General features: G+C 47.4%; 2 protein-coding genes and 2 long non-coding RNA genes across 7 annotated transcripts; 2 read left to right on the top strand and 2 right to left on the bottom strand.

Annotated features, from left to right (window-relative positions):
- Positions 1–8,167: 8,167 nt before the first annotated feature.
- LOC121286894 lies at positions 8,168–8,929 on the bottom strand. The gene is made up of 2 exons (XR_005945097.1): positions 8,892–8,929; positions 8,168–8,758 (listed from the first exon to the last, which is right to left on the bottom strand). It is a non-coding gene; the product is annotated as an uncharacterized LOC121286894 (long non-coding RNA).
- A 7,061-nt stretch (positions 8,930–15,990) lies between these two features.
- LOC121286893 lies at positions 15,991–54,848 on the bottom strand. Its single transcript, XR_005945096.1, has 3 exons — positions 54,530–54,848; positions 48,729–48,859; positions 15,991–18,307 (listed from the first exon to the last, which is right to left on the bottom strand). It is a non-coding gene; the product is annotated as an uncharacterized LOC121286893 (long non-coding RNA).
- On the top strand, positions 53,417–111,430 carry timmdc1 (translocase of inner mitochondrial membrane domain containing 1). 4 transcript variants are annotated; one of them, XM_041204116.1, is made up of 9 exons: positions 87,208–87,225; positions 94,758–94,839; positions 95,825–96,094; positions 99,162–99,327; positions 101,977–102,065; positions 103,991–104,058; positions 105,276–105,354; positions 109,800–109,910; positions 110,233–111,430. In XM_041204116.1, exons 2-9 carry the CDS (start codon positions 94,826–94,828, stop codon positions 110,387–110,389), a joined length of 954 nt encoding a protein of 317 aa, XP_041060050.1. In that variant the 5' UTR covers positions 87,208–87,225; positions 94,758–94,825; the 3' UTR covers positions 110,390–111,430. The 4 variants fall into 4 exon arrangements, with proteins under 4 accessions (XP_041060051.1, XP_041060048.1, XP_041060049.1 ...); XM_041204117.1 differs by lacking the exons at positions 87,208–87,225; positions 94,758–94,839 and adding an exon at positions 53,417–53,472; XM_041204114.1 differs by lacking the exon at positions 94,758–94,839 and having other exon boundaries at positions 87,122–87,225.
- abraa (actin binding Rho activating protein a) lies at positions 67,520–69,442 on the top strand. Its single transcript, XM_041204113.1, has one exon. The coding sequence runs from the start codon at positions 68,143–68,145 to the stop codon at positions 69,226–69,228; it is 1,086 nt and encodes a 361-aa protein (XP_041060047.1). The 5' UTR covers positions 67,520–68,142; the 3' UTR covers positions 69,229–69,442.
- Positions 111,431–112,776: the final 1,346 nt, after the last annotated feature.

Below are 112,776 nucleotides of genomic sequence, written 5' to 3'. Positions count from 1 at the left end.
CTCCCACAACTCTTTCTCCGGTACATCGATGATTACTTCGGTGCTGCTTCATGCTCTTGTCTGGATCTGGAAAAATTTATTAATTTTGCTTCCAATTTCCACCCCTCCATCATTTTCACATGCTCCATCTCTGACACTTCCCTTCCCTTCCTTGACCTCCCTGTCTCAATTTCTGGTGATAGACTGTCCTCCAATATCCATTACAAACCCACCGACTCCCACAGCTACCTTGACTACAGCTCCTCACACGCCGCTTCCTATAAGGACTCCATCCCATTCTCTCAGTTCCTTCGCCTCCGTCGCATCTGTTCTGATGATGCTACTTTCAAAAACAGTTCCTCTGACATAAAAACAAAAATACCTGGAAAAACTTCAGCAGGTCTGACAACATCAGCGGAGAGGAATACAGATAAGATTTCGAGTCTGTATGGGTCTTCAACAGGACTAAGGAAACATAGAAAAGAGGCGAAATATAAGCTGGTTTAAGAGGGGGTGGGACAAGTAGAGCTGGATAGAGGGCCAGTGATAGGTGGAGATAACCAAAAGATGTCACAGACAAAAGGACAAAGAGGTGTTGAAGGTGGTGATATTATCTAAGGAATGCGATAATAAAGGTACAGATAGCTCTAGTGGGGGTGGGGTGGGGGGAAGGGATTGAAATAGGCTAAAAGGTAGAGATAAAACAATGGATGGAAATACATTTAAAAATAATGGAAATAGGTGGGAAAAGAAAAATCTATATAAATTATTGGAAAAAAAGGGGAAGAAAGGGGGTGGGGATGGAGGATAGAGTTCATGATCTAAAATTGTTGAACTCAATATTCAGTCCGGAAGGCTGTAAAGTGCCTAGTCGGAAGATGAGGTGCTGTTCCTCCAGTTTGCGTTGAGCTTCACTGGAACAATGCAGCAAGCCAAGGACGGACACGTGGGCAAGAGAGCAGGGTGGAGTGTTGAAATGGCAAGCGACAGGGAGGTCTGGGTCATGCTTACGGACAGACCGAAGGTGTTCTGCAAAGCGGTCACCCAGTCTGTGTTTGGTCTCTCCAATGTAGAGGAAACCGCATTGGGAGCAACGAATGCAGTAGATTAAATTGAGGGAAGTGCAAGTGAAATGCTGCTTCACTTGAAAGGAGTGTTTGGGCCCTTGGACGGTGAGGAAGGGGGAAGTTAAGGGGCAGGTGTTGCACCTTCTGCGGTTGCATGGGAAGGTGCTGTGGGAGGGGTTGAGGAGTAGGGGGTGATGGAGGAGTGGACCAGGGTGTCCCGGAGGGAACGATCCCTACGGAATGCCACTGGGGGGGTGAAGGGCAGATGTGTTTGGTGGTGGCATCATGCTGGAGTTGGCGGAAATGGCTGAGGATGATCCTTTGAATGCGGAAGCTGGTGGGGTGATAAGTGAGGACAAGGGGGACCCTATCATGTTTCTGGGAGGGAGGAGAAGGTTTGAGGGCGGATATGCGGGAGATGGGCCAGACATGGTTGAGGGCCCTGTCAACGACCGTGGGTGGAAAACCTCAGTTAAGGAAGAAGAAGGACATGTCAGAGGAACAGTTTTGGAAAGTGGCATCATCAGAACAGATGCGACAGAGGCGAAGAAGCTGAGAGAATGGGATGAACTCCTTAGAGGAAATGGAGTGTGAGGAGCTGTAGTCAAGGTAGCTGTGGGAGTTGGTAGGCTTGTAATGAATATTGGTGGACAGACAGAGAGGTCAAGGAAGGGAAGGGAAGTGTTAGAGATGGACCATGTGAAAATGATGGAGGGGTGGAAATTGGAAGCAAAATTAACGAGAGCATGAAGCAGCACCGAAGTAATCATCGATGTACCAGAGAAAGAGTTGTGGGAGGGGGCCAGAGTAGGACTGGAACAAGGAATGTTCTACATACCCCATAAAGAGACAGGCATAGCTGGGGCCCATGCGGGTACCCATAGCCACACCTTTTATTTGGAGGAAGTGAGAGGAGTTGAAGGAGAAATTGTTCAGTGTGAGAACAGGTTCAGCCAGACGGAGGAGAGTAGTGGTGGATGGGGATTGTTCGGGCCTCTGTTCGAGGAAGAAACAGAGCACGATCAGACCATCCCGGTGGGGGATGGAGGTGTAGAGGGATTGGACATCCATGGTGAAGAGGAGGCAGTTCCTTTCCCACTGACCTGCAAATTATTTGATTTTCAAGAATTTATCTAATTATCTTTCAACAGTTACTACTGAATCTGCTTCCTCCATCCTTTCAGGCAGCACGTTCCAGATCACAACAACTCACAGTGTAAAAGAAAAGTTTCTTCACTTTGCCGCTGCCAATCACTTTAAATCCGTATCCTCTGGTTGCTGAGCCTCCTGCCATGAATAATAAAGGGTTGCCAGACTTGATAAATGAATGTGCTGTATTCCTTTTCACAGCAGAGAATGAGAATTAAAGATCTGAGGTACAAGGGAGCCTAAAAGTAAGGCAAGTGGAGGAAATAATTCAAGTTAATATAAGGACAGAATTGGTAATGGGAAACAATAATAGACGAACAAGCCTCCAGGATCTGATGGTCTGCACCCAGGATATTGAAAGGAGCATGTGGGGTGATTGCAGTTACATCAGGCATATCATTCCAAAGCTCTCTAGATTCAGCAATTGTGCCTTTAGATTGGAAAATTGCAAATGCCTCTCCGTTATTTAAAATAGGTGGAAGAATGAAGCCAGCAACTGCAGAGATGTCAGTTTATCATCAGCTGGAAGAACATAAAGAATAGGAGCAGGAGGAGGCTATATGGCCCCTATCATTAGGGACAGTGTCACTGAGCACTTGGACAAATATGAAGTGATCCAAAAGGGTCCGTATGGGTTTGTGAGGGGTAAATTATTTCTGACTAATTTAGTTGGATTTTTGAGGCAGTCCTTTGACCTTTGTCTTGAGGGATCTGGAATACAGAAGGAAGAAGGTCATGGGTAGATGTACAGAATCTGACCCTATCTGGAGTACTGCATCCAGTTTTGAACACAACAGCTCACTTTACAAAGCCAGGTCCATTGGGTAAACCTGAGTGAGGTTCACTGTTGGAGTAACGATTTCCTTTGGATCACTTCTTGTGCATTTGACACTGGGCTGGGATCTTCCATCCCTGGAGTGGCAGGACCCATCATGGGAGATCTGGCAGCCCAGCCAAAAGCCCATGGACTTTCGGCAGGACTGGAGAATCCCGGCAGCGGGCAGGACTGGAAAACACCACCCTCGGACTAATGTTCTCCGAAGGGTCAACCTGAGGAAAGTTTACACTGGAAACAATGATTTACCAATTCAATGATCCCCCAACCCCTCAATGGGATTGGTTTTAATTCCAATGGAAACAAAAAGATGTAAGATGTGTTGTTGATTTGCTATCACCTTCTTCCACTAACACGCAGAGTCAAACTCTAAACCACTGTCCTTCTATCAAATCAGCGTAACAGTGGCTGCTTATTCCCACACATTCCTCATGAAATAGAAACCATTGTAACAAGGGCTAACTGACCCAGTCAGCTCCTAGCTCCCTCCCTACGTAACATTAACTGTTTCCAAGTAAGATATCCTCGCCCCACACTGACAACGTGCCTGAGTTTGGGAATAATGTGGTTCCTCAGCGCTCTCATTGATGAAGCAAAGTTCCTTTTCAAAACAGTCAAGGAACTTCTGAGTTCTCAAGTTCACCAGCGGATTCTGAGGTCTTAAAAACAGTCACGCAGAAACCACATTGAGCCCTCTACTCATGCAGCTGACACCCCACCCCACCCTCCCCTACCCCCCTGCCAACCACCACCACCACCACCACCATCGCCGCCCACCCCCCCCCCCCCCACAGAGATTCGGATGAACTGAACCTCTGACCTGGGACCAAAAGCCCTGAGTCCAGCTGAACAACAAATAGAACAAGTCGAACCCACCACCAGACCTAAACATCGCCGTGCACTATTTATTTCTGAAAAAAATACATATTTTATTGATTTTTATGAAACAAGGCAACATTCTTTTGGTTAAATCTTTGGAGGGGGTGAATTTGCAAGGCTGAGGGGAAGGAAAAGATGCGCAGGACAAATTGGATGGTTCTTTCAAAAATCCAACACAAGAACGATGGGCCGAATAACTCCCCTTCTGGCCTTTCTGATTCCGAGATTTCGAAGTCTGCAGAAATCTGAGTTCAGTTTTAATGATGTTGTTGGAAGGGCCCTGCTGGGTAACAGATGAAGGGTTTAGTTTTTATTCTTTCACGTAACGTGGGCCTCACTGACTAGGCCAACATTTATTGCCCAATCCTAATTGCCCCTTGAGAAGGCGGTGGTGAGCTGCCTTCTTGAACCGCTGCAGTCCATGTGGTGTAGGTACACCCACAGTGCTGTTAGGGAGGGAGTTCCAGGGTTTTGACCCAGCGACTGTGAAGGAACGGCCGATATATTTCCAAATCAGGATGGTGAGTGACTTGGAGAGGAACTTCCATATGGTGGTAATGTGACGAATGCCCCAATCACAGAAAATGGCTCATCTTCAAGGACTAAGAACATCCTGGAAGAATTTGTGTTTTAAAAGACACTGTTCCAAGTCAGGATGGTGAGTGAATTGGAGGGGTTCTTCCAGGAGGTGGTGTTCCCATCTATCTGCTGCCCTTGTCCTGCTAGATGATGAGTTTGTCAGGTGCTGTTGAAGAAGCCTTGGTGAGTTTCTGCAGTGCATCTTTTAAATGGTACACACTGCTGCTACTGTGCGTTGGTGGGGTAGGGGGTGAATGTTTAAGGTGGTGGATGGGGTGCCAGTCAAGAGGTCTGCTTTGTCCTAGCTGGTGTCAAGCTTCTTGAGTGTTGTGGGAGCTGCACTCATCCAGGCAAGTGGGGAATATTCCATCAAACTCCTGATTTGTGCCTTGTAGATGGTGGACAGGCTTTGGGGAGTCAGGAGGTGAGTTAATCATTGCAGGATTCCCAGCCTCTGACCTGCTCTTGAAGCTACCGTATTTATATGGCCAGTCCAGTGCAGCTTCTGGTTAATGGTAACCCCCAGGATCTTGACAGTGGGAGATTCAGTGATGGTAATGCTATTGAACATCAAGAGGCAATGGTTAGATTCTCACTTGTTGGAGATGGTCATTGCCTGGCACTTGTGTGGTGCGAATGTTACTTGTTTATATTTATATTTATGTTTATATTAATGTAATTACTTTTCCGAGATATTCACTTCCCAAACTCATCCGCAATTGTTAAAAATTAAACCTGAGTTATTATATTTCTAATGTAAGGAAGCAAAACCAGAATTGTTTCTGCAACTTTCTCCGTGACCAGATGTGAATTTCATGGACTCTAAACCTCAGAAAAAAGAAAACAAAATAAACTGAATTCTCTGGGTAACACAATTGCAGTGTGACAGGCATCACCACATCTGGCTTCAGTAAGGTACAAATAAAGACTGATCCTTTCGTGGGGATTTGTTGGCAGGGCTGACAGTGTCATGTCTCCTTTCACTGGTAGATTTATGGCATTCTTTTGTCAAGAATGGGGGATCAATGGAATATCGGACATTCAGCAATAAAACCATCAAACATGTGGAGGATTGCCAACCCTACAGCATTGGCCTGGAGGCTCCAGGGTTCATACATTAATCTCTAGGACACTGCTGGGGGACAACACCCAAGAGCAAAATCATAGGGACTTGAAAGAAAATTGTTATTTTTATCTTCTTTGAACATTTTTACTTATTAGCCCTTAAAACATTGGAGATGTTGAGAAAGGAGCAATTTGACAGAGGATGAAGAATCATCCAACTGCATACTGAAGAACCTGTCCAGTTCTCAGTTGGCAATGGGAAGGCAGGGCACCGTGAAGATGGACATGTTGCACAACCAATTGGTGGGAGAGGGGCCGCGGGGTGACTGAAGGTTGGAGGTCATGTGATGAACTCTCCAGGAATGCGTCCAACCAGAGTTGGAGACCCTACATCACCCTTGGTGAAACAAATACCAAATAATTGCTAGCTGCAGTCTGCACTACTGGGAAAGACTTGCATTTCTATAGCTCCTATCACAACCACCAGAAGGTCGAAAGCACTTTACAGCCAATGACGTAGTTTCGAAATGTATTTGCTGTTGTGATGTAGGAAACACGGCATCCAATTTGCACACAGCAAGCTCCCACATTCTGCAATGTGATGGCGACCAGATCATCTGCTTTCATGAGTTCGATTGAGCGATAATTATTCGGCAGGACTTTGGGGATAGCTCCCCTGCTCTTTTTCAAAATAGTGCCGTAGGATCTTTTACTTGAAAAGGCAAATAGGATCTCGGTTTGACGTCTCATCTGAAAGACGGTACCTTTGACAGTGCAGCATTCCCTCAGTACTGACACTGGAGCGTCAAGATAGATTATCGTGTCCAAGTCCATGGAGCAGAACTTGATCCACAACCTTTGGCTTAGAGGCGAGAGTACTCATCATGAGCCACAGCCGACAGATTAGTTTGGATAGTTTGGTCAACATTATGTAGCTGCCCAGAATCAACAATATCACTTGGGCAGCTGTGAAATGGAACAAATGTCATCACCTGGTGGGGGAGGAGCTGCCTCTCCAAAGCAGGGGGTGAGGCACAATCTTGATTGTCGTGCAGAGGGAGATTTCCTCTGCTCTTCCCTGTGCTGTACTGAACCACTAAAGGGCTGTTCTAATGAGCCACTGAACGACAACACCTAGTTTCATTTATGTAGCCCATCCAATGTAGCAAAACCTCTCAAGATGCTTCACAAGTGAGTATCAAACTACATCAGGAGATATTAGGACAGGGAACCAAAAACATGATGAAAGAGGTAAAACTTCAGGAGTGTTTTACAGGGGGAAAAAGATGTGCGGAGGTGGAGGAATTTAGGGGAGGAATTCAGGAGTTTGGGGCCTAGGCAGCTGAGCTCACGGCCACCAATGGAAATCAGGAAACCACAAGAGGGGAGAGTTGGAGGAGCCTGGTTCAAGCTGGAATTGGAGCAGTAGAGTTTAGGTTCATGGATTGGAAGGTTGAAAGTCAACCAGGATATTATTGGAATAGTCGAGTCTAACAGAGACGATCGACTGACCTATAAGCAGTACCGAACTACTGAAACCACCAAAAAGATACAATGGGCTCATCAGCCCGTGAGAACTATGGCCAATTGGCTCCTGACAAGTAAGTATCCACAAATGGGCCTGAGTACAGCTCTACACTGAGTGTGTCCGGCCTAGGTAGGGCTCTATTCTAAATACGACAGTCTGACTTCAGAGCAGGCGGGGCTGAAGCAGAGTGAATAGGAGACTATCTGCAGCACCAAACTCAGGCTGATTGTAGACCGACATCTTTAATGCTGTGCCCCATTTTTTGAGCTGAGTTTTAATTCCTTACGGCACTGATTCACTTTGAGAGACCCAGTTAGTAGGTTCAATTCCTTGGACTTAATTTATGGCTTCATTTTATTAGTAGACCAGGGAAAAATGATCAGTTCATCTGAAAACACATTCCTTTAATCATTTCAAACAATGTTGTATTTCAGCCTGGGGGCCTCTCTCCCTCTCCTCGTTTGAACCCTGTCTCTCTCTTACTGTTCTGGGAAAGGATCTGCACTGCATGTGACAAACATTCTGTCCTCTAGTCCTTTGGGAGAAACGTTTGAGAATCTGGCCATTGCATCCACGGAGCAAGAGTGCAATTAAGTGTAAGTTTGGCGATGCCATTCTAATATCAATCTCTGACTGGCATACTGAGAATATATCAAGTAGATGTAAGTCAACAAGGACTTACAAATATAAACAAAAAAATTCTTCTACCAGAACCATGTTAGAGCCAGACCCCCAGGCGTTTGCAAAGAGGGGATTTAACAATGTGAAGAGTCCATGTTACTTACATTCCCCAGGCAATCAGCAATCAGTCTTTCTGGCACAAAAATTACATTGAATTGGATTGAACTTTGATTGGCTTTGAGGCAGCACATGCCTTTCATTTTAACCCCCTTCCCCCCCATATGCAAATTGGATGTTAATGTGTTGTTCAATGTGACCAGACAGTAAATTCTCTGTCACAAAACAAAAACAAAAACAGAATTACCTGGAAAAACTCAGCAGGTCTGGCAGCATCGGCGGAGAAGAAAAGAGTTGACGTTTCGAGTCCTCATGACCCTTCGACAGAACTTGAGTTCGAGTCCAAGAAAGAGTTGAAATAAATTCTCTGTTGCTTTTTATTCACTTACAGTAGAAACTGATATAACTGTGAGGATAATGTGCTATTTGGCCTTTAGATCAGGAGAAACCTCAGCCACTCGCTCCTGTAACCTAACATGCACCGTACCCTGCAACCAGAATACTATTTCACACACAGTGTGCCCTCTACCGGCTTATAATGAACAATCAGGTCATAAGAGTCTCAGTCCTCCAACTAGCACATTGGTTAACGTGCTCACCCTTTTGTGCATTAGTTTAACAGTCATTAACCTGTGTATCTTAAACTGGTTAACAGCTAGGTTAAAGTACCCACAAAGGAGATTCACATGAACACGTTGACCAGGCCACAACCAAAAGGAATCAAGCAACTGGTTTCATTTCCACTGACACTTGGAATCTGATGTTATACCAGACACAAAAGCTCGGGACATTGACGTGAGTATGATGAAGGAAGGCTTCATGGTCATGGGAGAATGCTTTCACATAGCTTTCACACACACTTCTCCCTCCAGAATCTCTTGTGTACTGCGTGCAGCTGAACTGCTCATGGGGGGAGATGCAGGGGGGGCCCTGCACAGCCTGTAAATGAAGCAGAGAGAAACCATTACATAATATTCAGTGAAAGTGAATATCTTTTCAGATTATAAAGTGTCAAAATATGTTTGCCCGTGCAACCAACATAGTCAGAGATTCTTAACTATTCTAGACCTACCCTTCTTCTAGGTGCTGCCCTGACATCCGCAGCAGGGGTGGAGACAGCCTGTGCAATGGTCGGCCCTGTTGCCTCTGATGACTTTGGTATGTGTGTTCTGGAGAGCCGAGGGCTTGAGGGCCCCGGCTTGCTTTGGTTGTCCTCCTGTGGGCCAGCTGCTCCCTCTGTGATGACAGAGGATGAGATTGAGGGGGGGTCACAGGCAAAGGGCACTCGGAGGGACAAGACAACCTCTGAGATTTCTGAGTGGATGACTCTTAGTGCTGCGGAGCTCTGCTAAACCTGCCTCCTGCTGTGGACACGTGTCCGTGCGGTGACCACCAGATTGTGAACCTGAGCCTGCTCCAGATCTGGGTCCCACCGAGGTGTGTGTCTCTGCGCTGGTGCAGGGTGTGGGTAAGCGCTGTGAGGGGTCTTCCAGGCTGCTTATTTCCAGCTCTTCAATGGAGGAGGTGTCCTCTTGGCTGGAGGTGAGGATGTGGATGGAGCTGAGGGACTGGCTGGCTGAGGGTGTCGTTCACTTGGCAGAGCTCCCTGTGAACCAAAGTACAGATAATTAGTGCATGTCAGCAGAGTCAAAAGCAGGAGAGAGAGACACTCAGATTTATGTTGAGAGAGGGATGATGTGGTGCAGGATCCTCATGTGGGTGTTCACCGCTGACCTCACTGTCACCACAGGCAGGGTCCATGTCCTCACCAGTCAGCACAATGGCACAATCCTCAAAGTGAGTGAGGTGCTTAATGTGGGCCACTCCATCCCCCACCCCCCCCACAGTCTGGGACCTCTTCCTGCTGATGTGAGCCAGCTTCTCCTGCATGAAAACAGATGGAGAGAGTGTGAACAGGACACATGGCGCTGAGTGGAATGTTTGTGTGGTGAGCGGAGACATGGACAGGATGAGGAAGCGAACTTAAGAGGATATGATCCTGATGGGGATGTGAGGGTGTGTGTGGGAGTTAGTGGTGTTGTCCCTTGAGGTGTGAGATCCCTGTGGGTGTGTGATGGGTTTGTGTGTGTGTGTGAGTTGAGAGTGATGAGGAGAGTGAGTTACCCTGGCTGAACGGATGAGGGTGTTCATCCTCTTCCGGCACTGGATGGCTGACCTCCTCTGTGCTCCGATGGCACTGACCACTGCAGCCACCGCCTCCCAGGCTGGATTGATGATGCTGGTGGACCTCCTGCGGCCAGAGCAGGGGTAGATGATACCACAGCGGCTTTCCACTGCGTTCAGCAGGCCCCAGAGAGGCCTCACTAAATTTGGGGGCTGCTGCCTTCTTTGCTTTTAGGGCCATCTGTCACCTGGAGCAGCCTTGGCCTGAAGACATGAAGTTGGCTGAGCTCTGGTGCAATTTAAGTATGGCGCCTGGAGCGAGCACGCACTGAGGTCATGTCCTGGTGACAAGTCCGAGCCCACCAGCCAGCGAGCCGGTGTCTTCCCCGTGAATGCATAATTAATGAGGCGGGACAATGCGGGAAGGGGAAGATACAGCATGAATAGCCACCATTATGGCCTTTCTCTCACCCGTTAGTGCTCTTTGTGCAACTCTGGGATCATTCCGCCCAATGTATTTCAGATCCTAACCACCTGCTGCGTGAAATAGATTTTTGCATCTTGCCAATGGTTTCTTTTGCCAATCACCTTAAATCGATGTCCTCAAGTTCTCGACCCTTCTACTCTGTCCAGACCCCTCAGGATTTTGAACACCTCTATCAAATCTCCTCCCAACCTTCTTTTCTCTAAAGAGATTAGTCCCAGCTTCTCCAATCTATCCATGTAACTGAAATTCCTCATCCCTGGAACCATTCGCATGAATCTTTTCTGTACCCTCTCCAATGGCTTCACCTTCTGTGCCCAGAATCAGACACAATGCTCCATCTGGGGCTGAACCAGAGTTTCATCATTAACTCTTTGTTTCTGTATGCTGTAAAGCCCAGAATCCTGTACGCCCTTTTACCCACTCAACCTTCCCTGCGACCTTCAGCAATTTATGTGTGTATACCTGCAGATCCCTCTGCCCCTGCATCTTTTCTGGAATTGTACCCTTCATTTTTTATCGTCTCTGCTCATTCTCCCTTCCAAAATCTATCACATCACACGTCTCTGCATTAAAATTCACCTACCATGTGTCCGCCCATTCTACAACCTGTCTATGTCCTCTTGTAGTCTATCACTATTCTCCTCACACTTCTCAATGCTTCCTGGTTTTGCATCATCTTCAAATTGTGAAAGCGTGCCTTGTGTAGCCAGGTCTAAGTCATTCATACATATCAAGAAAGGCAGGTTTCCTATTGCCCAACCCATTGGCTGACCAGCCTGTTATGTGGCACTTTATCAAATCCCTTTTGGAAGTCCATGTACACCACATCAACTACATTACCCTCATCAATCCTCTCTAGTACTTCATCAAAATCATAATCAATTTAGTAAGAGGTGATTTTCCCTTAACAAGTCATTGCTGCATCTGATACCAGCTGAGACACACTGTAACTGCTCAAGGATCTGCATTCTGACGAGAGTGTGCGAGAGAAAAAGAGGACAATGAGTTTTCATTGTGAGAACAGCAAAGTTGCACTAATCAGAGAGCAGATCTGAGACTGGAGAATCAAACTGAATCTGGGTCAAAAGGCTTTAAGGAACATTGATGTTAACTAGTCTGTTTGTTTACACTCTGAACGCTTTCAATACCTAGGTACACTGGGAGGTTACAATTACATTATTCTTTATTTTCCCCTGCAGCTATATGACCAAGCTGGACAAACTCAACGAGCTAATAAAAGGAAGTATTCATAGTAACTTACCATGTCTTCAGAACACCTCAAATATTAAAGGGACAACATTTTTTGAAAAGTTAATTAACAAATAAGCATCATCGCATCGCAGCCCTGGTACGGTTTGGCATGTAATAGGATGACTCATGAAAGCACTTTCTTCCTTACAAGAGAGGAGGAGTCATAATGCTCAGGGGCCAGGAACAGTGGCTGAAGGTCTGCCCACCCTCCTAATATTGACACAGGTGGAGAAGGAAGCTCTGGGAATTGCCTGTGAGCACAGAGCCAGGTCCACAGGTTGTGGAGAGGCCGGGGCCTCGGAGGAAGGTAAGAGTCCAGTGGACAGGGGAGAGACTGGGTGAGAGTGTAAGAGATGTAGGCCATTGGCTTTTGGAATGGGATGTTTCAACCAAAAGCCCTTGTTGCTCATCCATTCACAATGCTTCTGTGAAGCAGCTTTCCATTGTGAGAAGCAACCAGAGCTCATGCACTGTGGCTTCATAATGATACCTACTACTGACATTTTCTCTTCCTCCCTCAGATGTGCCATCCTCATGACACCAGGTCTACCAGGACTCTCCCCGAGGACTCTCCCCGAGGACTCTCCCAAGACCCCTGAAGAGGAGCCGCTGACAGATACATCCGCATCACATCCTCCCTCTGCACCAAGCACCAGTGTAGACAAAGGCCCATCGGTGGGCATTATCCTGTCAGATCAGATGGTGCTGTACTGTGGCGAGGTCACACCACACTCGCCTGAGGAGCTGGCAGAGGCAGAGAGTCCAGAGGCTGCTGGCAGCCGGAGGATTGCTGGAGACCAGGACGATGCTGAGCCCGAGGTGGAGGACAGGCCTCTGGAGTTGTCCATCAGGTGGAAGATGCTGGATGTCCAGCAGGATGCGCGGGGAGATCTGGCAGAGACCCCTGAGGGTCAGCATGCCGTGGTCTCTGTCATGGAGGAGTCCCAGCGGAGTGTGAGCACTGCGTTAAGCCGGACCTCTGAGCACACCACAGAGAGAGTGGTGACTCTCATGGAGAGGCAGCTCCAGGCACTCTTTCAGGGGCTGTGTTCAGACCTGCAAGCCCACCCACTGGCATTGACCTCAGCAGGTCACTGCCAGTGTGATATATGGATGAGGTGGAGACTCAAACCAACCTCATATTGGTGGGCGAGTTGCAGCTCACATCTGCAATCTCCTCCCAGGGCGCTGTAGGCGATAGCAGCAGCTCCTCTGCCCTTCTGCCAGTGATCGTCGAATCTGGTGAGACCATGACGGTTGAGGAGTGACCAGCCATGGCGCTGGACTCTGCCACCCAGACAGGACCTGCACAGGCTCCGCCCGCCAGAGCACAGCTGCCAAGGCCATTTGTTTTATTTGTTTACAGGATGTGGACATCGCTGACTAGGCCAGCATTTATTGTCCATCCCTAATTGCCCTTGAGAAGGCGGTGGACAGGGCACCAGAGGCAGCAGACTGCCTCCAATCCAGCTGCCAGCAATGGTGGGGGTGGGGTGTGGGGGGTGCACTAAGACACAACACTGGCAAATGGAAGTTAAAGTCACTATGATCACAAAAGGGGTTGTCAAGGGTGATTTATGTTTCCTTGGCACCTGTGGACTGGTTCATTTGTTTATGTGGCTTCATTATAAAAATGTTTTATTATGTGCAACGGCATTAGGGTGTCTCATGCTTTGAAAAGGAGATTGGCCTGGGAGTTGTATGTGAAACAGAGGAAGGGATCCAAACTTTATTTCAGAGGTCAGACCTTGACTTAAGGATGACAGGATTCTCCCGTCAGGAAAGCTCATTCAGGTGGCGCTACCCTTGCCATCACCTTGACTCCTTGCATTGGAGGCCTGGCTGAAAGTTCTCAGAATCAAGGCCTCCCTCATCTCCCTGCCTCCCATAGGGATCCTCATCAGCCTCCACCTCGTCACCCGGGGGCTGCTCCAGCTCCTCCTCAGACCCATCACTTGAGTCGTTCTCTACGGCATGTGGAGCAGGTTAGCTGTCTTCATCCTCCAGTTGGGCCCCCTCTTGATAGAGTCAGATTGTGCGGAGTGCACCACACAACGACAATAAGTGGGACGCACTCTGGAGGATATTATAGGGCTTCCTCTAATCAGTCCGCGCAGTGCAACCTCATCTTGAGCAGGCCGATGGTCCCCTCAATTCCTGCCCGTGTAGAGGCATGACTTCCATTGTATCTCTCCTCCATTTCCACCCTTGGGTGTCTGAGTGAAGTCAAGAGCTACCCTTTCAGGGGATAACCTTTGTCACCCAGGGGTGGGGTGGAGTTGGTTGGTTGGGTGGGGGGGGGGTCGCGTGGTTGTGGGGTGTGGGATGGAATCAATTAGTTGCAGGGAGGTGGTCAGATGGTGGAGGGGGCTGGGTGGTCAGTTTTGGGGGGTGGATTGGGTGATCAGTCGGGGGGGGTGATCAGTGGGGAGAGTTGGTGGTCAGCGGGGTGTTGTCAGTGGGGAGTTCAGGTGGCTGGGGGGTGGTGGGTAGGGCAGGACTGGGAGGTCTGTCAAGGGGTAGGGAGGACAGTCAGATGTCCTGTGAGAAGTTGGGGGGAGCCAGGGGGTGGGGGCCAGTTGGGGGTGTCCTGTGGGGGCTCAGGGGGATAGTCAGGGTGGTGGGAGGGGAAGTGGGGGAAGCTCCCACAGGGCGGTCAGGGGAGTGGGAGTGTCCTGTGGGGTTCCGGGGTGGGAGTCAGTACTATAGTTACCCAGAAGTTAGAAATGGCTTTAATTCTTCTAATTTTTCTGGGAAGCTATTAGTGTAAGACAGCCGGAACCATTGGAAGTTTACGGTTTATGTTGTACTTTCAGATGGCTCCCATTTCAGGGCAATTGTCCAATGGAAGTTTGAACTTCCTACATGGGACTTCCAGATATGTGGGTCTCCCCAGCATATCTTTGGAGTTCTCCCCCAGTTATAAGCTCGGAAGCTAAGGGCCGTTACTTTTTAAAGATTAATCTACCAGATAATCTGAAGAATCTGAATTTATTTCTGATATGCTCTAAACTAACCTATGAAATCCCTGTTTATTACAGCAATTCGGAGGTGCAGTCTCTAAGCCAATGATCGATCTGGCCTGGGCTGTTGGCTCACATCTCAGAGTACGAGAGTTTTTTCCCCGTTAAAGAGGTTTTTTTTTTAAATACAAGTTCCAGATCTTCAATGAAAATGCAATAAGACTTTAGTGAATTACACTGGATGCAACAGAAACATGCAAACTGTTGACACCTGGATGGATAATGAACCCTCCAACGCTCGATGGCCATCGCAGGATAACATTCATTTCTCGCCAAAGGGCCAATAATTAGATGAGCTCAGAGGGCCCTTGGGGTTTCAAACCCAATCATCTGACCTTGCATTCCACAGAAACAATAGCGCCCCCCCTTCGGGGACTGATGGTTGAATTTCATCTCCAAAACCTCAGGGCACTGGCCTACTAAACACTTTGTTTAAAAGTACACTCCAATCCCAGGGCAATGCAATAGGGTCACCAAATCACAAGATTATAAGAAACAGGGTGAGGGGGGGAGGCCATTTGGCCCATCAAGTTGGATTCAATAAGATCTATGGTTGTGTTCTTCACTTCACTCCGCTTTCCTGCTGGTTCCCCATAACCCCTGACTCCCCTGTCTGAGGCAGCCTCACTGCTCTCCGGGATAGAGAATACCAAAGCCCAATGACCCTTTGATAGAAGAAATTCCTCCTCATCTCCATCCTAAATGAGAGACCTCTTATTTTGAAACTGTGCCCCTAGTTCTAGATTCCTCCATTAGAGGATACATCCTCCAAGCAGGCACCCAGGCAAGCCCCCTCAGAGTCTTGTATGTTTCACTAAGTTCATCTCTCATTCTTCTAAACTCCTAGGAATTTGATTTTGGTTGAATTCCTCACTCAGGATATTAAGAGGTCAATTATCTCAGTTGGCCAGAGTGTAGTGCAGAATTACACCATCAGGGTGTGTTCAACCCCTTTACTGGCTGGGGTTGTTCTTGGAGCCTGCCTCCTTGCGTTGCCCTAGATGGCATGAGCCTTGATTAGCAACATGTGGGCAATGAGTATGCTTCACGAACTGTGTTATGACCAGTCCCCAAGCAAAGTTCCCCAATTTGTTAAGATCCCAGACAAGGAACCCCAAACTATGATGCTGCCGGATGAGAAGGAATGAGCTGGCTCCCCTTCTTTATTCAACCCCCTTGGTTGGTCACAACAAGGTTAATTTAAAAGGGACCCCTCCCCTGGTGGATACCTTTTCTCAGTCCAAATGTATTTATGTTTCATAAGGGGCCAATTTAACCAGATAGTCTTGAGTCAAAGAGTTTATTAGATACTAAACATGAGAAAAAAATAATAAAAATGCAACACAGATGCACACAGGTTAGAAATGAGAAAGTGAGTCCAAAAATAAGAGTTACAAGATATATGAATCAGTCCTTTGGCTTGTCTGTGAGGAGTAGATGACAACATTGCAGCCATTAAGTTGGGCTGGTTCTGGTCGTGCTGTCTTTGACAATTGAGCATTTGGGTTGGAGATTCTTGGTTCTGCAGGTTAGCTGAAAGGAGTTGTCCTGTTTCCTTTTTGACTGTGGCTTTGCTGACTTGTGACTTGCTTCCAGCAATGAGAGAGACAGAGGGCATTTTGCCTGCAAGCACAGGGATGCCTTGTTGAGGTTCTTCAACTGTAAGCTTCACAGCACACACTAGCACCAGAACAGAACACCAAAACTAAGCACACAGAACTAGGGTTGCAGTTGGCTTTTTTAAACCCCTTTGCTTGGGTATTCCTGGAAGGAAAAAAGCAAACATGTCTTTCACCTGGATCTGTTTCCTTTTCAACTCAGTTCATGTTCACAGCCTGGGATATAACTCAACAGGAGGTGATTTCGGTTGAGATGGTAATTATTTTCCATGTCTCATCCACCACAGGAGATTACAGTCCTGATTGCATTGTATCTTTTCCTTTGAAGTGCCTTTGTCTGAAGTAGGCCGTGTCACACCATTTAGGTGCATAACTCCATTCTCTCTGAACTAGCTGGTCAAGTAATCCATGTAGAAGTCTTCCAGCAAGTGGTTACCTTACAGTCTCAGCCTTTGCATGTATTTCGTTTTTTAAAAACACATGTCTTACTTTAAAGTTCAATATACTCATAATTAATTCAGGGATAGGATCTGTGGTCATGACAACAGAAAGAATCAGAATATTTCTCTTTTCAAAATGACAGGTAGGCACATCCTGGCCCCACTAACTTTGGGGGCACTTCCCCAGCAAGATAAGATGGTTTGTTTTGGGCATTCAGATTAACCACGTGTCCTGACTGCATGATAGACTGAACCTCTAGGAGCACATATAGCACTGGGAGAAATGGGTGTGCACAACACTGAACTGTCAGCTCTGGTTAGGAATCTCAGGATCTGGGGGCTCTGCAGCAAGATCTGATGCCAAATACGAATAGCTACACCAATAATCAATCTAAGATAATTAGAATCATAATGTGGTTCATTTACACTTGCTGGAAGTGACATACATTCATACTCGGGGATCCATCCTCTGCAAACAAAAGGAATATGTTTAAACCTTGCACTTTTTTTTGAATTACCCAGGAGTTTGGGGAGCCGAGAATTCTCTGTTGCTTCTCCATGGCAACGCCTCGGCCAATTAGAGTTGACTTGCCAACCAATCAGCACCCTTTTCTCCCGTGGCATAAATGGTTGTGATTGTTTGAAATTTGACATTCTTGGGTTTGTCCTGATGAGTGCAAGACAAAAAGCTTCGGCATCATGGCTCTCTTTTCAGCAAGATTAAAGTTCTGTACTACCAAGTGACTCTTTGATACCAAAGTCCATCAGTCCAATTGACAGATGCCCTCACCGGTGACATAATCCTGTGCAGTACAGGCACCCAGCACAAGCTTGCTTTGATTTTAGGGCTTTTAGTTGCATAACTCCAGAATAAAGTGAGGGAAGGAATGAGCAAATTTCCAGTCCAACGTAACCTTCCTTATATCCCTGGATCATATTAACTGATTTTATTTCAGAAGCTAATGATATCTCAAATTTTCTTCTGGGATAATGCTCAAGTTGGAGATTATTATCAGGGTATCTATCACACGGTTAATTATTAAGAAGGAGTTGCTTTATATAGCGATTTTCACTAAGTGCCTCAAAGTGCTTTACAGGCAATGAAGTACCTTTGGAGTGTAGTTACTGTTGTAATGTAAGGAACATGGCAGTTAATTTGCAGACAGCAAAATCCCACATACAGTAATGTTGATAGTGACCAGGTAATCTTGTGTTGTTCATTGAGGGCTCAATATTGGCCAAGATACCAGAGATAAACTCCTGCTCTTCTTCAAAATTGTGCTATGGGATTGTTTATGTCCAGCCGAACAAGCAGATGGGACCTCGGGTTAACTTCTCTCCTGAAAGCTGGCATCTCCAACAATGCAGCACTCCCTCACCACTGCACTGGCGTGTCAGCCTGGTTATTGTACTGAAGCCCTGAAGCACAGAACCTTGTGATCAGAGGCAAGTGTGCTACCAGGGGAGACACAGCTGAGGCAATAAGCTTTCTTTGTTCCTTCAATCAGTCTATAATCACCGGGCTGGAAACCAATTTCATATCTCTGGAATAAAAAATGTTGTGAATTGCAGAGTACATGAAGTATTAAAGAATTATAGAATCCTACAGTAGATGAAGAGGCCATTTGGCCCATTGTGCCTGTGCCAGTGTTTGAAAGACCCATCCAATTAGTCCCACTTTGCACCACCCACCCTGAATCATAGAATCACACAGTGTAGAAGAGGCACTTCGGCCCATCGAGTCTGCACTGACCCTGCCGCTCTTCTCCCGCGTGGTATTCCTTTTCAAGTATTTATCCAATTCCTTTTTGGAAGTTATTATTGAGTCGGCTTTCATTATCCTTTCAGGCAGCACATTCCAGATCATAACCCCTCTGTTTTTTTTATCAATTGCCTTAAATCTGTGCCCTCTGTTTACTGACCCTCCTATAACCGTGGGATGGAATGTTTTAATATCCAGCATCTGCGCTCTCCAAGGCCAGATGTTGCATGAAGTCACCTTGTCCTGGCACACGCCATGATCGCAATTCACTGCTGTGCTAGCCTGACATCTCTACATATCACAATTGGCTCGCTTGAGTCAGATTTCAATTTATTGTTGACTTGGGCTAAATTTTGGGTAGTTTTCCACTGCAAAACTACAGGAACTCAAATCAGGATGGAGACAGCTCCTTTCACACAGAATCTGTATCCCCACCCCCCGGAGCACGAGTGGAGGGTGCATCCCAGGCTAAAGAAACCAGGTTCTAAGCTACCCTACCACCTGGCTCCTCTACTTACTGACAATAGTTAAGAATGTATCATATACGAAATGGCTCATTACCCTTCCTAACAGGACTGTGGGTGTACCTACACCACATGGACTGCTGCGGTACAAGAAAGCAGCTCAGCACCACCTTCTCAAGGGCAACTAGGGATGGGCAATAAATTCTGGCACAGCATTGGGATAGATTTCAAACAGATCTAGCAACTCAAGACTAGGCATTCATGAGGAGCAGCAGCAGCAGAATTGTACTCGAACACAATCTGTAACCTCATGGCCCAGCATATCCCTCACTCTACCATTACCATCAAGCCAGGGGATCAACCCTGGTTCAATGAAGAGTGCAGGAGGACATGTCAGGAGCAGCACCAGGCATACCTAAAAATGAGGTGTCAACCTGGTGAAGCTATAACACAGGACTACTTGTGTGCCAAACAGCATAGGCAACAAGTAATAGACAGAGCTAAGCGATCCCACAACCAATGGACCAGATCTAAGCTCTGCAGCCCTGCCACATCCAGCTGTGAATGGTGGTGGACAATTAAACAATTCACTGGAGGAGGAGGCTCCACAAATATCCCCATCCTCAATGATGGAGGAGCCCAGCACATCAGTGCAAAAGATAAGATTGAAGCATTTGCTACAATCTTCAGCCAGAAGTGCCGAGTGGATGATCCATCTCAGCCTCCTCCGGAGGTCCCCAGCATCACAGACGCCAGTCTTCAGCCAATTAAATTCACCCCATATGATATTAAGAAACCGCCAAAGGCCCTGGATACTGCAAAGGCTATGGGCCCTGACAATATTCCAGCAATAGTGCTGAAGACTTGTGCTCCAGAACCAGCAGTGCCCCTAGACAACTACAACACTGGCATCAACCCAAATATGTGGAAAGTTGCTCAGGTATGTCCTGTACACAAAAAGCAGGACAAATCCAACCCGGCCAATTACTGCTCCATCAGTCTACTCTCGATCATCCAGTATTGGAAGAGGCTACCTGACAGTGCTATCAAGCAGCACTTGCTTAGCAATAACCTGCTCCATGATGCTCAGTTTGGGCTCCAACAGGGCCACTCAGCTCCTGACCTCATTACAGCCTTGGTTCAAACATGGACGAAAGAGCTGAACTCCTGAGGTGAGGTGAGAGTGACTGCCCTTGACATCAAGGCAGCATTTGACCGAGTGTGGCATCAAGGAGCCCTCGCAAAACTGGGGTCAATGGGAATCAGGGAGAAAACTCTCTGTTGGTTGGAGACATACCAAGCACAAAGGAAGATGGTTGTGGTTGTTGGAGGTCAATCATCTCAGCTCCAGGACATCACTGCAGGAGTTCCTCAGGGTAGTGTCCTCGGCCCAACCATCTTCAGTTGCTTCATCAATGACCCTCCTTCCATCATAAGGTCAGAAGTGGGGATGTTCGCTGATGATTGCACAATTTTCTGCGCCATTCGCGACTCTTCAGATACTGAAACAGTCCATGTCCAAATGCAGCAAGACCTGGACAATACCTAGGCTTGGCCTGACAAGTGGCAAGTAACATTCATGCCACACAAGTGTCAGGCAATGACCATCTCCAACAAGAGAGAATCCAACATTGCCCCTTGATGTTCAATGGCATTACCATCACTGAATCCCCCAGTATCAACATCCTGGGGGTTACCATTGACTAGAAACTGAACTGGACTAGCTATATAAATACTGTGGCCGCAAGAGCAGGTCAGAGGCTAGGAATGGTGCGACGAGCAATTCATCTCCTGACTCCCAAAGCTTGTCCACTATCTTAAAGGCACAAGTCAGGAGTGTGATGGAACACTCCCCACTTGCCTGGATGAGTGCAGCTCCCACAACACTCAAGAAGCTTGACACCATCCAGGACAAAGCAGCCCCCTTGATTGGCACCACCTCCACAAACATTCACTCCCTCCACCACTGATGCACAGTAGCAGCAGTGTGTACCATCTACAAGATGCACTGCAGGAATTAAGCAAGGCTCCTTCGACAGCACCTTCCAAACCCACGACTACTGCCATCTAGAAGGATAAGGGCAGCAGATAGATGGGAACACCATCACCTGGAAGTTCCCCTCCAAGTCACTCACCATCCTGACTTGGAAATATATCGGCCGTTCCTTCACTGTCGCTGGGTCAAAATCCTGGAACTCCCTCCCGAACAGCACTGTAGGTGTACCTACACCACATGGACTGCAGCAGTTCAAGAAGGCAGCTCCCCACCACCTTCTCAAGGGCAACTGGGGATGGGCAATAAATGCTGGGCCCAGCCAGCGAAGCCCACATCCTGTGAATGGATTTTTAAAAAACCTGAAACATTCATGACATTTATTTTTTTTCAGTATAGGTCAATGGGCCGCACTCAGGGTCAGTGGGTAGCGCTCAGGGTCAGTGAGCAGGACTCAGGGTCAGTGGGTAGCACTCAGGGTCAGTAGGTAGTGCTCAGGGTCAGTGGGCAGGACTCAGGGTCAGTGGGCAGCACTCAGGGTCAGTGGGCAGGTCTGAGGGTCAGTGGGCAGGACTGAGGGTCAGTGGGCCACACTCAGGGTCAGTGGGTAGCACTCAGGGTCAGTGGGCATCATTCAGGGTCAGTGGGCCACACTCAAGGTCAGTGGGCAGCACTCAGGGTCGGTGGGCAGCACTCAGGGTCAGTGGACAGCACTCAGGGTCAGTGGGCAGGACTCAGGGTCAGTGGACAGCACTCAGGGTCAGTGGGCAGCACTCAGGGTCAGTGGGCAGCACTCAGGATCAGTGGGCAGAACTCAGGGTCAGTGGGCAGGACTCAGGGTTAGGTGGGTGAAGCTTTCAGGACCACCCCAGCTTCTTGAGCACAAAAATCGAGGCTGATACTTCCATGCAGTACTGAGGGAGTCCTGCACTGTCAGAGGTGCCAATTTTCAGATGAGATGTTAAATTAGGACTCATCTGCTCTCTAAAGTAGATTTAAGTGATCCCATGGAACCATTTGGAAGATGACAGGGGAGTTCTCCCTGGCCAATATTCGTTCTTAAATCAACATCACTGAAAAAAGAAAATTTGTATCACATTGCTATTTGTGGAAGCTTGCTGTGCACAAATTGGCTCCTATGTTCCCTACATTACAATGGTAATTACACTTCAAAGGTACCTCATTGGCTGGAAAGCACTCGAGACTTCCTGAGTTTGTAAAAGATACTTCATCAATTAAAGTTTGTTCGTCTTTCCTGACTGGTTTTGAGGAGTTCTGACCTGAGTCAATGTCCTCAGAAACGTTGTAGCTTTAAAACCAGAGTGAGTGCTTACTTCAAAAACAATTCCTTAGCTGTGGAGCACTTTGAAACGTCCAGGGGCTGAAAGGAGCAATTTCTTTCTTATCACTTCTGACAGATATTGGACACGCAGAAATAAGGGAGTTGGGGAACCCCCAGCACACAGGAATGCAAAGTCTAACAGAGAGCTCTGGGGTTTGTTAACAAAACACCAATGATTGGGAAATTCATCTTTCACAAGTGTTATCTTCAAACAGGAGCTAAATTACAGGGGCCATCAACAGAAGGTGTTGAAAGATTTGGTGGCTGTGGGATAAAACAGCTGCTAAAAAAATTTGATTGAGTGCTAGATTTAGTTAAGCAAATTGTTCTTTCTCTCTCTGTATGTCTCTGTCTCTCTCCCCCTATCCCAGCCTCCCTCTTATGTAGAGAAAAATTATCTCAACACCTCATCATAGATGCAGCAGGCCCAGGGTCTTCTCCGTTCAATCACCAAGTGTTGTACCATCGGAAGCAAACTAGAACCAACTTGTGAAACTTTTAGAAGTGAGCAATTGTCCCTGTGGGTGATGGACGAATTCTGTCTATTTCAGCTTCCACCTGACCTCCTCACACCGCTGCAATTGTTTCATGGGCTCATGTCACTGAAACCCTTCTCATGCCCCACCTATGGAATTCTGTGAATCTGCTTTCTACTGAGATTATCTGATGTATCAGGGCTGATTTACAGTGTTTACTTTGTGTTTGAACAGGACGGAGCCGCGGTGATTTATCAGCTCTGAGAAAACAAATTTGCCCAATTTGTTTGGCAATTGTTCTTTCAGAAGTATGTTAAAATCTGCGACCTCTATCACCCAGAAGGACAAGGGCAGCAGATAGGCACCACATGGAAGTTCCCCTCCAATTCACTCACCATCCTGACTTGGAAATATATCGCAGTTCCTTCACTGTCGCTGGGTCAAAATCCTGGAACTCCCTCCTTAACAGCACTGTGGGTATACCTACACCACATGGACTGCAGCAGTTCAAGAAGGCAGCTCACCCACCACCTTCTCAAGGGCAATTAGGGGTGGGCGATAAATGCCGGCTCAGCCAGTGATGCCCAAAATTTTAATAAGTACAGCACAATTCCAAGTCTTCTGTGAAATACTACATGGAGAATTAGGGCAGGAAAATGTTTGGAATGAATCACAGGAGAAAAATGTCAGGACATGTGACAGCTCAGCATTTACAGACAAAAATGTTAATGCACCAAGATCATTAATATACATCAGGAAAAGCAAGGGTGCCAATACCGACACCTGGGGAACTCCACTACAAACCTTCCTCCAGCCGGAAAAATATCTTCTCTGCTTCCTATTTTTCAGCCAATTTTGTATCCATGTTGCCACTGTGCCTTTTATTCCATGAGCAATAACTTTCTCAAGCCCGTTGTGTGACTGTGTGTATCTAATGTGCTTGGGGGAGGCTGTGGTATTGTCACTGGACTGGTATTCCAGAGACCCAGGGTAATGTTCTAGGGACCTGGGTTCAAATCCTACCACAACAGATAGTGAAATTTGAATTCAAAAAAATAAACCTGGAATTAAAAGTCTAATGACAACCATTGTCATTAAAAAACTCATCTGGTTCACTAAGGTCCTTTAGAGAAAGAAATTGTCTGGCCTGCTTGTGACTCCAAACCAACAGCAATGTGGTTGACCTTAGACAAGGGCAGTTAGGGATATGGGTAATAATTGCTGGCCTAGCCAGGGATGCCCACATCCCATAAATGAATTTAAAAGAAAAAGCCCAAGGCCAGAAACTCACCCATGGCAGAGCTGATCACCAGCTGTGTGCCGCCATTATACATCAGACGCATTCCGTAGTGCTCCCTGTGTGGGCAGGGGTAAGAGGGAGTGTTGCGAAAGAGCGCAGCAATTAAATACATATCAAAACTTTTTAACAAAGAAAGAGAAAAATTATTCAGACGTGTCCCCTCGTGTGACAGTTTCACATGAGCTGGGACAGTTTTGTCAACTTGGCAAAATGTGTTTACTGATTTTATTAAAAAAACCTTCAGGAAGCCTCACCCTGCCCCGTGGACGAGGTTTCCTGAAAAACGCGAAGGTTGCTTGGGCTTTTCACCTGCACCCCCACCCCCCCTACCCACCCCCCGCCCCCCACCGCCGACTTTAAGGATGGACGGGCAGCGCTGTTAATTAGCTTAATTAGTTCCCTAATGGCCTTAATAGGCCTTTGACAGTCCGGTGGGTGCGTAGCCCCCTCTGGTGTGTGCCCCCCAAACAAAATATCGAAATGATGCGCGATGGTGCCAGGCGCATGCCCATCGTCATCCCGTGTCATTTTGCGGGTCGGTGTGTTGGACCCCACCCCCCCCACACCCCCCCCGCCCCCCCCACCCCAACAACACGCCGACGGCAATATTCTGTCCCAGGTGCACCACATCCACAGCATTACCCTCGTCGACCTTTTCTGTTACCTCTTCAAAAAAACTCCAGCAAGTTAGTGAAACATGATTTCCCCTTTAGAAATCCATGCTGGCTCTTCCCTATCAACCCATATTTTTCCAATTCCTAATTCTATCCCAAATAACTTTGGGTGGGGGTGAAGGGTGGGGCCACCCTCTCCTGCTTCTGCGGCCCCGCCCCCTACCCAACTCCTTCCACAGCACCGCTCCGGCTCCTTCCGTGCCCCCACACCACCCCCCCCACCCCCCCCACCCTCCCACCAGCCCCCCCCACCCCCCACCCTTCCCCAACTCCTTTCTGCAAATTTCCCATTCTTGCCTCCCACATTTAAGTCCAAACCATTAATATACACAACACACAGCAAGGGCCCCAACACTGAGCCCTGTGGAACGCCACTGGAAACTGCTTTCCATTCACAAAAACATCCATCGATCATTACCCTTTATTTCATGTCACTGAGCCAATTTTGGATCCAACCCACCACCTTCCCCTGTATCCCATGGGATCTCACTTTTCTGACCATTGCCACGTCAAATGCTTTACTAAAACCAACGTAGACAGCATCCACTACACTACCCTCCTCAATCCTCTTTGTTACTTTCTCAAAGAATTCTATTAAGTTAGTAAGACATAATCTTCCTCTAACAAAGCCATGCTGACTGTCCCTGATCAACTCATTCCTTTCTAAGTGACAATTTATCCTGTCCGTCAAAATTGATTCCGATAATTTGACCACCACAGAAGTCAGACTAACCAGCCTATAATTTTCTGGCCTATCACTCACATACTTTAAATAATGGTACAACTTTCACAGATCTGCAATCCTCTGGTACCTCACCTGTATTTGGTGAGGATTGGAAAATGATCTTCAGAGCATCTGCTTTTTCAACCCTGGCTTCCTTCAACAGATGGGATACAATCCACTTGGCGCTGGTGATTTATCCACCTTCAAGGGTGTTAGCCCCTCCAGTACTTCCTCTCTCACTTTGCTTATTGTACCTAATGTTTTGCTCCCTTCCTCTTTACCTAGAATGCCTGCATCATCCATCCCCTTAGTGAAGACAGAGACAATATACTCATTGAGAACCCTGCCCACATCTTCAGCGTCAACACGCAAGTTACCATGTACATCTCTGACAGGCCCTACCCTGTCCTTAGTTATCCTCTTGGTGAAACATATTTGGATTTTCTTTGATCTTACTTGCCAATACTTATTCATATCAGCTCTTTGCTTTCCTAATTTCCATTTTTACTTCACCCCTGCACTTTCTATTCTCCTCTAGTATTAAGCTTTTTACAACTGCGATAAATTCTCTTTCTGCTTTATCTTACCCTATGTGCTTCTGGATAACCAGCAGGGGCTCTAGATTTGGCAGTACCACCCTTTTTCTTTGTTGGGACATGTCTACACTGTGCCTGTAGAACCTGGCTTTGCCTCCCACTGATTTGACACTGTTTTCCCTTCTAGTAGCTGGCTCACCTCTCAGCTTTGTAAAATTTGTCTTCCCCAATTTAGAAATTTTACTCCTGTTCTATCTTTGCTCTTTTCTATAATGGTGCTAAACATAACTGTGTTATTGTTACTATCTCCAGAATGGTTCCCCACCTGCCCAGCTTCATTTCCTAAGACTAAATCTAGAATTGCACTCCCTCTCGCTGGGCTTATTATGTGTTGGCTGGAAAAGTTCTCTTGAACGCAGTTCAGGAATTTTTCACCCTTCACACTGTTCATATCCCAATTGATATTAGGGTAGCTGAAGTCTCTGACTATTACTTCCCTAATGTTTTGCACACAGAAATTTGCCTATTTGCTCTTCCAATTTCCTTCCCCTATTTGAGGGTCTATAGCACACTCCTAGCAGTGTAGCTGCCCCTTTTTTATTTCTCAGCTCAACCCATATGGCACAATTTGGTGCTTCATTTAGTATATCATCCCTTCTCACAGCTGTAATTATTTCTTTAACCAAAACTACCACACCCTTACCTTTTTAGACCCCTTTCTATCCTGCCTGAAAATTCTATACCCAGGGATGCTGAGCTGCCATTTTTGCCCCCACTTTAAGCCAACTTCCCATGTCATGCTGCCATGTATCTATCTGTGCCTTTAGCTCATCAGCTTTATTTGCTCGTTGCATTTATATATGCACCTTTAGCACTGCCAAATTCCTGCGCTGTGCACTTTTTAACCTGTGCTTCTCCTGTCTTTGTGAGTTACTCACTAATTCTCCATCTCCCATTCCCTGCCCTGAATTTGCCCTCAGGTTCCAGTCCTGCACTAGCTACCTAGTTCTCTTGGACTGGCTGGCGATCACCCATTCCCTTTCTGCTGCCACAAGCTCTGAAACCCAGAGCTCAAGGTTCTGGAACTGGTGACACTTCCTGCACATGTGGTCGTCTAGGACACCGGTAGCATTCACGACTTCCCACATATTGTAGGACACGCATTCCGCACGACCAAGTTATCCTGCCATTGCTTCAATTTACTGTTCTTATGTTAACTTCATTTTATTTTGGTTTATTTATACTACTTTATTTTATCTGGCCTTATCTTAACTTTACTTCCCGATTGCTTGTGTTTCTTACTGAAATCTAAGTAGCTCCTTATTTTAAGAAAATGCGTTTTTCTAATTTTCAGCTACTTGAAGAACCCCCTGCTGACAGCAGTTTCTCACCAACCAATGAACTTGTGTTCCTCCTTTGATGTCACTCTTGGATGCTTTCAAAACTCAGCCCTCTTGTGCAGCTTTTCAACTCCTGCTCTCCTACAGGCTGAGAAAGAAAAGGAGAAGAGCACCTTCCTCCCTGAACTCCCTTCTCACCAAATTCACAGCAATTCCACTCTGTTACTGGATCAAGCCAGTAACTTCTCTACTCTTTCTCTGGCAGTAATCAGATTGATTTTTCTCAATCCAATTCAACATTAAATCTGTCGAAATGTTTTGGGCTTTGTTAGAATCATATCTCTCGAGACTGAAGTTTTCTTTTACAAAATGGAAGGATTTGGCATGATCTGGAAATGTGGATGCTAACCTGGGATCTTCTTTAAAAGAAGGTCATAAATTCACCTTGGAACTGTAAACAAGCAATTGCCAAACCTTTATGGTACTTGAGAAGGAGTTGTCTGTTTGTGTTGAACTGCAAAGCACTTTAATTCATGAAAACCGGGAGACAAAATGAAAATCACATGGGAGAGAGAAAAAAAACTTAAGTTGTGAACCTGCTTGTTTTGAAGGGAGTCTTGTTGGAGAACAAGCTGAGAAAGGAAGGCTACCTTGACTGGCTCCCTCTCTCTACCTTGCCTAAAATTGTGTGTGGTTATCAACCTGTAGCCAAAGACCCCTCACCTGAGTGTAACTGGTCTGAGTTTAGACCTGCAAAGCTGAACCAGTGGTGGGAATTTCCACCACTACGGGGACCAGCAGCTCATCTGCACATGAGAGAACTCCAGATCGACAGTGTCGAGACCCTGTGGACTTCACCGTTTATTTTATAATGCCCATCCTCCAAAACCTCTGCAGAAAGACTCTATCTGTCTGTCCTTTGTTTGTCTGTGTGTCTGCTGGGGGAATGCTTTAAGAAAAGGTAAATAGGTATATTTCCAATTCCAATTGTGTGTTAACCAGTTCTTACAGCTTGTTAAAAGAAATTCTGTTTTAAAGTAAATTAATCACTCTGAGTTTTGAAAGAAGCCTGGTCAGAGTCTATTTTCTTGGTGGGGTACAAGAGATGTTAGTACACAATTGGCCATTTTGGTGAGAAAATTAAACATTTAAATTAATGATATGGCCTGTGGAGTAGTGGGGCTTGATAACTTGCACACTCCTCCCATCCCGGTCATAACAGCTTATTCACAAATAGCCGCTGCCGCCATGTTGTGACTTCCGATTTTCTAAAGTTCAAAATAATCATACTTTTAGAGTCAAAAATGCTGGGCCTTATCTGAATGTACCTTGCAGTTCTCCATGTGTCTGATGGGACTGATATATTGTTGCTTGGCATCTGACTACAGTTCAGCAGTAACTGCAGCACACTGGATGTACATCCACAAAGCAATAGTTTTTTTTTAATTCATGGGACGTGAGTGTCACTGGCTGGCTGGGCCAGCATTTATTGCCCACTGAACAAGGGCAGTTAAGAGTCAAAGACAAAGCAGGTAAGGACAGCAGATTTCCTCCCCTAAAGGACATTAGTGAACCAGATGGGTTTTCATGACAATGGTTTAATGGTCATCATCAGCCTGTTAATTCCAGATTTTGTACTGAATTCAAATTTCACCATCTGCCTTGCTGGGGTTTGAACCAGGTCTCCGGTGCATTACCCTGGGTCTATGGAATACCATTAGGATGCCAGCTCCCCCAGTAATTAGCTCCTAACTCTTTATGAATAATATAACAACATAACAGAAGAGACATTGGTCAGGACACCAGGCAAACTCTCTGTTTTTCCTCAAGTCTGAAAAGCATCTCTTCCAAGATAACACTGCGGATATACATCAACAAACCAAAGTAAAATAAATGAACTGTCATCAGATTGGATCCTGAATTGAGCAGAACTTACAGCTAGAATAACAAATTCCTTGTGTCCCAGCGTGATGACTAATTTCCTATCATACGTCTGAGTTAGCAACTTACGGGAACTGCACTGAACAAGAAATAATCCAATTGGTTTGTTCTCACAACTTCCTAATATTGATGGAGGCATATCAAGAAAAACAACATCAATTACTTACATTTATGTAGCACCTTTAACATTGTAAAGCATCCTAAGGTGCTTCTTGGAGTATTATTAAACAAGATTTGAAACTGAGCAACATGAGGAGATATCAGGACAGATGAACAAAAATTTGGTCTAGAGATGTTGGTTTTAAGGATTGTCTTTAGGGAGGAGAGAGAGGTTTAGAGAAGGAATCCCAGAGCTTTGGGTCTAGGCAGCTGAAGTTATGGACACCAATAATGGCAAAATAAAATTGAGGGTACTGAGAGGGCCAGAATTGGAGGAGTACAGAAATATTGGAGGGTTGTGCAGCTGGAGGTGGTTACAGAGATTAGGAGAGGTGAGGTCATAGAGGAATTAGAGAGCAAAGATACGAAATTTCATAATTTATCTCCTTGAGTCTGGTCCACCATTCAATTAAAATGTGGCTGATCTGAGTTGACACCTCCGGAGAGGAGCTGGGCACTTGTCCTAGCAACCGTTTCATTTTTATAGCAATTCTCTCTCCAAAAAAGTCTTTCATAATGTATAAGCAACCTGCTGCTTATAGCTGAGACTCTGTCACCATCTGCTGGTCATTGTTCAACGAATAATCCAAATCCACAACTGAATAGTGATACTGGTGTCCAGTTACTGACACGGTTTTGACATTTGCTGATACTGGGGATTGGTCAGAATGAAATGCTACACCCAGCTCTGCAGCTGTAATTTCAACTGGCATCAGTTTCCTTCATCCTCCTTAACCTGAGACCCTTCTAGCAGCTCGTGTGTCAGTTCCAGCTCTCTCAGGCTGTGGTTCAGGTTGAGAGCTATTCTCCTATTAAAGGAATATAACCCTGTACGTCCATGAGTATTGGACTTAAGGTCACCAACAGTGGTTGGACCTATTCCTGGAGGTTTTATCATATGACACCCCTCATTCCATTCAAACAATTTTTTATCGCATCTCCAATACTCTTGAAATTAACAAACAAAAATATTCAAAGAAATTGATAAGAATAATTATTGCCCACCTTTATTTTCCCTTGAACCACTACATTTTTCTGTAGCTATCATGCCTATGCAGGTGAACCCACACATGTATGAAAATGAATGATACACTTTTTAAATAGCAACATGGAGAATGGACAATCTGCATTATAACAAGATAGTGACCTCCCTGCTTCTCTGCAAATTTACGTGAAACTTTTCTTTTTAAGATATAGGAGCAGAAATTAGGCCATTCGGTCCATCGAGTCTGCTCCACCATTCAATCATGGCTGATAAGTTTCTCAACCCCATTCTCCCGCCTTCTCCCCGTTAACCTTTGATCCTCTTACCAATCAAGAACCTATCTATCTTGGTCTTAAATACACTCAATGACCTGGCCTCCACAGCCTTCTGTGGCAATGAATTCCATAGATTCACCACTCTCTGGCTAAAGAGGTTTCTCCTCATCTCTGTTCTAAAAGGTCTTCCCTTTACTCTGAGGCTGTTCCTACTAATGGAAACATCTTCCCCACGTCCACTCTATCTAAGTCTTTCAGTATTCTGTAAGATTCAATCAGATCCCCCCCCCTCATCCTTCTAAACTCCATCGAGTATAGACCCAGAGTCCTCAAACGTTCCTCATATGTTAAGCCTTTCATTCCCGGGATCGTTCCCGTGAACCTCCTCTGGACCCTCTCCAGGGCCAGCACATCCTTCCTGAGATATGGGGCCCAAAATTGCTCACAATATTCTAAATATGGTCTGACCAGAGACTTATAAAGCCTCAGCAGCACATCCCTGCTTTTATATTCTAGTCCTCTCGAAATAAATGCCAACATTGCATTTGCCTTCCTAACTACCGACTCAACCTACAAGTTAACCTTAAGAGAATCCTGGACTAGGACTCCCAAGTCCCTTTGCACTCCAGATTTCTGAATTCTCTCCCCATTTAGAAAATAGTCTATGCCTCTATTCTTCCTACCAAAGTGCATGACCTCACACTTCCCCACATTATATTCCATCTGCCACTTCTTTGCCCATTCTCCTAATCTGTCCAAATCCTTCTGCAGCCTCCCCGCCTCCTCAATACTAACTGTCCCTCCACCTATCTTTGTCACATCTGCAAACTTAGCAAGAATGCCCTCAGTTCCTTCATCTAGATCATTAATGTATAAAGTGAAAAGTTGTGGTCCCAACACTGACCCCTGCGGAACTCTATTAGTCACCAGCCGCTATCCTGAGAAGGACCCCCTTATCCCCACTCTCTGCCTCCTGCCAGACAGCCAATCTTCTATCCATGCTAGTACCTTGCCTCTAACACCATGGGCTCTTATCTTACTGAGCAGCCTCCTGTGCGGCACCTTGTCAAAGGCCTTCTGGAAGTCCAAGTAGATAACATCCATTGGCTCTCCTTTGTCTATGTTACTCGTTACCTCCTCAAAGAATTCTAACAGATTTGTCAGGCATGACCTCTCCTTGATGAAGACTTTGCTGACTTTGCCCGATTTTACCATGCACTTCCAAATATTCTGAAATCTCATCCTTAATAATGGACTCTAAAATCTTACCAATGAGGTCAGGCTAATCGGCCTGTAATTTCCCGTCTTTTGCCTCACTCCCTTCTTAAACACGGGGGTTACATTAGCGATTTTCCAGTCCTCTGGGAGACTCCCTGACCCCAGTGATTCCTGAAAGATCACCACTAACCCCTCCACTATCTCTTCAGCTATCTCCTTCAGAACTCTGGGGTGTAATGCATCTGGTCCAGGTGATTTATCCACCTTCAGACCTTTCAGTTTTCCTGCCCAAGGCTGGAAGTAGCCTGTTTGTTTGGACATTACATGAAAATGTAAATGACCTTTTTGGGATACTCTATGGAAGAGGTATTAAAAATGCAACAAGTCTCTCCTATGGAGTTAACAGCCACTCTTATCTAAATGTCTACAGATATTCATACACAATGGCCTCACAAGATTACTGGCTGGAGAATGAAATTCCACAGAAGGGGCATGAAAGAAAAACCACTCGATTATAAGGTGCAAATGTCTAAGATTCAAACCTCATTGTGTTTCAGTGCTGACATCATCAGGGGCCATTTGTGTAGAGAATAATATGACCACCTGAAAGGAACCAACTTATGATAAGGATTATTTAGTAACACACATCTTGAGGGCAAAGATTAGTCAGTCTGGTAGTCAAAGGGACCACAGAGGGAAGAGGTCCCATCCAGCAAGGAAAAGACCCTGACTAGAATCCATTCACAGGCAGAGAAATGGGGTTAGCCTTTTACCTACTAGTTTGCAGCACTAAGCCAGATTTTTGATGCAGGGACTCAAGTACACCCTCAGCTGGAGCAAAGCCAGAAACCTAATGTTGCAAGGAGCAAGCCACTGTAAATTCATCACCAGAAACTTCTGATCCAGATTTTCTTCAGCGAACCAAAGGGAAACCACCTGCAATGTTTCTAGCTTCCAACTCAACGGACAAGCATAATAGAGGCTTTTTGGACTTCTTCTAAAAATCTCAGTGCATGCTACCTTTTTTGAAATCATCTTTTCTTGTGAGGATCTTGTGCTTGTGAATGGGTGCTATTGTAATTACATCCAGGTGTTGGGAAAAATTACATTGCTCTTTCTTTTTTAAACTTATGAGAAAATCTTGCGTCTGTTCTTGAGAGTCACGGCACTCAAAGGGTTAAATCACTCACTCACTTTTCCAGAACCATTTCATCATATTCGGGGTCATAGGGAGTCAGAGCCTATCCTAACAGGCAATGGGCACGAGGCAGGCTGCTTCCTGGGGACAGGATGCCAGTCCATCAGAGGGCACACACTCACACTAAGGGGAAATTTAATGTAGTCAATCCATCTAACCAGCACATCTTTGGATAGTGGGAGGAAGCGCACACAGACGCAGGGAGAATGTGCAGACTCCACACAGACAGTCAGCCAAGGACAGGATCAAACCCAGGTCCCTGGAGCTATGAAGGAGTAACCATGAGCTACCAGGCCACCCAGGGTTAAATCACACCATGTTGCAGTTAGTCAAGGCACGGAGAAAAGAGGGAGCTATCCTACCATTTCTCCCCCGTCTGTAACACAGGGTCAACCAAGTTGCTGTGGGACTGGAGTCACAAATAAGCTCAGGGTGGGTAAGGCTGGTAGGGTTCCTTCTCCTAAAGGAGAATAATGGACCAGTTGGGTTTTCAAGGACAATCTGACATCCTCATGGTCACTTTTACTGAGACCAAGGTGTGGGTTTTCATCCTGGAGGCGTGTAGCTCGGGTTGGGAAAATCCCTGGCTCAACCTGCCCGTCTTGGGAGAAAATGCCCACAAGGAAGGGATTTTCACTTTGGGGCGGTGGGTGAAGGCTGCAGGTGGGGGCCAGAGACAACCAGGGAAAAGGTTCGGAGGCAACCACCGGGGCTGCCAGGGGCCGGGACGAGCTGTTTGGAAGGCCCACCTCGCTGCTCCCAGTTTGAAGTACAAATAGAAAGGCCCTCCAGCCCACACCCCTCGCGCCCTCTCACATCCCCACAGGCTCCCCATGCCCCAGCTATGCCACCTCACGCCCCCCCCACCACTCCCCATGGTCCCTCATGCTGCCCATGGTATGGTCTGGTACTTCCATGCCATTCGCAAACTATACACTGTATGGAAGAAATGGACTCCACAGTGACAGTAGAATGTGTAAAGTATTATTTTTAAAAAAGGTCATTCATTGATGGTTTTCCACTTTGTTACAAAATATTCCTCTTTACTACAGCCCAATAAAAGTGTCAATCATCCAGACCCTGTAAAGTAGCAATAGCTGAAAATGTAAGCACTTGAAATCTCCTTATTTTGTATAAATAAACGTTGGGCCGAATGTTACACTGATTGGGCCACGTACCCGACCCGATTGGATGTGAAATCGTGGGGCATAACGATGGGTGAATGCCCCAATTTCATCCCACGCTCGCACGATATTTTGATCAGCGGGCACATGCAAAAGTCGGAAGAGCTCCTGCCGACAATTAAAAGGGCAGTTAAGCCCATAATGGCACGATTGTCTGTCATATTATATAGTCTGCCCGACCTTTTGGCTGGTGGACAGGCAAATCGGCCAGGCGGCCTTTACATTTTTCAGCAAGCCTCATCCAAGGGCGGGGTAAGGTTTCCGTTATTAAATAAGATAAAAATAGGAAGCTGTGGATGCCATTTTTATAACCTGTACATTCAGGTGTCTGACTGTGATGCTTGGGCATTTCTTTCCTGATTTTAAAAACTTTATTTCCTGGGTTTCGGGTCTTTAGCAGCCTGAGGGAGCTTTCTGCCTTCAGGGGGCATTCTGTCAGCGCTCGCCCACACCCTCATCAACGTCATCACCCACCCCCTTCCTGCTTCCACCACGGTAGTGCTGAGCTTTGCAGTGTCTGGGCTCTCAACTTACATAATGCGGCTTTGGTTCTCTGATCTCTTCTGTCAATTTCACAATGTTTATTGACAAATTTCCTGGTTAACTATTCAGGCAAGTACACTGGAGCTGCCTGAAGTCTCCGACTCTAGATCAGAGTCAGATACCCTCATGGAGGGTGCCGGGGAGCAGGGGAATTGCCCATCAGAAGTTCAAACTTCCTGGGCTATTCCCATGGGTGTCAGCGCATTGGGACTTCCGTGGGGTCCTGACACACATTTTGGGGGTTACGTCTAGTCTCTGATGACGCAGAGACTGGAAGATCAGGGCCAACTAATGATGACACCAAATGCATTAATAATAAAAACAGGAGGTGCTAAAAAGAAATCTTCCGACTCGAAATGTTAACTCTGTTTCTCTCTCCACAGGTGCTGTCAGACCTGCTGAGTTTTTCCAGTGTTCACTGTTTTTATTTCAGATTTCCAGCATCTGCAGTATTTTGCTTTTACGTGTTACATCATTCACCTTGCGATTTTAATTGTGATTTTAATGATTTAATTCTAAGATTGCCTAACATTCATTCTAAAGCCCTACCCTGCCTTGGGGGGAGGGGGTCCAACGAAGGGTCACTAGCTCAATTCCTGGAATGAGGAATGTGGAGAGATTGAGAAGATTGTGCCTATGCTCTCTGGAGCTCGGAAGATTGAGAGGTGATCTCCAGCCCCGAGAACTGTGGATGCTCAGTGGTTGAGTATATTCACAACTGGGATCTGTTGGATATTAAGGGAATTAGAAATATGGGGATAGGGCAGGAAAGTGGAGTTGGGGTAGAAGATCTGCCATGTTCTTATTGGACAGTGGAGCAGGCTCAAGGGGGGAAAATGACCTACTCCTAATTCTTGTGTCCTTAACTAACGCTTATTCAACTTAATCATACCGAAAGCGTTTACTGTCCCTTACACCAGCTATCTTTGATCTGTGGTTCCTCAGTCTCTATCCACAAAGTTCAGCTAAACCTCCATTCTCCATTGTTCCTTCACAATTACTACAGCAGTTCGAGAACACAGCTCACCACCACCTTCTCAAGGGCAAGTAGGGATGGGTAATAAATGCTGGGCCCAGCCAGCAACACCCACATCCCTTGAATGAATGAAAAAAAGGACATTATTTCCTATGCTGGAGCATGCAGAAGAGATTTACCAGAATGGACCTCGGGATGCAGGTCATATGGATAGACTAGAGAAGCTGGATTATTTCTCCTCAGAGCAGAGAAAGTTAAGGAGAGATTTAATAGAGGTGCTCAAAATCTTGAAGAGTTTTGATAGGGAAAGTAAGGAGCAATCCTTCCCAGTTGCACGAGGATTGGTAACCCAGGGACATACAAACTTGAGATAATCAGCAAAAGAACCGGAGGCAAGATGAGGAGAAAGGAATTGTACACCGTGGGTTGTGATCTGGAAAGCGCTGCCTGAAAGAGCGGTGGAAGCAGATTCAATAGGAACTTTCTAAAAGGGTTTGGATAAATTCTTGAAGAGGAAAAAAAAAATTATCGCACTCTGGGGAAAAAGAAGAGGGGAAAGAGAGTAATGGGAGAGCTCTTTCGAAGTGTCGGTACTGGCATGATGGGTTGAATGGCCTCCGGCCCTGAGTATCGCTCTACGATTACATGATGCTTATGCCAGGCCACTTTCCTTGTATTCCACAATACATAGCACCATGGCCAAAACCTTGGGCTGAGCGGGTGGGACGAGGGGCCTGATCGCCGAGGCGTGAAAATGACGCGAAAAATCCTCACTGGGCGTCATTTGGATTCTCAGTTCGGTGGGTGCACAGCCGAGTCGGCTGCATGCCAGCCGAACTGTCAAAGGCCTATTAAGGCCATTTAAAAACTAATTAAACTAATAAACTGAGCTGCCCGTCCAGCCTTAAGGTTGGGGGTCAGGCGAAGAGTCCAGGCGGCCTTCGTATTTTTCATGGAACCTCATCCACGGGCGGGACGAGGTTTCCTGAAGTGTTTATAAATTGAGTAAAATTTTTTATAGACATGTCCCAGCTCGTGTGACACTGTCACTGTCCCACGAGGGGACATGCCTTGAAATTTTTTCTTCTCTTTATTTAAATTTTTAAAACTTTGAACTAATCTCCCCAAGGCAGCTCTGTGCCCACAAGCGCAAGAAAGAGCGCAGGCCCCAACTCAGGGAAAGCACCACCCCCCACCACCCCACCACCCACCCCCCCTCCCTCCCTCCACCCTGCCCGCACAGAGAGAGCTCAGCCCTTCCAGGCGCACTGCACACTGGGCTGGCCTTAGTGGGTCCACCCAAGTAAAATGGCGGCATGGACCAGATCGGTGGGGGGGTGGGGGGGGGGGGGAGGGGGGTCGATTGGGGTCTGGGTCCGCGTACGCCCCCACCCCCGCCTGCTCCCGCACAAACCCCACCCCCCCCAACAGGGGGATAATTCTCCCCCATATGACCAATGGAATATCATTAAATAACAACCCTGTTTTCATTCTGTCAACGTGAGCAGCGTTGGAAAATTCAACTCTATTTACGTGATGCATAAATGATATAAAACAGGTTTGAAATAGCATCTCTTTTTCACTCGGCCTCCCAAACACCTGTTAAGTTGTAAAGGCACCTTGTGCAAATAACTTTTCACACTATAGCTCAGCAGCAAGGTATAAATAAAGTCCTTTTAACACAAAGCCTGACTGATCTTGTAGTGGAGACGTCTTGGCAGAGGGGAGCGCAGAGAGAGAACTTGTGGAGCCACTGAAGGCAAAGATCAGCCTCCAAGGTCTGATTTCACTGGCAACAGGAACATATTCTTGTCGAGGTATTTACATGCAGTTGTTATTTCAGTGCTTGTTGGTACAGAATAATCAGCTGGTCTTCTCACCGTGTATTTGATTCATTGGACAGAAACGTCCCAGATTTGCACTAAGTGCAAAAACGACATGTTACCCGTCAGCTGTGATGGTGGCTTTTCGATGGCGATACATCCCAAACCCGCTGCATTAATTATGCTTTCCCGGGAAATGCTGGTTCCATGGCGGACGGTTTCTCATTCGCCCGCCACACCACCACCTCGCCGCTTCATCACGCTGGGCAACATATTTAAAGTCCAGCCACACTCACACCTCTCAGATCCTCCAGCCCATGGACTCTGCTGCAGGGAAGACATGACCCCAAAAGGTAAAAAGGCTGCAGCCCCCCAGGTTCAATAACGTGTCCCTCGAGCACCTTTTGGACACAGTGGAGGCTCTCTGTGATGTCCTCTACGCCCGTTCTGGCCGCAAGATGGGCAGCAACATCACCAAACTGGCCTGGGAGGCAGTGGCAGTGGTGGTCAGCGCCAACGCCCTGCAAAAAGGGACAGCCACCCAGTGCCACAGAAGGATGAATGATCTCAGAATCACAGAATCACAGTATAGAAGAGGCCCTTCGGCCCATCGAGTCTGCACCGACACGTGAGAAACACCTGACCTACCTACCTAATCCCATTTACCAGCACTTGGCCCATAGCCTTGAATGTTATGATGTACCAAGTGCTCATTCAGATACTCTTTAAAGGATGTGAGGCAACCCGCCTCCACCACCCTCCCAGGCAGCGCATTCCAGACCATCACCACCCTCTCGGTAAAAAGGTTTTTCCTCACATTCCCCCTAAACCTCCTGCCCCTCACCTTGAACTTATGACCCCTCGTGACTGACCCTTCAACTAAGGGGAACAGCTGCTCCCTATCCACCCTGTCCATGCCCCTCATAATCTTGTACACCTCGATCAGGTCGCCCCTCAGTCTTCTCTGCTCCAATGAAAACAACCCAAGTCTATCCAACCTCTCTTCATAACTTAAATGTTTCATCCCAGGCAACATCCTGGTGAATCTCCTCTGCACCCCCTCCAGTGCAATCACATCCTTCCTATCATGTGGTGACCAGAACTGCACACACTACTCCAGCTGTGGCCTCACCAAGGTTCTATACAACTCCAACATGACCTCCCTACTTTTGTAATCTATGCCTCGTTTGATAAAGGCAAGTGTCCCATATGCCTTTTTCACCACCCCACTAACATGCCCCTCTGTCTTCAGAGATCTATGGACACGCACACCAAGGTCCCTTTGTTCCTCAGAATTTCCTAGTGTCATGCTGTTCATTGAATACTTCCTTGTCAAATGACTCCTTCCAAAGTGTATCACCACATACTTTTCAAAGTTAAATTCCATCTGCCACTTATCTGCCCATTTGACCATCCCGTCTATATCTTCCTGTAGCCCAAGACACTCAACCTCACTGTTAACCACCCGGCCAATCTTTGTGTCGTCTGCAAACTTACTAATCCTACCCCCCACATAGTCATCTATGTCGTTTATATAAATGACAAATAATAGGGGACCCAGTACAGATCCCTGTGGTACGCCACTGGACACTAGCTTCCAGTCACTAAAGCAGCCTTCTGTCATCACCCTCTGTCTCCTACAACTAAGCCAATTTTGAATCCACCTCATCAAATTACCCTGTATCCCATGTGCATTTGCCTTCTTTATAAGTCTCCCATGTGGGACCTTTTCAAAGGCTTTGCTGAAACCCATATAAACTACATCAACCACACTACCCTCATCTACACACCTGGTCACCTCCTCAAAACATTCAATCACATTTGTTGGGCATGACCTCCCTCTGACAAAGCCATGCTGAGTGTCCCTGATCAAACCTTGCCTCTCCAAGTGGAGATAGATTCTCTCCTTCAGAATTTTCTCCAATAGTTTCCCTACCACTGACGTGAGACTCACTGGCCTGTAGTTCCCTGGCTTATCTCTACAACCCTTCTTAAATAGCGGAACCACATTAGCTGTTCTCCAGTCCTCTGGCACCTCCCCCGTGGCCAGAGAGGAATCTATCAGAATGTTGTAGAGAAGTTCAGCAATGCTTCCCTGCAGATTCCCCTGCAGGTCATTTAGGAATGCAGGCGGTCCTGTCTCCCAGAAACGGCAGTAAGAGGCCCCCCCATCTGACCAAGGTAGTCTGGGCAGAGGTTAGCACCCATGGAGCCCATGAAATGTCCAGCCAGCAGTGCCAAAAATAGGATGACTGATCTGCTGCGCTCTGCCAGGGTAAGTGGCACCATTCACGCACTGCAAGCTGACACTCATAAAGGCAGCAGGCAGTGTAAGTGCGCAAGTGCAGAGGGATATCAGACAGGAGTTTGGGCTGTAGCTCTCATCAGTAGATGGGACATGTGCTCTGAATGTGTGTCAGCCACTTCATGCTCTCAATCTTGTATCAGTTACAGGGCATTGAGCTCGTTAATTGCTAGCTAAAGAGGGCTCAGGAGCTGCCATAGGCATTGCATGTTCCTAAACTACTCTTACACCCATTGGGTTGACACTCAATCCTTCTGTCTGTCTGCAGGACAAGAACATGCACAACAGGGGGAGAGTGGGCCCAAGCCTGAAGTAAGGTGTTGGATGTAGTTCAGTAAGTCTTATTAAGATAGTCATAGTCTGAGGTAGTACAACATTAAGTATTAGTTAACTGCTAAAAACTAAGCACATGGGTGCAGTAGAGGTCTAAGCTAGGAGCTGTCTCCATGCTTGCTTCTACACACGTCTCTGTTCAACACTACACTGACCCCCTAGGTCCAGGTCATCTGTTTTCTTACATCACTAGGTGGGTAGCATTGAACTCAGTCCCACATTAACCCTTTATGTGCCAGACCCTTATACTACTAGACCTGCAGGGGCATGCCAGTTATTAGAGTCCCCACCACTTTTGAGGAGGAGGCCATGCAACTAGCCGGGGAGGGGTGGGACATATGACTAGGAGAGGAGGGAAAGAGTGTTCATGGCTTCAGCAGTGTAACACCTAGTCATGGATAGCTGTACAAAGTTCAATTATATAAAATAAATCAGTTGTTGTTTGAACATACCAACTTCTCAATAATCCTTCTGAAGCTAGACTAACCAACATGCAACATGGTGGCAGTGGTGATGGACTCCAAAACACTGAAAATTCAACTTTGAAGAAGATTAAATGTCAGAACTGTAAAAGTGGCGTCAAACCTGCAGAACTCTGTAAGGTACAGTTGAAGAACCCCAAAGCTGCTCCATCGACAAAACAGAGGCAGGAAACATCAGAAAGTCAGTTTTCAAAGTCATTCAGCACATGGTGGTCAGTGAAGAAAATTCTGATCCATCAATCATAGGCTTTGGTTTGGAGAGCCAAGCAAAGGTCATCAAACTGTTGAGCAGCACTTAAAAAGGGTAAAAATCAACTTTAAGGATGCACTGGGTAGGCAGCACTGGGAAAACCAGGTCCCTGTCAAGGACGAGTTATGGAAAACCCTTTAATCCGGGTCCAAAGTCAGCACCATTACACAGGCCGCTCAAAAGGAGAAAAAGCGGCTGCAAATACTTGATATTCCAGGGGGAGGGAGGGAAGATATTACTGAAATACTTAAAGCAAAGCAGTTTTTAACAGCTTTTCAGCATTCAGGAAATAAATACCAAGTACCGCTGAGAGACCCCCCTAGGAGAGACAGTGAGCACAGCGGGTCTCAGAGTCTGAGCAGCATGCGAAAGCCCCAAATACCAGCAGGGAATTTTAAAACTGCAAGTAAACCACCTAAAAGCCATGGATCCTAAATTTATGCTACCTGAAAGGTTTGGACACATGAAAGGACCAAACCAAACTCAAAACTGGGCACTGTGGAGAAAAAGGTTCCTGAGGTTTCAAATCGCTACAGGGTTGGACAGTAGGTCTGAAGCGGGGCATGTCAACACATTGCTTTACTCCATAGGACCAGTAGTAGATGATGCTAGTGCAAGACAGGGCACCAGTCAGTTCTCTGATAAATTTGAAAAAGTCTTAAAAGCCATCGATAACTATTTCAACCTGGGGAGCAACAAGATTCTGGAAAGTGGCAAATTCAACGAAGGGGTCAAGAAATCAGTTGAACCAGTAGATGTTTTTATTAGTGACCTTTACAGGCTGGTTGAAAATATTCAGCTGGAGTGAAGATGTGGATTGTGACTATAGCACTGACTTTTTGATGCTCTTCACAGTGATTGGTAGTCCAGACATGTTGCAGGAGGACACCCAGGATGGGGGAAGTCCACTCACTCATAGCAAATGCACAGTGAAAAAAACCACGAGGATGAAAGTGATCACTCATCAGTCTGTAATACTACTTCGAAAGAGGAAGTTGAAAATGTGGTGATGGAATACTCTGTTCAAATACCAAATTCACTGAACAGCGATGGCCTTCTAGAAAGCACATCTGCACCTATCCATCCACCAAAGGTGATCATCGAGGATTCTGGCAGTCAAAGAAATCAAAAGCCAGACATGGAACCAAGCCACACAATGTCCACCTTTTCTTTGTGCGAAGAAAGTGAACCTACTGATAAACCAGGTCTCCTGGGTTTTGAGGGAAACCGAGACATTGATCAAGTGGATTCCTGACAGCTTCCCATTCTACACAAAGGAATACTTCCAGGGCTAGAAGACCAGGAATATTTGAGAGTTCAAGAATGAGAGACATCAAGTAGTCAGCGCTCCAGATGGAAGGAAGGACAGAAAAATCCAAACAAAGGAAAGAGGATAAACTCAAGGAGCAAGTTAGGGAACATGTAAAATGTAAAGTGATGGGTAAGCCTGTAAAAGCAAATAAAAAGAGATGAAATGTGATGGAGAAAAGCATAGCAGTAGAGAGAGAGGAAGAAATGGGTGAAGTCCAGAGCAGAAGTCAGACCAAGGGAAAGAAGGAGTGATAGTTCAGAGAGATAACAATCAACAGAGATCTTATATAGACCACACTTCAGAAGGTATTACATGTGGAAACTGGAGAAATCTTATTTCTGTTCATCAAAGATGACAATCAGTCATACATTTGGAAGAACCAGGCGTTGAGTAAGAAATTAATAAAGAATCAGATACTACAACTCGCAATGAAGACAATCCAAGATAAAGGAAAGGAGTTCATAAAGAGACTACTGGTTTTCCAAGTCTGACAGGAACACGATCAGAAAGAGTTCTGAAACCCCCTGACAGATTCAATCTGCGATGTCACAGATTGGGGGGGAGATGGGTTGGTTTGTAAATATGAATGTAAAACATATGGGTGAAGACTTAGGGGAGAAGTAGTTTTAGGGTTTGTAAGGGTTAATGTGTGGGACTGTGTAAATAGCACCTCCCATAATGATGATGTTAGGGAACATATGACTAGGAGAGGAGGGGGAGAATGTTCATGGCTTCAGCAGTGTAACAACTGTACGTGGTTCAGTTGTATAAAATAAACCAGTTGTTTGAACATAGCAATGTCTCAGTAATCATTCCAAAGCAAGACTAACCAACATACAACAAGCACCTCACCGACATAGGTCCACAGCTGACGGAGGCAGTGACAGCTGAGGTCTTTGACACTCGGAAATCTGTGGAGACCAGGCCCCTGCTCAGTCCCAAGCAGATGACAAGCCTCTGGACTCAGCCAAAGAGACATGTTGGAGATGCAGAGACAGGCAGGGGAACATCAGGCAAAGATGCCAGAGGCCGTGTGCAGACTGGACTGAAGGCTGGATGAGTTCATTCACATTCTGTCCGATATCATGACTCAGGTATACGAACACGCGCTGCCTTCATAGAAATGGTGGCAGCCGCCTTGGAAACACGGGTGCAGCAGAACACACAGGAGCTGCTGGATATGTGCTCAGACCTGCACTCCATTGCTCTAGCCATGGGTGCAATGCAACAGTGGCTAGGCAAAAGGGGTTGAGAAACCTTGGCCTCCCTCCAGAAGCCGGGGAGGTGCCATTGCACACTAACAAGAAGGATGAGCGCCAGCAAGGCAACCCAGGGACTTCATCCCAGGACACTCTAACTGTACCCTGCTTCCTCTCTGCCAGTGACCCCATAGCCTCCAGCAGGTCAGACCGAGGAGGGTGTACCTGCACATGAACAAGAGACCCTTAGCAGGCCAGGACCCTCCTGGTCTCGGGCCCCCAGCAGGCTGCCTCCACCTCAGTTGCGAATGTCAGGGCTGCCCCTAGGCATTATGGGAGGAAAGATAAAGAATTTTTGAAGGGCACATAGGTAGCACGGGTATACAACCATTGTATATACTTTTGGCACTTGAAAATATATGTTCACTTGTGCTGTTTGGAAGTTTCCTGCATTCTCATCTTGCTGTTAATGATTCAATGTTTGCGAACATTACTTGGTCCCCTATCAAAGTGAGACAATGTCCTCTTATAGAGTTACTTTTGTCACATTGTGATTACTGAATATTCCAACATGAGGATGCTTACACACAGACCATCGTTTGTGAGTGTGAGGCCTTGGCCCCATCACACAACCCATTACATCACCGTGTTCGGAGATCTGAGGATGATGTCTGCGCAGAGTGGGCAGTGAGGTCATTGCATCTCCTGCTGTCGTTGCCCTGATGTGAGCTGTGAGGTGGATGCAAAGAGTCCTCAAGGGGAGTTGAACAGGCTACGTGAGGAGCGAGGAACACTGTAGATGCAGTTTGAGGGCTGTAAGAGTGAGGCACTCCACAATGATCCTGGCAATAGAAAACCAGAGGCTTCCCTCGATTTTAGGAGAATGATGGGGTTCACATGTCCAATCATTCCTGGCTGTCCTTGTTCAGGTGTAATATTGAGCTAACATGCCGATGAAGGCTGCAAGTAGGGAGGCAACAGGCAAGTTGGCACTGAACAGAACACAGAAGCATATAGCACAGGAGGAGGCCATTTGGCTCTTTGTTAGAATGATCCTCCCCTGTCCTTCGACCAACAGCCTTGTGAATTTTAACCCTACGATTCTCTTTTGAAAATTATTATTGCATCTGCTTCCATCACCCATTCAAGCAGAGCATTCCAGATCAGAACAACTCACTGCATAAAGTTTCTTTCCTCTCATGTCACCTCCGGTGCTTTTGCGAATTATCTTAACTCTGTGTCCTCAGGTTTTACCACTGGAAACAATTTCTTCTTATTTACTTTATCAAAACCCTTCATGATTTTAAACACCTGCATCAAACAACCTTCTGTGCTCTAAGGAGAATAACCCCAGCTTCTCTAGTCTCTCCACATAACCGAAGCCTTACAACCTCGGCACCATTCTCGAAAAATGTCCTTTGAACCTTGCATAAGGCTTACACATCTTTCCTGAAGACTAGGCCCAGAGTGGGTCACAATACTCCAGCTGGGGCTTAATCACTGACATGGATATTCTTTTCTGTACCAGTAAATGGACACAGTAGTTTCTGTTATGCCCTGAGATTGGAGCTGTGGAGCATTTGGCATGGTGAAATGATGATCCCTGATGTAAAACCATGAGTTCAGGTCAGGGATGAGGGGCTGCAATGTCCTTTTAGCCATGTTTAAAGCAAGACCACTGCACTGTGAGATGGGGAGATGGAAGGGGTCATCTGGAGGGTTCAACACACCCAACTTTAATTCGAGTATAGTCTGTAGAATGCATTTACAACCTGAGTGCTGGACCCAAACATTTAATCGTTAATAAACTTGCCAGTGTTCTTTGACTGACCTGCTGAGTGGTTCCAGCACTTTCTCTCTTTGTTTCACATTTCCAGCAACTGCAGGGTTTTGTTTTTATTTTCGACTATGCGTTTGAATCATTATTAGCGTGCCAGTCCAGGCACTGGTATTATTGTAAAATTCACCCGTCTCAGTCACACACCTTCTTACAGTGCAGGCAGCAGGAATAGAGCACTGAGCAGTATTCCTGTCTGTGGTTCTCCAGTGTGTGTGTTGTGGCTCCAGCCCTTGTGTGAGATCCCCCCACAGCAGTTGAACTGTTTCTGTCCGTAGTGCAAGCTGGATTGAGTGTAGGGTTAAAGAGGTGTGTGTGCTGCTGACTGAACTCTGCGAGACCTCACACAGAGAATTTGTTGTCCTGCTCGTCTCCTCATTGAGACCTCACATAAATGAATTGCAACCAAAAGGGCCACCAGACTTCATTACATGATGCATGTATAATCCCATGAGGTAAGAGCGAGTAGAACGGGCCTGTGTGCCTGACTGTGAGGAGGACTGAGAAGCCATCGATGTGAAGGGCTCAGCAGTGACTGGGAAATGTTGAACTGGTCCCCAGTGGAGCCCTGGAATGGACCTCTGTCAAAGAAGTTTCAGGCCACAGCGATCTTTAATGCCACTGGCATAGAATTGCCTCCAACCCTGCTGTTCCATGCCCCAAAGAGGCATTCAACTCCCTCCTTCCCTCTCTCCCCCATTCCCTCTCTTCTTCCCTGCGTCTGACAGCAGCAGATGCCAACCAGCTCACAATGTGCTGTCGCTCCTGGTGCTGGGTTTTTGCTGTGATATGATCTGTCAGTCATGGAGCAATGCTGGTTAATTGGGCAGCCACAACCTCAGGAGGAGGACTCAGCTGACCCTCGTTCTCCATGGGCTGGACTAATAGTTAATAAGGTGCCCCTTTCATCGGCCCAAGAAATGAAGCATTAATTCCTCCCGTCCGAAAAGAGATTCCTCCCATATTGGAGGCTTGAGAACTGCACAACAACCTTGACAGCTTCAGCATGGTGCGTGTGAGGTTCGCCAATGCAACAAGCACCCTCTACCCTCCCTGAGACCCACCAAGGTCTCCCCGTCACCCTACACGATCATTGCCTTGTCATTCCTCTCCCCCCTGTATCCCTCAACCTCCCCCAGTTACCTGGACCCTATTGTTATGTACATATGGACCTTCCTCCTCTCCCTTCTGAGCCCATAACCATTGACGTGCCCATCCGCACCGCCCGCCCTCCCCCCCACCCCCCCACCTTGACCCCTCCTGTTCGGGGTCAGCTGTACTTGGACTTTCCACGGCCCCCCCACAGTGAGACCATGCACTACCCACCCATGACCCTAGCACTTCCACCCTAGCTCTGACTGTCACTGTACCCTCTTTCTCCCAACACCCTCGGTTACACCCTTAAGACTAAACTCTCAGCATCACCGACCCCACCATCTCTCTACAACGCTCACAGCCCAGAAACCCCATCCACTCTCCTCCAACATGACCAAGGCACGTGTGACAACGCTAAGCCTCCTAACACACCCCAGACAGTCTGGTTTCCTTCCCCAGACACCCTCCTAAAGAATCCCGGATCGTCTGGCTCCCTTCCCAGACACCCTCCTACCCTTCCCACTGCTGCTGCTTCCCTTGCCCAGCCTCCGCTCAGCTTGGACAGCCGGCACCCGATCTCAGTCGAGACACTGACACCTACGAGCAGACCCCAGGATGGACAAAGCAGCGGCTACTCACTCCAAAAGCCCAGGAAGAAGTCTACCTCGCCGGGTAATTCGTGAATCCAAACGCAAGAATTTCCCGCTAGCGCAAAAGTTAATTTGGAGAGGGCACTTAACTCTGGAGAGCTGGCCTTTTAATGAGCATGCATGACGTGCAAATTCATGCGAAAGGTCTTCCAGACGTTGCTCATCAGGAAGCTCGAGCCCCATTTTAAAGTTCTCAGAATTTAATTGCAAAAGTTCACCCCGCCACTGGGAAACTGATTTTTTTTTGACCTCCTGCTAAATTAATTTCGCCCGCTCACCAAGGTTCTTGCTGCAGGACTGGAAGATTCTGTTGAGTGTCTAACTGTGCCACCCTGTGCGATATCTTTAACTGCAGTTACATGAAACGAGTAAACACTGACATCTGTCTTTATGATGAACCTGCCATGATGCAAATCCATCAGTGTCCAAATTTTGTTTTCTATTTAGAACGCATGAATATTTGGCAGTAAGGGCATCTCATAAAGAAACAACACACATGGCCCATAACCCAGGTGACAGATTGCTAGAGATAGTGTCCCTGTCACATAGGCTCAAATACATGGAACTATGTCCTCACAATATAAATCACCCACCTGTTCTAAAGAGTCACTCACTCCTCCCCACGCCCACCCTTCATTTTATTCCGATGTTATCACACTTTTATTTGAATAAACCCTTGCGGCACAGAGCAAGGCTGTATGTGGACTGCGTGCTGACTGCATTTAAATCGTTAGGTCATGAATTTCAGCTCCTGTAACACCCATGGTTTCAGCACTACAGGTGCCGTTATGGAACCCGTGTGTTCTCAATGTGCCGAGTTAGGGCTGAACTGCTTCATGCCCCTTGAGAGTGACAGAAGGCTTTCTGACAGGCCTGCCAAGGCACCAACTATTTCCTTATATATGCCCATCAGCATTCTCCTGTACACCGCCCCATCAAAGTCTTCATCTGTATCCCCTCCAACAGAGCCTCTATGTGACTCCTCTTGTAAGCATTAATTCAATATCTCACTAAGAGACCTGGAGGCTTGTATAGTTGAAGATTAAATGTTTATTGGTCACACAGAGCTATATACATCTCCGAGGTATTGCCCTAACTAGGTACAATCTGCTAGACAAAAACAGGATTACCTGGAAAAACTCAGCAGGACTGGCAGCATTGGCAGAGAAGAAAAGAGTTGACGTTTCGAGTCCTCATGACCCTTCGACAGAACTTGAGTTCGAGTCCAAGAAAGAGTTGAAATATAAGCTGGTTTAAGGTGTGGGGTTGGGGGGTGGGGGGGTGTGTGGTGGGGGGGGTGGTAGAGAGAGAGAGAGAGAGAGATGTGGAGGGGGTTGGTGTGGTTGTATTTTGTTTTTACAATCTGCTAGACGCTACTGTACTTAGTCCACTGCCATGTGACTCTCTACATCATGTTGTTGGAGGTACTGTCTCCCCAGTCCCACATTAACCCTTGCTATGCTGAACACCCACTTCGCCCTCTGGGGGCTGATATCTGCATTATTCTTTCCCCCCCCCCCCCACCCTGGCTACAAGCCACTCATTTCTGGGGGACTCACTGCACCCAGGTCTGCCTCTAATGTACATACAGTGCCAGTGCCTAAACCGGAGGCTGAGGGCATGAGATTGAGTAATAGTCTTGCTTCTTCGTCAGCTTCTTGCTCCTCTTGCAGTTCAGTCACCTGCACTTGTTCTTGGACAGCTCTCAGTTCTCGCGTATCTGAAAGGATTAAGTTGCAAGGGTCTGACTCAGGTGACAGAAGAGGCAGGTGGGAAGGAAACAAGAGATGGGCACTTACTTCATCTGCAGCTTGTAACTCAATAGAGATTCTGGGCTGAGGGGAGGGTGGGATGTGAGAAGGTGGATTAGGTAGCAACATACTGTTATTCTCTCGCTCTACTGCTGGCCACTGCCTAAGTCTGGCCACCAGCACCATCTCCTCAACAGGGGCGAGGGCATAAAGCTGCCTGTCCTCTACCAGTTAGGTGTCGCTATCTCCAATTATGGACCAGCTTGCCCTTCAAGAGTGAGGGAACGGAGCCAGTTGGTTTGATGCAACGTGTTTAGGTGATATGCCTGCCACAGTTGGATAGCTGACAGTGTACGCAAGCTGTGAGATGTGGGTGGGAGGCTTGCAGCAGTGCTAAGTGTGTGAGGGTGAGATAAGATAATGAGCATTGGGTTTCAGTCATGTTTGATGTTGCTTGTTTGTAGGTAGTTGAGTGGAAAGGGTGTAGTGAACGGGGCAAAAAGGGTGCAGTGAATGGGGCAAAAAGGGTGCAGTGAATGGGGCAAAAAGGGTGCAGTGAATGGGGCAAAAAGGGTGCAGTGAATGGGGCAAAAAGGGTGCAGTGAATGGGGCAATGTGTGAGACTAGTGGTTCATTTATAAGGATGGGGCATGTGAACGTGCATTCACTGACCTTGAAGTGGGCCGTTGGGAGGTGAAGGAAGGGAAGTTCAGTTTTCACATAGATTCATAGGACCAACAACAACTTGCATTAATATATCACCTTTAACATGATAAGCCGACCTATAGTGCTTCACAGGGGTGTTATCAGGCAAAACCTTACACTGAGGCACATAAGGAGATAATAGAACAGATGAACAGAAGCTTGGACAAAGAGGAGAGTTTTAAAGGAAGAGAGAGAGAGAGGTAGTTGCCGAGAGGTTTGGTTGGTGGGGGGGGAGTTCCAGAGTTTAGGACCCAGACAACTGAAGGCACAGCCACTAATGGTGAATGATGGAAACTGGGGATGCTATAGAGGACAGAATTGAAGGAACGCTGAGATCTCAGAGGGATGTAGGGCTAGAGGAGTTAGGAGAGGGAAAGGCCATGGAGGTATTTGAAAATAAAGGTGAGAATTTTAAAATTAGGATATGGCTGTCCTGGAGCCACTGCAGGTCAGTGAGCACAGTGATGGGGATTTGGTGCACACAGGAGCAAGCTATTTAGCACCTCAGCCTTATTGTGGCATTATTAGACTATGGCTGCTGAATCTCAACTATGGAAAGAGAAGAGACAATTTGATGTTTTGACTGTAGATATGAACCTATAACAGGTTTATTAATATAATCCAAAAAAGGGAGGGGGAGAAAGCACAGGCCAAACCTAGAGAGAATGAATACCAACTTACATTTATATAGAGTAGGCTGCACTCTGACATCTATTGGCTGTAGTGTCAGAATATGCCAGCTCCCACTCCCTCCTCCTAACATTGCGCAATCCGATCTCATGTAAGGATCAGGATTGAGTCTCTGGAATGTCAGGGCCAATAGGGGAGGGGACGATCAGTGACAGCAGTGTTCACCATCTACAAGGTCCATTGCAGAAACTCACCAAGGCTCCTTCAACAGCACCATCCAAACCCACGACCACTACCATCTAGAAGGACAAGGACAGATAGATGGGAACACCACCACCTGGAAGTTCCCCTCCAAGTCACTCACCATCCTGACTTGGAAATATATCGGCCGTTCCTTCACTGTTGCTGGGTCAAGACCCTGGAACTCCCTCCCTAACAGCACTGTGGGTGTACCTACACCACATGGACTGCAGCGGCTCAAGAAGGTAGTTCTTCTCAAGGGCAGTTAGGGATGGCCTGGCCAGTGAAGCCCACATCCCAGAAATGTATTAAAAAAAGGTTTTAACTCTCCTCGTGCTGTGGTCCAGCCCCTGACTGATGAGCTAAGTGTATAACTTTCCTCTGTGGGGCTGGAAGGAGTTGGACTGATCCTCCAGGATTCAAAAGGAAACTTCTGGCTTCCGCAACTCCATGCTACCCCTCCCCAAATTTCCCGGCCACTTCCCCACCCTGCAGAAAACCCCCTCTTCCCCCCAGAAACATCCCGCCTTGCTCCATACCTGTGGGCCACACAATTTTAACAAGCTGCATCTTTCCAAAACAATCAGCCAAGCAGCTCCCTCATTAAAGAGAAATGAGCCCCAGGAGTGGAGTTAGATCAGACCCTGAATTTTAGGACATTCCGATGGGAGTGATTGGCTACTTGCCTAGAGTGACTTTAATTCATTCATGCCATTTGAACATTGCTGACTAGACCAGGATTTATTGCCCATCCTTAATTGCCCCTTGAGAAGGTGGTAGGGAGCTGCCTTCCTGAGCCGCTGCAGTCCATGTGGTGTAGGTACACCCACAGTGCTGTTAGGGAGGGAGTTCCAGGGTTTTGACCCAGCGACAGTGAAGGAACGGTGATATATTTCCAAGTCAGGATGGTGAGTGGCTTGGAGAGGAACTGTTCCCATGTGTCTGCTGCCCTTGTCCTTCTAGATGGAGGAGACTTGGAAAGTTGCAGCAGAGTATTTTGTCAATGGTACACACTGCTGTCACCGTGCGGTGGTGGTGGAGGGAGTGAATGTTGAAGGTGGTGGATCGGGTGCCAATGAGGCAGGCTGTTCTTTCTTGGATGGGGTTGAGTTTCTTGAGTGTTATTGGAGCTGCACTCATCCAGGCAAGTGGAAGGAATTCCATCACACTCCTAGTTAGGAGGAAATTAAAGATGCTAAAAGAGAACACAGTAAGAATTTGCTGAACATACTTAAAATCTCCAGGCAGCCATTGATGCTGCACATATTAACAGTTGAGGATAAGCAGATGGACATTGTACACACAGAGGCTTGTGTGTAACAGTAACAGGCAGGACAATTCAAGTGGTACAATGATGCGGTGAAGCCTTGAGAGCTGGACTGGAGATGAAACATATCATAAAGTTAGATTAAGTGTACTCCTCTCTCAGATAGGGATGGGACAGATGGTTTTATCATAGATATGGGAGGGCATACAATAGACAAAGAGGGGGCTTTGATGAAACACAAGCAGTCCTGAGTTGTGAGAACCAAGGTCTTTGCGTACGTGTTTTAATTTTGATTGGATAATATAATTATGTATACATCCTTTAGAATAATTGGTTAGCAAAATCACATGTTTATGTACTCAATAGGATAAAGTTAACATGGGACCTGTGTGTCGGTTACTGATTGGATGTATTCAAATGCACTCAAATGTATTATGATAAGAAAAAGTACAAAAGGAATGAAATGTAATCAGTCTGGGAGCCGGATCTTCATTCTTAGCAATGATTGCAGCTCCCTTGTATATGCTTGAATAAAACCAGTTAAAGGAAGCCTGAGTCTCTGTGGTTGCTGTGTGATCGGAGATTATAACTTCTCCTCTTCAACTGGCCTATGTGGTAGTTGCAGGATTGGAGGGAATACCGTCTTCACTCCTGACTTGTGCCTTGTAAATAGAGGACAGGCTTTGGGGAGTCAGGAATTGAGTTACTCACCGCAGAGCTCCCAGTTTCTGACCTGATATTGTAGCCATAGTATTTATATGGCTAGCCCAGTTCAGTTTTTGGTCAATGGTAACCCCCCAGGGTGTTGATAGTGGGGGATTCAGTGGTGGTAATGCCATTGAATATCAAGGGGTGATGGTTAGATCCTGTCTTGTTGGAGATGATCATTGCCTGCCACTTATCTTGAATCCGTGTCCCCTGGTTCTAGAATTCACCACCAAGGGAAACAATTTTATCCTGTCCCCTCTATCTATTCCCCTCACTTCTGTTCTTGTGTTGGAAGGAAGATCATTGACGAAGACGGTTGGGCCGAGGACACTACCCCTGAGGAACTCCTGCAGTGATGTCCTGGAGCCAAGTGACCTTAACAAAACCCTAACTGTGCGTGGGTGAGGTTATTGATGAAGAAGTAACACTTGACCCTGCTAAGGACACCTTCCATCACATGCTGGTGTTTGAGAGCGTTCTAGTGGGATGAGAATCGGCTGGATTGGATTTCTCCTGCTTTTTGTGGATAGGACACACCACTGGCAGGATGTTTTCGAGGCCCATAAGCCTTTGGTGCAGCCTGACCGGATTTATTACCTGGTGGGCAGTTGGGAGTGGGAATCTTGAGGCAGGGGGCTGTACAGGGGACCGGTGGTGGGTGGAGGAGGTATGATCTGCTGTCGGTAGGGAAGACCTGTGACAGGGTTAGAATGCTGAGGGAAGAGGGCCTGGTAAAGACTTGGTGGGGGCGGGGTTGCAGGAGAGCCTAGTGTGAAGGAGACCCATCGTTGTGAGATCTGAGGGGGCACTCCTGCCTTCTTTGCACACAAGGATATCTAAAACAAAACTTTTAGACTTGGCTTATAGCCCAGAAACCAGCTCCAGCCAGAAGAGGAAGCTGTCACTGGCCCTTCCACTTAGACCTGCAACCAGCCCCTGATCTGCATATTTAAGGGGAATCCACTCTCCTGCCATTCACCAGCCTAGGTTAATATTGAGAGATTGCAGGAAAACAGCTGGGTCAGGAATGGGGTAAGTGATTCCCTCATGTTAATTGCTGGGGCTCAATGGGTAGCACTCTCGTCTCAGAGTCAAAAAGGTTGTGGGCTCAAATCCTACTCCAGAGACTCAAGCACAAATATCCAGGCTGAGACTCTCAGCGAAGTACTGAGGGAGTGCTGCACACTCCGCGGTGCCACTGGTTGGAGCATAGGACAGGGGGCATAGGGTTAGGATAAGTGGACTGTGATGCCAAAAAATTCCTTCGCTCAAAGCACTGTGAATCTTTGGAACTCTCTAACTCAGAGAGCTATGGATGCTCAATCATTGAATATATTCAAGACTGAGACTGATAGATCTTTGGAATCAAAAGATGTGGGGATGGGATGAGAAGGTGGAATTGAGGTCGAGGATCAGCCACGATCATATAAAACAGCAAAGCAAGTTTGAGGACCTTCCCCAGCAACTATATCTTATGTTCTCATGTCTTTCAGATAAGATGTTATACTGAGAGACCCTGCCTGCCCTCTCAAATGGACATAAAATATCCTAGGCCACTATCTCAAAGGAGAACAGGGGAGTTATCCCGGTTTCCTGGCCAACGTTTAACCCTCAAACAACATCACCAACAACAGATTATCTGTTCTGTGTTCAAAGACGGAAGTTCTTTCTCCATGAGAGCCTTCACTGAACAGATCTAAAATAGCAGCCGACAAAGAGCATCCCTCACACAAACAGTGTCTACCACCGCCCTAATATTCAAATATCAGCAAACGGGGAAAAAAGACTATTGTTCCTTAATGATGCAGTTTACAAATTGGTGACAGATGTACCAGGAAAATTAATTCCACTGGTGCCTTTGGCGTCATTATATCTACAGTTTTAAAGAAAATGCAATCTATATTTACAGCAAAATCCCACAGGCTGTGAAATTTAAGCTTCTAGATAATGTCACAAGTTACGCTGCTGTCTATACTTCCTTCTTCATAATTTATTAAAGTAATTTACAACCTTCTATTTATACAATAATGCTGTGAGCGGCTTGGCCTGATATTGAAATGTTGGCTGAGAATTACTTTCCGATCCTTACTTGGAAATATGTCTCAGTTACTCCACCATCTCTGGGTAAAATCCTGGATCTCCCCACCTTGTGAGGGCATCTTCACCATACGGAGCGCAGAGGTTCAAGAAGGAGGCTCATCACCTTCTCCAGAGGGAAGTCAGGTTGAGCAGTAAGCCGTGTCCTTGGCAGCAAAGCCCATATCCTACGCACATTATTTTCTAAACCAGTGAAAGGAGCTTAACCCATGTTTTTCCTGTTGTCAGTGCACAGGCTGATAAAGTGGATCCTAAATATGGGACAGTCTAATCAGCTGTCAACTGCTGTTGGGTATCTTTTGAACAGCAGTAGATTAATTTTAGTTCTTCCAGAGAGCCAGTATGGGCATGATGGGCCCAATGGCCTCCTTCTGTTCTGTACCTGTTCTATGATCTGCTGATTGTGGGAAAAAGGCAATATCCTGAAAACTGTGGCACTTCCTGGAATACAAAAACCCTCTATTATCTCACCCAAGCAGTTGGTTTTAGGGTATGAACCAGGCCTATGTATAAGGGATGACCAATCCAATGCTGCCTGTTCTTATTAACCGATTAGTCCCACTCCTCCCGCTCTTTACCCATACACCTGCAACTTTTTCCTTTTCAAGTGCTTATCCTTTTGAAAGTTACCACTGGGGAGAATTTTCTCCCCGTCGGGTGGGGGTGGGAGTGGGGGGGGTGGGTGCGGGGGAGGTGCTGGTGCAGGGGAGGGTACACAGCCAATGGCCACCCACGATCAGCTGCGTGCTGCCATTTTACGTGGGTGGGCCAATGAATGCCCGCTCAGCGTGACGCGCACCCAGAAGTGCTGGGCAGGCGGAGGGAGGAGGCTGAGTCGGGCCCTGCGCACTTTCCCACCTCTGCGCAAAAGGGGGCGCAGAAATCTCCCTGAGGCAGCTCGATATTTTTCAATTTTGATATATTGAAAGAAATTTTAAGACGTGTTCCCTCATGTGGACAGCGTCACACGAGCTGGGACAAGTCAATGAACTTTACTGAAAACTATCATTCAACTTATAAACACTTCATGAAACCTTGTCCCGCCCGTGGATGAGGTTCCATGAAAAATGCAGAGGCCGCCTGGACTCTTCGCCTGACCCCGCCCCCCTCCCCCCCCACCCCCCACCACCCCCGACCTTAATGTTGGACGGGCAGCTCAGTTTACTAGTTTAACTGATAGTTAAATGTTCTTAATAGGCTTTTGACAGTGCGGCAGGTGCACAGCCGAGTCTGGTGCGCACTCACCGAACTGAAAACCTGAATGCCGCGCGGTGATGTCGGGACACACTCCCGATGTCACTGCGCATAATTTTAATCATCAGCGAGTGGGGCCCACCCCCTCCCATCGACCCGAGGATCCTGGCCACTGAAGCTGCTCCCACCGCCCTTTCAGGCAGCAACTTCCAGATCACAGCGACTTGCTGCTCAAAAACATTTCTCCTCCTATCCCCTCTGGCTGTTTGTTCTGGTGACCAACACGACTGTCACTGGAAACAGTTTCTCCCCACTTACTCTTTGAAAACCCCCCAATAATTCTGAACACCGCTATTAAATTTCTCCTTAATCTTTGCTCTAAGGTGAACAACCCCATTTTCTCCAGTCTCTCCACGGAAGCCCCTCATCCCTGGTATCATTCTGGGCAAGATCCTCTGCACCCTCTCCATAGCCTGGACATACCTGACTGGCTTTAATTCTGGCCGCGCCTGCCTGTAGCAGTGATTTAGGTGGATGTTAAAGAGCCCAGTCAGCTGTTCAAAAAGCGACAAGTAATATATTCATCCGGCCATTACTCAAAATGTTTCTGATTTGGTTTGGAGTTTGCAATTTACATAACTCACGTAAGAAATAGGAGCTGGAGTCAACCATTTTGGCGCTTAAGCCTTTCGAGTTCAATACAGCCATGGCTGATCTACCACATCAACTCCACCCTCCCGCACTGTCTGCATTTCCCTTAGAGTCCAACTTTCCATTGATCTCGGTCTTGAACGTACTCCAATGACTTGAGCATTCAGTGACTCTGCTGTCAGGTTTTACAGATCCTGAAAATCCGGTGCACATCAGACGTGCTGACATCTGCCCAACCTGTCCCCGCTGACCCTGAGAAGGGGGAGGTTGCACAATTTGCATGATCCTAGGAGGCTGGGCCCACACCTGGGAAAGCCCTACCCTGGCCTTACCCTGGAGAGACTGGAAAGCCTGGCCTAAGCGCCTCGAGCCAGGACTAACTGTTACAGCCCAGGAGCAGCCTGAACAACACTGTCCCCTCTGCTCTTCTCACATTACACTGGGGGTTCACTCTTTGTGGTACTTAATTAGTTGTAAAGTATTTTTGAGGCACACTGCAGTTGTAAAAGGTGATATATAAATGCGAGCTCTTTCTTTTAAGTAACAGATATGGTAGCCTGGTAGTTATGTTACTGGACTAGTAATCCAGAGGTTTGGACTCACGCTCCGGAGATATGGGTACAAATTCTACCATGACAGCTGTGGAATTTGAATGCAGTAATTTCCGTAAATTTGGAATTTTTTTTTAAAAAAAGCGATTATCAGTAATGGTAACCCTGAAACTACAGGATTGTCACAAAAGCCCATCGAGTTCATTCATGCCCGTTCAGTCATACAGAAGGTGAGAATTGCTGAAAAATGAGACATGTCGAGGCTTTTCGTCTTTCACTCATCTGGACACTTCGTGAGAATACCAATATAGGAGGAGGACAATCATTTATACTGTATGTGAAGAGAGCGCTGATTGGTTGGCAAGCGGAGTCTAACTGGTAGAGACGTTGCCATGGAGAATGCACCAGTGATGGTGACTGACAGTTAACTGCCAAGCATTGTTTGAAATTTAAACCAGGCAGCTTGACCCTGATTGGTCAAGGCATTGCCCTGAGGAATGAGTCAGCGAATGGCTGTCACTTCTTTTGTTTAGCTGAAACAGGCACAATGTGCGTACATGTTCTTTCTGTAAAGAACAGGGCCCTGTGTATTAGTATGTGTAGCTTCTGATACACACAAATGCATTACATTACAAGCCTGACTTAAACTGGTTGTCAGTGTAATTCTTAACACACTGAGGATTATTTAGCAAATGTTGTCCAATCGCGGAATCACATCTAATGTTGGGCACTGTGTTTTGAGTTTTGCCAGCGCGGGCTGGTTGGGTATGGTCTGTACCTTGCCCGTTGTGAACAGTGGAAAGGACATGCTGTTTGATACTATCTGCCAGTCTTTGGGATGTATAGCCCACATACCTAGCATCACACTGGCACTGAAATTTATGTACCACATTACTCATCTGTGTGATAGGCAGAATGTCCTTTTGCCTTGACGGCAGCATCCTGTTAGTGGTGAATACCCGCTCTTATTGCTGCATAGTAGCAGTGTGAAACTGCTAGCTTCACCTGTTGCTCAAATTTTTGAGATACCTTACCCTTCCAGGGTAATCTAAGGTAGACTGGTCACCTTTCAGGACCGAAAGTGACGACCTTAGACCCATTCATGGGTTTCTGTGATATATTCCGCGAAATGAGCTGATCAGGTTAGCCGTTATCCCACAGGGTGCCTTTGATGCACCTCCTTCAGCGTCAAGGTTGCATTGTGAGCAAATGGCTTGGGCCCTATTTACAAGGTGCTGATAAGACCAATCTTATAGCGTGTGGAACTGTAAGAATCCCAATGCGTATATTGACCAGTGAAGCTAGGCTTGCAGTTGACCATGGTAGAGAATCCCCGGCAGATTTCTCAACAAATACATCAAGGAAGAGGAGTTCATTTGACTGCTCCATTTCAATGGTGAATTTGAGCGCAGGATGGAACCCATTAAGATATGTAAGGAAACTAATACACGCAGCTGTGATTTAAATACAGCAAATGTATTATCCACATATCAGAGATATGTGAGGGTAGAAGGTTAGATGTCATTCCATTGAAGACACGGTTCTCATGGAACCCAACAAAGATGTTTGCTAGAGTTGGGCCTAGAGGGGATCCCATGGCAAGACCACCTATTTGAGCATACATGGTGTCATTAAAACTGAACTCAACTGCATGAGTTGCTGAGTTCGTGAGTTCAATGAAAACTGACTCACGCAATAGCGGCAGGTGATATAGTGCTGCAGCCCAAATATCTACGGCTTCTTTAAGTGGAACATTGGTGAATAGGCTAGCGATGTCAAATGAGCACACGTACACAGAGCTGCTATCGATATGCAAGTCCTGTGTGGTCATCGTAAATGTGAAGGATTCCTTCACCATGTATGTGGAAAACTTGGTCAAAGCTGCTTATAACAATTCACCCAGCCATTTGCCAACTCATGTTGCGCAGAATCAGTTATAGATAAGATGGGGCATATAGGGTGTGTCTTGGGCAGCCCATACATATGTGGATGCAGCAAGCCATGAGGACGAACCCTGACTGGTGGCGTAGTGGTAATAGTGCTGGGCTAGTAATCCAGAGGGTCCCAGGCTAATACTTTGGGGACACAGGTTTAAATCCAAATCCCACCACAGCAGTTGGTGGAATTTGAATTCAGTTAAAAATCTGGAATATAAAGCTAGACTCAGTCAGTGATGGTGACCACAAAACTATCAATTGTCATAAAAACCCATCTGGTTCACTCATGTCCCTTTAGGGAAGGGAATCTCCTGGTCTGGCCCACATGTGTCTCCAGATCCAGACAATGTGGTTGATTCTCAACTGAAAAGCAAGCCACTTAGTTCAAGGACAATTAGGGATGGATGACAAATGCTGGCCTTGCCAGAGATGCGCACATCCCACAAAAGCGTAAAGAAAAAAATTGCTTCTTAAACCAAGTTTTGACCAGGTTTTTGGTCACCTGCCCTAATATCTCCTTATCTGACTGACTATGAAATTTCATAGTGCTCCTGTGAAGCACCTTGGGCCATTTTATTATGCCAAAACTGCAATATGAACATGAGGTGATGTTGCTGGTGATTATAACTGACAGCGGTGAGATTGCTAGGTTCATGAAATGTGTAGCAGATATTTCCACTTGCATGCCCCGGGGTTATGTTCAATTTACGCTGAGTGTAAAACTATCATTGCTGGCCAGGCATCATGATCAAAACCACGTTATTTTCCTTCCTACCCTCTCCCCCTTATTTCCTGCAACAATCTTTGCCACATGATGGCCCAGGTTTTTCTTTGGTGGGGCATCTCATGGTGTGTCATGTTAGTTGGACTTTTTCTCTCACCTTTCACCTTGAAATTACCTGCACCATAAAGGACTGGAAGTGGAGCGAAGAACATGAACCTCAGTGAACGACAAGACCAACAGTCTATCATCTTTAAGGGATGGGGATTAGTGATTGAGAAAGAAACACAAGAGTGACAGAGACGGAAATCATGTGAACTAGAGTCAAGTACAGAAAAATAGATTGGATGAAACGGGAGAGAATTACATGGACTATTAAGGGGAGATGGTGGCATAGTAACCCGGGGGGAGTGTGGGTTCAAATCCCACTGTGGCAGCTGGTGGAATTTAAATTCAATTAATAAATTTGGAATGAAAAGCTACTTTCAGTAATGGTGACCATGAAGCCATTGTCAATTGTTGTAAAAACCCATCTGGTTTACTAATGTCCTTTAAGGAAGGAAATTAGCTCTCCTCATCAGCCCTGGCCTATATATGACTTCAGACCTGCAGCAATGTGGCGGACTCTTAACTGCCCTCTGAAATGGTGTTGCAAACCACTCAGCTCAAAGGCAATTAGGGATGGGCAATAAATGCTTGCCTTGTCAGTGACGCCCATGTCTCATGAAAAAATAAAATTAAGTAAGTTACAGAGTGCGGAAACAGGCCATTCAATCCAAGCTAGTTTTTAAAAGAGGCAGAAATTGGAAAAGAATTAAAACATTTAAAATTTCAAACTTTTAAAGCCAGAGAGCGGAGCCTGTGTGAGAAGGGCAGTGATGGCGGGAGATAAAACCCGGCGACTGAGAGTCCCTTCAACCTGTTTCTACCTGTCAGAGCGTAATTGTGATGTCAAAGGAAAACAGGTAGGTGATTGGTGGGCATCTCTTCCATGTCTCTTTTGATTGGCCAAGTGGTTTAAATCAGGAGACTTTATTACAGCTGAAGAGTATAGTTGAAATATTCACTTTTAAAATATTTAACACTCAAATTAACTAATTAAATAGAATAGAGATGTTTGGGCAGGTGATGTGTTGCAGCTGTAGAATGTAGGGACTGGTGGATGCCGGTGTGGTCCACAGTGACCACATCTACAGCAAGTGTTGGCTGCTTGAGGAACTTCAGCTCAGAGTTGAGGAATTGGACTCTGAGCTGTGGACACAGCAACACATCAGGGAGGGGGATAGTTATCAGGAGACTGTGTTTCAGGAGACAATCACACCCCTTAGATTAATTATATGAAATTTGGACCATGGTCAGGGACAGGAGGGTGTGTCTGTGAGTGAGGCAGGTATGGGGGTCCAAAACTTAGCTTTGGAGGAGCCTCAGCCAGTGCCCTTGTCCAGTAGGTATGAGGTTCTTGCTCATGGTGTGGACGAGGGCACAGACTGCAGGGAGGATGAGCGAACTAACCACCGTGGTACAGAGCGCCGTTCAAGTGGGGGGAGAAAAGAGAAATGTAGTAGTAATAGCGGGTGGCATAGTTAGGGAAATAGACACTGTTCTCTGCAGCAAAGACAGAAAGTCCCGAAGGCTATGTTGCCTGTCTAGTGCCAAGGTTAAGGACATCCCTTCTGGGCTGGAGAGGAACTTGAAGTGGGAGGGGATGGATCCAGTTGTTGTGGTCCACGTAGGTGCCAATAATATAGGTAGGACTAGGAAAGAGGTTCCGTTGAGGGTCTACGAGCAGCTTGGAGATGGTTCAGAGGAGGTTTACTAGGTTGATACCTGGAATGAGTGGGCTGTCTTATGAGGAAAGGTTGGACAGGTTGGGATTGTTTCCACTGGAGTTTAGAAGAGCAAGGGGTGATTTGATTGAAGTATACAAGATCCTAATTGGTCTTGACAAAGCGGAAGTCAAAAGGATGTTTCCTCTTGTGGGTGAGTCCAGAACTAGGGGGTGCTGTTTTAAAAGTAGGGGTCACCCTTTTAGGACAGAGATGAGGAGAAATTTTTTCCCCCAGAGGGTTGTGCTACTTTGGAACTCTCTGCCTCAGAAGGTGGTGGAGGTGGGGGTCATTGAATAGTTTTATGACAGAGGTAGATAGATTGTTGTTAGGTAAGGGAATCAAAGGTTATCGAGGTTAGATGGGAATGTGGAAATTGAAACACAAGAAAATCAACCATAATCTCATTGAATGATGGAGCAGGCACAAGGGGCCAAATGGTCTACTCCTGTTCCTATTTTTTATGTTCTTATGTGCTTAAATTAAAAAGCAGAACCACAAAGGTAATAATCTCCAGATTACTCCTGAGCCACTTGCAAATTGGCGTAGGGTAAATAAGATTAGAGGGGTAAATGTGTGACTCAAAGATTAGTGTGGGAGGAATGGCTTCCAACTCATGGGGAACTGGCGCCAGTACTGAGGAAGGAGAGAGCTGTTCTGTTGGGATGGGCTTCATTTGAATCATGCAGGGACTAGTGTCCTGGCGAATTGTATAATAAGGGTTGTAGATGGGACTTTAAACTAATTAGTCAGGGTGGAGGGTTCAATTGAAGGGAAGATTAAAAACTCAAAAAAAAACGAGAGCAGAGGCGCAGGGTAGTGAAGAGGCAAACAGTAATCAAAGTGTGACAGGAAGGGGCAGAAAATATAAGCAGAAGAGTGCAGCAGAAATTAGAACTAGAATGAGTAATAATGATAAAAAGTCAAAGCTTAAGGTTATTTATCTGAATGCACGCAGCATTTCTAACAAAATAGATGAGTTGATGGCACAAATAGAAGTAAATGGATATAACTTGATAGCTTTTACAGAGATGTGGTTGCAGGGTGACCAGGACTGGGAACTCAATATTCAAGGGTATTTGACATTCTGGAAAAATAGGTGAAAAGGAAAAGGAGGTGGGGTAGCTTTGGTAATAAAGGAAAGTATCAGTGTGGTGATGAGTAGTGATAAAGGTGCAATAGATCGCGATGTGGAATCAGTTTGGGTGGAAATAAGAAACAGCAAGGGGAAGAAGTCACAGGTGGGAGTCGCCTATAAGCCCCCAAAGAGTTGCCTCACTGTAGCACAAAGTATAAGTCTGGAAATAATGGAGGCGTGTAGGAAGTGCATTACAATTGTCTTGGTTGATCTTAATCTGCATATTGACTGGACAAATCAGATTGGCAGGGGTAACATGAGAGACGAATTTGTAGAGTGCATCAGGGATTGTTTCTTAGAGTAATACGTTGCACCTACCTGGGATTTTAGATCTAGTAATGTGTAAAGAGGTGGGATTAATAAGAGATCTCATAATTAAGGATTCTCTAAGGGGTAACGATCACAACATGGTAGAATTTCAAATTCAGTTTGAGGACGAGCAACTTGGGTCTTAAACCAGTGTCCTCAACTTAAATAAGGGCAATTACAGAGGTATGAAGAAAGAGTTGTCTAAAGCGGGCTGGGATAATAGACAAAGAGGGAGGTCAGTGGATGAGCAGTGGCAGACATTTAAGCAGATATTTCATAACGCTTAGCAAAACTTTATCCTGGTCAAAAAGAAGGACTCAATGAGAAGGATGAGCCACCCGTAGTTAACAAAGGTGGTCAAGGAAAGCATCCAATCAAAAACTAAGGCAAAAAAGCAGCAAAAACTAGTGGTAGGCCAGAGAATTGGGAATTTTTTTTTACAAACCAGTAGCAGATAACTAAAAAGCTAATAAAGAGGAAGAAAATTAATTATGAAAGTAAATTGGCAAGAAGTATAAAAACAAACAGAAAGGGCTTCTATGGGTATATAAAAAGAGTAGCTAAAGTGAGCGTGGGACCCTTGGAGGATGCAACTGGAGAATTGATAACAGGGAACAGGGAAATGGCAGATAATTTAAGCCAATATTTTGCATCAGTCTTCATAGTGGAGGACACAATACATTCCAAAGATATCAGATAAGCAAAGAGCTAATGGGAGGGAAGATCTTGTAATAGTCTCTATCATGAGGGGCAAAGTATTTGACAAACCAATGGGACTAAAGGCAGACAAGTCACCAGGACCTGATGGCCTGCATCCAAGGGTTTTAAAGAAAGTGGCTGCAGAGATAGTGGAGGCATTGGTCACAATATTCCAGAACTCACTGGATTCCTGGAGGGTCCCAGAGGATTGGAAAGCCGTTAATGTGATGCCTCTGTTCAAGAAGGGAGGGAGACAAACAGCAGGAAACTATAGGCCAGTCAGCCTAACATCTGTCATTGGGAAAATGCTAGAGTCTGTTATTATGGAGGAAATAGCATGACATTTAGAGAAGCTTAACACAAGCAAACAGAGTCACTGCAGTTTTGTGAAAGGGAAATCATGTTTGACAAATTTGCTAGAGTTCTTTGAGGATATAACAAGCAAAGTTGATTAGGGGAACTGGTAGATGTAGTGCATTTGGATTTCTAGAAGGCATTTGATAAGGTTCCACATAAAAGGTTATTGCACAAGAGCTCATGGTATTGGGGGTAATGTATTAGCATGGATTGAGGATTGGTTAACACACGGAAGGCAGAGAGTCAGGATTAATGAGCCTTTCTCAGGTTGGAAAGACGTAACTAGTGGAGTACCACAAGAATCAGTCCTAGGGCCTCAATTATTTACTGTCTATATTAATGACTTGGAGTAGGGGGAGGAGAGTAATGTATCCAAATTTGCTGACAAAACAAAAATCTGTGGGAGGACATGTTGTGATGAGGACATAAGGAGTCTGCAAGGGGATATAGACAGGTTGAGTGAGTGGGCAAAAACTTGGCAGATGGAGTTTAATGTAGGAAAGTGTAAGGTCATGCACTTTGGTAGGTAGAATCAAAAGGCAGGCTATTATTTAAATGGAGAGACCCCCAAAAAAGTGCAGCCCTGAGGGATCTGGGTGTTCTTGTGCATGAAACACAAAAAGTTAGCCTGCAGATGCAGCAAGTAATTGAGAAGGCAAATGGAATTTTGGCCTGTATCGCTAGGGGGTTGGAGTTTAAAAATAGGGAAGTCTTGTTACAACTGTACAGGGTGTTGGTGAGGCCACACCTGGAGTACTGTGTACAGTTTTGGTCCCTGTATTTAGGAAAGGATAAACTGGCATTGTAGGAAGTTCAAAAGAGATTCACTAGGCTGATTCCTGGGATGAAGGGGTTGACTTATCAAGAACGGCTAAACAGGTTAGGCCTTTATTCATTAGAGTTTAGCAGAATGAGGGGTGATCTTATTGAAACATACAAGATTCTGAGGGGCTTTGACAGGGTAGATGTTGAGAAGATGTTTCCACTAGTTGGGGAATCTCGAACTAGGGGACACAGTTACAGAATAAGGGGACACTCACTGAAGACGGAGATGCGAAGGAATTTCTTCTCTCAGAGGGTAATGAATGTCTGGAATTCTCCACCCCAGAGAGTTGTGGAGGCTAGATCACTGAAAGTATTTAAAGGGGATTTAGATAGATTTTCGGGGAGCTGAGGGCTATGAGGAGCTGGCACGAAAGAGGAGTTGAGGCCAGGGGCAGATCAGCTATGATCTTATTGAATGGCGGGGCAGGTTTGAAGGGCTGAAAGGTCTACTCCTGCTCCTATTTCTTATGTTCATGGAGCAATTTACTACCTGTAGGAACAAGAGTCCACATTTCAATTGTTTCCTGTCTGGGAAAGAGGGGTTAAGTTGTATTGCAGGAGCATAAATCTGCTCATTAAAAAGATACCAACACTGTTAAGTGCCAGCCCTAACTTTCTGCAGAAAGTTTAATGGGTAATGAATGTGTCAGTGCAACAGCTTCGCAACCCACACTGTGAGGCTGATGGCGACTGGCACAAACTGTTCTGAAACTTGGGGTGACCAATAGCTCATGGGGTAACTCTCCCTCTCCTTGAGATGCTGGTCAGCTTGCTCATTCATGATGGCAAGCATTATTAAACTCACCATTTTTCTGGCAGCAAAATCTGGTGAAGAATATGCGGCCCCTTTAAGGTTAGACAAGCCCCTTGCTACTTTTCTGGACATGATGTCAACAGGTAAGAAACTGTATACATGGAATGAGCTGAAAGCAGTCTGTGACTCACAAGAGCCATTAGTGCTTGTAATCTAGTGTTATGGATTAGTGATACATAGCTTTGGAGATTGCAAGCATACTGCACCTGCACAAACATATCACACAGGTCACTCTGCAGTCATTTTCCTGTCTATTATGTCTCATTGCCTCATCTCAGAGGTACTTCCATTGAGCATTTTGGACATTCAGTCTCCCTGCCACTTACACCATCCACCTTGATCACCGTCTATTCTCGAAGGAAGTGCCTCAGGAAATGCGCTGCTTTAACCCTCTGGCAGGCACCAATTAGCTTCTTGTATCCTTCCTGCCTCCCAAACCTTGCCCTGTGTTGTGGATCACTCCAGCTACCACAGTCCTGACTCGATAATAACCCACGGCAAAGACGCAGTTTTATCATGCGTGTCGTCTTGATGGTAAATCTCACAAACGCCAACTTGCCTGTTATAAGCTCTGGAGCCCTAGTCTATCAGTAATTCCCCAATTCTCCTCACCCCCATGTTATCAGTTTCACCTGACACTTTCGGCTAATGGCACCTGAATTAAAACATCACAGAAACTGCAATGAAAACAGAAAATGCTGAGTAGGTCAGGCAGATTCTGCAGTGAGAGAAACAGGCTTGGAAAACTTCAGCTATCTCACTTAGGTTTTTAAATCCACTTCTACATTTTTCTGTGATCTACCCCAGGGTTTACATATTGGGTCAATCACCTTTCATGAGAACTCCGAACTTTTTGAATCTGTCCAGCAAGTACTGAATAGCCCGAAGATCAGCAGTACCTGTCCAAATTAATGGTTCGAGGCAATAGCACATGTCCTACCCTCCTGTGTTTATGGATCGAAATACAACACTAAGCACAGTTGGTAGTGCATTGAAACTGATGTGGCCCACAAAGATGCTTGTTAACATTGCCAGTCAGAATCATAGAGTTAGTACAGCACAGAATGAGGCCATTTGACCAATCAAGTCTGTGCCAGCTCTTTCAGAGCTGACCTGCTTTTCCACATATTGCTGAAATACTTTCTCCTTCTCCAATCAGGCAGTGCATTCCAAATCTAAACCACTTATAGCACAAAGACGGTTTTCCACAATTGCCTCTGGGTTCTTTTGTCAATCATTTTAAATTCTGATAAACTGAATCTGATAAATTATTGATTACAATAAATGCTAGCAAAGACCTAGCAACTCAACAAGACTCCTTCAACAGGCCTTTCAAACCCACGACTGCTACCATCTAGAAGGACGAGGGCAGCAGACAGATGGGAACATCACCACCTGGAAGTTCCCCTTCAAGCCACTCACCATCCTGACTTGGAACCACATCACCGTTCCTTCACTGTCGCTGATTCAAAATCCTGGATCTCCCTCCCTAACAGCACTGTGGGTGTACCTACACCACAAGGACTGCAGCGGTTCAAGAAGGCAGCTCACCACCACCTTCTCAAGAGCAATTAGGGATAGACAATAAATGCTGGCCCAGACAGCGATGCCCACATCCCATGAACGAAGAAATTTTAAAAAACCTGACAAATCGTTACAATTGACCCTCGTTAACCTGAACTGTGCGGCTTGACAGGCCACTTCTGAGAGCAGTTAACAGTCAAGCACTCTGGTGGGGGCATCACATAAAGCCTAGACTGGGTGAGGATAACCGTTAAAGAACATTCATGAAACAAGGAGCAGGAGTAGGCCATTCAGCCCTTCGATCCTGCTCCGCCATTCTATATGATCATGGCTGATCTTCTATCTCAACACCATATTCCCACTTTCTCTCCATACCCCTTGATGCCCCTAATATCTAAAAAAATTAAAATCCAATACATTAATATCCAAAGAACCCAGCCCAGTTGGGTTTTTAAAAGACAGTCAAACAACTTCATAGTCATTTTCACCGATCCCATTTTTTGATTTCCATATCTTTGAAAAGTATTAAATATTCAAACTGTCTTGGTGGGATATAAACTCACATCCACTGGATTATTAGTTTAAGCCACAGGGTTACTGGTCCGGTAACATGACTACAAGATTGCCGTATCATATTTGCCCTGCGTATTTTTTTCCGCTGTTGTGGTGTTGCTTTACTCTAGATAACAGTGTTTTCATCTTGAGAGAGGCTTTGCTGGACTTGAATTCAGTAGATCAGATAGTCTGCACTATTCAGGCACCCTTCCACCTGTCACTTCAATAAAGAATGTAAGACGGTAGCTTGACATATTTTTGCATACTCTGGAGCACAGCCAAGCACTAAAAGTGAAAGCTCATCTGTGACGGGTACATTTCCATCTGTGGGAGTCAGATGGGACCAGGGGCTTGTCCTGAAATTGAAATACCTCTCGTACTTTAGAAATACCTTCCAGTCAACGTTCTATATAAAGCAGCTGAAATCACTCTCATTCAGCACTGGGTTAAATCTCGACAAGGCTGAACTTCCAGTGCCTCACTCTCCGTGCTCCCCACACAACAATGAACACTGAGCTCAGGTCCTCAAGACCAGTCAGCAAAGCCATCAAGAAATTCAGGTGCGTCTCATTGGTGAGCAATTTGACCAGGAACTGGCAGAAATGGGCAAATGACCATTCGCACAAACAGAAAGCAGAGCCTCAAGGCTGGCTACCTGAGGGTTTTAAAGATGAGGATTCTGTCGAGCATAATAAGCAGCAAAGATCAGTAAAGGTGCCCCAAGATAAATCCCAAAGCACCTTCAACAGTGGAAACGTGGATTCCAGCAAGGAGCTAAATGGATCTCAAGGAACTGAATCGACCATCAGGACCATTCAAGTCACTAAAACAGTTGGCATCAGATCCACTTCAGGAAGCAATGAACTGGTGAGTTTCATGGCCGATCGGTTCAATCAGGCGGTGCCAGATGTGGCACCGAAACCATTTTTGGGCAACAGGTCACCAACCAGAAGGCGGTTATGTCAGAACAAGGCATCAGACATCTCAGAATCATGGGAGAAGGAAGGGAAAGATCTATTCAACTCCAACAGCAGTGTGGACAGCAAAGGCAGAAGCAATGGGGGAGAGAAAAGGAAAGAGGGAAGTGAGGAAGAGTCCAAGGAGAATGATGGGGTAGCTGACCGAGGGAAGAGGATGAGGTCAATCCCACGTGCCCAGGTGCGCGCAATGGAAGACCTGAAGAAGGTCTGGCTGAGGTGGGCTGAGGATCACATCGAGAGGCAAAAGACCAACCCTTTCAGTGATGACTTTGACTACGATTACGCCAAAGGCCTCCGATTGAAGAAGGGAGATCAAGGCTACGGGCAGCCGAAGGAGGGTTCCAAGACAGCGGAGAGAGGCCAGCGAGCTCAGCAACATGTCCAGAAAGAAATGAAGGAGATGTGCTTCATTATCAGGAACATGGGGATCGAGGGGAGGGATGGGAAGACCAGGGTTACCTTTGGTGAACTGTTTGACAGATATGTCACCGTCTCAGATAAAGTCGTTGGGATTTTGATGAGGGCTAGGAAACATGGACTGCTGGATTTTGAGGGTGAAATGTTATGGAAGGGAGAGCACGATGATATCGTTATTACTCTTAATGATTAACGATGGGCCAGAGGTTTAGAATCAAATGCATTGCACTTGCACTGTTTGGTTCTTAAAGATTTCTTTCAAAATGAAAGCACGTTATCTCCTTGATTTAGATTGGTTGGGTTTGAAACTCCAAACATGTAGACTGTTTTGTATTTTCTTTCAATGGTTGCATTTCTGATTTATTATGTCAGCTGTTTTAATCAAAATAAAGAAGAGTTGTGCTGAAGATTTAACGCATTGTCCATCATGTCTGACAAGGGGGTTATTTTTAAGTAGGCTGTAGATTATTTAGTAAATAGACTATTAGATTAAAGATGATTAAATTAAAGATTATTAAGTCGATTTTTTTAAGGCAGATGAATAGGGAGAGGTTTAGGGAGGCAATCCCAGAGTTTAGGGCCCAGGTAGCTGCAGGCATGGCCAACTATGGTAAAGTGATTATTATTGAGGATGCTCAAGAGGCCAGAATTTTTGGAGTGTTGCAGGGGTGGAGGAGGTTACATAGGTAAGCAGGAGTCCCATGGAAGGATTTGAATACAGTATAAAGCACTACCCACCCCCCCCCCACCCCGTCCCACCTCACCCACAGAAATGCAGAGTCATCTTATCTGATATTTATAAGTTGCTGGGACAGAGCTAGAGATGGATTGAAAAGTGAGTAAGACTCAAGGCAGCAACATAGGTCTTGAAAACAAAGAGTGAGTGAGCTGTGGACTTCATTTAAATCAGGAGAGGGAGACTTCATTTAAAAAGAGCGCAGAGAGCAGCTGATTGGTGAGTTGGATTGGTGAGTATTTTTAGTCTTTAGATTAAAATTAAGGTCTATAGTTAGGGTTTAGATCTCTAGTTTTTATTTCTCTTACTTAAAAATAGCCTAAGTATAAGATCAATACTGGTGTAAACAATTAAATTCAATAAAGTGTAAAGAGCAGGGACACTCGAGTAATTAATTAATAAATTAAATAAAATAGCGATGGCAAGGCAGGTGATGTGTTGCTGGGCACCGAGTGATTCAAAGCGAACACATCTGTAGTAAATATTCGCAGCTTAAAGAACTTCGGATCCGAGTTGAGGAGCTGGAGTCTGAGCTGCAGACGTTGCGCTACTTCGGGGGTGGGGGGGTTGGGGAGGTGGGGTGGGGTGGGTTGCGGGGGGGGGTGGTGGGGGTTGGGGGGAATGGGGGAAGTTACCTGGACACTTTGCTCCAGGAGACGGTCACACCCCTCAGTTTAGGCAATTCAAACCGGGTCTGTGATCAGGGACAGGAGGGTGTGACTGCAGATGAGGCAGGTATGGGGACCCGGGGGTAGCGTTCGAGGAGCCTTGGCCCCTGCAACTGTCCAAATTTATGAGGTTCTTGCAAGCTGTGTGGACGAGAGCAGGGACTGCAAGGAGGATGAGTGAACTGACCACAGCACCATGGTACAAGGAGCCACTCAAGGGGGGTGAGGAAATAGGAACGTAGTAGTGGTAGGGGACAGTATAATTAGGGGGATTGATACTGTTCTCTGCAGCCATGAGCGTAAGTCCTGGAGGCTGTGTTGCCTGCCCAGTGCCAGGGTTAAGGACATCTCCTCAGGGCTGGAGAGGAACTTGGGTGGGAGGGGAGGGATCCAGTTGTCATCATCCAGGTTGGGACCAACAGTGTTGATAGGACAAGAAAGGAGGTTCTGCTGAAAGAAATTGAACAGGTAGGAGCTAAATTAAAAAGCAGAACCTCCAAGGTAATCATCTCAGGATTACGACCTGAACCACAGGCGAACTGGCACAGGGCAAATCAAGTCTAAGAGTTAAATGCGTGGCTCAAAGATTTATGTGGGAAGAATGGATCCAGTTTATGGGGCACCGGCACCAGTACTAGGTAGAAGGGAGCTGTTCTGGTGGGACGGGCCTCACTTGAACTGTGCTGGGACCACTGTTCTGGCGAATTGAATAACTAGGGCTGTAGAGAGGGCTTTAAACTAAATAGAGGGAGGAGGGTTCTGGAGAGAGGATAAGTAAGCTTACAAAGCAAAAGGATATGGCAGCCTTGCAGGGCAACTATTTGGGATACCCAGAGTGTGACAGGAAGGGACAGAGTGTACAAACATTAAAAAACAGCAGCAAATAGGGTCAGAGGGGGAAAAATGGTAAAAAGGCAAAATTAATGGCTCTTTACTTAAATGCACAAGGTATTCAGAACAAAATAAATGAATTAACAGCACAAATTGAGATTAATGGGCATGATCTTATAGCCATTACAGAAACATGGTTACAAGGAGATCAAAGCTGGGAACTAAATATTCAGGGATATGTGACTTTTTGAAAGAACAAGCAGGAAGGAAAGGGTGGTGGGGTAGCTTTGTTAGTGCGAGATGAAATAAGTATGATAGCAAGAAATGATATTGGATCGGAAGATGTAGAGTCCACATGGGTGGAGGTAAGAAATAACAAGGGGAAGAAGACACTGGTAGGAGTAGTCTATAGGCCCCCTGACAGTAGCTATACTGTTGGACAGAGAATAAATTAGGAGATAATGAGGCCATGTAAAAAAGGCAGTATATTAATCATGGGTGACTTTAATTTCCATGTAGATTGCGAAAATCAAAGTGGCAGAGGTAGCCACGAGCAAGAATTCATAGAGTGTTTTCGGGACAGTTTCCTAGAACAATATGTTGTGGATCCAACCAGGGATCAGGTTATTTTGGATCTGGTGATGTGTAATGAGGCAGGTTTAATAAATGATCTCAGAGTAAAAGGTCCCCTTGGAAACATGGTGGAGTTTAGCATTCAGCTTGAGAGTGAGAAATTTAGCTCGGAAACATCTGTGCTGAACTTAAATAAGGGTAATTACAAAAGGATGAGGGCAGAGTTGGCTGGAGTGGACTGGGAAAGGAGTTTAGCAGGAAAGACAGTTGATGAACAATGGCAGACGTTTAAGAAAATAGTTCATGACTCACAACAAAGATATATCCCAGTGAGAAAAAAGGGTTGTAGGAAGGGGATAAACCAACCATGGTTAACCAAAGAAGTTAAGGATAGTATCAAAGTGAAAGAAAAAGCATACAATGTGGCAAAGATTAGTGGTAAGCCAGAGGATTGGGGCAGTTTTAAAACCAACAGAAGATGACCAACAAAATAATAGAGGGAGAAAATAAACTTTGAGGGTAAACTAGCAAGTAATATAAAAACGGACATAAGAGCTTCTTTAAATATATAAAAGGGAAGAGAGAGGCCAAAGTCAATATAGGCCCCTTAGAGAATGAAGCTGGGGAAATAACAATGGGGAACCAGGAGATGACAGGGGAGTTGAATAAATACTTTGCTTTAGTCATCATTGTAGAAGACATTAATAACATTCCAAAAATACTCAATAATCAAGGAGCAAAAGGTGAGGGGGAAGAAGTAAGTACAATAACGATCACTAGAGGAAAAAGTACTAGGGACACTAATGGGGCTAAAGGCCAGTAAGTCTCCTGGACCTGATGGGTTGCACCCTAGGATATTAAGGAATAGCTGCAGAGATAGTGGATGCGCTGGTAGTAATCTTCCAAGAGTCCTTAGATTCCAGAAAAGTCCCAGAGGATTGGAAAACTGCCAATGTAACACCCTTATTCAAAAAGGGAGACAAAAAAACAGGTAACTATAGGCCAGTTAGCTTAATATCTGTCATTGGGAAAATGTTGGAGTCTATAATAAAGGATATAATAGCAGAGCATTTAGAAATGCATAATCTAATCAAGCAGAGTCAGCATGGCTTCCTGAAGGGGAAATCATGCCTGACAAATTTATTAGAATTCTTTGAGGTAACAAGCAGGAGAGATAATGAGGAACCAGTGGAAGTAATATATTTGGATTTCCAAAAGGCGTTCAGTAAGGTACCATACGTAAGGCTAATTAGTATGGCATGGATAGAGGTCTGGCTAACTAATAGACGACATAGAGTTGGGATACAGGGGGCATTTTCAGGAAGGCAACCTGTAACCTGGATTGCCACAGGGATTAGTGCCAGGGCCATAATTATTTACAATATATATTAATGACTTGGAAAATGAATGCACTATCACCAAGTCTGCAGATGACACAAAAATAGGTGGGAAGGCAAGTGGTGAGGGTGACACAAAGAGTCTACAGAGGGATATAGACAGGTTAAGTGAGTGGGCAAAAATGTGGCAGATGGAATATAATGGCAGGAAGGAAAGAGAAGGGTGAATATTATTTAAATGGAGAAAGACTGCAGAAAGCTACAGCACAGAGGAATTTGGGGGTCCTCGTGCATGAATCCCAAAAAGCTAGCATACAAGTTCAGCAGGTAATAAGGAAGGCAACTGGAATGTTGGCCTTTATTTCAAAAGGAATGAAGTATAAAAATAGGGAGATCTTGCTAAAGCTACACAAGGCAGTAATTAGATCACACCTAGAATACTGTGAACTGTTTTGTTCCCTTTATCTAAGGAAAGATATACTGGCATTGGATGAAGTCCAGAGAAGGTTCACTAGGTTGATCCTGGGGGTGGAGGGACTTGCTTATGAGGAGAGGTTGAAAAGGTTGGGCCTGTACTCATTGGAGTTTAGAAGAATGAGAGGCGACCTTATTGAGACATATAAGATTCTTAGGGGGCTTGACAGGGTAGATGCTGAGAGGTTGTTTCCCCTTGTGGAGAGTCTAGGACCAGAGGGAATAATCTCAGAGTAAGGGAGTGCCCACCTAAAACAGAGATGAGGAGGAATTTCTTCTCAGAGGGTAGTGAATCTGTGGAATTCTTTACTGCAGAGGGCTGTACAGGCTGGGTCGGTAAGTGTATTCAAGGTGGAGATAGATTTTTAACCAATAAGGGAATCAAGGGTTATGGGGAAAAGGCAGGAAAGTGGAGTTGAGGATTATCAGATCAGCCATGAGCTCATTGAATGGCAGAGCATACTCGATGGGCCGAATGGCCTACTTCTACTCCTACATCTCATGGTCAATGGTGTGTCGTTTTTTAAATGTGCGTAGAGTTCAATGAGCATCAATAAAAGCCTAAAAACCCATTAACCAAAATAAACATCTCAAAAGCTTTTTCTACAAGCCAATTAAAATTAATTATCCTCCAGGGTGCTTCTAATTGCTAATAAACTTTCACCTTTCACATAGGTCACATATGTTGCACTGCTATGTATGTTAAATGGACAGCGTGGTCTGCAAGAGGCAAGACAGCCAATGTTACAGGTTAAAATTTATGTCTGGGATGTATCTGCGGATTTTGTTCAAGCAACACCTGTTTCCAGACAATATTTACATTCTGTGTTTATTTTTAAACAGACATGTGTGTGTGAGAGGAAATAGATCCATTAAAAGCATGACAATGTATTGACCATACTGCGCTGATGAGTTCCTCCACTGCACCTTTCCATACCTCCCATCCCCAAACAGGATCTTCTTTTCTCCTATTTATCATCCTGAGCCGTTTCTCTTAAACCCCTCATTCCCTGTTCCTCCTCATGTAACCTCATTCTCCTGCCCAAGTCCACTCCTCCGCACCCTCACTCCCCTCCTGTTAATCTATGCTCCCTCCACTACCCCCTCACATCCCTCCTCTGCCCCCTCTGTGGCTCCCTTCCACTTCCCTCCCCTTCACTCCCCCCGCTTCCCTCCACTTTCCCTCCTCCATTTCCCCCCCTCTGCCCCTCCACCCTCCCACATTCCCGCCTCTCCCCCTCCACCCTGTCACTTTCCCCGCTCTCCCCCCTCCACTTTCCCCCCTCTGCCCCACCAATTTCATCCCTCTCTCCCACTCCACTCTTCCCCCCTCCACCTCCACTCATCCCCCCCTCTCCCCTCCACTCTTCCCCCCCTCCCCCTCCACTTCCCCCCCCCTCCCCCTCCACTTTCCCCCCTCGCCCCTCCACTTTCTCCCCTCCACTTACCCCCCTCCCCCTCCACTTTCCCCCCTCTCCCCCTCCACTTCCCCCCTCTCCCCCTCCACTTTCCCCCCTCTGCCACCTCCACTTTCCCCACTCTCCCCCTTCCACTATCCCTTCTCCCCCCCTCCACTACCCCCCTCCCCCTCCACTCTTTCCACTTCTCTCCCCCTCCACTCTCCCCCCTCCCTCCCCATCCACTTTCCCCCTCCATTCTTCCCCTCCTCCCTCCCCATCCACTTTCCCCCTCTCTCCCCCTCCACTCTCCCCCCTCTCTCCCCCTCCACTCTCCCCCCTCCCTCCCCATCCACTTTCCCCCTCCATTCTTCCCCCCCTCTCTCCCCATCCACTTTCCCCCTCTCTCCCACTCCATTCTTCCCCCCTCTCTCCCCTCCACTTTCCCCCTCTCTCCCTCTCCCCCTCCACTTTCCCCCTCTCCCAACCAACTTTCCCCCTTCCACTTTCCCCCCTCTACTTTCCCCACTCTCCCCCTCCACATTCCCCCCTCTACTTCCCCCCTCCCCCTTCACTCTTCCCACCTCTCTCCCCCTCCACTCTCCCCCCTCCCTCCCCCTCCACTCTCCCCCTCCCTCCACTCTCCCCCTCCCTCCCCCTCCACTCTCCCCCTCCCTCCACTCTCCCCCTCCCTCCCCCGCCACTCTCCCCCTCTCTCCCCCTCCACGTTCCCCGTCCACTCTCCCCCCTCCCCCTCCACTCTCCCCCCTCTCTCCCCCTCCACTCTCTCCCCCTCCACTCTTTCCCCCTCTCCTCCACTCACCCCCCTCCCCTGTCTCCCCCTCCACTCTCCTCCTCCCCCTCCACTTTCCCCCCTCCACTTCCCCCCATCCTTCCACTTCCCCCTCCATTTGCCGCCCTCCACTTTCCCCCTCAACTTTCCCCCCTCCACTTTACTCTCCCCCTCCAATTCCCCCCCTCCCCCTCCACTTCCACCCCTCCCCCTCCACTTTCCCCATCCACTCTCCCCCCTCCCCCTCCACTCTCCCCCTCTCCTCTCTCCCCCTCCACTTTCCCCACCTCCACTTTCCCCTCTCACCCCCTCCACTTCCCCCCTTCTCCCCCTCCACTTCCCCCCTCCTCACCCCCTCCACCTCCACTTTACCCTCTCCCAACCAACATTTCCCCTTCCAGTATCCCCCCTTGCCCCCTCCACTTTCCCCCCTCTCCCCTCCACTTACCCCCCTCCCCCTCCACTTTCCCCCCTCTCCCCCTCCACTTTCCCCCCTCTCCCCTCCACTTACCCCCCTCCCCCTCCACTTTCCCCCCTCTCCCCCTCCACTTTCCCCCCTCTCCCCTCCACTTACCCCCCTCCCCCTCCACTTTCCCCCCTCTCCCCCTCCACTTTCCCCCCTCTCTCCCCCTCCACTTCCCCCCTTCTCCCCCTCCACTTACCCCCTCCTCTCCCCCTCCACCTCCACTTTACCCTCTCCCAACCAACTTTTCCCTTTCCACTTTCCCCCTTCCACTTTCCCCCCTCTGTCCCCTCTACTTTCCCCACTCTCCCCCTCCACTTCCACCCCTCCCCCTCCACTTTCCCCATCCACTCTCTCCCCCTCCACTCACCCCCTCCACGTCCCCCCCTTCTCCCCCTCCACTTCCCCCCTCCTCTACCCCTCCACCTCCACTTTACCCTCTCCCAACCAACTTTTCCCCTTCCACTTTCCCCCCTCTGCCCCCTCCATTTTCCCCACTCTCCCCCGGGAGCGAGCGCGCATTCTCCCCGAGAGAGAGCGTGTATTCTCCCTGTGTTCTCCTCCACTCTCCCACTCCCCTCCCTCCTCCACTCTCTCCCCCTCCACTTCCCCCCCTCCACTTCCCCCCTCCCCCTCCACTTCCCCCCCACCTCCCCGTCCACTTTCCCCTTCCCTCCACTTTCACCCCCTCCCTCCCCCTCCACTTTCAGCCCTCCCTCGCCCTCCACTTTCCCCCTCCTCCCTCCACTTCCACTTTCCCCCCTCTACCCCCCTCTCTCCCCCTCCACTTTCCTCCCCTCTCCCCCGCCACCTCCACTTTACCCTCTCCCAACCAACATTTCCCCTTCCACTTTCCCCCTTCTGCCCCCTCCACTTTCCCCCCTCTCTCCCCCTCCACTTTCCCCCTCCACTTTCCCCCTGCTGCCCCCTCCACTTTCCCCCTCTCTCCCCCTCCACTTTCCTCCCCTCTCCCCCTCCACCTCCACTTTACCCTCTCCCAACCAACATTTCCCCTTCCACTTTCCCCCTTCTGCCCCCTCCACTTTCCCCCCTCTCTCCCCCTCCACTTTCCCCCTTCTGCCCCCTCCACTTTCCCCCCTCTCTCCCCCTCCACTTTCCCCCCTCTCTCCCCCTCCACTTTCCCCCTCTCTCCCCCTCCACTTTCCCCCTCTCTCCCCCTCCACTTTCCCCCTTCTGCCCCCTCCACTTTCCCCCCTCTCTCCCCCTCCACTTTCCCCCTTCTGCCCCCTCCACTTTCCCCCTCTCTCCCCCTCCACTTTCCCCCTTCTGCCCCCTCCACTTTCCCCCCTCTCTCCCCCTCCACTTTCCCCCTCTCTCCCCCTCCACTTTCCTCCCCTCTCCCCCTCCACCTCCACTTTACCCTCTCCCAACCAACATTTCCCCTTCCACTTTCCCCCCACTTTTCCCCTTCCACTTTCCCCCTTCTGCCCCCTCCACTTTCCCCACTCTCCCCCCTCCACTTCCCCCCTCCCCCTCCACTCTTCCCACCTCTCTCCCCCTCCACTCTTCCCCCTCTCTCCCCATCCACTTTACCCCCTCTCTCCCCCTCCACTCTCCCCCTCTCTCCCCATCCACTTTCCCCCCTCTCTCCCCATCCACTTTCCCCCCTCTCTCCCCATCCACTTTCCCCCCTCTCTCCCCATCCACTTTCCCCCTTCTTCCCCTCCACTTTTCCCCCCTCTCTCCCCCTCCACTCTCCCCCCTCCCTCCCCCTCCACTCTCCCCCCTCCCCCTCCACTCTCCCCCTCCCTCCACTCTCCCCCTCTCTCCCCCTCCACATTCACCCCCCTCTCTCCCCCTCCACTCTCCCCCCTCCCCCTCCACTCTCCCCCTCCACTCTTTCCCCCTCTCCTCCACTCACCCCCCCTCCCCTCTCTCCCCCTCCACTCTCCCTCCTCTCCCCCTCCACTCTCTCCCCCTCCACTTTCCCCACCTCCACTTTCCCCCCTCTCACACCCTCCACTTCCCCCCTTCTCCCCCTCCACTTCCCCCCTCCTCTCCCCCTCCACCTCCACTTTACCCTCTCCCAACCAACTTTCCCCCTTCCACTTTCCCCCCTCTGCCCCCTCTACTTTCCCCACTCTCCCCCGGGATCGAGCGCGCATTCTCCCCGAGAGTGAGCGTGTATTCTCCCTGTGTATTCTCCTCCACTCTCCCACTCCCCTCCCCCCTCCACTCTCTCCCCCTCCACTTCCCCCCCCTCCACTTTCCCCCTCTCTCTCGCTCCACTTTCCTCCCCTCTCCCCCTCCACCTCCACTTTACCCTCTCCCAACCAACATTTCCCCTTCCACTATCCCCCCTCGTCCCCTCCACTTACCCCCCTCCCCCTCCACTTTCCCCCCTCTCCCCTCCACTTACCCCCCTCCCCCTCCACTTTCCCCCCTCTCCCCCTCCACTTTCCCCCCTCTCTCCCCCTCCACTTTCCCCCCTCTCTCCCCCTCCACTTTCTTCCCCTCTCCCCCTCCACTTTACCCTCTCCCAACCAACATTTCCCCTTCCACTATCCCCCCTCGCCCCCTCCACTTTCCCCCCTCTCCCCCTCCACTTTCCCCCTCTCTCCCCCTCCACTTTCCCCCTCTCCCCCTCCACTTTCCCCCTCTCTCCCCCTCCACTTTCCCCCTCTCCCCCTCCACTTTCCCCCTCTCTCCCCCTCCACTTTCCTCCCCTCTCCCCCTCCACCTCCACTTTACCCTCTCCCAACCAACATTTCCCCTTCCACTTTCCCCCCACTTTTCCCCCTCCACTTTCCCCCTTCTGCCCCCTCCACTTTCCCCACTCTCCCCCTTCCACTATCCCCTCTCCCCCCCTCCACTTCCCCCCCTCCCCCTCCACTCTTTCCACCTCTCTCCCCCTCCACTCTTTTCCCCCTCTCCCCCTCCACTTCCCCCCTCTCCCCCTCCACTTCTTCCACCTCTCTCCCCCTCCACTCTCCCCCTCCCTCCCCCTCCACTTCCCCTCTCTCCCCCTCCACTCTCCCCCTCCCTCCCCATCCACTTTCCCCCTCTCCCCCTCCACTCTTTCCCCCTCTCCCCCCCTCCACTTCCCCCCCTCCCCCTCCACTCTTTCCCCCTCTCTCCCCCTCCACTTTCCCCCTCTCTCCCCCTCCACTTTCCTCCTCTCTCCCCCTCCACTTTCCCCCTTCTCCCCCTCCACTTTTCCCCCCTCTCTCACCCTCCACTCTCCTCCCTCCCTCCCCCTCCACTCTCCCCCTCCCTCCACTCTCCTCCCTCCCTCCCCCTCCACTCTTTCCCCCTCTCCTCCACTTTCTCCCCCTTCCCTCCACTCACCCCCCTCCCCTCTCTCCCCCTCCACTCTCCTCCTCCCCCTCCACTTCCCCCCCTCCTTCCACTTCAACCTCCATTTGCCGCCCTCCACATTCCCCCTCAACTTTCCACCCTCCACTTTACTCTCCCCCTCTACTTTCCCCCCCTCCCCCTCCACTTTCCCCACTCTCCCCTCCACTTACCACCCTCCCCCTCCACTTTCCACCCCTCTCCCCCTCCACCTCCACTTTACCCTCTCCCAACCAACATTTCCCCTTCCACTTTCCCCCTACCACTTTCCCCCCTCGCCCCCTCCACTTTCCCCAATCTCCCCTCCACTTACCACCCTCCCCCTCCACTTTCCACCCCTCTCCCCCTCCACCTCCACTTTACCCTCTCCCAACCAACATTTCCCCTTCCACTTTCCCCCCACTTTTCCCCTTCCACTATCCCCTCTCTCCCCCCTCCACTTCCCCCCTCCCCCTCCACTCTTTCCACCTCTCTCCCCCTCCACTCTTCCCACCTCTCTCCCCCTCCACTCTCCCCCTCTCTCCCCATCCACCTTCCCCCCTCTCTCCCCCTCCACTCTCCCCCTCTCTCCCCATTCGCTTTCCCCCCTCTCTCCCCTCCACTTCCCCCGCTCTCTCCCTCTCCCCCTCCACTTTCCCCCTCTCCCAACCAACTTTCCCCCTTCCACTTTCCCCCCTCTACTTTCCCCACTCTCCCCCTCCACATTCCCCCCTCTACTTCCCCCCTCCCCCTCCATTCTTCCCCCCCTCTCTCCCCCTCCACTCTCCCCCTCTTTCCCCATCCACTTTCCCCCCTCTCCCCCTCTCTCCGCATCCACTTTCCACCCTCTCCCCCTCTCTCCCCATCCACTTTCCCCCCTCTCCCCCTCTCTCCGCATCCACTTTCCACCCTCTCTCCCCCTCCACTTGCCCCCTCCACTCTAGCCCTCCACTTTCCCCCGTCTCTCCCCATCCACTTTCCCCCCTTTCTCCCCCTCCACTCTAGCCCTCCACTTTCCCCCCTCTCTCCCCATCCACTTTCCCCCTTCTCCCCCTCCAATTTTCTCCCCTCTCTCACCCTCCACTCTCCTCCCTCCCTCCCCCTCCACTCTCCCCCTCCCTCCACTCTCCTCCCTCCCTCCCCCTCCACTCTCCCCCTCTCTCCTCCTCCACGTTCACCCCCTCTCTCCCCTTCCACTTTCCCCGTCCACTCTCCCCCCTCCCCCTCCACTCTCCCCCTCTCTCCCCCTCCACTCTCCCCCTCCACTCTCCCCCTCTCTCCCCCTCCACTCTCTCCCCCTCCACTCTTTCCCCCTCTCCTCCACTCACCCCCTCCCCCTCCACTCTCCTCCTCCCCCTCCACTTTCCCCCCTCCACTTCCCCCCCTCCTTCCACTTCCCCCTCCATTTGCCGCCCTCCACTTTCCCTCTCAACTTTCCCCCCTCCACTTTCCCCCTCCCCCTCCACTTCCCCCCTCCCTCCCCCTCCACTCTCCCACTCTCTCCCCTTCCACTTCCACCCCTCCCCCTCCACTTTCCCCATCCACTCTCCCCCCTCCCCCTCCACTTCCCCCCTTCTCCCCCTCCACTTCCCCCCTCTCTCCCCCTCCACCTCCACTTTACCCTCTCCCAACCAACATTTCCCCTTCCACTATCCCCCCTCGCCCCCTCCACTTTCCCCCTCTCCTCCTCCACTTACCCCCTCTCTCCCCCTCCACTTACCCCCTCTCTCCCCCTCCACTTTCCTCCCCTCTCCCCCTCCGCCTCCACTTTACCCTCTCCCAACCAACATTTCCCCTTCCACTTTCCCCCCTCCACTTCCCCTCCTCCCCCTCCACTCTCCCCCTCCCTCCCCATCCACTTTCCCCCTCCATTCTTCCCCCCCTCTCTCCCCATCCACTTTCCCCCTCTCTCCCGCTCCATTCTTCCCCCCTCTCTCCCCATCCACTTCCCCCGCTCTCTCCCTCTCCCCCTCCACTTTCCCCCTCTCCCAACCAACTTTCCCCCTTCCACTTTCCCCCTTCTCCCCTTCCACTTTCCCCCTCTACTTTCCCCACTCTGCCCCTCCACATTCCCCACCTTCCCCTCCACTTCCCCCCCACCTCCCCCTCCACTTCGCCCCCCCACCTCCCCCTCCACTTTCCCCTTCCCCCCACTTTCACCCCCTCCCTCCCCCTCCACTTTCAGCCCTCCCTCCTCCTCCACTTTCCCCCTCCTCCCTCCCCTTCCACTTTCCCTCCCTTTTTCGCCGTCCACTCCCCCCCCTCCACTTCCCCCTCCCCCTCCACTTCCCCCCTCCACTTCCCTCCCCCACCACTTTCCCCCCACTCCCACCCCCTCCACTTTCCCCTCTCCACTTCCCCCCTTCCTCCCCCTTCACTTTCCCCTCTTCCTCCCCCTCCACTTTCCCCCCTCCCTCCCCCTCCACTTCCGCCCTCCCTCCACTTCCCCCTCTTCGATCCCCCTCCACTTTCCACCTTTCCCCTCCACTTTCCCCCTTTCCCCTCCACTTTCCCCCCTCCCTGCACCTCCACTTTCCCCCCTCACTCCCTCCACTTTCCCCCTCACTCCCTCCACTTTCCCCCCTCTCTCCCTCCACTTTGCCCCCCCTCCACTTTCCCCCACGCTCCCTCCACTTTCTCCACTCCCTCCCTCCACTTTCCCCCCTCTCCCCCTCCACTTCCCCCCACCTCCCTCCCCCTCCACTTTCCCCCCTCTCCCCCTCCACTTCCCCCCACCTCCCTCCCCCTCCACTTCCCCCACCCTCCACTTCCCCCCTCCCTCCACTTCCCCCCCACCTCCCTCCACTTACCCCCCACTTCTCTCCACTACCCCCCACCTCCCTCCACCTCCCCCTCCCTCCACTTTCCCCCCTCCCTCTCTCCACTTTCCCCCACCTCCCTCCCCCTCCACTTTCCCCCCACCTCCCTCCCCCCCCAACTTTCCCCCCCCACCTCCCTCCCCGTCCACTTTCCCTCCCTCCCACCCCTCCACTTCCCACCCCTCCACTTTCCTCCCCTCCCCTCCCTCCACTTTCCCCCATCCCTCCACGTTCCCCCTCCCTCCCTCCACTTCCCCCTCCCCCTCCGCTTTCCCTTCCCTCACTTCCGCCTCCCCTCTCCTCCACCCCCCCACTTTCCCCTCCCCCCACTTTGCCACCCCCTCTTCACCCCCACCCCCACTTCCCCCTCCCCCCACTTCACCCTCCCCACTTTCCCCCTTCCCCCCCCCACCCCCACTTTCCCCTCCCCTCCCCAACTTTCCCACCCCCAACTTTCCCACTCCCACTTCCCCCCCAACCCCACTTCCCCCCTTCCCCCCACCCCCACTTACCCCCTTCCGACCCAACCCCACTTCCCCCACCGCCTCCACTTCCCCCCAAACCCCCCTTCCCCCCAAACCCCCTTCCCCCACTTTCCCCCCACCCCACCCCCACCCCACTTTCCCACCCCCACTTCCCCCCAACCCCACTTCCCCCCACCCCCACTTACCCCCTTCCGACCCAACCCGACTTCCCCCACCGCCTCCACTTCCCCGCAACCCCCCCTTCCCCCCAAACCCCCTTCCCCCACTTTCCCCCCACCCCACTTTCCCTCCCCCACTTCCTCCCCCCACCCCACACCTGCCCACTTCCCCCACCCCCACCCCCCCACCTCCCTTCCCCCCATCCACTCCCCCCATCTCCCCCACCCCAAACCTTCCCCCCCCCACGCCCCCTTCCACCCCCCACCCTCTTCCCCATTCCACTCCCCCACCCCCCCTTCCACTCCCCCCATCCCCCCTTCCACTCCCCCCCATCCCTGCCACCCCATCCACTTGCCCCACTCCCCCCTTCTCCCCCTCCCCCACCCCCTTCCACCCCCCACCCTTCCCCCTCTTCCACCTCCCCACCCACCGTTCCCCCTTCCCCCCACCCCCACCCCACCCCCTTCCACCTCCACCCCCTTCCCCCTTCTTCCCCCGCATGCACTCCCCCCTTCCCCCCTATCCTCACCCTCTTCCCCCACCTTCCACCCCCCACTCCCCTTCCACCCCCCACTCCCTTCCACCCCCCACACCCCCTTCCCCCACCCTTCCACCCCCCACACCCTCTTCCCCCCTTTCCCCTTCTTCCCACCCTTCCCCCCACTTCCCCCCTTCCCCCCCAACCCCACTTTCCCACCCCCCACCACTTCTGCCCCCACTTCCTGCACCCCCATGTCCCCATCCCTCCCCCCTCCCCATCCCCATCCCCCTCTCACTTCCCCCCATCCCCCTCCCACTTCCCCCCATCCCCCCCACTTGCCCCACCCCCACCCACTCCCCCCACCCCCACCCTCTTCCCCCCGTCCACTCCCCCCTTCCCTGCCACCCCACCCACTTCCCCCACTCCCCCCTTCCCTGCCACCCCACCCACTTCCCCCACTCCCCCCTTCCCTGCCACCCCACCCTTTCCCCTTCCACCTCCCCACCCACCTTTCCCCCTTATTTTGCCCCATCCACTTCCCCCCTTCCCCCCACCCTCTTCCCCCACCCCCTTCTACCCCATCCCTTCCCCCACCCCCTTTCACCCCACCCCCTTTCACCCCCACCCCCTTCCCCCACACCCCACCCCTTCCCCCACCCCCTTTCACCCCCACCCCCTTCCCCCACACCCCACCCCTTCCCCCACCCCCTTTCACCCCCCACCCCCTTCCCCCACACCCCACCCCTTCCCCCACCCCCTTTCACCCCCACCCCTTCCCCCACCCCCTTTCACCCCCACCCCCTTCCCCCACCCCCTTTCACCCCCACCCCCTTTCACCCCCAACCCCTTCCCCCACCCCCTTTCACCCCCACCCCTTCCCCCACCCCCTTTCACCCCCACCCCCTTCCCCCACACCCCACCCCTTCCCCCACCCCCTTCCCCCCACAGCCCCACCCCTTCCCCCACCCCCTTCCCCCACACCCCACCCCCTTCCCCCCACCCCCTTTCAGCCCCACCCCTTCCCCCACCCCCTTTCACCCCCACCCCTTCCCCCACCCCCTTCCCCCACCCCCTTTCACCCCCACCCCTTCCCCCACACCCTTTCACCCCCACCCCTTCCCCCACACCCTTTCACCCCCACCCCTTCCCCCACACCCCACCCCTTCCCCACCCCCTTTCACCCACACCCCTTCCCCCACACCCTTTCACCCCCACCCCTTCCCCCACACCCCACCCCTTCCCCCACCCCCTTTCACCCCCACCCCTTCCCCCACCCCCTTCCCCCACACCCCACCCCTTCCCCCACCCCCTTTCACCCCCACCCCCTTCCACCACACCCCACCCCTTCCCCCACCCCCTTTCACCCCCACCCCTTCCCCCACCCCCTTTCACCCCCACCCCCTTCCCCCACACCCCACCCCTTCCCCCACCCCCTTCCCCCACACCCCACCCCCTTCCCCCCACACCCCACCCCTTCCCCCACCCCCTTCCCCCACACCCCACCCCCTTCCCCCCACCCCCTTTCAGCCCCACCCCTTCCCCCACCCCCTTTCACCCCCACCCCTTCCCCCACCCCCTTCCCCCACCCCCTTTCACCCCCACCCCTTCCCCCACACCCTTTCACCCCCACCCCTTCCCCCACACCCTTTCACCCCCACCCCTTCCCCCACACCCCACCCCTTCCCCCACCCCCTTTCACCCACACCCCTTCCCCCACACCCTTTCACCCCCACCCCTTCCCCCACACCCCACCCCTTCCCCCACCCCCTTTCACCCCCACCCCTTCCCCCACCCCCTTTCAACCCCCACCCCCTTCCCCCACCCCCTTTCACCCCCACCCCTTCCCCCACCCCCTTTCACCCCCACCCCCTTTCACCCCCACCCCTTCCCCCACCCCCTTTCACCCCCACCCCTTCCCCCACACCCCACCCCTTCCCCCACCCCCTTCCCCCACACCCCACCCCCTTCCCCCCACCCCCTTTCACCCCCACCCCTTCCCCCACCCCCTTTCACCCCCACCCCTTCCCCCACCCCCTTTCACCCCCACCCCCTTCCCCCACACCCCACCCCTTCCCCCACCCCCTTCCCCCACACCCCACCCCCTTCCCCCCACCCCCTTTCACCCCCACCCCTTCCCCCACCCCCTTTCACCCCCACCCCTTCCCCCACCCCCTTCCCCCACACCATTTCACCCCCACCCCTTCCCCCACACCATTTCACCCCCACCCCTTCCCCCACACCATTTCACCCCCACCCCTTCCCCCACACCATTTCACCCCCACCCCTTCCCCCACCCCCTTCCCCCACCCTCTTTCACCCCCACCCCTTCCCCCACCCCCTTCCCCCACCCCCTTTCACCCCCACCCCTTCCCCCACACCCTTTCACCCCCACCCCTTCCCCCACACCCCACCCCTTCCCCCACCCCCTTTCACCCACACCCCTTCCCCCACACCCTTTCACCCCCACCCCTTCCCCCACACCCCACCCCTTCCCCCACCCCCTTTCACCCCCACCCCTTCCCCCACCCCCTTTCACCCCCACCCCCTTCCCCCACCCCCTTTCACCCCCACCCCTTCCCCCACCCCCTTTCACCCCCACCCCCTTTCAACACCCCACCCCTTCCCCCACCCCCTTTCACCCCCACCCCTTCCCCCACACCCACCCCTTCCCCCACCCCCTTCCCCCACACCCCACCCCCTTCCCCCCACCCCCTTTCACCCCCACCCCTTCCCCCACCCCCTTTCACCCCCACCCCTTCCCCCACCCCCTTTCACCCCCACCCCCTTCCCCCACACCCCACCCCTTCCCCCACCCCCTTTCACCCCCACCCCTTCCCCCACCCCCTTTCACCCCCACCCCTTCCCCCACCCCCTTTCACACCCCACCCCTTCCCCCACCCCCTTTCACCCCCACCCCTTCCCCCACCCCCTTCCCACACCCCACCCCCTTCCCCCACCCCCTTTCACCCCCACCCCTTCCCCCACCCCCTTCACCCCACACCATTTCACCCCCACCCCTTCCCCCACACCATTTCACCCCCACCCCTTCCCCCACCATTCACCCCCACCCCTTCCCCCACCCCCTTCCCCCACACCCCACCCCTTCCCCCACCCCCTTTCACCCCCACCCCTTCCCCCACCATTCACCCCACCCCTTCCCCCACCCCCTTCCCCCACACCCCACCCCTTCCCCCACCCCCTTCCCCCACACCCCACCCCTTCCCCCACACCCCACCCCCTTCCCCCACCCCCTTTCACCCCCACCCCTTCCCCCACCCCCTTCCCCCACACCCCACCCCTTCCCCCACCCCCTTTCACCCACACCCCTTCCCCCCACCCCCTTCACCCCCACCCCGTTCCCCCCACCCCCTTCCCCCACACCCCACCCCTTCCCCCACCCCCTTTCACCCACACCCCTTCCCCCCACCCCCTTCACCCCCACCCCGTTCCCCCACCCTTCCCCCTTCTTCCCCCGCATCCACTCCCCCCTTCACACCCCCTCCCCCACTCCCCATCCCCCATCCACTCCCCCCCTTTCTCCGAGCCGAACACGCGCCTGCGCAGACTCTGCCTTGCCCGGGCCCGGATATGCGCCTGCGCAGACTCTGCCTTGCCCGGGCCCGGATATGCGCCTGCGCAGACTCTCGGCGTTGCCCGTCCGCAGGGCCCGGCCTCCCCAGGTAAGCGGTTGTCGGCGGGACCGGGACGGGGACGGGGGACGGGGTCCGGGGTCCGGGGTGTCTGATACCGACAAGCGGGGCAGCGTCTCGCACCTGAGTCGGCTTTGAGCTGCTGCTCGGCCGGGTGGAGAGAGCGCAAACCCCAGGCCAGGGCCCAATGTCAGCGGGTCAGAGAGAGGGAGCTGCATTTCTGTAGCGCCTCCCGCCTCCCCAGGACGTCCCAAAGGCGCTTTCGAAATGCAGTCAAACAACATCCCCCCATAATCAGGTACCTGGAACCAGCCACCGCTTTGTCAGCCTGGTCCTTATATACATTCCTGGTCCTTATAGATATTCCTGGTCCTTATATACATTCCTGGTCCTTATAGATATTCCTGGTCCTTATAGATATTCCTGGTCCTTATATACATTCCTGGTCCTTATAGATATTCCTGGTCCTTATGGATATTCCTGGTCCTTATATACATTCCTGGTCCTTATAGATATTCCTGGTCCTTATGGATATTCCTGGTCCTTATATACATTCCTGGTCCTTATAGATATTCCTGGTCCTTATATACATTCCTGGTCCTTATAGATATTCCTGGTCCTTATGGATATTCCTGGTCCTTATATACATTCCTGGTCCTTATAGATATTCCTGGTCCTTATATACATTCCTGGTCCTTATAGATATTCCTGGTCCTTATGGATATTCCTGGTCCTTATATACATTCCTGGTCCTTATGGATATTCCTGGTCCTTATGGATATTCCTGGTCCTTATATACATTCCTGGTCCTTATGGATATTCCTGGTCCTTATATACATTCCTGGTCCTTATGGATATTCCTGGTCCTTATATACATTCCTGGTCCTTATAGATATTCCTGGTCCTTATGGATATTCCTGGTCCTTATGGATATGGTCCTTATAGATATTCCTGGTCCTTATAGATATTCCTGGTCCTTATGGATATTCCTGGTCCTTATAGATATTCCTGGTCCTTATAGATATTCCTGGTCCTTATGGATATTCCTGGTCCTTATAGATATTCCTGGTCCTTATGGATATGGTCCTTATAGATATTCCTGGTCCTTATGGATATGGTCCTTATAGATATTCCTGGTCCTTATGGATATGGTCCTTATAGATATTCCTGGTCCTTATAGATATTCCTGGTCCTTATGGATATGGTCCTTATAGATATTCCTGGTCCTTATGGATATTCCTGGTCCTTATATACATTCCTGGTCCTTATGGATATTCCTGGTCCTTATGGATATTCCTGGTCCTTATATACATTCCTGGTCCTTATAGATATTCCTGGTCCTTATGGATATTCCTGGTCCTTATGGATATGGTCCTTATAGATATTCCTGGTCCTTATAGATATTCCTGGTCCTTATGGATATGGTCCTTATAGATATTCCTGGTCCCTATGGATATTCCTGGTCCCTATGGATATTCCTGGTCCTTATAGATATTCCTGGTCCTTATGGATATTCCTGGTCCTTATAGATATTCCTGGTCCTTATGGATATGGTCCTTATAGATATTCCTGGTCCTTATGGATATTCCTGGTCCTTATAGATATTCCTGGTCCTTATGGATATGGTCCTTATAGATATTCCTGGTCCTTATAGATATTCCTGGTCCTTATGGATATGGTCCTTATAGATATTCGTGGTTCTTATGGATATTCGTGGTCCTTATGGATATGGTCCTTATAGATATTCCTGGTCCTTATAGATATTCCTGTAGATATTCCTGGTCCTTATAGATATTCCTGGTCCTTATATACATTCCTGGTCCTTATGGATATTCCTGGTCCTTATAGATATTCCTGGTCCTTATAGATATTCCTGGTCCTTATAGATATTCCTGGTCCTTATGGATATTCCTGGTCCTTATATACATTCCTGGTCCTTATGGATATTCCTGGTCCTTATGGATATTCCTGGTCCTTATATACATTCCTGGTCCTTATAGATATTCCTGGTCCTTATGGATATTCCTGGTCCTTATGGATATGGTCCTTATAGATATTCCTGGTCCTTATAGATATTCCTGGTCCTTATGGATATGGTCCTTATAGATATTCCTGGTCCTTATGGATATTCCTGGTCCTTATGGATATTCCTGGTCCTTATGGATATGGTCCTTATAGATATTCCTGGTCCTTATGGATATTCCTGGTCCTTATAGATATTCCTGGTCCTTATGGATATGGTCCTTATAGATATTCCTGGTCCTTATAGATATTCCTGGTCCTTATGGATATGGTCCTTATAGATATTCCTGGTCCTTATGGATATTCGTGGTCCTTATGGATATGGTCCTTATAGATATTCCTGGTCCTTATGGATATGGTCCTTATAGATATTCCTGGTCCTTATAGATATTCCTGGTCCTTATGGATATGGTCCTTATAGATATTCCTGGTCCTTATGGATATTCCTGGTCCTTATAGATATTCCTGGTCCTTATAGATATTCCTGGTCCTTATGGATATGGTCCTTATGGATATTCCTGGTCCTTATAGATATTCCTGGTCCTTATGTATATTCCTGGTCCTTATGGATATGGTCCTTATAGATATTCCTGGTCCTTATGGATATTCCTGGTCCTTATGGATATTCCTGGTCCTTATGGATATGGTCCTTATAGATATTCCTGGTCCTTATGGATATTCCTGGTCCTTATAGATATTCCTGGTCCTTATGGATATTCCTGATCCTTATAGATATTCCTGGTCCTTATGGATATTCCTGGTCCTTATGGATATGGTCCTTATAGGTATTCCTGGTCCTTATAGATATTCCTGGTCCTTATAGATATTCCTGGTCATGGATATTCCTGGACCTTATAGATATTCCTGGTCCTTATGGATATGGTCCTTATAGATATTCCTGGTCCTTATGGATATTCCTGGTCCTTATAGATATTCCTGGTCCTTATGGATATGGTCCTTATAGATATTCCTGGTCCCTATGGATATTCCTGGTCCTTATAGATATTCCTGGTCCTTATGGATATTCCTGGTCCTTATAGATATTCCTGGTCCTTATGGATATGGTCCTTATAGATATTCCTGGTCCTTATGGATATTCCTGGTCCTTATAGATATTCCTGGTCCTTATGGATATGGTCCTTATAGATATTCCTGGTCCTTATAGATATTCCTGGTCCTTATGGATATGGTCCTTATAGATATTCGTGGTTCTTATGGATATTCGTGGTCCTTATGGATATGGTCCTTATAGATATTCCTGGTCCTTATAGATATTCCTGTAGATATTCCTGGTCCTTATAGATATTCCTGGTCCTTATATACATTCCTGGTCCTTATGGATATTCCTGGTCCTTATAGATATTCCTGGTCCTTATAGATATTCCTGGTCCTTATATACATTCCTGGTCCTTATGGATATTCCTGGTCCTTATATACATTCCTGGTCCTTATGGATATTCCTGGTCCTTATGGATATTCCTGGTCCTTATATACATTCCTGGTCCTTATAGATATTCCTGGTCCTTATGGATATTCCTGGTCCTTATGGATATGGTCCTTATAGATATTCCTGGTCCTTATAGATATTCCTGGTCCTTATGGATATGGTCCTTATAGATATTCCTGGTCCTTATGGATATTCCTGGTCCTTATGGATATGGTCCTTATCGATATTCCTGGTCCTTATGGATATTCCTGGTCCTTATAGATATTCCTGGTCCTTATGGATATGGTCCTTATAGATATTCCTGGTCCTTATAGATATTCCTGGTCCTTATGGATATGGTCCTTATAGATATTCCTGGTCCTTATGGATATTCGTGGTCCTTATGGATATGGTCCTTATAGATATTCCTGGTCCTTATGGATATGGTCCTTATAGATATTCCTGGTCCTTATAGATATTCCTGGTCCTTATGGATATGGTCCTTATAGATATTCCTGGTCCTTATGGATATTCCTGGTCCTTATAGATATTCCTGGTCCTTATAGATATTCCTGGTCCTTATGGATATGGTCCTTACGGATATTCCTGGTCCTTATAGATATTCCTGGTCCTTATGTATATTCCTGGTCCTTATGGATATGGTCCTTATAGATATTCCTGGTCCTTATGGATATTCCTGGTCCTTATGGATATTCCTGGTCCTTATGGATATGGTCCTTATAGATATTCCTGGTCCTTATGGATATTCCTGGTCCTTATAGATATTCCTGGTCCTTATGGATATTCCTGATCCTTATAGATATTCCTGGTCCTTATGGATATTCCTGGTCCTTATGGATATGGTCCTTATAGGTATTCCTGGTCCTTATAGATATTCCTGGTCCTTATAGATATTCCTGGTCATGGATATTCCTGGACCTTATAGATATTCCTGGTCCTTATGGATATGGTCCTTATAGATATTCCTGGTCCTTATGGATATTCCTGGTCCTTATGGATATGGTCCTTATAGATATTCCTGGTCCTTATGGATATGGTCCTTATAGATATTCCTGGTCCTTATAGATATTCCTGGTCCTTATAGATATTCCTGGTCCTTATGGATATGGTCCTTATAGATATTCCTGGTCCTTATGGATATTCCTGGTCCTTATAGATATTCCTGGTCCTTATAGATATTCCTGGACCTTATAGATATTCCTGGTCCTTATAGATATTCCTGGTCCTTATGGATATTCCTGGTCCTTATGGATATGGTCCTTATAGATATTCCTGGTCCTTATGGATATGGTCCTTATAGATATTCCTGGTCCTTATGGATATTCCTGGTCCTTATAGATATTCCTGGTCCTTATAGATATTCCTGGTCCTTATAGATATTCCTGGTCCTTATAGATATTCCTGGTCCTTATATATATTCCTGGTCCTGATGGATATTCCTGGTCCTTATAGATATTCCTGGTCCTTATATATACACAACACACACAAACATCTGGGAAAGCTCAGCGGCTCCAGCAGCCTCGGGGGGGAGAGGGACAGAGTTAATGTTTCCTCAGGACCTTCCCAATGTTCACCCAGGTCCTGCTGTTTCCCCCCCCCCACCTCCCCCCGAGGCCGCTGGACCCGCTGAGCTTTCCCAAGTAATTCCTGGTTCTGTTTTTGTTTGTGTTTTGGATTTCCAGCATCTGCAGTTTTTTTGTTTTTATCCTGTTTATCTATGTAAACATATTATAAATATTTATATAAACTGGGTGTTAATTGTATTGGGTGATGGGTATTAATTGGGGTCTCACCTGTATGTAGATTCGGATATATAGAGATTTGGATATATAGAGATTTGGTGTATAGATTTGGATATATAGAGATTTGGTGTATAGATTTGGATATATAGAGATTTGGCGTATAGATTTGGATAGATAGAGATTTGGCGTATAGATATAGATAGATAGAGATTTGGCTTATAGATTTGGATATATAGAGATTTGGCTTATAGATTTGGATATATAGAGATTTGGCGTATAGATTTGGATATATAGAGATTTGGCGTATAGATTTGGATAGATAAGATTTGGCGTATAGATTTGGATAGATAGAGATTTGGCGTGTAGATATGGATAGATAGAGATTTGGCGTATAGATTTGGATAGATAGAGATTTGGCGTATAGATTTGGATAGATAGAGATTTGGCGTATAGATTTGGATAGATAGAGATTTGGCGTATAGATTTGGATAGATAGAGATTTGGCGTATAGATTTGGATAGATAGAGATTTGGCGTATAGATTTGGATAGATAGAGATTTGGCGTATAGATTTGGATAGATAGAGATTTGGCGTATAGGTTTGGATAGATAGAGATTTGGCGTATAGATTTGGATAGATAGAGATTTGGCGTATAGATTTGGATAGATAGAGATTTGGCGTATAGATTTGAATAGATAGAGATTTGGCGTATAGATTTGGATAGATAGAGATTTGGCGTATAGATTTGGATAGATAGAGATTTGGCGTATAGATTTGGATAGATAGAGATTTGGCGTATAGATTTGGATAGATAGAGATTTGGCGTATAGGTTTGGATAGATAGAGATTTGGCGTATAGATTTGGATAGATAGAGATTTGGCGTATAGATTTGGATAGATAGAGATTTGGCGTATAGATTTGAATAGATAGAGATTTGGCGTATAGATTTGGATAGATAGAGATTTGGCGTATAGATTTGGATATATTGGAGAATCTGGTGTCAGGCTTCCGAATGACAGGCAGCTGAAGTCACAACCACCAATGTAGGATCCATTAAAATCAGGAATGCTCAGAAGGCCAGAACTGGAGGAGCGCAGAGAGTTATTGAGCTGAAGGAGATTGTGGAGAGGTGAAGCCATGAAGGGATTTGAAAACAGGAATGAGAATTTTAAAATCAAGATGTCGCTTAACTGGAGGCCAATGTAGTTCAGCGAGCACAGGGGTGATGGGAGAACAGGATGGTGCGAGTGAGGACACAGCAGAGTTTTAGATGATCTTAAATTTACGGAGGGCAGGACAGAGACTGGCCAACTGTGTGTTGGAAAAATACAAAAGCAAGGAAATTATGTTAAACCTTTATAAATCACTGTTTAGTCTTCAGCTGGAGTATTGTGTCCTATTCTGAGTACCACACTCTAGGACGGATGCAGAGGAGATTTAACTCTTTTGAGTCAACCAAATAAACTAAATTTAACAAAACGAGGGATAAAGTAAAAGCAGCCCCTTAAATTAGGGAGACTGCAAAAACAAAGACAAAATTTAAAGGAAACTTACAAGCATTAAACCAAAATGTGATTAAGAGGGTCAGTAAAACTCCACAGTGCCCACCGAGCACAGAAGGCCTCGACAATGCCAGCAGACACCGCGTGCTCCCTCTCCAGGGACGCGAACAAAGCCGTGGAAGAGGGGCAGACAGTCGGGTCAGACAACCTCCTCGATCGCTCGCTGCCTGGACCTGTTAACAGCCAACCTGGCCAGGCCCAGGAGCAGGTTCCAGAGGAGATTTAGTAGTAGCAGGGTTGAGGGACTTCAGGAGAAATTGGAATTGTTCTCCTTAGAGCAGCAAAGATTAAATAGAAGTATTTAAAATTAGGAGGGTTTTTGATAAAGGTAAATAGGAAGAAACTGTTTGTGGTGTCAGTAACCAGATGGCACAGATTTAAGATAATTAGCAAAAAAAACCAGAGGGGTTTATTACCTGGAATGCACTGAATGAAAGGGTGATGGAAGCATTCAATAATAATCTTCAAAACGGAATTGGATAAATTCTAGAAGGCGAGAAAATTTGTTGGGCTATGGGGAAAGAGCTGGGCAGTAGCATTAGCTGGATAGTTATTTCAAAGAGCTGGCACAGGCATGATGGACTGAATGGCTTCCTTCCATGATGTAAGATTCTGTCAGTATACTTTTTTGGAATTATCACTGAAGGAATACTGAGTAGATTTACCTTTTAATTCTGGGGGCCAAGGCATGACAGATTAAACTATGCACAGCATATTTTCCATACATAATTATCATTTTTAATTTCTTATGTACATACCTGATGCCAATATCCCAAACACCAAATCAGATCATGGCTCGAAAGGCACACAGTAGCAAATTACACACAGTCAAGGTGATAAGGACAACCATCTTCTAATGAAGATCATGAGGTACAGTGAGAAGAGCAAACTTTTACAGTATGTTTTTTGATTTAGAAACTTAATATTTGGCAGTATTAGCAGACTAATGCATAGTGTGTTATGTGAGCTTCCCTTTTATGTTTGTAATTATTGTTTCTGATTTCTCCCAACCTATTTTTGTAATTACCTCCCCATCTTGCACCTCCCACTGAGTTAGGGGTGAGAATGAGCTGCTCCAATAATTTAACTTAGAGGGCTCCATCAAAGAAGGTAGAAATGATGTTACCAATGGAACCTAGTTGTTTGGTGTTGGGGGTGTTATGACCACAGCCGGTGTTAATTGCTGTGCAAACCAAATCTCGGAGGGAAACTCGGCTTACGGGCTATACCCTTTTTTGTGTATTCTGAAAACGAAGAAGATGTACTGATTTCAGCAGTAAGAGGTCCTGTAACGCTTTTGGGATTTTAAAATTTAAAAGTAAAAGTTTTATTAACAAGAATTAAAGAAAACTTAAGCACACAAGATTACAGTTACACAATTAAGGTTAGTCTTACAAAACATTCCCCAAAAAAGATTTTCCACTTGGTCAGATCCACAAGTAAACACCTATCAGGCAACACTCCCTTATAGACGTTTAATTATAAAACCCAGTAATATTGCCCAAGGCAAACTGCTGTAGCTTCAGTAAAGGCATACCACATGACCTGTAACTCGCTTCCACTCTGCTGTGGAAAGCCAAATCTCAGAATAAAACTGCTTTCTGTCGCTCAAGACTTTTCTGGCTTGGCTGGATGGTTGATTCAAACTACATCTCCTCCCAGCCCAGAGCTAACAGCTCTAGCTGCTACCTCAACAGCTCAAACAGCTATCCCAGCTATAGCTTTCCTAAGCTTGCCACAGTAACTCTAAAATATCTTTTTCCCCCTTTTATCTCAGGTTCCATTGTTCTCTGAAGAGGGGTATAAATAAGCTGGTAGGCAATACGATTTGGTTAATTCCTATGTTGATTTGTAGTGAGACGTTGCAGACAAGGATGAAAGATGAAGAAGGAGGAACGGTGGGGACTGATGCATCAAACTACAGACGTGCTCCTAAATCATGGAATTGTCAGGTGATGCGTTTTCTACAGATCTATCGGAACTGCTCTTTCAGAAAAATGTTTCACTTGCCTCAAGTGTATGCAGCAGAAGTGGGAAGGAAAGCTGAGAAGCTGCCTAAATTTATCAGCAGTCCCCAGGCCCCAGAAACAGGATGGGACAGAATCTGGGAGCTCTTTGATCGCAAGTGAGTATGAATTCACCTAGCTTCTATCTGTATTAAGTCAGACAAAATGTTTTGTTCCCTCGGAAATACATGTGACGAGGAGGCAAGAATTGCAGAACAGAGTGAGACCTAGTTTTGTGTGTGGCACAAGAATTATTTCAAAACAATTGGCAGTCTCAAACCTCTTTGAGCGTCGTGCAAAATAATCCATCGCTACCACTCTCTCATCGAAAGTTGTCCTTATGAGGTTTGCTGCCCTTGTTTATTGTTCTGCATTAGTATTGCCTGCCTTGTGTTGTTCACTGTGCCAGCCAGATTGGATTTTTTTGTGCCTTGTATTGTACAGTTGCCATTTCTTTACACATCTTTTTGTCTTTACCTTTCATTTCTCCTGTTGTGACTGTCTTGTGTTGTAACCTCAGTTCCACCCTGGCTCATAATCAAAATGTTGAATTTTGTTTTGGATTATTTGATATATAGACTCCAGCTCTGGTCACCACACTTTAGGAAAGATCCTTGAGAGGGTCCCTGAAAGCGTACAGAAGCGATTTACCAGCATGACTCCAAGGATGGGGGATTTTAGTTACAAGGTTAGGTTTGAAAAGCTGGGGTTGTTCTCCATGGAGCAAGGGAGATTGAGGGGGGATTTGATAGAAGTGTGCAAGATTATGACAGGTTTAGATATGGTAGACAAAAACTGTTCCCTTAGTTGATAGTACAAGGACTAGGGGACACATTTAAAGTTTTGGGCAAGAGATGCAGTTGGGTGGGGTTTGGGGGGGGGCGCGGTGTTGTGTGTAAGGAAGAACTTTTTTATGCAGCGACTGGTAAAGACCAGGAACTCTCTGCCCACAAGGGTGGTGGAAGTAGAAACAATAATAATTTCAAAAGGAAACAATGGATGCCTGAAGGAAATACACCTGCAGGGCTATGGGGATCGAACAGGGGAGTGGCACTTACTGGATAGCTCCCCGGGGAGCCAGCATGGACTTTATTTTCTGAATGGCCTTCTTCTGAACTGTAAATGACTCTATTGGTATCATTCCCTTTGAGTCCACAGCACAAAAACAGGTCATTCAGCCCACACCAGAGAGGCCACAGGCTGGCTGAAGGGGAGAATGGGAAAATGTCATGTTGACGAAGGAGAAACGTTTGCTGAAGTACATTGTGTAGAGGGAGATTGATTATGTATCTAATAACCTGGTGCTTGTTACTGAGATTGAGTGCCTGAACTATAGAAACGCAAAGCACACAAAGAGAAAGATTTACAGTATAGGAGGAGGTCACTCGGCCCGTTGTGTCTATGATGGCTGCAAAAGAATGATCTGGTCTGATCCCACCTTCCAGCTCTTGCTCTGTAGCCCTGTAGGTTACAGCACTTCAAGTGCATGTCCAAGGGGAGAGATTTTCCTATGGTGGGTGGGTGGGCTGGGCGGGGGCAAGGGCGGAGCCAATCGCCGCCCGTGATTGGCTGTGTGCCGCCATTTTACGCAGCCCGCCCATTGTATCGTGCAGCCAGTCGTGCTCAGGGCTACCTGTGCAGGCGGGGGGGGGGAGGAGGGGGAGGAGGGCCCTGTGCTATTTCGCGCGTGCACACCGAAGAGCGCAGCAATCTCCCTGAGGCACAGAGCTGCCTCAGCCAGATTGAATGGATTAGAAAACTTTTGAATAAATAAACATTTATTTAAACAAGTGTCACATGAGCCGGGACATGTTTGCGAAGTTAGGAAAATGTATTTACTTATTTAATAAAAGCTTTAGGAAATCTCATCCTGCCCGTGGATGAGGTTTCCTGAAGATTGCGAAGATTGCCTGGGCTCTGCGCCCGCCCACCAACCTTAAGGTTCTTAACAAGCGTAAGTACTTTTCTAATGGCCTTAATAGGTCATTGACAGTTCGGCAGGCGCGCAGCCTCCTCCAGCCTGTACCCGCCAAACGTAATATCGAGATGACGCGCGATGACATCGGGACGCACGCCCAACATCGTCACACATCATTTTACCCATCGGCGTGTCGGACCCGCCTCCTCACACTGACGGCAAAATTCTGCCCCAAGTGTTTTTAAAATGCAATGAGGGTTTCTGCCTCTTGCACCCTTTCAGGCAGTGAGTTCCAGTTTCTGCTGCCCTCTGGGTGAAAATATGACTACTCAACCCTTTCCACTAATCCTTCCACCAATTATTTTAAATTTATGCCCCCTTGGCTATTGAGCTCTCTGCAAATGGGAATAGCTCCTTCCTACCCACTATCTCAGCCCTTTGTAATGTTATACACCTTGATTACATCTTCCCTCAGCCTCCTGTGTTCCAAAGAAAACAAACCCAGCCTGTGCAATCTTTCCTCATCCCTAAAATCCTCCGTTCCTGCAACATCTTCATACATTTCTTCTGTACTCTCTCTAGTGTGATCTCATCCTTCCTGTAATGCGGTGACCAGAACTCTTTGCAGTACCCTGGCTGCAGTCTAACTACTGTTTTATACAATTCTAGCATAACCTTCCTCCTGCTATACTCTAGGTCTCCCCTATGCCGCTTTGACCTCCTTATCTACCTGCCCTGCTACCTTTAGGGATCAGCAGACATTCACGCCAGGGTCTCTATGTTCCTCTGTGTTTTTCAGAATCCTACCATCCATCCATAATTAGCTGTAGTCCTCAAGGGACCTTACAAGTGGCTATAGCTTGAGGGTCACCACTGTATCAAGTATGGCACTGACCAAGAATCTTTCCCACTCTTACTGCCAGCCACGGGCATGTTGGAAGGATTAGCAGGTTGATTGTCAATCTCTTTGGCCACATCATGAACAACAAGCCATGGAGTGCGACTTTGAACTGCTGGTTCAAAGGCAGTGTCATTGCACCACAAGAACCCCATTCACCAGAATCCTACCATTTATTGTGCATTCCCTTGCCTTGTTTGTCCTCAACAAATACATTTTTGCTTAATAAATGTTTAATTCCCCAGGCATCCTTCAGTTTTGCAGTCATAAAGTTCGCAACAAATTGTTTCTTTTTAAAAATGAAATTCATTTGCTAGGTATGTGTTTTAAAATGACTGCATGTAATTCAATCCATGTACTGTGCACACAGTGAGATGAAGAGATATCCTGAGGAAATAACCAACCTCTGGAAGAGTGTCATCGTAGCTGCATGTGTTGGGATGTTGTATGGGGGCATTCCCGCTGCCAAACATGCTAAAATTCGTTACATCGAACAGAGTCAAGCTGAGGTGTACAAAAATCGCTTGGAGGCTGTGGTGAGTTTGTTGGGTTTGAAACTAAGTTATGCAAGAAATCAGGAGGTTACTTTTATTTTGGAAGGAGTTGTCCTGGTGAGGAGAGGAGGGGCATGGATAGCAGCAGAAAATAGCTTCAGTGCATTTGTGATGCTTATTTTCCGCTGTGATATTCGGTGGAGCTCGGGCAGGAAGTGAATAGAAGTGGGAGGATCTGTCAGTCACAGGCTGCATGCCAACATTCCTTTCGGAAAACGATGATTCCTTGATCCTCCCAGATGGGGAGCAGAGAGTGAGTGAGCGAGACCTTCCTGAGCCTATCACACCTCTCTGAGAAAGCCACCTGCTTACTTCCTTGCCCTTTTCCTACATTTTTCCCAAATATTTATTTATTTTCCTTTTATTAGGCATTGTGGATTCTGTTTCCACCACTGCAATGGGACTAAGAAACCTCTGCATTTTGTAACAGAATAAATCTCCTATCTCTCTGTGAGCTACATTCTATCTTAACTCACAGGCTGTCTTGTCTAAGCTTTCCCTCCTGCTCACAAATCCTTTAATATCCCTTTTTCACAGTATCAATTCTCTTTCAATAGAACTAATATGCCTTGCTTCAATAATGGACAATTTCACATCCTAATCATCCTCCTAAGCTCCTCATTAATTATTTTTGTGATTATCACAGTATGCACACACGGTGGATGTAATTTCCACATGATCAAGTAGAGAAAAGTATCATAGTTGTATGAAGACATTTCTCCAGATGGCGTGTGAATTCCTGTTGGATTATGCTTGGGCGAATCCCATCCTTCAACACCTGTCTCAGCCACTCAGCATCATTATTCTCCTTTTCCTCCCTCCCATTCCTCCTCCAATGGAGGCTGCAGGCAAGAATGCCTCTTAGCGCCTCTCCTCTTTGCCATGATGAAAGAACTGTGCTATCAAACACCAGTGCCAGCCAAGCATTCATGGACTTGGAACTGATGAACCCTGAGCACGAAATAACAGATGAGATCCTGCTCTAGGGGAACAAAAAGAAATCACCGTTCCATTCCCAATGACTTCCAAACAATTAGAGTCAGGCCAAATCTCGTGATGCAAGGTGAACTATTCCCAACGTGGAGGAATTCACCCTCACTAAGGATGTCCCCACATATGTCTGAGAGTCTGACTCCTTTGGGGGTCACACTTAGGCTTCAGGTTTATAGGGGGAATTGTAACCCCTAACTCACTCACCTTTAAGGAAGAAACGTTTCCTCCAAAGCCCCTCTACCCATCCTGACCAGCGTACAAGCAGATGGGACAATCGACCTTATTTAATTCCTGGGGAGGGCAAACAGTAAAAATGAATGTATTCCCTTCATCACTCTGGCATATATATCAATAGAAAAAGCATCAGATGATCTCAAATATAAGTTGGGATAAAAAGACGGGTACCCTGCCTTTAAGATCTATGAATCTGATCCTCCACTCTAAACCTTGCCATTTTGGATACATTTCCTTTCACTATATTTTTTTTTCCTCCACAGAGTGCTAATCCACAAGGATCTGTATCTGCCACCCATCTGACCAGCCTCTTAATCTGCTGTGTATCCTCTTATTCCAGACAGTTTGCCAGATGCCATCATTTGATATCTCCAGCAGTTTTTCATATCAGTTCATTTGTGCCTACGCCAAATCACTTATATAAATGGAAAGGGAATCCCAGCACCAATCCCCGTGAGATACACACACACACTTGCACCTCCCCAAACCAAAGAAAAATTAATTTTTTAATCAATTTTCACTGATTTTTCTTTTCTGCTAACCCTCTCTCTACCTATAACTGCACTCCGTTTAAATACATTGATGCAGTTACTGCTGGTAGATTCCAAACCTGGCACGAAGATCTGTTTATGAAAACAATCGAGATATTTATAGATATACTATATTACACCACTGAAAGTTACTATTTCAAGCCTATTCGGATCATGAGAATATCACAGGTCCAACACTGATGACTTACTGAGCAGTAATGCATTGAATAATCTTAGACAGCAATTCTGTAGTTTTCACTCAATTCAGAGAGCAGTATAATTATTATTTAACCTCCAGAAGTTTTCCTTGTGTTTATTTATTTACAAAGGTTTGGGAGAGCCTACAGTAGCTCACGTTACACTTGGTCTGTTAGACTGACGTATTGGCTGAAGGGCACTTACTTTTGCTACTCCCATTCTTCCAAGTGCTGGGCCCTAGCAGAGCAGACACTATGATTGCAGTTCAGTGAGCCGCTCACAATAGGGTGAGGAATCCAGTAATCTGCGTGAGTGTAATGGGAATATGCCTGTTTTGTAACATTACACTGGGTAACAGGATGCAAAGATTTTCCTTTACTTAAGATTGATTTGAAAAAGAATAACTGTTAGTTACACTTCCCGTCATTCTAGTCCTGTCTGTGGTATAGGTCCCAATATGACCCTGGGTTTCAGAAAGACAATACCACAAGGGCAAAATGATTACAACTTTAGCAAATGATCTCACGCGATGTGTAAGCAAGTTAGTTTAGAATACAGTTGTGCTGTGGGAACCCGGGGGATTTTTCTTTTGTGGGTGGGACACTGACTAGTGTAACCTATGTGACTGAGCACCTTTGATACCCTGTGTTATCGCTGTTTTTGTTTTGTCTAATAGAGGTCAGCACAAGATGCTGCAGTCCGGGGCTTCATCCGTTATGGGTGGCGATGGAGCTGGAGAGTCACTGCATTTGTGGCAATATTCAAGTAAGCGAAATATTAAGTAAATATTCTAGTTTTTAAAGGTGGCTGTAGTGTACAGGGACAACAAGCTGTTATGATCAGTATGGATTAAAATTGCTTTTGTATTTCTTACTTGCAAACAAAACATGCCTAATAAGGGAAGGAATTATGTTTACATAACATCCTTAACAGCCTCAGAATATCCCAAAGCACACTACAGCCAGTGAAGAGCTCTAGAAATGAAGTCACTGTTGCAGTGTAGGAATCACAGCAACCCATTTGCAGGCAGCAAAGTCCTATAAACAGCAATGAGTTACATAATCATATTGACAAACAGAAAACGCTGGAAAAGCCCAGCAGCATCTGTGGTGAGAGAAACAGAGTTAACGTTTTGAGTCGTTTGAAGTCACCCTTCTTCAGAGCGGTCATACAGACTTGAAACGTTAACTGTTTCACTCTCCACAGATGCTGCTGGGTTTTTCCAGCGTCTTCTGTTTTTGTTTCAGATTTCCTTCATCCACAGTATTTTGCTTTTAACATAATCAGATTGTCTTGACTTAGTGTCGTTTGGTTGAATGGTAAATATTGGGCCGGACACCGTGTTCATTTTCAAGTAATGTCATTTACGTCTATCTGAAGGCCTTTGTAAAATGTCTCATCCAAAAGATGGCACCTCTGACAGTAAGTACTCTCTCAGTACTGCAGTTAAGTGTCAGCTTGGGTTAACTGCTCAAGTCTCTACAGTTCACTTTGAATTCATGAGTTTGTGGCTCAGGGGAGTGCTATCACTACTAGGCTGACAGTGATCACAGTGCCTTTAACTTCATTTCTAGAGTTCTTCACTGGCTGTAATGTGCTTTGGGATATTCTGAGGTTGTTAAGGATGTTATGTAAACATAATTCTGGAAATATTTTAGAGATGACCTGCACTTGTTAAATGTATTTGCCTTGTGTTGGTTAACCTCCCAATGTGCACCTGTAGTGTGTTCTCTCTTTGCTTGGGGGAGGCTGTGTGGGGCACTCACTATAATGTGATATAGATCTTTGGATCGGCCTGTGGGCCAATCAAGATGAAACAGCTACTGGTTACGGAATCTGCAGTGGTAGCCAGTGTTTTTTTCCATGGTTCAGGCAACACCAGGCCAGTCGAAAGTGCTAATTCTTATCGCATTAATGGGCTATTCTTGTAACCACTGTAATATGAGTAAGGGGATAGATCAGAGAACTAAATTGTTGGTCTCCATGCAGCTAAAAATAAGTTGGAAAGTCAACATGTCCTAGAGGGTGGTAAATAGCATTGCATGTGTTTTTTAAAAATGTTCTTCTAAGTTCTGACAGTCCTGGCGTCACTGTTCTCAAGAGAATAACTAGATAAACAAGTAATCTCGGTGAGCTCAAATGACCTCATAAACTGTGTTCGCTGGCAGCCTGTTATTAAACTTTAATCTGCTCTTCGCTAGTTTCAGACAAGGCCACTTCCCTTAGGCCGTCAGTGCAATAGGATTAGAAGGCTCAGTGCTCTTTAATTTCACCTGGTTATTTCAGCCAAATGATTAGGTCAAGTATTAATACCTTGCGACTTGATTAGCGAAAGAATTGGCTTTGAGATCCTGTTTGCAGCCAATCCCGGATCATATTTCAATGATTTTGGGTCCCAGCTCTCAAACGGAAATCAGGTCTGCGGAGACACAAAGAATAAGTTAAGATTAGACTCTAAATGTATAAGCAGTAAAGTGAAGTATGAGGTCAAGGATGCTGTAATGAAGAAGATTTAGTCACATATAATTCTGGTAATTGAAGCATGCTTGAGAAGCTGTATCTGTGCTTAGGGCATACAATTATCATGGGATATGATTGCAACATTGATTTTCTAGATGGGGGGGGAATCACAGATGTGTTTGCACAGATTTTATTTATTTTATTAACTTACTGTTGTTTTTTTCAAACAGTACAGTTAGCACAGGTCTGTCTGTGTATCATGATCAGGATTTGCTGAAGCACTACTCTGCAGCTGGAGGTGAGAGTGTACTTAGAAGCTATCCTGTAAAAAAAATTGCTAAGATACCCTACTTAGAAGTATTCAAACCCTGGGAGTGCACATATATTTTTTATACAGCACAGGAACAGGTCATTCAGTCCAGCTGGTCCGTGCTGGCGTTTACACTCCACGTGATCCTCCTCCCGTTTCTCTTCATCTCGCCCTATCAGAATAACCTATTCCTTTCTCCCTTACGTACGCATCAAATTTCCCCAAAAATGCCTCAATTGCTCTATGTGGTAGCGAGTTCAATATTCTAACTTCTCTGGGCAAAGACGTTTTTCCTGATTTTTTTTTAAACTGCATTTATAAGTGACTTTCTTGTATCTGTGGCCCCCTAGTTCTGCTGTCACCCACAAATGGAAATGTCTTGTGTGTTATCTACCTTCCTCTCTGTTCATTAACTGGCTTTCACCCCACTCCCGGAAAGAGTCGACCCAACTGGGAGTCCTTCGTACGTGTGGCTGGACAGTGAGTTCCAGTGGAGTATCCAACCATGGGAGTATCACAACTCATACCTGATAATTTCCTCTACACATGTCCTACCACAGACACCCACACATGTTCCTAAAGAAACTAGGATCAGTTAGTTGACTGCATTTTTTCAAATTGGCTGATAATTTAAAACAGACTTCCCACCCCTGCCCCCCATCGCCACTGACACCAACTGTTCTATTTCATAAAGCCAGATAGGGAATGATGGAACTGGACCCTCATCCTTATAAATTGTATAAACATTTATTTACGGAGATACACGTCACAAACTTGCACCTCCTAATGCAATCGCCACAGTTCTAGTCTATTTCTATCTGTAGGAACACAAATGAACCCCCGGTTTATGCATGCAATTAAACACACAATTAGTATACAATTAACACCAATTGGCTAATTCAATGCAGTTTGTGAATTGAACCTAGCTCCCTCTTGTCAGTGTGGCTCAGCTGTACACTCTTGTTCCAAACTGAGCTACCAAGGAGTTCACTTGTAATGCCCTGTTTGATATTGAGACTTTGGTTCTCGTAAGTGAAGGGTCTGAATCCAGTAGGCAGAGCAGAACAAACACGTTTATGAAAGCAGTGTTCGTTTACACTACATGAGCACTTAAATAAAGATCGCAATTATGTTTTATCTGTTGAAACTATCTGCGTGCTGATTTGTCCTTGTGAGCTAATGTGAAAAGATCCTTGCATTTTTAGCAATCACAGGAGGATTATTCCGGATGAATCTTGGACTGGGTGGATTCTTAGCAGGCACAACCATTGGTGCACTAATGGGGTGAGTTCATAAACATTTATGCAAGGTAATTGAAGGTTAATTACTTTTGAAGTTATTGTGTAATAACATTTAATTTTTGTGTTTTAAGAATACATAGTTCCTCATTATAAGCCTTGTGTTTACAAACATTAGAAACTGGAGGAGACCATTCAACTGCTCGAATCCGTTCTATCATTCAATTAAATCAGGCTGATTTATATCTCAACTCCAGTTACCTGCCTCTGATTCCTCGATACCCTTGCTTAATAAAACCTATCAACCTCAGTCTTGCAAATCTCAATTGACACCAGGAATCTATAACCTTTTAGCGGGGATGGTTCCATATTTCCACAAATCTTTTTGTGGGAAAAGTCCTTCCTAATTTCACTCCTATGAAGTAAGAGCAGAAAGTAGGCCTTTCAGCTCTTCGAGCCTGCTCCACCATTCAATAAGATCATGGATGATCTGTTTGTCTTTCAAATTCCAGATTCCCGTCTACCCTCGGTAACCTTGATTCCCTTGCCCAACAAGGATTTATCTACCTCCCCTTTAAAAATATTCAGTGACCCCGCCTCCACCACCTTCTGAGGCAGAAAGTGCCCAGCATTAGATGTGATTCTGCGATTGGACAACATTTGCCAAATAATCCTCAGTAAGAATTACACTGACAACCAGTTTACAGTTGTCAGTCAGGCTCTCAGTGTGGTGTATTTGCGTGTACTGGAAGCCACACATATTAATACACAGGGTCTTGTTCTTTGCAGACAGAACATGTATACACATTGCACCTGTTTCAGCTAAACAAAATAAGTGACAGCCATTCGCTGACTCATTCCTCAGGGCAATGCCTTGACCAATCAGGGTCAAGCTGCCTGGTTTAAATTTCAAATGATGCTTTGCAGTTAACTGCCAGTCACAATCACTAGTGCATTCTCCATGACATGCCTCTACCAATCAGAGCCCACCTGCTAACCAATCAGCACTCTCTTCACATACAGTATAAATTGTTGTATTCCCCTTATATTGGTATTCTTGCGAAGTGTCCTGATGAGTGCAAGATGAAAAGCTTCAACATGTCTCTTTTTACAGCAACACTTTTGTGACTCATGCACTAGAACACCTAGATTCCTTTGCACCTTGGAATTCTGCTGTTGTTCTCAGTTTAAGTAATACTCTGCTTTTTATTCTTCCCTGTCAAAGTGAACAACTTTACATTTTCCCACATTATACGCCATCCGCCAGACTTTTGTCCATTCACTCAACCTATCTGTATCCGTCTGCAACCTCCTTATGTCCTCTTCACAGCATAATTTCCTACCTATCTTTATGTCATCTGCAAATTTAGCTACCATGCCTTCACTCCCCTCATCTAAGTCATTGATATAAATAGTAAAATGCTGAGACCCCTGTGGGACGCCACTCATTACACCCTGACAATCAGAAAAAGACCCATTTATGCATGCTCTTGTTTCTGCCGGCCAGCCAATCTTCTACCCATGCTAATATGTTACCCCCTACACCATGAGCTTTTATTTTCTGCAATAACCTTTGACATGGCACCTTATCAAATGCCTTCTGGAAATCCAAGTACAGGCTCCCCTTTATCCACAGCACATGTTATTCCTTCAATCCAATAAATTGGTTAAACATGATTCCACTTTCATAAAACCAAGCTGACTCTTCCCGATCACCTTGGGTTTTTCTAAGTGCCCAACCATAACCTCTTTAATGATCGAGTCTAACAACGTCCCCATGACAGACATCAGGCTAACTGGCCTATAGTTTCCTGTTTTCTGCCCCTCTCCCTCCCCTGAATAGAGGGGTTATATTTGCTACTTTCCAGTCTGATGGAACCTTTCCAGAATCTAGGGAATTTTGGAAAATTAACGCCACCTCTTTTAAGATCCTAGGATGAAGACCATCAGGACCTGGGGACTTGTCAGCCCACAGCTCCGTCAGTTTGCTCAATAACACTTCCCTAGTGATTGTAATTTCATCAAATTCCCCTTTCCCTTCCACCTCCTGATTTAAGCTGTTACTGGAAGGTTTTCATAAGCAGCCAAGCTCTAACTTTAAGACTGTGTCTCCTTGAAGAAAATAGCAGAATTCAAGTAGCGATTAAAAAAATTCCAAAAATTGTTGCTGAATTCACATAGACATAAGTGTCAGCCAGGTTGTAGGTTCAAGTCTCACTCCAGAAACTTGAGTTCAATACCTAGGCTGACCACTGCAGTGTTGAAGGAGTGCTGCACTGTCAGAGGTGCCGTATTTCAGGTGAGACGTTAAACTGAGGTTCTGCCTGCCCCCTCAGGTGAACACAGAAGATTGCATAGCAGTGTTTTAAAGAAGAGCAGGAGAGTACTCCAGTATTTCTGGCAAATATTTGTCCCTCACCCAGAATCATTCAAATGGATTATCTGGTCATGTATTTCATTGCTGTTTGTCGTATATGGAGCTTGCTGTATAGAAATTAGCTACCTATAATTCCTAGATTACAACAGCGACTATACTTCCAAAGTGCTTCAATGCAACAAACTGCAGCAGAGAGCCAACAGGTTGCTGTTAGCTGCAGTTTTGCTTACTTGCCTTGTTCTGGAAGCCATGAGACCTACCGGGACACAGGGCTTTAGGATGGGAACTCTTTTAGTTCATTCATGGGATGTGGGCATTGCTGGCATTTATTGCCCATCCCTAATTGTCCTTCAGAAGGTGGTGGTGAGCTTGTTTCTTGAACCGTGTGGTGTAGGTACACCCAAGTGCTGTTAGGGAGGGAGTTCCAGGAATTTACAGCTTTTCCGAAGGCAGCAGCAACATAAAAATGTCTCGAGTGTTTCCGACTGGACTCTGTATTAACAAGTAACGTTTTCAACTAGATAATGCACAGTTGAAGGCACTTGCTTGAGATACTTTTTTTTCCTTGTTTGCCTCGTCGTCTGGGATGACAGTCACTGTGTCGTAAAAGGAGGGCTTGGTGGCTGCTGATAGTTATAATCCTGAACCAAACTCACCCCCCCACCCCCCCCAATATTTTGGTACGATCTGATTAGGGACCAGTAACTTTTTGTTTAAAGTAGACAAAGTTTGAGATTCTGGGTATTTACTAAGAGAACAAAGCCACAAGATCCCATGCCTTTTGAGCAAGCAAAATAAGCTTTACTATACAAGATCAGAAAAGTAAAACCATTCACAGTGGCCAGGATTTTCCGGCCCTGTTGGGGTGGGACCCGTGTGGGAGATTCAGCATCCCAGCCAAAAGTCCCATTGACTTTCAGCAGGACCAGATAATCCCGACAGCGGGCGGCTCTGGAAAATCCCCGCCCCATATCTATTTTATGCTCTAACTTTCAGAATCAACATGAGGTACATGTGAATTAACCAGCAAACTGTGGCCGAGCACACCACACTGCACAATTAATGGCAGATGCAACCTAGACTGGCCCCATGGATTTCACCGCGACCCACCCAGACATCAGTGTCCACTGTGAGTTACACAATCTCATTAAAACTGTCTTCCCCCCTCCCCCCCCACGAGGATTCTAGTCTTCGCCTTCAAAGCTCTAGCCTCTGAATTCCGTCCAAATGTCGCTCCGACTCAGACTGCCTCAATGACCACTCACCACTCACCTCCTGATGGTTTACTCTTCTCCTGAGACTGCTTCCACTGGCTTTCCAAAGCTGCACTCTGGCACCAACTCACAAGTACAACTCCAGCTCTTCAGCTACACCAAGCAGAACACCATTGCTCCAAAGGATTACCTTTGCCCCCATACCCTGCAGCACAGAACCACTAAACTTCTGCTCTCTTTTCATTTCTCCAGGGCTTCTCCTGAGCCCTCACTACTTGGAGCCTGCCAACAGCAGCAACCTTTTGTTGTCTGGAGCCTTTTTCTTTGTTCCTTTCCCCAGTGGCTTCTCCCCCACCTGTGGTCTCCCTCTCTGGATCCTCTCTCTCTCTCCCTGAGTCCTCTCCCTGTCTCCTCTCCTTGCGTTCCCTCCTCTGGGTTCCGTGACTCTACATGTTATGGAACCAAACCTGGGTTGTGTGACCAGGTTTTTGCGTGGTTTTTCTAAGCAGGCACATTGCTGATGTCCCCTTTAACTGAAGATGGGAAAAAAAGTGGAACAGAATATGTGCCACTTGTCAATGGCCACACTCTGTGCATGCCCAGAACTCTTTAGCCTGCTGGGAAATGGAGTCCTTGGCCTCCACCTGGAACCAGGTAAGTTCTGATTTCTTAAGAATACAGAGCTTTGCTTTTGCTACATTTGTAGTTCATTTTTTTTAAGATAAAAAGAGCTTGAAATTCAGCCACCAAGGAAAAGACAAAAGTCTTCAAACGATAACAAATTTAAAGACTGCATTTAGAGTAATGTCTCACTCCAAATTGGCGTTGATTTGGACTGTGGACCGTGGGTAACTTGTGCTGACAGCCGTATGTGAATCTCGCTGCTGGTTTGTGTTTCAGGGTTCCAGCTGGGGCATTGATCCTGGCAACGCAGAAAGTTGGCGGGGAGACCATCCGGGAAAGGAGACGTAGAGAGCGGCGAGAGATTTACGAACTTAGGTTGGAAGAATGGTATGAAGCAGTAATTCAGTGATCAGAAATAAATCACTGAAAATAGAATAGCTTAGAGGAATAATGTTTGAAAAATATCGTATAAGTTAATGGCTTTGACTTTTTGAACAGAAGAGTTCCACCTGAAATGTAATAACCTCTCTCTTTTCAAGTGCTGAGCAGACTGGTATACATTTCCTGTAGTTTCAGTATTGATAACCCATTTCAAGCCCATATAAATCACACAATGCCTCCCTTTAAATCTTCCTTTTATTAGCAGTTTCTTAATGCCATTAGGTTGGTTTTTATTGAGCGTTCTTGTGTTTATGTGTCAACTCTCCAGGAAAGCCAGACTCCAAGTGACAGAAGGTTTAATTGATGAAATTGCTGGCAAAGATTCAATGGAAAATGATTTGGAGAAATTGGAAGAGCTGTTGAACCAGCCCAGAAATTTAGAGCCATCGGTTGATCGAGCAAATCTGACTAAATTGGAGAATTAAGAAGGGAGTTTGCACGGATTGTACCAACTGCAAAAGACTTCTGAGAAATTATTGTATATGCCTGAGCCAGTTACGAAAATTAAATCCTTGACTGCTACTGAAGGACAGTGCAGCCAAGGTAAATTCCAGGGCTGGATTCATTGGAACTATGATACCCGGAATTTCTGGCTTTCGGTTTCACCAATGATTGTGAATGTACAGGACTATTTGCATATTCAGAATGTTCAGTGTGATTGTTTGTAATAATCCCTCTGACTGTGACGTTTTGAACAGTTGGAAAAGTATTTGCAAATGATGAATCTCTATGAAGTTTGCATCTTAGTTGCTTTAATAGTTTTAACCTGTGCCTACTCAGCTCTTGCTGACTTGGAGAGTGGAGTAAATTTGCAACTAAATCCTGCTCGGCACTGATTCATAGCTGATTACTCGGCAAGTGAACTTGGCTGAGTGTGGCTGGCAGTTCTCTCCACAAGAAATCAGCTAACCGTCTCTCAGGGCTACACCTCAACAGAATGACCAAGATTAGAATTTCACTTGATGATCCTTCTTGAACAAACACGCTGAAGTCTCCAATACCACCTGGGTGCTTATCTCGTATTTCGATAATTGGAGTTTAGTTTTTTGTTATATTTTTAGTACAGGTTAACATCTTGACATTAATTCTTGTCTGTGGCATTTTAAGCAATGATTATGATTTAATATAGCAACAGAGGAGTTTGTACTGTTAAACCAGTGTGCTGAACTAGAGTACAGTGTAAATAAAACACACAAGTTGGGCCACAGTAGCATGAATTTTTAAAACTTGTGTTGAAAACACATTCTGATCTTATAACAAAGTGTTATCGCTGGACTAGATATTGATATACAAATGATAAAAGCATTTTCTTGAAATCAGGTCAGTGAAAAGTAAATTCTGCTCTACCTACAGAATGTGGTTTGTGGTTACAATAATGTCTTTAATATTGTGCCATATTGCAGCAAACAAAGTTGTATGAGGCAGCAGATTAGGAAATGGTTTTGATTAATAAACCATTTTTTACATTTGAGAGTTGGAACATTACTCAAAATTAAGTTATTTGTACTGAGTGACGCAAATTTTTCACAAAAATGCTGCTTGGCAAAAAATAAAGAGCTAAACTTTTGACTAAATCATTTGGAAAAGAGCAGGTTATAGCATGGTGAAACCAACGAAATACAACATGTACCCAAACTTGAGCAAGGCACAGGATGGAAAAATCTACTTGCGTTCAAACCATTATACTTGAGCATTGAGTTGTTTTACATTGTATGCAAACTGGGGAGACAGTTTTAGGACAGGTACTCGTATGGGTGAACCTGGATGGGAATGGAAGTGCTGGGAGAAAGATGATAGAAGGAAGGAGAAGAGCCCCAGAAGGTTTGGTCAGGCAAAAGGCAGTCAGAGGGAGAGCTCTGAGCTCACCAGGATTGAAATCAGCTAACCCTGGTTGAAGAACAATCAGAAACAGTTTCTAAAGCAATTAAGAGGTTTGGTAGAGAGTATGGAGACCATGTGCCTATGGAGCATGGTGCTATCAGGAAGGTCAGTGAGAGTAGGAGTCAGGTGTTAATTCTCTTTGAATAAGTGGAACCCCTCTTGAGCCTCCCCCTTCTCCATTGCAATTTCAGAATATTAAAGAGAAAGGAGATGCTGTGTCGCACCCACCCCACTGCAGTTGCCTGATTTATGACCTTATTCTGTCCTCCTAAGTCTGGGGACTTTCACACCAAAAATCTAAAATTTTAAAATAAAGATAATTTTTCCCCTTCACTACTTCCTTGATTTAAAATTATTGTTCATTCTGATTTGGATACTGACTGAGCCATAATTTTTGGTTTTAAGTAGTTTTCATCAGCAGCAAAATAATTATTAGACCTCAAGCCAAGATAACCCCCAGAGGCACCTATTGTTGCCAATTCTTCAGGCAGTCTCCAGGAAATGGAATTGATGATAAATCTCTGGGACACTGCTGTGAGTAATATCCAAGATTAAAATTATAGGTAATCAAAAATGTGTTCTTTTTGCAAACTCTTCGGCTTATTTGTTATAAAAGCATTGGCGAAGGCCAGCAAAAACAGGTCAAGGATCCAATTAGGTAAGGAAGAGATTCTTTGCTTAATTTCAATTAGTGTGGAAAGTCAGGGCATCTCAACGAAATAAAAACAAAAAAACTGCGGATGCTGGAAATCCAAAACAAAAACAGAATTATCTGGAAAAACTCAGCAGGTCCGGCAGCATCGGCGGAGAAGAAAAGAGTTGACGTTTCGAGTCCTCATGACCGAAGGGTCATGAGGACTCGAAACTTCAACTCTTTTCTTCTCCGCCGATGCTGCCGGACCTGCTGAGTTTTTTCCAGGTAATTCTGTTT

The sequence above is a fragment of the Carcharodon carcharias genome, chromosome 14, assembly GCF_017639515.1.
Source record: "Carcharodon carcharias isolate sCarCar2 chromosome 14, sCarCar2.pri, whole genome shotgun sequence".
Classification (NCBI taxonomy): Eukaryota; Metazoa; Chordata; class Chondrichthyes; order Lamniformes; family Lamnidae; genus Carcharodon; species Carcharodon carcharias.
This window is presented reverse-complemented; position numbering and strand designations above follow the sequence as displayed.

What these genes read in the sequence shown, in the direction of transcription:
- timmdc1 (XM_041204114.1), top strand. Translation starts at nt 87,134, where the DNA reads ATGCGCCTGCGCAGACTCTGCCTTGCCCGGGCCCGGATATGCGCCTGC. An exon ending in GCAGGGCCCGGCCTCCCCAG is followed by an intron (nt 87,226 to 95,824) that starts GTAAGCGGTTGT and finishes GTTGATTTGTAG; the next exon opens with TGAGACGTTGCAGACAAGGA. An exon ending in GCATTTGTGGCAATATTCAA is followed by an intron (nt 102,066 to 103,990) that starts GTAAGCGAAATA and finishes TTTTTCAAACAG; the next exon opens with TACAGTTAGCACAGGTCTGT.
- abraa (XM_041204113.1), top strand. Translation starts at nt 68,143, where the DNA reads ATGAACACTGAGCTCAGGTCCTCAAGACCAGTCAGCAAAGCCATCAAG.